General features: G+C 44.9%; 1 protein-coding gene across 1 annotated transcript; it reads right to left on the bottom strand.

The window, feature by feature from the left end:
- Positions 1 to 37,843: 37,843 nt before the first annotated feature.
- Positions 37,844 to 134,634, bottom strand: LOC147630387 (uncharacterized). Its single transcript, XM_086810251.1, has 9 exons — positions 134,418 to 134,634; positions 90,982 to 91,182; positions 59,430 to 59,704; positions 58,551 to 58,601; positions 58,374 to 58,481; positions 58,195 to 58,290; positions 57,956 to 58,054; positions 57,779 to 57,838; positions 37,844 to 38,652 (listed from the first exon to the last, which is right to left on the bottom strand). Exons 2-9 carry the CDS (start codon positions 91,169 to 91,171, stop codon positions 38,530 to 38,532), a joined length of 1,002 nt encoding a protein of 333 aa, XP_086666377.1. The 5' UTR covers positions 91,172 to 91,182; positions 134,418 to 134,634; the 3' UTR covers positions 37,844 to 38,529.
- Positions 134,635 to 141,110: the final 6,476 nt, after the last annotated feature.

Genomic DNA, 141,110 nt, shown 5'->3' with positions numbered 1-141,110 from the left:
AAAACTAACACTTCAAGGGGTTCAGGGATATACGATATAATTGACATCGCTCGAACACTTTCCTCAAGTAGGCCAGATGGTCTGCCCATTGAGAGTGTGCACACAGATCGTCAATGAATACCTCCAACCACTTTTGTAAGTAGTCCTTGAAGGCTATGCACATCAAGTGTTGAAAGGTTACTGGGGCATTGGTGAGGCCGAACGGCATAACCTTGTATGCAAATGTCCCCCACATTATATTGAAAGATGTCTTATGCTAGTCCTCTAGTGCTATGGACACCTGATTGTAACCAAAGAATCCATCCGGTAAGCTGTAAGCTTCTCTCCCAACCACTCTTTCCAAACATGTTCTGTATAAGGTAGTGGATAATGGTCTTTCCTAGTGGCTGCGTTGACCTTTTTAAGATCAACACATACCCTAAGTTTCCATTCTTTTTTGGCACTATCACAATTGGTGACAACCAATCCGTATGTTCAATTTCATAGATGAAATCCGTAGCAATGAGTTTGTCAATTTTTAAAAAGATCAACACATACCCTAAGTTTTCCATTCTTTTTTGGCACTATCACGATTGGTGACAACCAATCCGTATGTTCGATTTCATAGATGAAATCCGTAGCAATGAGTTTGTCAATTTTCTCCTTTACAATTGCCGCATACTTAGGATTCATCTGGTACAATTTCTGCCTGGTTGGTCTCGACCCTTTCATGATTGGAATCGTATGCTATACTACCTCAGATGTTATCCCCTTCATCTCTTTGTAATTCCAGGCGAAAAAATCCTTGAATTCATTAAGGAGAGCAATGAGCTCATCTTCTTCAGCCGCCGAAGTCAAGTCCTTATAGCAATGTATACGGGTCGAGCTTCTTCCCCTGGTCCCACAATTTCCACTTCCTTGACTTCCGAAGGCCATCATATGATGTGGATAGCCCATCCTCCTTCACCCTTATTACCGTCAGTCGGACCACTTTCCGTTCGCCAATAGTATAGGTTTTGAAGTGGTCGGGTACTAAGAGCAAGTCTGGTTTGTCCTCATTTTCACTTTTGGTTTTAGCCATGTTTTCTAGCCTCACGTTCTGCTTCTACCAAGGCTTTATTGCGTGTTCGGCGTTTCTAGCTCTTGAAGGTCGATTTTCTCTTTGTGTCTTCCCTCCTCCAACGACATCTTACTCAACTCCTCACCCCAATCCTTTGAGAACTCATCGTGTACCTTAGTGGCCTCAAGGTATCTCAGCCATTGGGCATCCGTGGGTTTTCTTCATAATAGGACATTTCGTTGGGCTATATATCGTTTCTATTTTCGCCATTGTTTGAGGCGTTGAGCATTGGTACAGCTTTGTGCTATGGTACCTTCTGTACTCGATGTCTCCTCTTCTGATTCCTCGTCAATGGTCTACCAATTAACCATACAGATAGAGGTTGTGGTGGAGACGGTTCTAGATTCCACATACTGGGTCCCCCTGGGTCGCATCACATCAATGGTGGCCAGCACATGCATCCAGTTTTCGCTAAAGTTCGGAGGAGAAAGTGACACATACATTTCCATTTCCTCTTCATCCTTGGGATCTCTCACCAAGGGCTGGTATATCTGTATAGAGGTGATCTGTTCCGTTGTGACCGAATCGTTACCGAATAACTACCCCTCCATGGGGTGTACTTTCCATGTTCTCAGATCAATCTTTAAGATTTGCGAATCCCTACATACATACATGTGATCCAAGGCCCAATCATGCACCGATTTGGATTCCCTTATGAAAGGTCTCCCCAATATTATGTCATATGAATCAGGTTGGCATAGGAAGTCCATGACCACAAATGTATGATGGTAACGAAACGTAATGAGTTTGAATTTAACATTCTCTAAAAGCCCAATGGGCCTCGAAGACGTTTCGTCAGCCATTTTATTGATTAGATCCTAGCAACGTTTTGTGCTGATGCTAATCCCTGTGCCACCATCCAGGATAGCCAGTGCTGCCTGGTACCCATTATGATGAATCGAGATTGTAGCATTTGTCGTCGCTTTCGTAGTAGCGTCCCAGTTGATTAACTGGTATCTTAATGACTCGGGTTTTCCTTGTATGCCTCAAGGTCCTTTCTGCCAAAGGTGGCAGAGCCTCATCTATAGTATCGGCTAGCTTTAGTCCTCCTTCTACCCATTCTTTTACGTCTGTCCGTAGGGTTGGTGAATTGTGTAATAGTTGCCCTAATGGCATTTGTACAAGTGTGGACAGCACTGCCGCGAGACTTTATGTCTCTGGGTTCTTTCGAGATAGAGGGTTCTTCCCATGTATGTGTCTCGTATTCCTCCATAGGGAAGGGAATGGATAGACTCCCCCAATCCATTTTCCTCAAACATTCTAGACAATGTGTTTGCTTGGGACTCCTCTTCTGTTTCTTATGGAATTGGGGTGGAAACGTCCAATTCCCTATCCCTGGTTGGCTCATTTCGTGGATAAATTGTATCCCTAACCCAGTTGGCCCTTAGCTTGGCTTCATGAAGCCGTTGGCACTCTTCGACTAAGGCCTTGGCATCTTCGGGCTTTCTTATTTCCTCGTTAGCACTGGGGTATTCACCGATCCCCTTAGGAGTTGTTGGTTGCTCTCTTTGCTCTTCTTGGTCTAACCCTCTATGATTGATCCTTTGATCCCCCTCTTCCTTCGATTGGGTGGATCCGGTGTCAATTGTATCTTCTTCGGATCCATCTTGGATTGTGACTCTTGTGTCACCCTCACCCACTTTTTTCACTCTTCTCTTGCGAGCCAGTTCTGGAAACAGTCGCAACCGCTCGGTTCTTCCCCTTGTCTCCTAATTGAGCTTGAGCTCTTGTTAGGACGTTGAGTGGTGTGATATTCCCAGGATGTACACTAATGGTTTGTATGGTGGCCTGATTGGCATTAGAAGTCGTACCACTTGCGCGATATAGGCAATCCTTGATCAAATGATCAATCCCACATTTAGTACAGGTGAGTACTGGCATGTCATTGGGTGGAGCCGCCACTTGTTGTGGTTGGTGTGTATGAACCATATTCTTGTTTGGGCACTCAACGACTCGATGGGCGGCCCTCCGCCTGCAGCCAAAGCATTGTAGCAATCCTCTTCTCAGATTCGAGTTCATGTCCTTGCCCTTCCATTGTACCGTGGTTTGAAACACAGATACTTGCGTGTTATTTTGTAGGACGTAATATTCCGGTGTAACCTCAGTCGCTTCCTCGTAGTACTCCCCACTAAGTTCTACTTCCCGCACCATATCAACATCTTCTGACGCCTCTTCGATCAATACTTGATTAATTTTAGCATGTGGTGGTAGAACTGGTGGTAGCAAAGGTGAAGCGTCTTGTACCCGAAACATTCCCCTAGGTAAGTAGGAAGAGTTGGGTTGTGCGGTGATCCATATAGGTGGCAAAGGTAAAGTCAATGGGGCTCTAAGTGCTGGTAGTTGTGCAACATTTTGAAATCTTGGATATCTACACATTGAAGTGTCATGATTTCCTAATTTTACACAGTGAGCACAATAGAGTAATGGCCTTGCTCTTAACTATGGACACTCGGTGGTAGTGTGATTTAATTTGCACATCGAGCACCACACCAATTCCCTGCAGGGTAAAGATGATTAGGCCCATGTCCATATATTTCTCTTCCCTCTCTTACTTTCAATTTCTCTAATATGGCATTACTGAGCTCATCCACCATCATGTTTCCAACTTGTTTGCTTCAAGTTCCAATTTCTTGGTGGCTCGAGACACGCGAAGTCGTAGTTGCTAAAGATGTTTTGACATCTTCCAGTTGTGGCAATTCCAACATATTATCTTCATATTCGATTGCCAGTTTGTAACATGCATCAAGCGTAGCAAGTCGGGCTAGTACTAGGTAATCATGCATTTTGTGGTCTCTAATCCCTCCTCGGAAGCAAGGCAATAACTGATCATCAGTTAACCTCTCCCAAAGTTTGCACCTTAAATTTAAGTGCTTAAGACGAGACACATAGTCTCTCATCGATTCATCTTCCTTTTGTTTGATATTATGTAAATGTTCCACAAGGCTACATCTATCACCACTTATGGCAAAATTGGGCACAAAAACATTCTTTAGCCTTGTGAAGTTAACCTTATCCTCAGGCTTAAGGGTTTGGAACCACTGATGAGCTTTTCCTTCAAAGGTCAGTGAGAAGGCATGTATCATTGTCACATCACTGACTGGCCCACAGGTTTCACATGTGGATTCAAAAATCTCTACATGTTGGATAGAATCCCCGTCCCCAGAGAATTTTTGGACAAGTTTGGAAATGATATGTGGTTTCATCTAAGAGGGTCGGGATTCTAGAGCAGTGCCTAGTTCTCAGACCATCCCCCAACCCATCTCTGCCGCCATATTTAGCAGGTCTGTCCTTGTGGCTACATTAAGGTCCAAGGTTGGATCTATCCTTGGCCTTTGAGGAATTGTTCCCCCCCCTTCCTAGACCTCGTCCCCTTCATATATTGGCTCTTCTAGGTATTTTTGGTCCATGGGATGGTCCAGCCACTGTACCTTGGAGTAACTCCTCATAGTCGCCTCCGTACATCTTTGCAGAATCAGGAGTTCCATGTCTTGCATGCTTGCTAGGTTACTCTCCTCTTCTATGGTTGTAAACCCTTCCTCCGTTCTGGATTCCTCGTTTATGGGTTTCAAGTTTGGAATTTCTCCCGCACTTCTTCCCATAACTATTTCTGGTTTCTTCCCTCGTGATTGGAGTGGGTTAAAATTCCCGTTTTCTTTTGCTCAGATCTCGCCCTTCGCGTGCCGAGCTCTTGTTTCCTTAAGCTCAATTCTCATAGCTGTTGTTCCACCTCGCTCCGTTTGAGGTCTAACTCTACTTCCTCAGTGGTGGGGAGTCCAGCCCAGTCATCCAGCAAATGGGCAGTCGACTAGCATATCTTCAATCGGCCAAGGCAGCAGATCAAGTCGGGTAGCAGTGTCCAGTCGGCCAGCATCTGATACAACCGATAGGCACAAAACAGCCTCCCACACCAAGCAAAAAATGGGAAAAATACATGGAAGTGAGGAAAAATGGGGACACATTAAAACTGTGCGGGCACACCCACAACAGAGGCCCTTCCATAGTGTATAGACAGGAGATGACTGCTAACAAAGGGGTGGTGAGGCTCATCCAACAAGTCTGGTCGATTTGAGTCTTGAGAATTTAGTCTGAGTGTTGGAAGGACACCATCAAGTGTTCATCAATGTGTTCAATCACAAGACCGTTGATGAGGGAAGCATGTTGTACATAGAAGGGACAAAACATAATCATGCATATGCCTATACACAACATTTATATAGTTTGTGAAAAATGCGTACCCTCATTGCGAGTTCAGACAAAAAAGGGGTAGCTTCTTCATATTCAACTACATCCAACTCCTGTAAATGCTGACTGTTGAACAATCTTAGTAGTATGCACTACCAAACTGGAATCTAAACCATGATAAAAAAAGGAAAAAGCACTCCTGCCAGGAATCCAAGTGATACCAAAGCAGAACAACAAGTACACTAATTGGAACAAGATGAAGATAGCAATGGTTTTGAATGGAATTGTTTTCAGATACGATGCATGTGCATCTTCTGGGACCCTGGAAACAAAACAGCATGTGTTGACTCAATGGGCTCACCACACAGAAACCCTATATAGCATGTGTGTGCAAGGAGTCTTTAAAAAAAACGCTTTTCTTTGCTGATAAGCCACATTGAAAGTTACTTATACCGTTGATTGGGTGCCGTGATGAAGACTAGTTGTAACCTTTCCCAAAATTGGTTGCCAGGCAGATTCTCAATAAACATGAAAGAAAAATAGCCCCACAAGACAGAACTAGGGATCTTTTTGAGGAGTGGCATTGCCCCCAAGACACCCCCCAACCATCAAGGATTGCAAAAGGTTGCTTAAGCGCTGCTCCTTAACATTGACGGCGGGGAGTAGCTCATCAACAATTCTCTCCAGATCAAAAGCACTTTTGTCAACTGGAGCATCTAATTCAAGGGTGATGTTTTGCAAATCTTTCAAACCCTGAATTTTGTCAACTGGAGCATCTAATTCAAGGGTGATGTTTTTGCAAATCTTTCAAACCCTAAATTTTGGTGTGGAGTTAAAACTGTGGCAATACTCCAAGTTTCTACTAGTAATAATGACTTAAATAAGTATGTTTTTAAAACATTATGATAATACTATTTCTGAATGGACACCTGATGGATACATTTTTGAACTCTGCATCTCCAAGAAGTCTTCTTGCATGTTCCTATATGTCTCTCCTAGAGAAGAGTTTTTCTCAATGCTTCTTTTGGCTGTCTTCACCAATTCCTTATGCACCAGCTGACAATTTAAAAAAAAACAATACCATCAGCAAATTGCCAATGGTGAAAGTGTATCAGCATCACGACGACAGCAGGATCTAGGGAGACATTAGATTCGACTTCAAAATGTCATACGTCACTGTAGCATAGCATAGTGAGCATACAACATCAAGATTAGACTTGTTTCTTTAAGATTGATAAGCTTTTGGTGTGTATAGGAGATTGCGTTAAAACTCCATTGGAAGGGGGAACACCAATAAGACCACAAATAAGGATCTGTAAAAGAGAAAGCAATACATGAAGTGAATTGCTAAATCACACCTAGCACATTAACATGATTAGTTTTATATTTACATTTCAAATTTCCCTTGTGCTCCCTATGCCCCCCCTCTAAATCCCTCGTGTGCACCCACCCCCCTCTCCTCTGTAACCAACTCTTCCCGCACCTTCCCTTTTGCCCTTTTTGAATTGTTTGAAATTTTCCATTCCAACAGATACAAATGGATAGCCAGATAACCATAGCAGACAAGAGAAGCTGATGATGAAGGCTTTTGTAGATTGAACTCCTGCTGAGCAAGCTGAGAATGATCAAAGTCCTTTTGTATCATTGTGTACCGGATCTTGTATATAGGAGAGTTTATACAGCTTCTCTCTCTCTCTTTTGCATTTGCTCTTCTTCACACAGTTCTGCGTTAATATTCAGGCTGGTGGTTCTCTACTACGTTTGCTCATCTTCATCGTGGAGTCTTGCTGCGTGTTCTCTCAGTTGTTTGTCTCATATCCATTGCGTATTCTGACATGGTATCAGAGCCCCAGGTAGCTTGAAGGTTGGAGACATTGGAGAGCTTGCGGGACTGTTTCTTGAAGACCTTGGAAAGCTTGCCGGAGATTTGAAGAGCTTGCGGGACTGCTGGTGTTTTTGGTGATGATTAGAGATCTTGTGGGCTGTTCGGGACTTGGAGATTGGGTAGAAGGCGGCCATCACTGTTGGAAAGCCACCTTGCATATTAGTTGCAGCCTCTTCTTCATTTTTTTTCCCACCCACGCTCCCTTCACAAGACCAAAGTAATGCCCCCGAGATGGCAGACTTGTTTGAGATGGCTGAGAAAAACGTGAAGATCCCTACTCTCCCCACGTTCCCAGTGGATCGACAGTTAGACGGGACCAACTATGGCATCTGGAAGGTTATGATGGAGTCTGTATTGGAGTCTTATGACTTGGCTGATTTCATTGTGGTTAGTGTTCCACGGCCAGAATAGGAGGATGGGGAGCTGTTACCCTCTACTCGGAAAGAATAGGAAGCTCACACACAGTTTTGGGATCGTGTCAATGCCCGTGTGCGTTCTTTCATCTTCCTTAATTGCACACCACAGGTGATTAATCATATAAAATATATGATACTGGCCAGAGGGATTTGGCAGTATTTGGCTTCTCTCTATAACAAGGTATCACCCATGAAGTGGATCTCCTTGGAAGTGCAGATGTGGGTGATGGATCCTACAAAATCTTCGACGATGCAGGAGCACATCAACAAGTTGCAGGCTCTTCAGCAGGAGGTTCTTTAAGCTAGGAAGGAGATATCTTCAGAGGACATGGCCATCACTTTGCTGTCTCATCTGACCTCTCAGTACTCAGCTTTCTACTCCTCTTTGATCACCAGTGTGGCAGGCTCAGGACCATCACATGGGAGGAGCTTGTGCCTACGGTCTTGGACCGAGAAGAGCGTTTTACGAACCCTCCACAGGGCGGAGGTTCTAAGGCCTTGACTCGCCAGTGGGGTCGCAAGGCCGCAGTAAGGGCAAAGGGAAGTCTTCATAGGAGAAGTCTTCCAAGAAGGAGCCCAACTTGGGTCCTGATGCCTTGAAGGCAAAGGGGACCTGTAACAATTGTGGCGAGAAAGGCCATTATTGGAGAAAATTCCCTAAGCTGAGCACCGAGAAGGGTGCAGATTCCTCAGCAGTAACCCTGAAGACTCTAGCTTTTGTGTACTTGGAGATTATGGACACTGACGTTTCATCTTCTTCAAGCAGGGAGGCGGTTGGACTCACCGCTCGGGACACTCGGGAGTGGATTCTTGATAGTGATGCTTCCAGGCACATGACTCCTCGGGAGTTATTACATGATATTCGAAGACACGCAGGTCACATTATGATTGGTGACGAGTCCACTATACCTATTCACAGTGAGGGCAGGTTAGAGATCGTTCCGATGGTAGAGGGGGGAAGCATTCCTCCCAGTTCTTTTTGTCCCATCTCTTGGTTTTCATCTGTTGTCAATGCATGAGGTTTGCAAGACTGGTGTACAGGTGGAGTTTGAGGAGCATTTTGTTGCTTTCCGAGACAAGGCAACAGGCCAGGTTGTATGGCAAGGTGGAGTGGAGAATGGGATTTACAAACTCTCAGCACTCTCTCTTATAGGTTCTCAGTTAGGTGATGTGTGGCAGTTTCGTTATGACCACTTGTGTGTGGATACGCTACGGTAGGCTTTCCAGGACCAGATGGTGGATGTCTTGCTAGATGATGGCAGCAGGCATGAACATTCCAGCTTGCAACTATGCTTTGATGTCTTGTATCATTCGGGATGAAGAGCCTCTTGCAGTTGAGGACGCTCTTTCCCAAGGGACTTGTAGGAAAGCCAAGCAAGTGGTAGACGGTGACTTGCAGCAAGAGGTGGATGTTGAGCAGCCTCCAAGCTTTGAGATTTCGGGTTCAGAGGGGGTGGTTTACAGGTTCCGAAAGGCCTTGTATGGTCTTCAACAGGTTCCTAGCATACCAAAGTTACAGTTGATGATCCTTGTGAGCAGATTGATGCCTCTTTGTATCTGAATCGTTTGGTTCACTAATTTGGTTGCTGAACACAAGATTGGACTTGAGCTTCTCGATGGGGCTGTTGAGCTCATTCATGCATACACCTTTGAAGACTCATTGGGATGCAAAATTGCGGATCTTCAGGGTACAAAGGATCTTGGACTCTTCTATGACAATAGAGGGGGAATGATGGAGTCAGACTCCACGGTTGGAGTGACTGGGAAGGAGACCCAAACACGAGGAGATCTACATCAGGCTACAGTTTTACCCTTGGCTCAGGAGCTGTTTCATGGAGCAGCAAGAGGCAGCCAACTATTTCCTTGTCATCTACAAAGGCAGAGTACTGGGCTGCTTGTGTTGCTGCTTGCAAGGTGGAGCGGAGGTTACTCGGCGAGATTGGGTTTCCACTGGCGGAACCCATAGTCCTCCAGAGTCACTTTGTTCATATTTTTGCTGATGACATCTTGCTAGAGTTTTATTCGACGGAGGACAGTGTAGCGGACCTCTTCACGAAGTCTCTACCTCAGGCTATGCTCCGACAGCACTCCAACTCACTAGGGTTGGTTTTGTTAGAAGTCATCTCCTGTCTTTATCAGACACCAGGGCCTCTATTGTGGGTGTGCCCGCCCTTTGTAGGTGTTTACTCATTTTTTCTCACTCCCAAGCCATGGGTGGCTGCCCTGTGATGGCAGCATGTCCCAGTAGCTGGCCGACTGCATGGGTTCATCACCATGAGCTGGCTGACTATTCATTCAGATCCATGACCTTTCACTGCTGCTGGCCGACTTGATACAACTAGCCAACTGGAGCAGTTTGCTGGTCATGGAGAATATAGTCCCTGTCAGCTGCCCCTTCTACTGGCCAACTGCTCTCTTAGGGCCATATAAAATGGCCCCATAGCCCCTTGCCATATTTATCTTGTTTACACTTCGGGATCTTGTGTATATAGGGCAGAGTTACACACCTATCTCTCTCCTTCTCTTGTGCTGTCTATTTTCTGCACTCTACTTGCTCTTGTGGTCTCAGATTTGGTTATCATCTCCGTTGCGTATTTAGACATGATATCAGAGCCCTAGGCTCTTGAAAGATCTTGGGAGTTTTATGAGCAAGAGAGGGACTGTTGCATTGCTGATTGGTGGATTGTTAGGGACTCTTCGGGAAGAGAAAAAGCAAGAGGAAGGCGGGCTGAGTTGCTGGACAGCCACTTGCAGGTGTAAAGTTTTTTTTTTCCCACCGACCCACCCTTTTTCAGTTACATACCCGCGATGGCAGATTTGTTAGAGATGGCTGAGAAGCATGTCAAGATCCCAACACTCCCCACATTCCTAGTGGACCGTCAGTTGGACGGGAACAATTACGGCATATGGAAGGTTATGATGGAGTCTGTGCTGGAGTCATATGACCTTGCTGATTTCATCGTTATCGGGGTTCCACGGCCGAAAGCAGAGGAAGGGGAGTTATAGTCAACCAGGAAGGACCGTGAGGCATAGGCACACATGTGGGATCGTGTCAACGCCAAGGTCCGTTCATTTATCTTCCTCAACTGCACTCCGTAAGTAATCAATCACGTAAAGCATATGACGCTGGCCAGAGGCATATGGTAGCACTTGGCTTCTCTTTATAGCAGGGTATCGTCCATGAAGAGGATTTCCTTGGAAGTACAGATGCAGGTTATGAACCCTGCAAAGTCGTCGACGATGCGGGAGCACATTAACAAGCTGCAGGCCCTTCAGCAGGAAGTCCTCTAGGCTAGGAAGGAGATTCATCAGAAGATATAGCCATTACTTTGTTGTCCCACTTGCCTGCTCAGTATTCCACTTTCTATTTCTCTTTGATTAGTAGTGGCAGGCTCAGCACCATTACATGGGAGGAGCTTGTGCCCATGGTCTTGGACCAGGAGGAACGATTCACGAACCCTCCTCACAGCGGAGGTTCAGAGGCCTTAACTGGCCAACGGCCGAAAGGCCGGAATAACAACAAGGGCAAAGGGAAGGCTTCACCGGAGAAGTCTTTTGAGAAGAAGCCTGACACAGATCGAGAGAAACTGAAGGCCGAGAGGTCCTGCAATGATTGTGGCGAGAAAGGCCACTATTGGAGGACGTGTCCTAAGTAGACTGGGAAGAGTGCTGATTCTTCAGCCTCAGCTGCAAAGACTCTTGCATTTGTGCACTTAGAGATGATGGACTCAGATGTTTCATTGTCTTCGAGCGAGGAGGCAGTTGGCTTCACCGCAAGGATACCTGAGAATGGATTCTTGACAGTGGTGCTTCCAGGCACATGACTCCATCCCGAGACTTCTTTTTGGATCTGAAACGGCAGTCAGCAGGTCGCATCTTCATTGGCGACAACTCCACCATTCCGATACACAATGAGGGCCGGATGGAGATTATTCCCGACGGCAAGGGGGGTAAGCATGCCTCCCGTGTTCTTTACGTCCCTACTCTTGGTTTTCATCTTCTGTCAGTGCATGAAGTATGCAAGACTGGCTTTCGGGTGGAATTTGAGGAGCATTCAGTTGCTCGACGGGACCGTGAGACTGGCCAGGTTGTTTGGGAAGGCGGTGTGGAGAATGGTATCTACAAGCTCTCTGCACTCTCCTCATTGTGACAGGTTCTCAGGTCAGAGATCTGTGGCACTTTCGTTTTGGCCACTTAAATGTGGATGCACTGCGGCAAGCTTTTTGAGACCAGATGGTGGTTGGCTTGCCAGATGTTGGCAGCAGGCAAGGACGTTGCAGTTCTTGCATGCATGGTAAGCAGCACAGGGAATCCTTTCCGAAGCAGGCTTCCAGGCGAGCTTCAAAACCATTGGAGTTTATTCACACTAACTTGTGTGGACCTTAGCAGACACCATCATTGGGAGGATCTCTCTATTTCATGCTGCTTGTTGATGACTGTACTAGATTCATGTGGGTCTACTTTCTTTCATAGAAGAACCAAGCTTTTGCACGGTTCAAGGATTGGCACGTGATGGTGAAAAAAGAGTCTGGATTTTGCAGGTAAAGACTCTCAGGCTGACAAAGGGGGTGAATTCTCTTTGAATGTTTTTGTGAGATTTTGTGCAGATCATGGCATCAAGAGGGAACTAGCCAATACAGGATCGCCTTCAGAGAATGGAGTTGTAGAACGCAAAAACAGGACAGTAGTGGAGATGGCGAGGACCATGCTGGAGCATCATGATCTTCCTCGTCCACTTTGGGGAGAGGCTGTGGCAACGGCTGTCCATGCCCTCAACCGGTCTCCAACGACTTTAGTACCTAATATTACTCCATTTGAGGCATACTTTGGCAGGAAACCTGATGTCTCCCGCTTCCGTGTTTTTGGGAGCGATGCGTATGTACATATTCCGAAGAAGTAGAGGGGGAAGCTTGACTCAAAATCCCGTAAGCTTATATTTGTGGGTATAATTCTCTTTCCAAGGGATACAGATTGTATGATCCAGAGAGGAATGAGATTGTTGTCAACCGCGATGTGGTCTTTGATGAGCATGTTTCACTGTCAAGGAGCCGCCACTTCTTGGAGATCCAGAGGAGTCTGATGATGATTCCCAGACCATTGTTCTAGTTGGTCAACCACAGTCAGTACAGGAGGTTGAGCCCGCAGCTGGAGTAGAGCCCCCGCAGCAGCAGCAGGAGGCTCCACGATCTGTTCGAGTACCCAGGTGGTTAATGGACACCCTTCGGGAGTAAGGTGTCACAGAGCTACCCTCCGAGTGGACCACAGAGGATGGCCCTCAAAGATCGCACAAAGTCTGCGACAAAAGCAATACAGCGGAGCTTCTTCAGGTAAACTATGCTTTGATGTCTCGTATCATGCGGGACAAGGAGCCCACTTCCGTTAAGGAAGCCCTTTCACATGATGCTTGGAGGAAAGCCATGCAAGTGGAACTTGATGCCATCGAGAAGAACAACACTTGGGAGTTGGTACCGAGGCCATCGAAACGGTCAGTCATCATTGGTGTCAAATGGGTCTTTAAGACCAAATATGCATCAGATGGGTCGGTGGACAAACACAAAGCCAGGAGACTCGTGGCTAAAGGTTATGCTCAGTGGCCAGGCATCGACTACGAGGATACCTTTGCACCGACAACAAGGATGACCACGATTCGGACCGTTCTTGCCCTTGCTTCTTCTCATAGGTGGCCTGTGTATCAAATAGATGTAAAATCTGCGTTCCTTAATGGTGACCTATAGGAGGAGGTGTATGTTGAGCAGCCTCCAGGCTTTGTTGTTCCAGGATCAGAAGGGATGGTTTACAGGTTACGTAAGGCCTTGTGTGGTCTTAAGCAGGCTCCCAGGGCTTTGTTGTTCCTTAATGGTGACCTATAGGAGGAGGTGTATGTTGAGCAGCCTCCAGGCTTTGTTGTTCCAGGATCAGAAGGGATGGTTTACAGGTTACGTAAGGCCTTGTGTGGTCTTAAGCAGGCTCCCAGGGCTTGGAATCAGAAGATTGATTCCTTCTTTGTTTGGACTAGTTATCAGAGATCGGTTGCAGATACCAACCTGTATCTCTTTCGGAAACGCGGCATGGTTACGATCATCATCCTTTATGTGGATGATCTCATTCTCACCGGCGATCATATCAAGCACATTGGTGTGACGAAGGTTGCCTTGTCAAAGGAGTTTGAGATGACAGACCTAGGCTTACTCCACTTCTTTTTAGGATTGGAGATCTGGTAGACCCAGAGGGGGTTTTTTGTCTCTCAGTAGCGGTATGTTCATGAGTTGCTTGAGGTCTTTGGGATGGAGAACTGCAAACCTATTACTTTGCCAATGGACCCAAATACAAAGTTAACTATTAATGATCCTTGTGAGCCAGTTGATGCCTCGCAGTATCGAAAGTTGATTGGTTCATTGATCTAGTTGCTGAACACCAGATTGGACTTGAGCTTCTCCATGGGGCTGTTGAGCTCTTTTATGCAAACGCCATTGAAGTCTCATTGGGACGCAGGATTGCGGATCTTGCAGTATTTGCAAAGTACGAAGGATCTAGGACCCTTCTACACAGGAGGGGATGGAGTCAGACTCCAAGGTTGGAGTGACTCAAATTGGGGAGGAGATCCAGACACAAGGAGATCTACTTTAGGTTACAGTTTTACCCTCGGCTCAGGATGGAGCAGTTTCTTGGAGCAGTAAGAGGCAGCCAACTATTGCCCTATCTTCTACAGAGGCAGAGTACTGGGCTGCTTGCGAGGTTGTGTGGCTGCGGAGGCTGCTAGGCGAGATTGGGTTTCCACAGAAGGAGCCCACAGTCATCCAGTGTGATAACCAGAGTTGTATAGCTATTGCTCGGAACCCGGTCTTCCATGCCCGGACCAAGCACATAGAGATACAGTATCACTTTGTACGTGAGAAGATCTTGGCTGGTGACATCTTGCTACTTTATTGTTCGAGGGAGGACAATGCGGCGGACCTCTTCACGAAGTCTCTACCTCAGGCTACGCTCAGGCAGCACTCGAGCTCCCTAGGGTTTATTTCATAGCCGGGAGCTAAGAGGGGTTGTTAGAAGTCATCTCCTGTCTTCAGACACCAAGGCCTCTGTTGTGGGTGTGCCCGCCCTTTGTAGGTGTTTACTCATTTTTCCTCACTCCCTGTATTTTTTCTCCATTTTTCTCAGTTTTCCATGGCTTGGTGGGTGGCTGCCCTGTGATGGCAGCATGTCCCAATAGCTGGCCGACTGCATGGGTTCATCACCATGAGCTAGCCGACTGTTCATTCAGGTCCACAACCTTTCACTGCTTTGCTGGCCGACTTGATACAGCTGGCCGACTGGAGTAGTTTGCTAGTGGTGGAGAATACAGTCCCTATCGGCTACCCCTTCTACTGGCCGACTGCTCTCTTGGGGCCATATAAAATGGCCCCATAGCCCCTTGCCATATTTATCTTGTTTACACTTCGGGATCTTGTGTATATAGAGCAGAGTTACACACCTATCTCTCTCCTTCTCTTGTGGCTGTCTATTTTCTGCACTACTCTACTTGCTCTTGTGGTCTCAGATTTGGTTATCATCTCTGCTGCGTATTTTGACAGGTTCCACATCCAAGAGCTGAGAGGGGGTGTTAGCAGTCATCTCCTATCTGTACCATAGTGCTCACAGAGGGCCTTTGTTGTAGGAGCTTGGATCAGTTTTTCCCATTTTTCTATGGTCGTGGGGTTGTAGTATGCTGTCGGCTGTTTACAGATCTGCCTGACTTCATTCAATGTTGGTTGACTGTGTTTTTCTGGCCAACTGGTGTTTTTCCTAGTCGTGAGCAGTTGGGGCTGCTATCGGCCTATTTTGGGCTGGCTGACCAACAGCCTAGAGCCATATATATAGATGGCCTTCCCCCACACCTTTTGTATCATTGTGTACCGGATCTTGTATATAGAAGAGTTTATACAGCTTCTTTGTCACCATTTGGTCCATCTCCATTTCTGGAGCCATTTCTATGGGACTGTCACTCCATAGAGCGGCCAGATTTGTACCATGTTCACATGAGGCCTAGTGCCCCATGTGAAAGGGTCAGTCATCTTGTGTCACATGGACAGGAACCAGTTTTGTGCCACCCGTGTGTGACCAATATTGTGCCATATGGACGAGAGCCTGTTCACTGCCACTCGTGTATGGCCAGGATTGCGCCTTATCCATGGGACTATTTGTGACGAGCTTTGTCTATGGGATTGTCACTCCATAGGAAGGCCCGTGCCAAGATTTGTGTTTTACCTATGGGATTGTCACTCCATATGAAAACCAAGACTTCACATTTCTGTCGCGCCAATTTTGTGCCCGACAAGAAATTCTTGTACAAGTTTCATGAAAGGAGATTTCTTCCATTACATGTACACATGCATTCATGTTTGCATGCATAAACTTGTTTTTGCATGACTTTTTCTCATGTGTTTGCCTGCTATGACGTGCCAGTACACTGGACGGGGATGCCCCACCCTCTACCTTGGGCTTCAAAATTGAAGGCTAGTTTCTTAGTAAAATTTTATTTAGGTGGTGGCCTTCCTTTGATCCTCAATATTTAAAGTTAGGCTTCTTTCTCAACATTAAAATGGGCTTTCAAGCCCACCTTCAAATTTCAACCCATCCAACTACTCAAAGAAAGGCTTAATTAAACTCATTATCAAAACAAACCACTTATATGAAAAGAATTTAAAGTGCAATGCTTGAGAACAAACGAATTGGGATGAATCACTTCAAAGAGTCAATGTTCAAGCTTCACAGAACTCCCCTCGTGTGACCTCTATTAGTTTTCTTGAGAATATATTAAGTGTGGAGTTGAAACCTAAGTAATCACACTTACAAATTCAAGTTATTGAGGTTTTGTTATCTAAAAAGTTAAAACCCAAATACCATTATCTTTGCAAGTATGAACACATCTTTTCTTCACCTTCATTTTGTGTTAAAGTGTGGCACCTTAAAATTATCACAAATAGTGGGGTCCCCTCTCTCTCTCTCTCTCTCTCTCTCTTTACACACACATGCACATGCACATGCACATGCATGCACACACACACACACACACACACACACACACACACACACACTTTTGTTACAACCTTGGCAGGGTCTTGCTAAGTCATAGTGGTAACACTGTAAGTATTGTGGAAGGTGTAACAAGGCTAGAAATTGACTATTGAAAAGTGAGCTAATAGCCTCATAAAAGTAGGATTATTAGAATGGACTCGTTTAGGAATAAAGTTTATACTCCATGGTCATGTAAGATGTTTGGGCTTACAATTGCCTATTGGGGTGGAGAGTGATAATAGGGAAGGGGCCATAAATAAGTGAGTAAGGTTGGGAATAATGAAGCATATTACACAATATTGTATGGATCTAGATCTAGACTAGTATATGAGGTTGGTATACTCTATAACAATATAATATTGTAGCAATACAATGTCATGGCAAGGGTTATGGTTATTACATATGAAGCTAATGCCATTGGGGAAAAAATGTTTCGACTTCAAATGCCTTATAGGGGTCATCATAAGCCTCGTTACTTACAGTAGGTAATAATCATAATCTATGAGGCATTATAAGATTTTTGGACCCTCTAAGGGCCTTCTCTCTCTTCCTTAAAGTGAAAAAGAAAGTATACAAAATGGTAACTCTCTCTCTTCTTTTAGAATCTAAAAGATTACACTTAGGTAAGATTTAAATAGATTCAACCCTTTCTTTATTATGACAAGATCCTTTTGTCTGATTCTAAAAATCTTAAAAAATACCTATCCACTTCAATAAAAAATGTATATTCTATTCACATAACTCCTCGAACCCACCGCCTATCTTTTTCCCTTCTATTTCTATTAGATTTGAACATTATGCATTTTGAAAGTAAGCTAATTTAAAATTTCTTTGTGTAGAATTTGAACTTTTCTTATTTTTAATCCACTACTTTCTCTATGCTTTTAGAGTCTCTTAAGTATTTTTACTATTTGAGTTTCCCTTCTTGTTGGGAGAGAAACTTGAATTTATGTGTTTAGGCCTTTTGTATCTCATAACATCTCATTTCCTTACATCATGGTTGTTTTTTCCTTTCATGTTTTAGATCAAGTACATCTTCTCCCTTTATTTCATAAATGGGTAGTTTTGAGACATCCTTAAACCCAATAGTATCCAACACATGAGGACAAGAGCTAGAAGGATAATGTTCTTTTTGGTTTTTAAGTACCATTATGTAGTGGAACTTAAAAAACTTAAAAACATTAATTCCTTTATTGTTCTTTTTGTTAAGGACAATCTAAGCACATCAACCAATTTGGATTCCCATCATTCTGATGTGGATTAGAGCTTTTTTATGTTTTTAAACATTGAAATTTTACCATGTACTAGAATTGATATTCTTTTATCTACTACTCTTAGTGCACTTCTAGAGTCTTTCTATAAATTTCTCATATTTTCTCTTAAGTTTTCTTTGATTTTACCATTTTGACTTTTCCTTAATTTTTGATAGTAAGCTTCAATGTTTGGCATCTGATATAGTTATTGTTTCCTTTTATGCTTTAGTTTATATCTCTTTTTTTCCTTCATTTGAAGGTTAGGAAATCCTCAAAATCAACCAATCTCCAACATGCTTTAGTTTATATCTCTCTTTTTCCTTCATTTGAATCATTGAAGGTTAAGAAATCCTTAAAATCAACCAACCTCCAACATGCTAAATATGTTTAAAGAGATTTAGAAAGACATGTAGGATATTTTGATGTGCAAGTGTGCCATTATCAAGTGGAACTCATTACTCCCTTCATTGTTCTTTCTATTAGATGCAAGCTAAGCACATCAAAAGCAGTGATTATTTGGTCTGTATTTCAAGATGAAAAGAAAGAGGTATGGAGCTATGTTATTTGGTTTATTTATCTTAAGTGACGATGTGACATTTTTATGTCATATTATTTTGTTGTTGAAGATAATAATGTTATTTTTCTCAATGTAGCTAACTCCATATAGCAAAGGTGTTAAGTTTGAAGGCATTCAATAGGACAACGTATTATACTTTGATATTTAAGTGTCTATTCAAGTGGAATTAAAAAATTCATTATTTATTTTATTAATCATTATATTTGGAACATAATTTAATAAACGTACAATTATTATTTCATCTACTATTATATCAGGAATGGAAGAAAGAATTTTGAAGGTTTGTTGTTCTGTAAAAAAAAGGATTTAGTATTTAAAAATGATATTTTCTTTTTTCTTTATGGCTTGAATATAAGATAATAACTTAAAGTTATGTTCGTATTTCTAGTGTGATGAAACCTTATTAATGCATTATTGAAGGTGATTCAAGAAGGCTTCACACAATAATATACAATGACTCAAAGATGAAGATAAGAAGAATGTTTGCTCTTTGGACTCAGCGTATAATGTATCCCATGGATTTCATACCAAACAATTAATCTCCAAAAAAATGTATTAAGAAGTTTAATTGAATGTATGTGTTTGTGGGGAATCAAAAATTGTTTGTTGGGATATTTTAAAAGGCTGCTTATGCATATTTCAAGATCTAAATGGTAAACTATTAGAAATTTCATTGTATAGAGACTTTTACAAAAAACTTCACATACACATGGTAGGATAAAAGCTTGAAAAAAGTAACAGTTATCATATATGATATATCCCATTATTGGTTAGCACATGTATGTTAGCTATATAAAATAATGCATGTTGGATTTGACAAATGGCATTTAAGCAACAACATTTTATTCTAAACATGTTATTACCATCCATAAAAACTTATTTTTGTGGAAAACCATTTAAATATAGTCTTTAAAAATAGATTACTTCATCTAGTACCTTGTTTTTCCACACTATCTATTCATACTAAAACTTGTTACTATTGTTGCCATATATATAGGCAGTGATGTGTGTGAATACACTTAGGACCGCCGGGGCACTTTTTCCCTCTTTAGGAGGTTTTTTCCCCTGGCTTGTATATACGCCCATCATTCTAGGGCTAACTTATCTTTTGTACATTGACAAAATCTAATACAATGTGTGTTGTGTGCATTCTTGCTTCTTCTTCTCCAAGCTTTGTGTGCTTTCCTGCAACCCTAATTCCAACAATTGGTATCAGAGCAGGCATCAGCTCCCAAGGCTATGCCGCTAGCACCCTCTGACTCACGTTCTTTGATTGAGGTGAGCTTTCACGAGCACTTGCAGGTCCCTATAACCGTTCTCAGAAATTGCATCTGAGATCGTTTCGGGCTCCGTTTTTGCATTACAAGGTCTGTACATGTGTTTTCGTCATTTTGTGCAGAAATTTCGACAGTGCAGTTTTCTGCAAAACAGGCATACATATTCTATTATGGGCCGTGCTACATAGCACGAGTTGTTTTTTGTTCAGTCTTTACTTCATTACAGGTAGCTTTTGCATCAGTTTTAGTTAGTGGCCATGGCTGATAACAACAATGATGTATTTCGCATGTTGTCTGATGACAAATTGGATGGAGACAGCAACTACCCACTTTGGGCATACATGATGCAGCATGTTTTGGTTGCAAAAGGAGTGTGGAACATTGTGTAGGGTATGGATGTATGTCCAGGTTCTGTGGATGTAGGATCTGTTGAGGATGTTGCAGGTTCTAGCAGCTCTACTGTTGCTGCTGTTTTACCCACTGCTGAACAAGTTCGTTGGGATAGTAAAGATGCGCAGGCTCATGCCTTGATTGCACTTTCTGTCAAACGTAATATTACTCCACATATTCGTTCAGCTAAAACAGCAAAACAGGCTTGGGATATTCTAGTGGTTTGTATGTAGGTCGTAACGAGGTAAAAATCTCTTACCTGCGTAAAGAGCTAGAATCGAAGATTATGTAGAAAGATGATGACATGAATGTTTTTCTTGCTGAGATCAAAGATCTCAAGGAACAATTGATTTCTGCAGGTGAGATTATTCCTGATCATTCTCTTATGCAGACTGTTCTTAATGCTTTACTGAGTCATATCAGACTTTTGCTTCCACGTGGAGACTTGTTACTGAGAGGACAGACCTGATATTGTCAAGTATGATACTTTAGTCAACAAGCTCTTGCAAGAAGCGTAGTCCAGGCAAAACAGGGCTAGGCAGCATGCAGTTGATCAGGCATTTATTGTTGCTCAACAGCAGAGAAGAAGTGGTAAGGCAGTCCCTTCCACTGTTTCTTCTCCTATTAGTAGGTCTGCAACTTCTTCTCCTTCCATAGGTAGCAACAATAGGTCTGAGAAGGCTCTTGATAAAGGCAAGAAAAAAATCAGGTGCAACTATTGTAAGGCAACTGATCATGTCATTAAGAATTACCTTAAGCTAAAGCCTAAAGAGGCAAAGAAGAAAGAGTCAAATGCACCCACAATAGCGGATGCTTCTACAAATGCAGATTCTGCAAATGTTGTGCAGGATACAGAATGGGCGTTTAGCGTGTATTGCCAGTATGACCCATCTGTACATGATGCATGTTTGGCAGTTTCTGTTGACTCTGATATATGGTATTTTGACAGTGGTGCTATAAAGCACATTACCTCACATCGTGATATGTTCACTTGTCTTGAGACTGTCTTTAATGGGAATACTGTCACATGTGCCAATAATGCTTCTTACCCAGTGAAGGGCGTTAGTAAAATTATGCTTACTGCTACAAATGGCAGCGCTTTCACACTTTCAGATGCTTTGTATGTGCCAGGGATAAAGAAGAATCTATTGTCTGTCTCTGCGCTTGCTAGACTTGGACTTGTAGCCAAATTTGTGGATGACAGATGTACTGTTCATGATTTGACTTCTGGTGATAGGATTATTGCATCTGACACCTTGTTTCGTGGGTTGTATAGGCTCAATTCTTATGACAAGTGTGTGGAAGATTCAGCAAATGCAGTTTCTGATGAAAAGGCAGTTTCACACGCAAAACTATGGCATGCTCATTTTGGTCATCTGAACTTTGCTAGTTTGCTGCGTTTGCAGAAATTTGATATGGTTGCTTCATTGCCCCCTCTTGAAGCACCATTAAAACATGTTTGTGAAGGTTGTATTTTGGGCAAAATACAACGTTCTGCGTTTCCAAAGGATAGTTCTGTGCGGGCCACTCACAAATTGTAACTTGTACATAGTGATGTATGTGGGCCTATGCAAACTCCGTCATTTGGTAAACACTTGTACTTCGTGACTTTCATTGATGATTACTCAAGGCATGCATGGGTATATCCATTGAAGGCAAAGTCCGAGGTGTTTTTGTGCTTCAAACAGTTTTTGCTTATGGTTGAAAATGTATCCAATTGTACTATGGACACCCTCTGTTCTGATCGAGGGGGGGAGTATATGTCTAAAAACTTTGATGCATTTCTGGCTAATCGTGGGATGAAACACCAATGTACAGTGCCGTATACCCCTCAGCAAAATATTGTTGCTGAGAGGAAAAACAGGTCACTTATGGAGATGGCACGATGTATGGTCAAGAGCCAAGCTTTGCTACATGCGTTTTGGCTTGAGGCTGTCATGTGTGCTGCATATGTACTCAACAGGTGTCCCACTAAGGCCTTGCAGTCTGTTACTCCATACGAAGCTTGGCATGGCAGGAAGCCTTCTATTGGTCACTTGTGTGTCTTTGGTTGCTTGGCCTATGCTTTAGTGTGCCTGTGCAATAACGTAGAAAATTGGATGATAAGGCTGTCAAATGCATTTTTGTTGGTTACAGTGCTGAGAGCAAGGGTTACAGATTGTATCATCCAAAGTCAAAGCGTATCTTGATTAGTCGAGATGTTTTTGTGGAAGATGCTGTGCAGCCTTTGTTATCATGTACCAAAGAGACAGGTGTAAGCTCACGGGATGTATTTGATACGTTGTTGCCTCTGTTTACAGGTGGGAATTCAAATGTAAGTCTTAATGAGGTAAATATTCAGCCTATGCAAATTTCAAACGACATCATAGATCATCCTATTTCTGATGCAGATTTACAGGATGTAATTTATGAGGATAGGGCTGAAAATGAGCAGGCTAGAGGTATGCCTAAATGGCTGGTGCAAACCTTGCGTGATAGTAAAATTGATGCACCTATGTCTAGTTATACTCGTTCAGATTTTCAGCATGCCTCTTATGTATTAGATTGTTATGCTTTGGCTGTGTCTAGTATGTGTGAAGAGGAAGAACCTCTTTCATTTGATGAGGCACAAAAATCAAAAAATTGGTTGGCTGCAATGCAAAGTGAATATGATGCTATAATGAAGAATGGTACATGGTCTTTGTGTGATTTGCCTATTGGTAAAAAGGTCATTGGATGTAAGTGGGTTTTGAAGTTGAAACGAAAGCCAGATGGCAATGTTGATCGCTATAAGGCTAGACTTGTTGCAAACGGTTATGCTCAAGAAAAGGGCATTGATTTTGATGAGACCTTTGCTCCCACTTGTCGTATGACTACCATTCGTAGCATTTGTGCATTGGCAGCTCATAATGGTTGGAATGTACATCAATTGGACATAAAGACTGAGTTCTTGAATGGAGATTTGCATGAGGAGGTGTATGTATCACAGCCTCATGGTTTTGTTCAAAGAGGGTGGGAAAACAAAGTGTGTAGGTTGAAAAAAGCTTTATATGGTTTAAAGCAAGCTCCACGAGCTTGGTATGAAAAGATACATGCATATTTGACTGCACATGGTTTTCAGAATAGTCCAATAGAAAGCACTTTGTATGTTAAACGTGTGGATGGTGTACATCTAATCATTGCTCTCTATGTCGATGACATGCTACTCACAGGACCAAATGAGAGTCATATTGCTGATTTTAATGCTAATTTGATTGCCTCTTTTGAGATGTCAGTTTTGGGGCATTTGCATCATTATTTGGGGATACAATTTAAGCAGTGTGATGGAGGTATTGCTTTGTGTCAAAAAAAGTATATTGAGACATTGTTGTTTGTAGAGATTTGGCCTTGAAGACTGCAAGCCTATTGCTACTCCAATGGAGACAGGTTTGAAGTTGAGTCTTCACATGATGCTGGCGATCACTTTGATGTCACACTCTATCAGACAGCTGTTGGTTGCCTCATTTATGTATGCATTACAAGGCCGGACATTCAGTTTGTAGTCTCATAGGTGAGTAGGTTTATGCATAGCCCAAGGTCTCAGCATTGGAAGGCAGTTAAACGCATCTTTCGCTACTTGAGTGGCACCATACATCTTGGGCTATTTTATCCCAAGGGGGGATCATTGCCGCTAGATTTACATGCTTTTTCGGACTCAGATTGGGCTGGTTGCTATGACACAAGAGTGTCCACAAGTGGTTTTTGTTTCATGCTCGGTAGCTCATGCATATCTTGGTTGAGCAAGAAACAACCTACTGTGGCCACTTCTAGTTGTGAAGCTGAGTACAGGGCATCTTTCACAGCTACGGTTGAGTGGCTGACTTGGGTGTTGGACAGGAGTCTGCCACCTCTATCTACACTGACAGTCAGAGCGCATTGGCAGTTGCGAGAAACCCAGTTTTTCATGCTCGCACAAAGCACATTGAGGTGCATTATCATTATGTTAGGGAGAGACTCTCAGCAGGAGAGATCAGCTTGGCCTATGTGCCAACACAGGATAACCTCGCTGATCTTTTTACAAAGGCGCTTCCTCGTCGTGAGAAGTTCGAAGCTTTTTGCTTTGGGCTTGCTCCCCTTTGTGGACTGATCTACTTTGGGCATGGCACTTCCCTATACATGAGTACCAGCTCTCGTTCACACCATCACTCCCAGGGGGGATTTGTTGCCATATATATAGGCAGTGATGTTTCTGAACACACTTAGGACCGCCAGGGCACTTTTTTCCTCTTTAGGAGGTTTTTTCCCCCGGCTTGTATATACGCCCATCATTCTAGGGCTAACTTATCTTTTGTACATTGACACAATCTAATACATGTGTGCATTCTTGCTTCTTCTTCTCCAAGCTTTGTGTGCTTTCCTGCAACCCTAATTCCAACAACTATTACCATCAATTAGCCTTACAACATAGATGTTTGTCAACACATATAGGATGTCTAGAGGAAATGAAGTGATCATCAATGACCATTGGCATAGAGACTAGCATAGTAGGGGATAATGGGATGGATAGATGATGAATCTCCGCCACCTGAACATTTAATATCAAATAGTGCTGCAAGGTGGGCACTAATTTTTGAAATGCCTCCTCTTGTCGCAATTTGTTACAGTTCCTTTCATAGATTTTTATGTAGGGTGGTTGCCATACGAGTTTTTTTTATTTCTCTGTGGCACGGAGTAGGATAAAGGATTTCTTGCTAATGTAAATTGGTTTCTTCAGTAGATTGATTGTTTCTACACATAGAACTTTAGGTGCTTTTGTCTATCTCTGTCTAGATAGGTTATCTGGGTAGGTTGCAATCTTGTACTCTTTTCCCTCCTTCCCTTCTATGAACATTTTGAGCATTGCAAGGTCTTCCAAATGAGGCTACATCTGTGATTCCTCCCATGGAAAACTTGAACACTTTTGCAATCAAGCACTCCTTGTATAAGCAATACGCTCTTTGAGCCTCTTGCACATGTTGAGAAGAATGTAGGGGTGAGGGTGAGCTAGAGGTTCTTGCAAGCAAACCCACACATGAGTAGACAAGCACACAAGAGACATGGATGGTTGAATTTTCTTCTATTCTCTTCTCTTCTCTATAGTCATAACATAAAGATAAGAGTACATATTATAAGGGAAAGTACTCTCCTACTATAACATACAAAGGTTGGTCCATAATGTGAATTGGACTACATGAGTTGGAACTATAAATATCCCATATCTCTAGTAAACTAAAATGGCTATCAAACAGCCTGTAAACCACTTGTGGCATATCACCTATAATCTCACCAACCATGACAATGGCGTATCACCCATATTCGCACTAGAGTTAAGCTTGATATCTCAAACACTCCCCCTTGAGCTCAACTCCATACCTTACGATTCAAGTAAGCTTATGAACTTACGGAGCTTCTCTGTACCTGAAAGAAAGTAGCATCTAGATTATCCTAGATTTAGCCTTGGATTAGTCTAGATTATGGGGATGAGCCTAGATTTAGAGAGAGAAGAGAGAGTAAAAGACTTGTGTATTCTTAACTATCAAAAGGTACCAATAATATGGTGTATGTAGCCTATATACATGACCCCCTTTCACACTTTCATAAGTGTTGTCCATGGGCATGGTCAATTGGCCTTGGGCCCTTTATTCATATGAGACCATTCCACTTTGTTACAAACCATCCCCTCCCAAAAGGTTTTGTCCTTGAAAAACCATTGATATGTACAATTACAATCCTCATGGATGGAGTATATATCAATGGACTCATGTTAAACTTGAAGCTCATGCTTATACCATATTATATGGGAGACCAAAATCACATGTATATGGCTGTAAACTGCTCAATATACCCTCAAAACAAGCCATAACTTCTTTCCCATAATGGCATAAGAACCTTGAGTAGCTTCTAATCATTATGCATCCAATTTTCAATGGTATAGGGCTGTCCACTGTGAATTTACAGTAATTTCCAACAAGTTAATTCACTGTTTATGACCCTCATTAGACTTCCAAAATGCATCCAACAACCCTTCAAATCCTTCCAATGTAGAGGTAGGTTGCCAAGAAGCTTCTTCACCCTCGCCATTTGACCAAGTACCCAAAATTGCTTTTGGCACATGCTTAATCATTCCCAATGAAAGAAAATAGTATCTAGATTATCCTAGATTTAGCCTAATTAGCCTATATTAACTTAGGTTTAGAGAGAGAAGAGAGAGTAAAAGTGTTAATCCCATTTTGGATTAATAAACATGATCCTCCAATTGAAGACATTAATAAGTGTCATGAAACGGCACTATAAAAGCTATACATTATGAGATATTGGCCACCCAAGGCCTAGTAAAGTAAGTTTTGGGCACCCAAGTGTGAATAAGGGCCAAATGTATATAAGGCATTTTCTCATAATAAAAAGACACAATCCCCTTTGTGCTATAGAGAGCTCTCCCTTGTGTCTTAAGAGCGATTGAAGGAGAGAGAGAGCATTCTAGCGTTGTTCCTCTTTTATGCTTGTGTGAGAGAGTGATTGCCTTATGCGGTGTGCGAGCGACTCTACGGTGACAGCATGGAGGTGGAGCTTAGAGGTTGGAGCTTAACAAGCGAGCTTGGAGGCCTCAAGGGACTCAAGTTCAAAGCATTGGTAAGTGCCCTATGATAGTTGTGATCTATTGCTCATCCTTTAGGTGAATGTGTAGAGTTCTCTCTTGGAGGTGTGGTAGCCCATAACATTTTTAACGCTGCTGCCAGGGAAACATCTTTGTTTCTTTCATCCTCTTGGAGTTTCAGCTCCCATTGCATAAGATTCATGATTGCCCTTGCATTTTGGTAGTGCATTGTGTGGAAAATGAATGGATAAGATGTGTGTGGTAGGAAGAAATCATGAGAAATTGGTTGTGATGTTGTGTATAATTGTGGTGGAGTGGTCTTAGGATAGAGCTTCACTATTTTTTTCTTGTTAATCTTGATATTTGTGTCTTCTCTCTCTCATACCTAATCTCTCCTCTCTCATACCTTATCTCTCCTCTCTTATACCTACTCTCTCTCTCTCTCTCTCTCTCTCTCTCTCTCTCTCTCTCTCTCTCTCTCTCACACACACACACACACACACACACACACACACACACACACCACGTCTCTACCATTATATTATAAAACTTTATCTATTGCAAAATTTTATGATTGAAACTTTAAAAATGGACGTAGAAGGCCTAAATAAGAGTAAAATTGATTTTAGCCATGAGTATCAAGAGTACTTAAAAACCAATAGAAGTATAGCGGCCTCTTTTGAGGGCTTCCCATACCTGTTTTTAACGTACACACATAAGGCATCATTAAATTATACAATTTTTTTCAAGTGTAGAATTTCAGACTTTTGACATCAAAAATAGATTCACTGGACTCAAATATAGGTAAAAACAATTGTAAACTTGGGCCACAAAGCCCTCAAAAGCCAGCTTGAAAAAAAAGGTATGGGAAGCCCTCAACAGCCAGCGCTCGCATGCCAACGTTGGCTTCTGAGGGCTTCTTAGACTTTTTTTTCCCAATATTTGAAGTCCATAAAATCATTGAAAGATACCCACCCAAGTTTACGACCGTTTTATCGTATTTGGGCCTTCTAAGTTCATTTTTGATGTGAAAAGTCGAGAATTATGCACTTGAAAAAAGGTTTATAATATAATGATAACTTATTTGTGCATGTGTGATGTGTGAGTTTTACTTTTTTCTTAAATGTTTAAGGGCTTCCCAAACCTTGTTTCTTTAATATTTGAGATCACAAAACTTATCAAACACTTATTTTTACAATCATTTTAACCATATTTATGTGATCGCAAAAGCTAGTCTCAACGTAGACTCATGCTCGCCTCGTGGGGGTGGGATGTTGTGGGCCTCCTACATCTTTTCAAGGAACCTAGGCATCTTTTTGAGCACATTGGGCTCAACCAAGGCTTTGTGTAGTGCGATATTTGAATAATAAAAGATAGATGAAAGCCCCCACCATGTAAAGCTTTATTGTAACTTATTACAAGCCAACATGCACTATGGTGTGTGATTTAGAGAGAGAAAGAAAGAAAGAAAGAAAGATTTTATTAACGTCTTCCAAAAGACCGAACTCGGCCTATGAGACAAATCGGAGTACCTGTATGGGGTATCCTCTGTCATCCCAACAAAATGAAAAAGTAACAAAAAAGCTGAATCTGGGTGTGCAGGGGATGGAGCTCTTCTACTAGGAGAATGCAAAGCTATATGCATGGAGTATACAAAAATGATATGCAACCTAGCTAACTCCATCCTATACCATATTGGGGGTATAAAATGGTATACATCAGTGAAGGGGGTGTCCACAGCTCCCTGAAGAACATGCCTGGGTCTGCTGCTCTGAAGTGAGCCAGTCGCTTCGCACCCTCTCTGTGAAACTGAGCTTTGATCTCTGTCATCTCTCTCTGGTATAGGCGTGGTGTCCAAAAGCCAGGTGTCCTCTGTCTCCTACGGGCTCTAAGTGTCTCTGCTCTCTGGAGAGTAATTCCCTGCCACCATGTAGGGACTGGGAGGGGGATGGATCTTTGAAAAAATGTAGTAATCTGTGTCTGTCGCCCCCCCTCTGGAGCCGTCTGAGCCTGTAATAATGTCTCTCTGTGGCGCTGTATGTCTAGAATGAATCTCCCCCCAGTATGCGTCTGCTGCCTCAAAGATTTGGCGTAGGGAATGTGGCTCTCTGAATAAAATGGGATATCTCTCTCTGATGGCTGTATATGCTCTGCATCTGCATACATAATGCTCCTCACTCTCCACCTCCTCTCTGCACAATCTGCATACCCTCTCCTCTCGGGGGATCCATGCTGCTCTGCCAGTCTCAATCTCCAATCGGTGTTATGAAAACTATAAATCCATCATCAGTGATACTCATGAAGTGACCTCTGTAGTATAGCATCTTCGGTGGAAGAGGCTGTGTAGGCGATATCCATGTCTCTCGTGTATAGAGCTGCCATAGATCCTGTCTCAATACTCTGTTCCTCTCACTATGAGAGAGACGGATATGTGGTGCATCCCTGTCATACTGGAATGGTGGTAGATGATCCATGTCTAGAGGCCATGCTGTGAGAACCAATGTGTGACCTGTGCATACCATGATCCTCTGTCTCCTGCCTCAGCCAGCTGTCTAGATGCCTCAAAAGCTCTGTATGACAATCTGTCATGTGGCATCTCTCTGAATCTGTCTAGCAGGCATATAGTCTGAAATATGGCCTCTACCATCATAGGAGGCGCAGCAAACTCTGCTCGGATAATGTCATGAGGTACTGACGGTTTGCTGCGTATCATGCGTGCCATCATGAGGGCCTGTGGTCTCTCTATCTGTGTCCACCAATGGGTAGCAAGGCCTGGCGCCCATACCGCTGCTCCCATACATCAATGCCGGTGTGACTAATGTGTCAAATAGCCACCCCTTCGTCGTCCGAGGCTCCTGAAAATGCACCTAGTGTGGCACTGTCTCTCTAGCATAGCCAATGCTGCATATCCCCATGTCAATCTAGCTCTGGCTGCTGAACCCATGGTGAAGCGTGTGGCTGCTGGAGAAGGTAACCCCTAGGTACACGTATGATGTCACCACCTCCACCTGGCATCCTGCGAGAGTGAATGTCAGCTGACTCCTGCCCTGTCTCGATGTATGAAAGACCATAACCTTGGTTTTCCCAAGGTTCACAGTAAGACCCCTCTGTGTGAAAAAATCATCGAGTGCATGTAGATGCTGCTGTAGACCACCTGGAGACTCAGACACTAATACAATATCATCAGCATAGAGCATAATATGTACTGAGGTACCTACTAAATCAACTCCATCTCCGCCTCCCCGTGTAATGAAGTCAACCACCTCATCAATGTATAACCCAAATAGCGTGGGGGAAAGTGAGAGAGAGAGAGAGAGAGAGAGAGAGAGAGAGAGAGAGAGAGAGAGAGAGAGGAGGAGGAGAAGGATAGAGAATAATTGATTATAAACTCTACCATAACCTAGTGTGACAATATTGAACAAAAAATTATAAATTTAAAAGCTCGCGAGATATTCTTGGAAGCTCGCAAAGGAAAGCTCACAAAAAAAAAATCTTCATTCATGCGGTAGTGGAACATAAGGAGGTGGTTGCATTAAACCCTATGTTTTCAAGGTATAAGATCTCTTGCGCCCTATGGGGTTGGGATGTGCGGTTTCCAATGGTACCTCTATCATCCTAGCTTTGAGGAGGCTGCAAGCTCGTTGCACCTGAGGAGGACACGTTTTGAGAATTCTTTCATGGATCCCTTTGTGTTGAGGTAGTTCCTCTAACACTAGCTCTTTACCTTCCTTGTGTTCCATGTTCCTCATATTCAAATGTAGAGAAACTTGGTTTCATGGTAAAGGTGCTTCTACTATAACGAGTTTCTGTGGATGTTAACCCCATTTTGAGGTTAACCTAGTATCTCTCCATAATAAGTGTCATGAAATGGCACTATAAATAGTGTAATTACGAGAATGTCTAGCAATTATAATTACACTATAAATAGTGTAATTATGAGAATGTCTAGCAATGCCACAAAATTATGTATCATATGCGATCAATTAGTTTATCTTTCTTTAAGTTTTGGGTGACCAAGCGTGAATAAGGGCCAGTTGTATAAATAACAATATTCTCATAATGTGAGACACAATCCCCCTTTGTGTCAATTGAGTCTAGTTTTATCTCCTTGATCTCTTGTGTCTATGGTGTGTGTGTGAGAGAGAGAGTTCAGAGGAGAGTGAGTTCAGAGGAGGAGAGTGAGCTTCATTCTTGGTGGATGTTCCTTGTATGCTTATGTTTATGAGTGAGAGTAGAAAGGAGTGGTGTCCTTGTCATGAGAAGAGGCAACCTCATGGTGATACACGGGGTGGAGCTAGCTACCACCAAGATAGCCTTGAAGTCTTCAGAGATATGAGCTTGGATGCCAACAAGTTCCCCAATGACGTGTTAAGATAAGCATTATCCAAGATCCCTCTCCTATTATAATAGGAGAGAAAAAGAAGGCTGTTTTTTATTGTTGTAGCATTTGAAATAGTTATTTACATTGTTAAAACAACAAAACAAAGTATTCCCATCAATACTTGCATGGTAATAACTCCATAATCATGCCATGATTTATGCAATGGACACCCATTTGTTGCATTTTTAAAAAATTTAAAAAAATAAAGAGCCATTGTGTTGGAGAATGCACATGCAGAAGCATAAACAAGACAAGACACAGAGAGTAGAGAGAGCTTGTGGACAAGATCACCTTTTATGTTACCTTGAAGCTTTATAATGGCAATTGGCCAGCAAGAGAATGTTGAACTTATGTAAGGAATCGGATGATTAAGTGAGAAATGGGAGGCCTCCTTTATATAGTGCATGAGTGAACTGGCCGATTGCTCCTAGAACAGGCCGACAGGTCTACGACTCATAAAAGAAGGCCCTAGATGGGCGTAGTTGGGTCCTTTCAACTCGTCATCCTTGTTCATAGAGGGGGGAGCCATATCCACTGCAAAACAAGAAACACAGATCTCAGCTCTCAAAGAGTTCTCTCAACAAGTGCTTTCAAACGAAGCGAGGCTCCAGAATCAATCAGCCCCCTCTCAAACTTGAGAGAGAGAAGGAGGTTGGACAACAGCAAAACAATCCAATAAACCACTGGGGAACCCGAAGGGTAGGGACTCATGGAGGAAAAAAGAATTGTACAACCACTTGTCTGGTAACTCCACATGCAAGAGAACTCACCAACAATTGATGCCAGAGCAGAATTTGCAACCAAAACTCCAACGCCTGCCTTTGTAGGAGAAAACGCAGCCAAGAACTTGGCTGACTTGCCTCTGTAGGAGAAAACGCAGCCAACAAATTGGTCGACGGAAAGGGAAGGGCTGGCTGGTGGACCAGAAAATGTAGCCACTGTTTGGGATTGATATGTAGCCAGGAGGAGCTAGGGCAGAAAATGCAAGGCTCAGATGAGAAGGTGGGCACATTTGCAAAAGATGGAGCAGCCTGAACCTTAGCAAGTGATACCATGTTGGAGAATGCACAGGCGGAAGCATAAACAAGACGAGAGAGAGTAGAGAAAGCTTCACCTTTTATATTCGCTTGAAGCTTTACAATGGCAATTGGCCACCAGTAAGAGAATGTTGAACTTGTGCAAGGGGTTGGATGATTAAGTGAGAAATGGGAGGCCTCCTTTATATAGTGCATTAGTAAACTAGCTGACTACTCCTAACACAGGTCCACAGGTCCACGACTCATAAAAAAATACATAAAATGCCCAATAAATTGTACAAAATACATTGAGATGCATAAAGTCTAACACATTGATCCTCTTGCATGATATCAATTAAACATTCATGTGCAAAGGAACAATCTCAAAAATCTGAACTGGAAAAATTAACCTACGGAATCACGTCGTGATTCTGCAGAGTCGGAAGATCATGCATGTGATTTTCGTGTTTCTCTAACAAATCCAGTTGTCCCACTAACCCCCTAGCATTAGGCATTAAAGGTGTCTTATCTCTAGCAGAGTTCATCTTATCCAATTATGATCATGGATCACGGATCACAACCCGTGATGATTATCAATCACCACCATGAACTGCCACGTCATAAATCACACCCATGATCAATAGTCATGCTATGATTGCTGCCCCGCAAAAACAGCCATCTCACGATTGACAGAATTTCATAATTTGATAAGAAGGTCATCTGAAATACTCAACAGAGGTATCAGGGAACTTATTTAAACATTCATTGGACTTGTTTGGGTGAAGAACATCATCATGATTGTGTAGAAGATTACGGATCAACTGATACCTTGAGTGTCATATGGACAAGTGCTCAAGGGTGTCTCTAGGGTTTTAAGAAGTCTTGGATGATGATGGAAACAAGAATGTAGGAGCGATTCCAATACCACCTGACCTAAGGGTGCATGTAACCAACATGTTGGAGCTGCAAGAGACCGAGGCAAGGGTGGGATAACTATAGGAAGGATGGCATACGAGGCTCCACTAAGGGACCCAATTAGAGTCACCCCATATATGGGAGAATTGCAACCCCTATCAACCTATTAAGAATGGTTGGAGAAATAGGAAGGGGGGTTGCTAGTAGGGAGTTAGGTATCGCATCGGCACCAAAAAGAACAATGCCAATCAAGTCCAATCATGTAGCAAGATTGATGTCAAAATTCTCAAGTGATGGTGATGCCATACAACACCTCAAGATATTCAAATCAATGAGGGAAACTTGTGGTCTGATCACTCATCCAGGCTGTCACCACAATGCTCCAATGCTCAATATCACATAATGCATAGCTCTTGTCATAGCTTTTAATTCAAGACCTTGATTATTCTTGATTGCAAGAAATCTCTCCAAGAGCCATGTGTTTAATAAATGGCAACCAACCAAGGACTAATTCAGATCAAGCTTCACCATCAACACCTCCATATCATGCCAATCACAACGTGCACATTCAAGGGACTTGATGTCAGCTAGGATGGAGGTGGTGTTAACTCAATCAATGCTTTGACCATGTCAACATGAGTCAATAAGAGTCAAGAATGTCAAAGGTCAATATGGAAAGTGGATGCTGACACTGCCAAGAATACAAGGACCAACCATAAGATCAATGTGTACAAATCATAGAGATTTGATAAGAGCATTAAACACATGGGCAACAACCAATCCATAGATAGCAAGAACCCCCAAGATGTGTCCAATGTTTGAAGAGGAAGAGGAAAAGGAGGTGGGGTTGAAGAGTAGACTTCTGAAATTGTTTGTGAGAGTGCAATGGTAGAGAAATCTCCATTATATCTTTCCTTGTGTTTCTTAGAGAAGGAGCGGGCACAAGGAGGCATTGTCTCCTTAAAGAAGAAGGAAGGAGAGTATAAGAGAAAATACTTGGTTCTATCCGATGTTTGACACATTATTCACTACACAAACCTCTTCACAAGCCATGGTGGCTTCCCATGCTTGATACATTATTCACTACACAAACCTTTACATCTCAGATCTTGGTGATGTCCCATGCTTGGAGACAAGTTGGAATTTGTCAGCACCCTTGAAGAAACACTTTATATTGTTACAAACATATACATGATGATCACCCGAAGAGCCAGGCGATGGCATTAGTTTATATATTCTTGCACAATGGCTATTTTTTACACATCAATTTTACGGAAAACACCTCTTGTAGTTGATAAAGAAGAAGTAATTGTACCATTGACTTTTACACAAGCTAACAATGTGTACACAAAGAAAGCATTTGTTAAATTCCAAGTTGTATACAAGTGGGGATGCTCGGTGGATGCCTTCCATTCCTTTTGAGCTTATCCAGACTTCATCAGGTCCCATCAACAAACGTGCATTTGAGGCAATTGCAACCAAGAAAGATATATGTTATTGGCTATCTATCTAAGAGAAACACTTTATTTGGTTCTTAATGATTAAAATTATGTGCCATGCTGGTTACTTAGAATCATGGGTGATTCTATATTAATGTGATTGATACTTGAGTTTTACTTATGCCATGCTAGATAGTTGGTGCTATGTGATTTTTATGTCAATGCTATTCGTATTTTTTTTTTGTTCACTTCATCAAGAATAACCATGTTAAATATTGATTGATGTGTTCATTCTCATTTGATTATTACGAATTAACATGACTTAAGCAAATGACTAATTTTCATTCTAGGTTGGCTAAACTAAAAAATGGACCGGTCTTTATTACTACTCTTAAGCAACTATGTACATAGAATCCGTAGTCTTTCCCTCCTAACATTAAGCATAGGGTAAGCTCACTTTATATGTTCCGTTGTTGCCATATAAAAGATAAGTGTCTGTCCGCACCACCACAGGTAAGATGGCAAAGTTCCTTATGGTAGGTTGGGTGGATGAAACCATGTTAATGTACAGAGTGGTTACATATCCCCCTTCCTAATAGTGTCTACATCCTCGCATCACCCAAATCGGTGTAGTGAAGCTATTGTCGAGGTGGTAGGTAACGTTGTCCCATGGAGCTTATGTTTCTCCATGTGCCAATTTTGGATATTCATTTTAACTTTTCTCCTTTTTTTTTTTGTGATGCATCAAACATGTAAGGCAATAGGTATGGCAGATATAAATTCACATGTGAAAAAAACGTAGAACATTAAGGTTTTTGGATGTAAGCTAGGCCCTATTTTAAGTGAACTATTATTGGCTCTATGGGCCTACTTTTAGCTATAAAGATTGAAATAGCCTAGTTTAGGAAGCATGGAGCCATGAACTAGGGGGTGAGATTACACATAATTTGCATCATGCTTTTGCTCTTGTGGTAAATGACATATTTTTCATTTTAGTAGATGGAGTGCAAAGACACCTAAATGCACTGTATGAATTTTGTGACAAAAGGCACCTGACAATAAATCTTGGTAAAACCAAGATGATGCTCTTTAACACTTCTCATCAGGTTGCATTTAGGCAGTCCTTTTTATACAAAACTAACGCAAATAAGCTTGTCACACCATATGTTTACCTCAAGGTTACATTCACTAACCCTATTTTTTCCACACGACCAACCCAAGCTTGATTAGCGAGAGGTTATGTCGAATTGTCATGGTAATGCTTTCAAGACCACCTCTCCAAGGATATACTAGCAAATGATGGCTCTTTGACTATGATTCGTCAATGTACAACCTCTTTTTGGGAGGCACATTTGGGAGTGGATGAGTACAAGAAAATAGAGAGATTGAAGGAGATGGTGCTATCCTATATGACTAGGAGTAAGGCCTCTATACCCCATTATATTGTATTAGTTGTATTTCAAATTACTCCCTTGGTCCCATTGACACCTTCCACAAGATCACTTGTATATACCATGTCTATACACTTCACAGAGATTGGAAACTCAAGTTGGCACTTAGTCTCCCAAACGGCTAGCACAAGATGGACAATAGCTATTGGTACTCCCACATCACTAGATAGTTGATCCATGTGGCTTTGAGATGGATCGCCTCCTCGCCTTTAAGTATGGCATGGATTGTCCTCTTTTAAATCTCTACTGGCAAGAGATCGACCACATTATCCACCTATACTTGAGTCGGCTTCACATGGACCAAATATGGTTGTCCCCATCATACCTTTCTACAAAGCTCTAGTTTTACAAAAAGCCCTTCTTGAAGTTACTAAGGATGGCCCAACTATCTCTATGGACACATGGCACATGACATGCAAATTCTCGTTGGTCAATGGAGAGATGTCTTCTCATTGCCTCTTGATAGAGACTAGGAGGGTTGAGGACAAACCAAGGGGGGGGGGGGGGGGGGGGGGGGGGGGGGGTTGCGAACTATGCATGACAAAGGATGTAGGCATTAAGGACATAAAATGTTAAAACTATTATAAGATACGTTCGAGGCTTCAATGTCTCTTTGGCGAGCGGTTAGGTCGTATCTCATGAGTGATGCACCGCTAGTATTAGCAATGCTTAGGACCTTAAGTTGATGAAGTTGTCACGTACTAAAGAAGCTTTGTTGAGGCCATAAACAAGGAGGCAAGATTAGCAAAGATACAAGGAGCAACACTCAAGCTCATCAAGAGAATGCATCCCAAGCCCTAGACATATTGGCGCTTTGCATCATGGGAGAGCAAGCAGAGCTTTTGCAAGGTTCACACACCCCACCCCCAAACAATGGCTTCAAATTCAAGATATGCAAGGGATGTATTTATAGGTTTCCTTTGTGGTATCTATAGTGTAAACAATATGGAAGGATTCATGTATACATACATTAGACCCTTTTAGAAATAAGAGTTTGTATACAATAGGGGGTCCTTTAAAAACTTAAAAATGTAAAAGAGATTCATGCCTAAGGGCTTGAACGCACGTGATATGGACATCTCTTGAAGAGTGACCACCCCATGTTCGTATATAGAGAACACTACAAAAGACCCTAGTAGTCATGGATGGGACAAGCCTTAGCAGTTCGGACTAAAGACCTTACCAATACAGAAGAAATTGAAGACAAGTAGAACATACAACTTAGTCCAACAAGTGTGCCAAGTGTTGATAGGTGACATAGCCCTAGAAATTCACCACTAACAGTCTACCAACTTTCATGCTACTCACCCTGACACTAGGAAAGATAACAGATGAGGCCTTCTTGATTCATTTACTTATTGCACTTGTATGACCACCATTATATATGCCGACCTACCTTCATTTGGCAAATGATGTTTCCATATTTTATGCCCTAAGCCTACACATATATCACATGTAATACAATTTTAGTCTCATTTACCCACTGGGTCATTAGTAGGCATTAGTAAAAAATTTCTTTCTTCCTCTTAGAGCGTGTGTGTGTGTGTGTGTGTGTGTGTGTGTGTGAGAGAGAGAGAGAGAGAGAGAGAGAGAGAGAGAGAGCCTCACAAACAACCACATTGAGATGGTGTTACTTAAGGTTTTGAGTCTTGACAAGCCGACTAAGTGTTTGAAATAACAGGTTGCCAGACTTATGTCCTTCAAAGACTTCATGTGTTTTTTTAAAATACTTTTGAACTAACAAGTTATTTGATGGTCTGAAATTCTAAAAACATGAATGACAAGTCATCATAAAACAAGCCAAGTGTTGCTCTAACAGTATATATATCCAAAGTGATGATGAGCTTAGTTCTTCAACTAAGTAAAAAAGTAAACACAACCACCGAAATGTTTCAAGACTAGCCAAAAGATGCTTCAAATAAGAAATCATTTGAGTTTGTCATATTAAATTAGAGAAGATCAAGATGATGAAGATCATATGCAATCACGTTTTTCCAAGCTTCAAGAACAACACCATCAGAAGATGGAGAAAGAAGATAATGTTCATACATCTGAACTAGAACCAGCTAGAAAGTGAGCATGTTGGGATCAAGCACGAAATGGAATGTGCTTGGACTCAATTAGGATCTCAACCTCTTGGTACTGCTAAGAGAAGAAGGCTTATTCTCTTTCAATTAATCTCATGTTGAGATTTACTATTGCATTAACATTTCAAGAACTGTTGCTTTAGCAGAACTTCTTGAGCCTCCCCTTACATCTCTAGTAAACTCAATAGGCAAACCTGAAGGCTTTTGTAAGTGCTCCTAATCCATCTTGCTCGACATCCATGTGCACACATACAGGCACATACATGACTCCCAAGAGAAGGCATCTATAAACTAGAAACTCAAGCCAAAAAAAATAAACCAACCAACATTTAACAGGTAGAGAGCTTATTCAAAAGTGCACTGTTCATGAACACCCTTCAGAGCACTTGGTTTTGATTTTAGAAGCCCACAACGACACCCCCTTCATGCCTCCCAAACTGTTGCATCGTCAGAACTAGCAGTGACAAGGTATAGGATTTATCAGGCATTATCATCATTGAAAGCTCCTCATTGCTTCACAGTACATATGAGTTAAACTTCTTGTATTCAGGATGGGGTTCCCCATCAGCATCAAGAATCAGGTGCCGCTCTACCACTGCACGCCAGTACTTCTCCTCATATTCCTTTGGAGTCTTGATCTGAAAAATGACAGAAACAAGTCCAAAAAAACAACCATGTGAGTGTCGACAATCTTTATTACACAGCTGCTTACATAGACACTGAAATGCAAAGCAGTACTTAATTCAGGCATCTCAGAACCAACAAGAAGCTTCTCTTACAGCAGGTAGTAGGACTTACGACATGACAGTGGAAATGCAGGTCCATAACCTACCATAAGCCAATCCATGTCCCATAACCCACAAAAACACCCGACCCTGGTCCCTAGCCTACCCGAAGAAAGAACTGGGAAGAACCCAGATGTCAAAATGCATTCCATCAGAATACAAGATAAGGATCAACAGGTGGCCTTACATCAGTCCACCATGCAGATACCTAGGGTAAGGCCAATTGATGTCTAAGAGAATGTTGCAAATCAGACATGTAACTCTAGCCTGTGGAACAACTTAGCCCCATCTAGCCAGCTTCAACAGACGAAGGTGAGGCAATCAAGGCCTAAACATACAGAACAGCATATTACCAGAAAAAGCCCAGAAAGTCAACACGTTGAACCAAAATACATGGTAAGGATCAACACAAAGCATCATGAAACACTGAGTCCCATCCAGTCACCATTATAACCCTTCTGTAAAGGCCAATATCAACCTATCAACAGACAGCATCATGAAACAAAGGCCAATATCATCCTGACATGCAGGTGCCTCGCCAATAAATTTTGGACAAGCTGGAGCTGTAAATAAGCAAGCAAGGGTTAAAAACTTAAATCGCAATAGTTTTAGGTTAATGACTAATCAAATACAGTGATCTATGCCCATTGGAAGGAGAGAGAGTTGCAAAATTGGTTCAAGTAAAAAAAAGTGGCAGCAGCTCTAGTGCCTTCTACCCACCAACTGTGGTACACTTCCCCTGCCCACGACAGCAAAATGAGAGCTGGCCTACCAAGACCAGTAGGGGCTAATCAAGAAGGGATGTTACGTGCATTAGTCGTCACATGCATGTGCCATGGCTTCATTAGGACATGTATAGGGTACAAATTGGCAGAGCAAAGTTGCAGGAAATCAGAAAACAAAAACCGAAACAATCACATGGCCGAAACAAGCGCACGCCAAAATTTTCATGGGGCAGTCTAGAGAGAAGGTGCAAATAGTTGAAGAAATTTTAATGATTTACTAGGACTTGAGAATTAAAAATTTGGAGAAAGAATTTTGAGGGTTTAGGGTGGGGGAAACAAAGAAAGCAAGAAAGAAAGAAAGATATATTAGCATCCTCATTAGACCCAAATGGTCTGGGGGAGAAAGAAAAGAAAAGAAAGAAAGTTATAACGTCTACAGAAGACCCCAAGGGCCTATGAGACCAAAGTAATACAATGGTACCATGGATATACTGAGCCATGGAAAACTGAAAGAAAAAGTAAAATGAAAACATCTAACAGTACATGTGATCGGAAGATGATCCTCTGTAGAGTGAGATATGCTATGATCAGCTAATGACGATACCCACCTTGACCAAAACTGATCTAATGGTGGAGTGAATGTCAGGCCTCTGTGAGATGGGAGCGTGACATGTCGGCGGAGAACCTCACGAATCTGTCTTTGTGTGGTGGAGGGTCCTGATGCTCTGGGTCGGGGATGCCTAGCTCGCAGAATGGATCGAGCTCTCTCAATAAGAACTCCTCTAGGGCGTGGAGCTGGAGCGTGGGTATGGGTGGTGGGCTCTAATGTCATAGTAGAGGAACTGTTGTGGGTAGTGGATTCTGATGTGGATGTATGTACCACAAAGAAATCTGTGATGGCTCTCTGTGAGGTATCCTGTGAGGTATCCTGTGTCAGAGCCAGGGCTCTCTCTCAACATGTTGCCTCAACACTACATCCCTGTGTCGTCTAAGCTCCATCAAGTACATGCCCAAACACCTCTGATCCTCAACTGTATCACCCGTGTGTGTGGTTCGAATCCCTCTCGGAAGTGGCAGTGGAATCTCCCCCGTATCTCATAGTAAGCCGGGCAACTGAGCATATAATGGGCCTCATCCTCTACCGATCCTGTGATGCATACTGTGCATGTCCTCTCCTCATGTGGGATATCCTTAGCTCTGCCAATGTCTACTCTGAGGCGGTGGGAGGATACCCTAAGCTGGCCGATAGTGATACGCATGGCAGGTGACATGTGTTTCTGTATGTATCCTGGGATCTCAAAGAATCCATCCTCGGAGAGTCTCAAGAAGTGATCTCTGTAGAACTCACACTTCTTACCAATCTCTGATGAAGACACCAATGTCTGGTGTATGTGTAGCCCGAGTAGATCTAACCGGATGATCCGGTTGATCTCCTGACATGAGAGATCAAGGTATGGGGAATCCAAGCTATACTGAAACGGGGGGAGACAGTCCATCTGTATGCCATGTGCATGAAACCACTCGACTACCTCAGAGTACCATGCATGTGTCGGTAATGGTGGTGGTCGTGTCGCTGAGGAGGAGGGCAGTCCAATCGCTCCCTCTCCCTCTCGCCGTATAATTACATAGAGGACTCTAGTTCTAGTCGTGGGAGGCGATCTCTATCAAGCATGTATACATGCTAAATATAAGTGACAGTCTGAAAAAGGGTATCTATAACCAGTGGGGCCACCCCAAACTCTGCATGTAGAATGTCATGTGGTACAGATGGCTTACTCCGATCATGCATGACAACATCATCACCTGTAGCCCCTCTATGCTCCTCCAGTGATCCTTCCCCTACGCCTGGCCCCCAAAGGGCTGCACCATACATAGCCACTAGTCGTACTAGAGTATCAAAGAGCCAGCACTTAGTGCGGTGTTCTTGGAAATGTGCCTGGAAACACTGTCTCTCCATACGGGCTAGAGAGACATGCCCCCTCGCAAGTCGGTCAATGGCATCTGTGGTCATGCAAAACAAAGGGCCTGTAAAAGTGACTCCCCCTGCAAAATCTGTTCAATGCATTTAAGTAACCCTCGGCTGAATCTGAGATCAAGACAATGTCGTCAGCATATAGCAATATGGGCACTACTGTCTGAGTCAATGGTGAACCTCTACCTTCGAAACTATCCACAAATACTGCGATCTCATCAATGTATAGGCCAAAGAGTGTAGGTGAGAGTGGGCAGCCCTGCTTAACCCCAATAGTGATACATATATCTCCCGAAGTCCCACCGGGTGCACGTACTCGGCCGAGTATTGCCACATATAGTGCCATCACACCCCATATCATCTCATGTGAGAATTGGAGCTCCTGCAAGCGTCCTATCAGACGAGATTAAGAGACGGAGTCAAAGGCTTTGTGGAAATCCACAAAACAGCAATACACATGTCTCTTTGAGGACCTCGCCTCCTCTATGATGGCCCGTAAAGTAAAGGTATGGTCCAACATGGAGAAGTTTCTCCTGAAGCTTGCCTTGCCTGATGCTCTGTTTCCCATCCTCTCTACCATAGAGCTCATCATGTCCTCTAGTACTACCCCATAGATTTTCGCCATTGCGTGACCAATCATGATAGTCCTGTAGTTACCTGGGTCCGTGGGATCTCCTGCTTTGTGGATGGGGACAATGGTGTTGGTAGTCCAGGAGGGTGGGAAGCCTTCACAAAGTGCTCTGTTAAAAAGACTGGCAAGAATGGGAGCCAATACATGGTGCCCGTGGGTAAAATGTTCCGCACGTAGATCCTCATGATCTTTTGCTCTCCCATTATGCAGCTTTTTAAGAGCCCTAGTGACATTGGGGGAATCAAAGAGATAAGATGACGTAGGCCTAGGGATGTGTAACATTTGTGATATAGGCTAGCTTGGCACATCATACAGCTGTCGTGCATAGGTTTCCCAAACGCTAGGATCTGTGATAGGTGTAGGTGCTCTTTTTTCTTCCAGAATGCGCCAAGCTTCTGAGTTATCCTTGCTCAAAAAGAGCTAGTATAACTCTTGTTCTCGTTTGGCGAGAAATGCCCGTTTCTTTCGGCGAGTAAATGTATGGAAGATGCGTTGCATCTCTTATATGCTGAAATCAGCCCTCTCGCGTAAGAGGCGAAGCCTGGTGGTTTTGCACTCTTCATCATACCATCCATTCTAGGGTTGGGATCCCATTGGCAAACTTGCTGTGGAGCATGTGGTGTAGGGGAAGCTGGTGTGGGCGGAGTCATGGATGATGGAGGAAAGTTGGGATGTGATGGTGGAGAGAGAAAGAAAGAAAGAAAGAAAGATATATTAACGTCTACGAGAGGCCAAAGTTGGCCTATGAGACAAAAAATAATACAACTGTGTTCTTCCGGTCATCGGAAGAAAAGAAACAAAAGAAAAAGTGTGCATGTGTCTGGATACAACTGTGAATCATCATGGATCGGTGGAGCCCATATACAAACAATATAAGGGGGGTGGGGATGTGGATGGAGTGCTAAGGCAAGATGCATCTCTAAATGCTAAAGGGGTAGTACAAGCATGCTATGCAGATCTATGTCTAACTCCATCTAGTGCCATAAGAGGGATATAAGATATCATACATCGCCGATGCTGAGGCTGTGAATGGCATGAACATGTACCCTGAGTCTGAATGAAAGTGAGCTAGCCTCTCCCGTGTCTCCATCTGGTGTCTCATTCGGATAGCTGCTGGTGCTCTATGTCCAGTCTGTCTAGGTCTCCTCCTGGCTCTCAATTCCTCTGCTCTCTGTGCGGTCACCCCACGTGGTACATCAACTGGCACTGGCATAGCTCTCTGGAAGAAATCTGTGAGCTGGGACTGTCTCCCACCCCTAGTGGGAGCGGGTGTCTGGAGGAGTCTCTCTCGAGAACTATGAAGCTCTAGTAGTAGTCTGCCAAGCTGTTGTCGCTGGTCCGAGGCCTCCATCAACTGATGTAGTGAAGAGTGCTCCTCAAACAATCCTGCATATCTATCTCTGACCCCCTGGTGGGCTCTACATCTACATACAAAGTGATCCTCAGTCTCCACCTCCTCGCGGCACAATCTGCATATCCGCTCAGCTCTGGGAACCTGTGCCGCTCTCCCAGCCTCTATCTCTAGCTGATGTGATGAGACTCGTAGCTGTCCAATAGCAACGCGAGAGTTGTGTGGCATGTATACATCCATGTACCGCGGTCCATGTATAAACCCATCCCCTGAGATGCTCATAAAGTGGTCTCTGTAATACAGCATCTTCGGTGGTAGTGGGCTCTCTGGTGCTGTCCATGTCTCCTGTATGTAGTGCTGCCATATGTCCTGTCTCATCACTCTGTTCCTCTCATTGAGAGAGAGGTAACCCTGTGGAGCAGACTGATCATATTGAAAAGGTGGCAACCGCTCAATGTCTATCCCATGATGTGAGAACCACTATAGCATCTGTGCATACCAAGAGACTAATATTAAACGTTTTCAAATGACCATAAAGGTCTATGAGACAAAAAGTTACAAAGTTGTGTTACAAAATCTGGCAACATATGAAATGAAATGGATAAAACAAAAATTGTCTACCTCAAGCCCAAGGCCCAAGGCCCAAGGGCTTGGGCTGTACATACATCACATCAGCGTTGGTGTGCCATTATTATTCACATCCACATCCATAAGGTAGGATACATCCACTGCTAGGGGAGGATGGTTCCAATGTTGTTGAAGTAGATTTCAGATCTAGAGCTGTCACATAGAAGGGCGTGGTCAGGGTCGTCGTGTCCGTAGGATTTGGCAAGCCCTCTCAATAGTTACTCCCCCGTGGGCATATGGTCATGATAAGGCACTTGCAGGTGTGCCTAGGCTGAATATCCTCCTGCTCATGGGCACACCGTCTGGTCACCTCATGTGGTGTTTGGGTAAAGCACTCTGTGAGGATTCTCTGTGATGCGTCTCCTCTTGGTCTCTGTGCTTGGCATAGCCTATCTTAGTGGCGACGCATCTCCAAGAGAAATAGACCTAGAAATCATTCGTCCTTATACTCCATGATTCTGGAGTGGGCCAAAAACCCCCTAAATAGGCAGTGGTATCTGCCTCGTGTCTCATAGTACATTGGGCATCTACATATGTAATGCTCCTCTGTCTCTACCTTCCCTATCTTACATCTGTATCTTTTGTTGCCTTCACTGTATACCAGCTACTCATCTTGTCAAAGACAACATCTTTGCTTACTCGCATCTCACAAGTTTGTAGGGTTGTAACATCTCTAACCTTTCTACTCCAAAGCATAACCAATGAAGATGCATTTCTCTGCCTTTGGATCCAACTTTGTTCTCACTTCATCGAGAACATACACATATACAATACACCCAAACACTTCCAAGTGAGACACATCCGATTTTATGCATGTAAACCCCTGTTCATGCATCATATCATGAATAGCTACAGTGGGGGGGTCATGTTCATAATGTACACAACAATTGCTACTGCTTCTGCCCAAAAAAAAAAAATCTTTTTAGACATCAAGACACATGCCACTTCTGCAATGTGCCTATTTTTTCTTTCTGCAACACCATTTTGTTGCGGAATGTACTTGCATGTAAACTGTCTGTTGATTTCTTGCTTTCTCAAGAAATCACTGAACTCATTGGAGAAATACCTGTTGTAACGGTAGTCTCCACTGTTTTGGGTGCTTTCTCGTTGTTTCTATACCTCTAGAGGACCTCCTCCAGCCGGGAAATTTTTCCCATATTTTTTTGGATTATTTTTCACATTTTTGGGACCCTTTTCTTGGCATGTTCCATTTAATGCTCTAGTCGGCCTGCTTTATGCTGGCCGATTGGGCTCTCTAGGTGCTATATAGTATGGGCTTTGCCCTCACTTGTATCATCTCAATTTCTACATATTCTGGGATCTTGGCTGCACCTACGGTGTGCCTCGTGTCTACTCCAGATTTGTAATCACCTTTTGGTGTATATGATCTTCCTTCAGTTCCTGTGCATCATGTATTTGTGAACTTCAGTTCTCTTTCATTGTTTGGCACTTTGTTAGTTCAGAGCGGGTTCAAGACTGAGGATTTGGTGGACAACACCTATATCTGTTTCTTCCTAGAGGAGGAAGAAACTGAGCTAACTAGAAATTAGAACATCATGTTCTAGTTGCCACTCCCACCCAACCTTCATCGCGCATCCGGAGGGACTCCCATCTTTACCCCTCTACTTTTACCTCAGCTTATGTTTTGGCTAGTCGTGGTTGGTTTTTGGCTGTGTTCTCATCTACAGGCATATTTTTGCTGAATTAACAGCCTCTTCTACCATTCTTTTTCCCTCCCTCTTGCTTTTGAACCTTCTCTCTTTCTTGCCTTCTCGGATCTGCATGTTGAGTTTTCTTACGCTTTAAAGGAGGAGTTTTCATGCAAAGGATGGCTTCAAATACTTTCATCGTTCCCCAGTTGGAGAAAGACTCCAAATTTAATGGCTCCAATTATCCCCAGTGGAAGGATGCCAGCTTAACCTTCTGTTGGGTCTTGATCTTTGGCGGTTTGACGATGCTTCTACTCCAAATCCTGACCCCGCAAAATGAACTCACCACAGACTGTGAATTACTGGACCAACAATCTTCGGGCACGCACAATCATCTCCTACAACTTGAACCAACCATATCTCTCGGAATTTTCCGATATGGATAAGCTAACCAAACCTCTAAGGAATACTTGCAACCCGTTTTCAGAGGAACACTTACAACTGCAAGCTTCATTTAAAATCCCAACTCGATGAGCTGAAGATTACCGAGACAGATGATGTCATGGCCAAAGTGTAAGAACTAAAGAAGATCCATCAACAACAAGCCATCTTGGGAGTCCAAATCTCCGATGATAACTTTGTCATTGAGTTACTGGGTAAACTTCCTCCATGTTATCAATCCTTCAAAGATACCATTGCCTTTCGTCCTGTTCTTTCCCCAATGGATGCGGTGATTGGCACGCTTCAAGACAGGCAAGATTTCATGAAGATCTCTGACTCTTCTCCTATTGAGTCAACTTTTTCAGCCAAAGAGAAGCCCAAATTGCAACCCAAAGGAGGTAATAAAAACGGTGGCAAATCCAAGGAGGAGTCTACTTCAGGCTCCAAGGATAAAGATAAAGGAAAAGAAAAGGGTAAATCTACGGAGAGGAAATGCCACAAGAAAAGCAAGGTTGGTCGTCTTCAGCCCGATTGCTTCAAGAAGAAGAGTAACGAGGAGAAAAAGTCAATACAGAAGGACTCCGATGACAAAGAATCCAAACCCAAAGACAAATATGTGGCCTTTGTTCTGGTCGAAGAGTGCACCTTATCCACTGAGGCACGGACTACTACCTCTCTTGAGGGCTGGATTGTGGATTCCGGGGCTACTTCTCACATGACTCACAACAAGGATGTCTTGGAGGACACTCACTCTGTCTCTATGCGGGTCCGACTTGCGAACAATCAACCTGTTGATACACCAATTATAGGTAATATTCCTCTAGTTCAGGGAGGCCATAGTACCTAGAGAATGTCCTTTATGTTCCAAAGTTATCCAAAAACTTACTCTCTGTCTCTAAGGTAGCCCAGAAAGGCTATGGCTTATACTTCGATGATCAGATTTTGGAGATCATTCACAAAGATTCCCACAGGATTATTGCTCGAGGCATACAAGAGGATGGTCTCTACAAGATCACCAGTTCTCAGGAGGAACGCAATCTTGATCACTCTCATCTGTTCCAACTTCTAGCCTCTCATCACGCTCTTCTTACATAGGAGGATACTACTCTTTGGCATGCCCGCTTGTCTCCCGCCACATGGTGGCAAGCTTGCCTCGACTACCTCGGATGTCATCAACCGTTCCCCCACAGAGAAGTGCTGGCATGCTTACAATTAATTTTGCATTGATGACTTCCTTGATGCATCGTGTGGAGCCTTCTACACCAGAGGAAGCCTTACAAATTCCTAAGTGGCAGCTTGCGATGGGGGCGAAAATGGATGCCATTAACAGAAATCACACATAGAAACTTGTCCCCACCCTTCTCATAGAAAATGTTATTGGTGTCAAATGGACTTATAGTGTGAAGTTTCTTGCTAATGGTTCACTCGACAAATATAAAGCCCGCTTGGTGGCTAAGGGCTATGCCTAGAAGGAAAGTGAGGACTTCTTGGGGACTTTTGCTCCCACCGCCAGGTATACCACCATTCACACTATTCTTGCCATTGTTGCTCACTTATCTTGGCCCATCTTTCAAATGGATGTCAAGCCCGCCTTTCTCAACGAGGACCTTCATGAGGAAATAGATGTTGAACAAGCCCTTGGCTTCATCCACGATGGTTTCAAGAACCATGTTTATCTTTTTGCGGAAAGCTCTTTATGACCTTAAACAAGCTCCTAGATATGGTACCAAAAGATCGATGCTTTCTTTCTCTCTCATTCCTTTGAGAGAACTTCTGCGAACAGTAACCTTTACGTTTTGATAGAGGAGGATTACATCGTGGCAAGAAGAGTGAATTCTTCTTGGAAGAAATACACTTCTTGGGGCACATCGTGTCTTTAAAGATGGAGTCCGTATGGATCCTTCGAAGGTAGAAGCAATTCTTAATTGGCAGGACCGTTCATGATGTACACAGCTTTTTGGGATTGTGTTCCTACTACATGCGGTACATATGGTATTTTGCTGAGATTGCTTTGCCCCTTCATGCTTTGACAAAGAAGGAAACTGTGTTTCGATGGGCTGATCGAAAAATTGCAGCCTTTAAGAAGCTTATGAAAAAGCTTACTTCAGATCCCGTATTGGTATTACCGGATCTCCGAGAGGCTTTTGTTGTCCAATGTGATGCATGTGGGAACAGAATTGGGGCAATTCTCATGCAGGAAGGACATGTGATAGCCTATGAGAGTCGTATATTACAGAATGCCGAGAAGCATTTATAGGTCTATGAGAAAGAGATGTTGGTTGTAATTCATGTTCTTTCTACATGGAAACACTATTTGCTTGGGACTGATTTCACTGTGCAGACAGATCATCAGACCTTGCGTTATTTCCTCATGCAAACTAAGCTTACTGAGAAGCATATGAGATGGGCCAACTTTTTGTCTATGTTCCGCTTCCAGATTGTACATGTGGAAAGCAAAAAGAATGTTGTGGCAGATGCTTTGTCATGCAAGCCATAGGTCTCAACAGTTTCACTTGCTTATCATCATGAGTTTGATGAGATGAAAGAGCAGTATGCGCAAGATGAGGATTTTGAGAGGGTCTACGATCAGATGTCTGAGGGTCAGCGGCATGATCATTATACTCTCAGGGATGGCTTTTTGTTGATGCAGGATAGACTGTGTGTTACCAAGCAATTACAGCTCAAGGTTATGATTCAAAGTCATGCTCCCATTGAGGCCATGGCAAAGGCAGTTGAGGCTTTCTTTTTTTTTTTTTCCGAGAAAAGATCCTTTCATTAGTTATATAAAAACGCCTGTAGGGCTACAAAAGATCCTCTTTGCTCATAAGAAAACAGAGCAGAGAACAAAGCAAGGCAGCCAGGGAGACTCCCTAGGTGCTGAAAAGTACAAGTATCAGTACAAAGAACTGAGAGGCTATATCATACAATAGGAGGGGGGAAAAGCCAAACAGGTGGCCTGTAGTGCCAACAGGGGGACCCCGCGTGTAGGGTATAGAAGGGGCCGCTGCGCCAAGTGGTGTGAAAGGCCTGGCGCCGCAAGATCGCCTCGTCCGAGTCGCCCCGGATGCGGTCATACTGTCCTCGTAGGGTGTGGATCAACTCCTGCCAAATCCCCCGAGAACAGTCTCTGCTGGTGGCTCTAGTCTCCCCTCAAAGGCCCTGAAACACCGGGCTCTCCAGGTGAACCAGATGGTGAGACTGCTGAGGAGTTCCCATCGTAGATCCCTCTCCTGTGTCCAGCCGGCGGACGAGAAATCCGGTGAAGGAACAAGGCGAGGCTGGCCCCTAATGAATCTGATGGCTTGGCTGTCCTGCTCCGTCTCATAGCCCATAGCAGGCCCTGACAAAGTCGACCAAGCAGTGGCACCCCACGTATACATACCCTCTCGCAATCCACAATGGCCTGCCGCCATACATCCGCAATGACCATACATACTCCTCCCTGCCCACCCAAGGGACCAAACCCTGCAGACCAAAAGGTGTCCCATCTACCAGGCATCACCGTCCGGCACTTGCACACCAGATTCCTCCTTGTCTTGGTCTTAGGGTACATATGCGGTTGACCCATGTTATCTTTTCTTACCCCAACCTTCTACTACTTAGTCATTTACTACATGAGCACGGTTGTTAGGTCTTCTATGGTGGCTAGTGTGGCTTGTGGCTCTTTCTTATAGATATTGTTGACCTATGTTATCCTTTCTTACCCCAATCTTCAACTACTCAATCATTTGTTACATGAGCATGGCCACTAGGTCGTCTTCTATGGCTGGTGTGGCTTGTGGCTCTTCCCCTTTGTCACCAACCTTTAAAGAGACTGTGTCACAAGGTTCTTCTGATCTTTCAGGAATATTCCTTGAAGAAATTTCCATGAAGTTATCGTAAAACTCTATGGTAATTCTATAGTAGCATGGTTCAAAGCTTTTTTTCTTTTTTTAGTATAAGGCATTATGAAAGTTTGAATCAAGGATCCCTTCTAGGAATCTTCCATATAATGTGTGCCGCCAAGGCCCTGTACATTCCATGAGATGATTCTCATGGATGACCTGCTGAGGTGGATGCTGTCTCAGCCGTACGACGGGCCTTCGCAAGCGGCTTGGATGGAGAATAGTCCCCATCCGAGCGGCTACGAATCTGCCCACCCGGTGTGCTGCAAGAATCTCGGATCAGGCGCCAGTGGCTGTGTCCCATGGCGATTGCCTCCCGCTCAGACAGAGCAACCTCGTGTATGCATACATATCCAGGGTCGCGTGCTAAGTCTGCCACTATGCGAACGACCAAATGTCGAATCCCTGAGGCATCCACACTCCCGGGATCAATGAAAAAATGAGCCAACTCCCATAGTCGGCCTATCACATCTGTCACCTCCAGATCGCTCACATGGTGCGAAAACTCAACTGCCTGAGTCTTCAAAGTGCTAAGAGCGAGCTCCAGAGTCCACTCCCAGTCACGTGGGCCATAGAGAGGGAATGAGAAGGCCACCGCTGAATCAAGTGCCTCCTCCCCGCGGGCCAGAGGTATCACTACATGAACTCTGATGGGTGCTGGCTCATGGGGGCCCTCTGCTCCAAAAAGCCGTGTGAAGGAGTAATCAAAAGCCTCCGAGCGCTATCTAGTGTTGAGACGACTCAGCCGACTGTGGATAGAGGATATCCGTGAAGCCCAAATCGGCATGGTAAGTCTCCTCTGCGGTGCTCGAGCAAGGTCGGTGCTCAGAGCCCTCCAGACTGTAGGTGAACGCCGCCAGGGGACTGCCAGGGCCTCCCGAGGAGCTGAGGCGAGCGGGAAGGGAGGGGGGGGAGAAGGGGGTGGGGAAGGAGCCGCTGCCGAAACCGGAGCGGGGACGGGAGGAGGCGAAGGTGGAAGCGAGGCGGGAGGGGGGGACGGGGGCGGGGGGGTGGGGGCGGGGGTGGGGGTGGGGGCGAAGGAGGGGGTGCTGGCATCTCCTGGTCCTCAGTCGGCGCTGGGGTCTCCTCCTGGAGGGGAGCAAAGCTGTTCCTCACGGGAACCCAGTGATGCTGAGACTGTGGCTGCTGCATCAGTCTCTGGGCGTGTTGCTGTGGCTGTCTCCCTCGACGGCGCCCCTGTCCAGGCTGCCACTCCGAGGTCTCTGTGGGCTGAGCAGGTGTCCCGGAGGCTGCCTGCCGAGCCGCATCTGTGGGCGGGCCATCAGGGGCCTGCTGCTGCGGTGAAGGTCAGGGTCTGCTGCGAGGGCAGGCCTTGGTCAGGTGGCCGACTTGTCTGCAAATAAAGCACTGGTTCGGGAGCCCCGAGAACTCCACTCTCTGATCAATCCATCCCCCCCCCTATCCTAGGTAGCTGAATGACCTTCGGAAGGGAGGAGATGTCAGGAACCAAAACTCTGACCGAAGGTAGCCCAGCTGCTCTAGCCACCACTGAAGCTGCAGTGGGGCTAGTCTCAAGCACTGAGCCCACCAGTGCTCCTAGCCTCGAAAGGAGCGGAAGGTACTCGCGGCGGAGTCCAGGGAAGCAAACAGTAACATGGAAAAGGCGCTTTCCCTGCTCGGCCGCTGCTGGGTCAAAGCCATGCTGCCAATGTCTGAAGAATGCCCAAGCGCCCCTGATGTCAAGGGGACTCATGGCTAGGACCTGGGCCACGCTCTGGGCAGTCTCGAACTCGATCTGGTAGTGTCCACGGCCCAGTAGCTGAACATCCAGGATCTTGCCCACATCTGCAAGAAGGTGGGCCTGGAGAAGATCCCGGATCTCCCCTCTGCTGGGGCGAGTGCCGACTATACGGCAGATGGTGGAATGTGCCTGTAGGCGTTCCACCTCTGCAGCGAGGCTCACTTCCTCTTCTAGCGAAAGAGAAAGCCTGATGGGGGTATCCTCAGGGGCGGGCGAGGGGGCTGCGGAAGAGTCCCTCTGAGGTGGGGCGGGAGGAGCATCCATCAGAGTCTGAAGCTATGGCAAAGGCGGAGCGAATGCGGAGAGACCTGCAAGAACCGAGCTGCACACAAAGGGCGGAGGGGGAAGGCAAACCCTAGGGGGGGGGGGGGGGGCGGAAGCAGCGCGAAAGGAGGGGTGGGGGGAAAGAGAGGGCTGGCGGAGGGGGGGACAGGGCGCTGAAGAGGGGAGGGGGGCACGATGGCGAGCAGATGGGGGCGGGCGCTTCAGCGCAAGAGAGCAAGGCGGAGGGGGGGCGCATAAGCGAGGGTACGCGGGGGGGGGGGGGTCGCGATAGTTGAGGCTTTCTTTTATTGGCCGACCTTGAAATGTGATGTCCATGCTTTTGTTAGGCAATGCATCACATGCCAAAAGATGAAGCTTAACCGTCAGAAGACACCAGGGTTACTTCAGCCTTTACCTATTCCAGATAGACCATGGGAGAGCATTGCCATGGATTTCATATTTGATCTTCCGACGAGGACACAAACGGGGAATGATGGCATTTGGACTATCATATGCAGGTTTAGTAAACAAGCACATTTCATTCCTGTACGTAAGAAGATCAAAGTAGATCACATGGTTGGCTGTTGCAGAAAGTGCCCAGCCAACAGGTTCCTCACACTCTCTCTCTCTCTCTCTCTCGTGGAGGATGGTAGGTTGGGAGGAGCGTTGCCAAACAGAGACAGCCGACTATTATTCTCTCTCTCTCTCTCTTTCTTTTCAAAATTTACAGGCCAGTGGGCGGTGTCAGACGCACATAAGCTAACAGTTCCTCTTTCTCCGGCTCGTGAGCTGTTCGGGAGTGTTTCTCCGTGTCCCTTGTGAGAGAAGGGATTTGCAGCCTAAGAGGGCAGAAACAAGAGCAAATCTAGCATGTTTTTGGAAGAGTCCACGGGCTGATGTATGAGAATCTTGAGAATTATAACAAGAAGTTTTGGGAAGCTCTACTCCCAGTTACTTCTTATCGTGCAGTGCCACTATCTAAGCAAGTTGAGAAGTATTATTGTGGGTTGCCCAAGAAAGTGCGTGACTATTGCATTAAGACCGGAGTAACAAATATGTCGCAGGTGATAGAGAATGCCATGACGGCAAATGTGTTACTCACTAGGGTTTCAACTAGATTTAAGAGCAGCAAAAGCACTAGCAAGAAAACTGAGAAGTCAGGGCATGCATCTTGGGATGCAACAATGGCTGCAGAGAAGCGGCGTAAGATTTTACCAATGCCTAAGAGAAAACCTGAGGAGAAACAAGCTTTGTTGGATACCAAGAAATGCTTTTTCTCTACCGAAGAGGGACATGTCTTTCAATTGTCCTAAGCATAAGTCCAACAAGGACTCTCACACTAAAGGGGAGCCCAAGACTAAGAGAGTAAAGCCTTCTGCAGGGTTAGTTCTTAATCTTGTTGGGGAACAATCAGGTGGTGAGAAGACAGAGTTGTGCAGGGCATGGAGCAAGGTCAGAGATCAGAATGCTTTGATCTTCTTTGACACAGGTGCTAGAGCCAACTTTATCTCACTAGATTTGGCCGGCAGATTGGGGATCCGTTCAGAGGAGATGGGGCCTATTTATGAGGCTAATATGGCTTGTCCTAGGTATGCAGAACCCATTACCCCTATCATTGGGAAGCTGAGGCTTCATGTGCAGGGTTATGTGGATAGTGAGGAGTTTTATATCATGCCACTTGATGGGTGTGATGTTTTGTTGGGTATGCCGTGGTGCCATAGGGTACATGCGGTGGTGGATACGTATAACAGAAAGATTACTTTGACTCATAGAGAGAAAGAGCAGATTGTGGATGTAAAGCTTAAAGGGAAATCTGTTTCTATTGTATTGGCTTTGGCCATTTCATCAGTAATGAAAAAGCATCTTTCCATGTACTTGGTTTTTGTTAAGGATACAAAAGATGAACCTCAATCTAATTTGTCTATGTTAGATAAAGACAAGACTAATTTCCTACGTGAGTACCAAGATAGCTTTTTTGAGTCATTGCCGCAAGGAGAACTTCCTCCGGAAAGGCCAGAAGATGATCTGATCTTATTCCACCAAATAGACTGCCATACCGTGTTAGTGCAGCCCAACAAGAGGAAAACATGAGCCAGGTACAGGAGTTGTTGAAAAAGAGACTGATCCAACCAAGCTCATCACCCTTTTGCTCACATGTGCTCTTGGTGCAAAAGAAAGATGGTTCTTGGCACATGTGCATAGATTACAAGACGCTAAACAAGAATACCATCAAGAATCGATTCCCTATTCCAAGGATCGATGACATTTTGGACTGCTTACAGGGCTCCACAATCTTTAGTCAGATAGACTTGAAAAGCGGGTATTACCAAATCCACATTAGACCTGAGGATGTGCATAAGACAGCATTTCGGACCACCTTTGGGCTATATGAGTTCTTGGTCATGTCCTTTGGCTTGACAAATGCTCCCGCTACCTTTAACAAAATGATGGACAGGATTTTCCGACCTCATCCAGTGTTTGTGGGCACATTCTTTGATGATATGATTGTGCATTCACGCTCAAAGGAACAGGGAGCATTTGGTCATAGTGTATGAAGAACTCAGGAAGCATAGGTTGGTCATAAATGGCAAGAAGAGTGAATTCTTCTTGGAAGAAATACACTTCTTGGGGCGTATCGTGTCTAAAGATGGAGTCCATATGGATCATTTGAAGGTAGAAGCAATTCTTAATTGGCCAGATTTGAGGACTGTGCATGATGTACACGGCCTTTTGGGATTGTTTTCCTACTACAGGCAGTACATACGGTATTTTGCTGAGATTGCTTCGCCTCTTCATGCTTTGACAAAGAAGGGAACTATGTTTCGATGTGCTGATCAGAAAATTGCAGCCTTTAAGAAGCTCAAGGAAAAGCTTACTTCGGATCCCGTATTTGTATTACCGGATCTCCGAAAGACTTTAGTTGTCTAGTGTGATGCAGGTGAGAACAGCATTGGGACAGTTCTCATGCAGGAAGGACAGTTCTCATGCAGGTGAGAACAGCATTGGGACAGTTCTCATGTGATAGCCTATAAGAGTTGTATATTACAGAATGCCGAGAAGCATTTACACGTCTATGAGAAAGAGATTGTTGGCTGTAATTCATGCTCTTTCTACATGGAAACACTATTTGCTTGGGGCTGATTTCAGTGTGCAGACAGATCATCAGACCTTAAGTTATTTCCTCATGCAAACTAAGCTTTCTCAGAAGCATATGAGATGGGCTAACTTTTTGTCTATGTTCCACTTCCAGATTGTACATAAGGCAGACAAAAAGAATGTTGTGGCAGATGCTTTGTCATGCAAGCCATAGGTCTCAGCAGTTTCACTTGCTTATCATCATGAGCTTGATGAGATGAAAGAGCGGTATGCACAGGATGAGGATTTTGGGAGGGTCTATGATCAGATGTTCGAGGGTCAACGGCATGATCATTATACTCTCAAGGATGTCTTTTTGTTGATGCATGATAGACTGTGTCTTACCAAGTAGTTATGACTCAAGGTTATGATTGAAAGTCATTCTCCCATATTGAGGCCACGGCAAAGGCAGTTGAGGCTTTCTTTTATTGGCCGACCTTGAAACGTGATGTCGATGCTTTTGTTAGGCAATGCATCACATGCCAGAAGATGAAGTTTGACCGTCAGAAGACACCAGGGTTACTTCAGCCTTTACCTATTCTAGATAGACCATGGTAGAGCATTGCCATGTATTTTATATTTGATCTTCCGAGAACACAAACGGGGAATGATGGCATTTGGACTATCATATGAAGGTTCAGTAAACATGCACATTTCATTCCCGTACGTAAGAAGATCAAAGTAAATCACATGGTGAAGTTGTTCATGGCGAATATCTTCAAGTATCATGGAATGTCGTCGTCTATCATTAGTGACCATGATCCATGGATGACGAGTTTATTTTGGAGAGGGTTGTTTGACAACATGGGTACAACTCTCAAGTTTTCATCATTGTTTCATCCACAGACAGATGGGCAATTGGAAGAGGCCAATTTCACAGTATTAGATCTTCTAAAGTGCTATGTGTCAAAGCACAAGTTTTGCAATGGTAATCAAACTTGCCAGGAAAGATCTACGGGGCTATCACCTTCTTTGGCCAAATCTTCTAACCTTTTCAGAATTCCTTGAGGGGGGGTTCCCACCCTTCCCCCTACTGCAAGTTCTCCCCCGCACGGGGCCGGGGAAAGCAGGGGTCCCCCCCTCGGGGCCCCTTCCCCTTTCTTTGCCTAATCCGCTTTCGCTCACCGCTACTAACAGAGTCTCGGTTGGTTTCCTTTCCTTTAGCTACAATGATGTTTCAGTTCGCTAAGTCTCTCAAGTCCGAGGCGGAGCCGCAGCACAAGCAACAATGGGAAAAGTATGTGGAGAAGGTACCACCCATTTTGCACACAAAGAATAAGATCTTTCAGGCTGACCAGTATGTGGAGAACATGGTTGAAGCTTACAGGAGAGTGAAGTTGGCACTCCAAAGAACTCAACAAAAGCAAAAGAAAGCAGCAGACCGTCACACGCGTGCATTAGAGTTTGCAGTAGGTGACTGGGTTCTTTTGCGTTTTGAAAAAGCCAGGCTCAAGAAGAGGAAGGGTAAAGAGCGCTTATTCCGTAAGTTGAGAATGCGCTACTATGGACCTTTTCAGGTATTGGAAAAGATCAGTGAGGTGGCCTATCGTGTGAAGCTACCAGATCACTGGAGGATTCACAATGCATTTCATGTGAGTCTACTTAGACCTTTCCGTGGGGATGTGCCTGAGGATGTATTAGATGAGGCTCAACCAGAAGTTTGGGGGCAAATTTGGGGAAATTAGGCAAAGACAACATTAGAAAACTGGAAAACAATGGAAATTGAGCAAGGAGTGAAAATGCAAATATAGCAGAGAGAAATGAAATCGGGGTCCAGTGGCGTAATGATACAGATATTGGAGATAAAAGATAGAAATTCATGCACTTACAGGAGAAAATCAACCGAGCTTGAAGTCGAGTATTTCAGATGAAGTGTGCATTGTGAACGATTATAGAGACATAAGAAGCACATAGGCAGCACACCGACCAGTGTGCAATCAATTATGGCCCATGGAAGAATTTTAGCATACAGCACAGCAAAACAGACCTCCCTGCGAACTGATCTAGTAAGAACAGTATAGCCCACACAAATCGCAAACTGTGCTTATTTGGAAAATTGCTTTTGTTTTACCCTTCAGCTTGGAGACAAGCAAAAGCCTGAAAAGCACTTCTCAGCTTCCTCCCTAATCATGCAAGCAATCCTGCTCATCAGAGGCAAGATCCATGCCACATAGAGAAAGAACAACAAAAGCAGCAAGTATACATTGTACCCGTACAGAGGGTGAAGAGTGGCTCCTTAAGAGTTTAACACCGTTTCAACATTCCATTAATGCCTTGGATCTTTGACTAACCATTCTAAATTCACATTAGCCATGGCCTGTCTCAGCCCATGGCACAGACCCTAGATTCCCCCGTCTAATCAGACTTGAGGGAATCCTGTAAATACAAGAAATGCAACAAAAGAGCAATACTCAATTGTACGATATTACAGATCAATTTGCTGAATGTCAAAGGAGACTGGGTATGTCATAGAACCCAAAAAAAAAAAAAAAAGTAATACTGAAAGGAGACGACAGGTGATTTTGTTTGGGTCCTTACCTTACTTAGCGCCAAAAAGGTTGCTTTCACGGTATTGTGAGGATTAGCAGATCCAACCAACTGCAATCATGGACATCACCAGAATATTGAAAGGAGAATCCCTGAACTCAATCATAATACACTTGCATGAGTCTGTTTATACAAGAAAACCTGAAGTATCTGGCCTTTCATGCTTACCTTTGACTTCACACTTTTTATTCCAGCCAGTCTCAAAATGCCTCTTACTATGCCCGCAGCCCTGAACTTTCCGAGAGTCCACTCTGGCCACAACCGGACCTAGGAAACAAAAAAGACCGATACAACGTTTAAAAAGACACAAACATAGAAATTGATACCCAACCCCTGGACACACACTGTCTATTAATATAGAAAAGCCTTCAATCCACAACTTACACCCACTGAATCAACTGTCTTACCTTTGTTTTTTCGTATTTTGCCTCCACATAATGGTATATGGTTTGATCCTTGAACCTCTCAAAATAATATAGATTGTTCAGGGCCTTGACACTGGCCTGGAACAAAGCTTTTCTATTAAGTAAGCCGCTTGAAACAGATGCAATGTTTATATATGAAAATTACTGGGAAGCAGCAATACCTCTCTGATTGCACGAGTGGCTTTAGGACCTTTCCCCTTAGCCCACCCAGCGAGTCCATCTCCATTCCCACAGATAACTAGAGCAGTAAAGCTTATTTCTCCTCCACCCTAGATTCATCTTTGTTTAGCCAGTGTGGTTTAAGAATGTACGCAATAACTGCACATGCATATATCTACCTTGGTCACTTTGAAGGTACGGTTGACATCAATCACCATAGTCTTAAATTTCTGCAAAAAGAAAAGTTCATTGAAGTTCTCAATAGTCCTGCCTGATTTTGAAAAATATGATTTAAATATATGTTAAAAGAAATATAATTTAAGAGTAATTATCATTGTTTAGAATGCTAATTCATATCAATATAAGTTTTCGATGATTCAGTAACAAATAGATTAGTTTTCTTACAGGTAACAATGAAAATTTAATTGAAAATTTGTAATGCACATTTTTTTCTTCGTATTATTTAAAAAACAACCAGATTCATCTAAACTATATAGCTTTTAAATATTCTATTAGATTTTTTATGTGGGATTTTCATTTTATGTGCATGTGTGCATGCCTACATGAAAGAGATAGAGAGAGAGAGAAAGAAAGAAAGAAAGAAAGATTTTATTAATGTCTTCCAAAAGACCGAACTCGGCCTATGAGACGAATCGGAGTACCTATATGGGGTATCCTCTGTCATCCCAACAAAATGAAAAAGTACTGAACAAAAAAAGCTGAATCTGGGTGTGCAGGGGATGGAGCTCTACTACTAGGAGAATGCAAAGCTATATGCATAGAGTATACAATCATGATATGCAACCTAGCTAGCTCCATCCTGTACCATACTGGGGGTATAAAATGGTATACATCAGTGAAGGGGGTGTCCACAGCTCCCTGGAGAACATCCAGGAGAGAGAGAGATTATTTTTTTGTATTTTTTTAAAAGGTCTCAAGCCCAAAAAAGGGCATTGTCTTCACCTACCTTTTCACAAAGGCAGGCCAAAACTATAACCCAATGAAGTTGAAGTACGAAGACGATAATCCAATAAAACCTCTGCCCCATAAAACCTTACCCTTAATAATATCTCCCTTTCTCTAGTCCTCAGATAAGCGAGTCTCTCCTCCGGAGTCTCTGGCTTATCTGCATCCTCTTCCTCGAAGTCAAGCTTTTTGTAGCCACCACCTGCACGGGCCGAACCACCAAACTCATCTTTCACCTCCATTCCAGAACCTTCTCTTCCTTCTACACCTTTTCGCTCTCCAGGTTGACCATACTCTCTGTCAAAATCATGAAGCGTGCGTCCTCGACTCCTCCCCCCTCCTCCACGATAATAGCGTACTACACGGTCTGTGAAAACAAAAAACATGATGAGCATATACGCAAGTAAACAAACTAATTCACAGAATTACAGAATGGAATCTATAGCATAGGCTTCAGCTTTGACTCTTTTATTGCAGAGAGTGTAAAAGCAGATACCAGTGTTCGGGAAAATATTTTTACCGAGCCTTACATCAATCCTTTTTCACCATGCATCAAAGAGGAAACTGTAATTTTGAACGAGTATTTTCTTCACACTTGAATCTAATTTTAATTAGAACTTAAAAAAATTGAGGTATTATTCCTTCTCCCATCAATTTGAGAATGTTTTTTTCCAAAATTGAACAAGTTCTAGGCAAAGATGAACCTATCTTTTCCCAAACCTTGGCTGATAGCTCCCCCAATGTGCAACAAACAGGGTGTAGCAAACAGGTTTGTGCATCTCCAAAACCAAGCCAGAACCATCCCGTGCAACAGAGTAGTATGTATTCTCTGCATGCATGTGGAGCCTTAAAGCAGCTTGTATACATTCATATGGTAGGGGACACATAACCTACATCACGTTCTTGCATAAGTGTCAGAAAATAGCAGGTATGTGTACCAGGGCACATGTGCATCAATCCTAGCAGCTGTCACGCGTGTGACAGACCCAAAACAGTAAATTCACGTCCTGCTCTCTTCTTGCACAAAACACCTACTGTAGCGTCCATTTAGCTACAGTAACTTCACTTCCTGCTCTCTTCTTGCACAAAACACCTACTGTAGCGCCCATTTAGCTTCCTAATTCTAGCCCATTTATCACCACAACCGTTAAGACCTACATTCAGGCGTGCATTCACACATGCATAAACAAAGAGATACTAAAAAGAGTCTAACAAGATTGGATCCAAGACGGCATGCAAAAAAGGGTTTGTTACTGGGCTGCAGGCTTCTCTCTGCAAATTGGGTTTCCAATTTGCACACTGCAGAACTGTCTCCGTGATGCAAAAAGGCACCCTGAGCAATCACCTCTATATTAATCCAACTCCAAAAGTGCATAAGCAACATGCCAGGAGAACCATTCCATACAAAAGACAGTATCTAATAAACCACTTGCTCTTCCATCATCCCTCTCCTACAAGGGCATTGGTGATCCAACAACTACATCAGCTACTTGTCAACCAATACCTCCTGTCCGCTCCTCCGACTAGCAAAGAGATAGCATGGTAGCTTGTCCAAGTGCTCTTGCTGCTCTTAAAAAGACTGAACACTACAATGAGAGAGAGGGACTGCTTGCAAATCATTTTTTAGATGACAAGCTAATCGCAAATGGATCTTTATTTCCCATTTTCTGTTGAGGAAAGCGGTGCCTAAGTGTAGCACTAGGATGTTTCCACAAAATGGATAGATCGGAGCGGCGTGAACACAAATGCGATGGGTGACCTCCCGGGATTTGGCCCCCACCCAATTTCCAACATGGTATACCTCTTAAGGTAAAAGGGACTCCTACCATTCGAGTGAACAAGCTCAGACAATACTTTGAAGGTGATGAACTGAATGCGGCCTTGCCAATAACTTTTGATGACCACCAAGTTACAACAATTTTCGATGGAGGAGACGGAGTGAGCATTGTGACCAAAAAATGCTCGAAAAAATGGGGACACCCGATTATTAGTTAAACTCGTTGATGGAGCCACCGCTAGACCCATTGGTCTATTAAAGGATCTTAAAATTAAGATTCTAGGAACCACCTACCGCCACACTTTTGTGGTGATGAATTTTGGACCTCAGCCAGTTTCATACGAATGCATCCTTGGCAGACCCTTTATGCGAGAATCCAAAATGATCCATGACTGGGATACTGACCATATCTACATTCAAAGAAAAGATTTCACCTTCAATATCACTCTACACACATGGAAAGTGCACCCCATGAGTGGTAGACTGTTTATAGAGGACTCAGTCACAACTACAGCCATGGGTTGAAGGGTAACCTTTGAGCCACTAGAGAAGCGAAGTTGAGCCTTGAGCCATGAAAACATGGACAAAGTTGAAACTCTAAGCTAAGAAAAAGTGGACAAGTTGGCACCAAGGAGGGGTGTTAAGAAAAGTGGTTCCAAAGCGTAGCACTAGGAGATCCGAAGGTCCTCCATTGCCTTAAGGTTTTGGGGTCTGGATGGCTAGACCAATTTGTGGAAACCTCTAGTTAAGCGCGCATTGGCGTGAACACAACTGGGATGGGTGACCTCCCAAGACTTGGCCCCCCACCCAATCTCCAACATGGTATCAAAAGTGGACATGTTGGCACCAAGGAAGAGTGTTGAGAAAAGTGGTGCCGAAGTGTAGCACTAGGAGATTTCCACAAAATGGATAGACCGGAACTCTCTATCACCTTAAGGTTTTGGAGTCTAGAAGGCTAGACCGATTTGGAGAAACCTCCAGTTAAGCGTGCATTGGCATGAACACAATTGGGATGGGTGACCTCCCTTGACTTGGTCCCCCACCCAATCTCCAACATGGGTATCACAGCTTCAGTGTGTGAATACTCCCTATGAGTGTATGCCTCTTAAAGGTGAATGTGTGCAAGTGTGTATGAACAAGCGCTTATAGCCACTTAAGTGTGTGTGTGCGTAGTAATGATGTCACTAGTTGTCATGTGCACAGTGTGTATCTACCGTGTGTTACACGCACACAAGACTAGCTTCGAGGTTTGGAGAAGCTTGGAGCTAGGCAGGCTAATTGGTGAGCTGAGTTAGGGATAGACTAACGGGCGGGCACCCAAGTATGGACGGGCGAGCACCCAAGTGTGGACGCCCAATGACCAGCCAAGAGTCTATAAAAGGGTGACCAAGGTTAGTCATTAGTCATATAGAGTCTCGCATGATTTGTGAGAGCTCTATGGTCTTCAGCTTGGATCTAGTGCAAACGTGCACCTGCTTCATGCAGCCGAGGCCGGCAGCAGTCTCAAGGCCCGCGAGGGTAGCTTCGTGGCGGTATGGGACATCAGAGGTAGAGATTGGTCGGTACGTCCATCTAGTTAGCTCAGCTCGTGGCTCGGTGGGGACAGCCAAGTATGTGGGCTTGCCCACGGCTGTCATGGTTCGGTGGTGAGTCAGGCCTGCACCCCCTTCTTGTTTGTTTGGTTTGTTTGCAGGTTTCAAGTCTCGTGCCAAGAGCGTTCTACGAGGAGATCTATGGGGTTTTGACAGTGGTATCAGAGCGTGCCTCGTGAACGAGCAAGTCGGTAGGTAGAGAAGATGAGGTCGAAGATAGGTATGTGTTCAAGAAGCTTGCTGTTTTGTTTATGCATACTTCTGTTTTTCAGATTAGTATGTGCTTTTTTCATCAAAGAAACCGGTGATGAGGGTGTAGGTGGTTTAGCAAGGTTGTTTGCTTAGCAAGAAAGAAAGAAAGAAAGATATATTAACATCTCCGAGAGGCCAAAGTCGGCCTATGAGACAAAAAATAATACAACTTTGTTCTTCCGGTCATCGGAAGAAACGAAAAAGAAAGAAAAGACAAAGTGTGCATGTGTCTGGATACAACTGTGAATCATCATGGATCGGTGGAGCGAATGCGCCAGCGTAGCACGTCGAATTAGCCAGCAGCAGTCGGGCGAGCTCGTCAACGGCATGTTCACATAGGTCGGCGCTGATCGTAGGCGGTGTTCGCAAGCTAGCGCAAGGCTGTCCGTGGGGTGGCAGAAATCAGGCGCAGCAGAAAAGCGAAAAGCAAACATGTGGGGTGGAATTTTTTTTGTTTTTGTTTTATTTTTAAAAAAAAACACCAATGCTTGACGTTGCTTTTGTTTTTGTTGAACCTTATTAAAGGCTTTAAAGACCCATTTTAAGCTTAAAGGTGTTTTTTTTTAAAGAAAACAAAATATATATATATATATATATATAGAGAGAGAGAGAGAGAGAGAGAGATGAAATGAAATGAAATGAAATGTTATATTAACGTCTTCAAAAGGCCATAATGACCTATGAGACCAAAAGTTACATCATGGTGGATCTGATACAATCTCTGGATAAAAAAACCCAGAAAATGAAAAATAAAGATGATACTACTGGCACCTAGAAAATGAAACTGGAACTGGAAGGTAAACAGAAACCCTTATAGGGTGTGAATATAGTGAGGGGGGGTACGCTATGGAGGTGAGTGGAATATAGTGAGGGGATACAATATCATGTGGGACGGAGGGGTACACTATGGAGGTGCCTCCATCTCATAATATGTGCTGCATCGGACACTGGCGGATCTCCTCAATATCCTCTGTGGTCAGCACCCTGACTGGGTGTACCGCATGCCTCGCAAGAATAATCCGAATCCGCCGCTGCAACCTCCGTCTATGCTGGGATGCCCTCCTCCGTAGTCGTGGGCGTCTGGACCACCCAAGCTCAATCGCACGATCAATCAGTGTACCCCTGGTGTGGGCGGTATCCATGTCCTGCTGCTGCTGTGGTCCATCTGGCGCAGTGATGGCTGGACTAAAGAAGTCTGTAATGTGTCTCTGAGTCTGGCTCTCTGTGCGCCTAAGCAGGCTATCTCTATGTCTCCGCAGCTCAAGCAAGAACAATCCCAAACACCTCTGGTCCTGGTACCCCATGACTCTGGAAAGTGGTCCAAAACCCTCTCTGAATAAACAGTGGAAACGACCACGTATCTCATAGTATGCAATACAATGGCATATATAATGCAGCTCTGTCTCTGGCTCCCCATGGCATACTCGGCATATCCCGACCTCAACTGGTATACCTCTATATCGGCCAATCTCAATCTCAAGCTGGTGTGAGGATGTGCGAATCTGACCAATAACACATCGTACTGCATGAGACAAGTGTACATCCATGTAACTGGGTCTGATCACAAAACCATCTGTTGTGAGCTGAAGAAAATGCTCTCTGTAGAAAGCCATCTTCGTGCCCAGCTCCTCAGTCGGCTGTATCCATGTCCTCCTAATGTCCAGCTGAACTAAATCCTGACGGATGAGTCTGGTAATCTCTGTCCGTGTGAGAGTGAGAGAGGGTGCCTCCAGAGAATACTGGAAGGGAGGCAATGTGTCCATGCTAAAACCATGTGCCTGGAACCAAGATGTCATCTGTCCATACCAACAAGCCGTGTCTCCCTGTAAAGCTAACTGTCGGGAGGACTCCAGGGTGAGGCGTGCATATCTGTCTCAGGGGAGATCCCACAAGCCATGTATGTAGGAGACTGATCTCGTAAGAGCCTCAATCACCAGAGGGGCAGCCGCCAGCTCTGCTCGAATAATCTCATGAGGTACCACGGCCTTGGCTCTAATAATCCTAGCAATCATAGATACCAAAGGCCTCTCCATACCTCTCCACCTACCTGCGCTGTGATGGCCCACTGAAGGTCCCCATATCTGCACTCCATAAAGCATAGCTGATGTCACTAGAGTGTCAAAAAGCCAAAGTTTCGTTCGAGGTTCATGAAACTGAACCTGCGAACACATCCTCTCCAAACCACCCAGGGCTGCATGTGCTCTAGTCAATCTAGTCTCTGCTGCTCTCCTCATCGAAAACACTGGCCCACTGAATACTACCCCAAGATATGTATGTGCATCTGTATACTCCACAATCTCCTGCCCATATGTAAATGTGGAAGCTGATCGCCTAACCCACTGTGGCGTGGTGTTAAACACCATAACCTTGGTTTTGCCAAGGTTGACAGACAATCCACTATCATGTGCAAACTCATGTAAAGCATCCAGATGACGCTGCATACCCTCAGGGGAGTCAGAGATCAACACAATATCATCAGCATATAACAATAGTGGGATCCATGTACCTGCTAGCTGGGCTCCTCTGTGCCCCAATCTCTCAATGTAGTCAGAAGCCTCATCCACATACATACCAAACAATGAAGGAGATAACGGGCAACCCTGCTTCACTCGTATAGTGGAGTAAACCAAAGTAGAGACCCCCTCTGGGGTGCGTACTTGTCCTGCAACTGATCTATATAAAGCCATAATCCCCCATATGAGCTCTGTGGGTACCCCCATCTCCTGTAATCGCCTCATCAATCTGGCTCTGGGCACTGTATCAAATGCTTTGCGGAAGTCCACAAAGCTACAATAAATCCGTCGCCCATGCGACCTGCCCTCCTCAATAATGGCCCGCAGAGTCAAGATGTGGTCAAGAGTAGAGAAACCTCTCCTGAACCCTGCCTGTCCCTCTGCTCGAATGCCCTCTCTCTCTGCCCATCTACTCAACTGCTGCTCAAGAATGGATGCATACAATCGTGCTAGTGTGTGACCAATCATAATAGTGCGATAATTCCCTAGCTCCATAGGGTCCCCTGACTTGAAGATAGGCACGATGGTGGACCTACTCCAAGTCTCGGGTAAGCCTTCGCACATAGCACGATTGAACATCACTGCTAGAAGCTCTGCCAGCATGTCTCTCGCATGAATAAAGTGCTCAGCGACCAATCCATCATGATCATATGCTCTCCCAGTCTTCATCCTATCAATGGCCTTCCTTACCATCTCTGCGGTAAAGAAAGTACATGTCTGTGGTCATGGTGCTGGCGGGTCAAGAAAAGGTGCCTGTCCAGGAACTGTATATAGAGATGCTGCATAACTACCCCAGACCTCTGTAGAAGTGATGGCCAAAGCAGGGGAGGACTCATGAAACAGACGCCAAGCCTCCCTCGAATCCTGGCTCAGAACAGCTGGTATAATTCCTGCTCTAGCTGAGCAAGGAAGGCCCGCTTCTTCCTTCGCAGAAGGCGTCGGAAGGCAGTACGTGACTGTCGGTGAGTAGTGACTCCCAAAGCAACCTCCCGCTGCAGTCGGGCTCTGGTCTCTCTGCACTCCTCATCATACCAACTGTTCTGGGGCATACATCTAGAACGCTGTCTCTGTCCAGGCTGAGTATGTGGATATGCCTCTCTCGCTGCATCATGTAAAGTCTCTGTCAGTATATGGGTCAACTCCTCCAAAGGTCTCCCTGGCTCCTCTGTGTACAGACGTCTATAAATCCCATCTGTGTAGACAGCATCAGTCTCTGAGGTAAAAGTATATCGAGTGTGATCTGCCCCTCGTGTCCTCTGAGCTGTGGTAAAGTGAAAAGAGATAGTCAATGTCAACAATGCATGATCCACTACTACCCCAATGGGCCGAGATCCAACTGTGAAGTCCTCAATGCATGAAACAAAGCTGGGCATAGCCATAACATAATCCACTGTGCTAGCACCATGTCTATGTGGAAAGCAAGTAAATCCAGCTGCTGACGGGAACCTCTGCAAGCCATTAAGTATGGCCAACCCATGTGCAGTCCCCATATCTACCAAATATCTCCCATACTCTGTGCACTCCACATCCTGTGAGCGTCTGTCTAATCCCATATCCAGAGTGTCCAGCTCTCTCAGCATCTCCTCCGAGGTATCATAAAAGGCTGTCTGGCGGTTGCCCGTCCGGGCATTAAAGTCCCCTAACAGGATGATGTCTCCATCCCTAGAGAACTCCCATATGTCATCATCTAGCACAGAGAAAGGAGACTGCCCTCTAGGTGCTGCATATGTCGATGTACTAGGAGCAAAATAGCATATGGCAATATACAGGAATCTGCCTGTGTCGGCCCTCAGTCTCACCCACATATATCTGGCCTGATCATCTCTCCGAACGATGTGTAGAAGCGGTTGTAGCTCCTCCCTGAAAAGAACTGCCACCCCTCCTGATCCTCTACTACTGTGTACCGATCTCGTCCCTACTCTGCAAGCTGTCTCCCATCTGTATCCTGTCACCTGTGGCATCCTGTCACCTGTGGCATCATCTGACCAGGGGCCTGGTGAGTCTCCGAGTAGAAGACTATATCTCTATCTCTAAAGCTGTCCTCAAAGGCACCTACATCAAGTCTGAGGGATCCATTGCAGTTCCAGGCTGCCAGCTTTAATTTGGTCCCATAGGTCTCGCACCGTCATGTAGAGCGTCGCTCCACGATGACCACCCTCCCTTCTCTATAAAATGCTATCTTTCCCTTTTCTCTTGCCGCTCTAATCTCTGGCATGACTTCCTTCATATGTGCAAGCTGTGAAAGAGTAAGATCATCACCAAGAAAAATGCCTGTATTCTTTAAAGTGGGTCGTCTCTTCAAGAACTCCTTCTTCGCCTCAATAGAGGGGAAGCGAAGTATGAGAGCTCTTTCCTTTGATGTTTCCCCATTGCCTCCGCTTTTTTTGCCCACTCTCCAGGCTTTTGTGTGTGCCGGACTGTCAATCCCCATCAACCCCATAAGCTCTTTCACCTCCTCTTCAACTTTATCCCCGTCTTTAAGGCTGGTAATCCTCACATGCAAAGCACGTGTACGTCTTCGTTGTTCCTCTTCCAAAGTCATGTTAATGATTGTAGGTGTAGGGGTTGTTATCTCCTTACCTTTACCCTTCTTGGCGACCTCTATCCACTTCTCCGCTTCATCCATCTTCTTTTGAGTCTTGGTGATGACTTTCACCCATGAGGAAGTCTTTGCTTCGTGTTGCTTCTCTTCTTCCTTAATTGCCTGTACTTGTTCCTTGATAACCTTGAGCTCTTCTATCATGGATGGCTGAATTTCACCTTCTTCAAGTCCACCATTTGCCTTGGCCTCTGCAAGCTCCCTCTGAAGAGCTGAAATTACGCCTTTGAGCGTGTTGACTTCCCCGTGAAGGTCTTTGACTTCCGCTATGAGGTCCTCCTTCTCCTCTTTCCACCGCTTACCCTCATTGAATACCATTTGGAGAAAGTTGGCTTTCCCCTTCCACCATCCCTCCATCTCTGCCTTCCATTCCTTCATCTCCTTTTCCACATTTGTTATCCTCTTGTTTGTGACCATAAAGGTCGCCTTCGTCGGGTTGCGCAAGGGGGAAGCCATGGAAGAAGCGAGAGAGAGAGAGAGTTATGCTGCTGCCTTGGGAGCCTGAGCAAGGGTGGGTGGGGAAAGGGGGGCACACAGCCTAACGGATAGATAGACTAGCCAGCATATTGCCAGCAGAACTGTGCGGCGTACAGCGAACAGGGCAGCAGGCGGGAGGGGGTGACAGAAAGTTCGAACAGAGAGGGGGCGACGAACAGCAAGCGGGAGGGAAGGCGGCGGAAGCGAAGCAAGCGGCGCTAACAGGGCGGTGGCGGCGAGCAGGGGGAACAGCAGGCGGGAGGGAAGGCGGCGGAAGCGAGCAGGGCGAACAGCAGGCGGCGGAAGCGAACAGGGCGGCGGCGGCGAGAGAGAGAGAGAGAGAGAGAGAGAGAGAGAGAGAGAACAGCAGGCGGACAGGGAAGGCGGCGGAAGCGAGCAGGGCGAACAGCAGGCGGCAGAAGCGAACAGGGCGGCGGCAGCGAGAGAGAGAGAGAAAGGAGACCTCTTGCTTCGGTCGGCTGACTGCAGAAGAGAGAGTCCACTAATTTTGGCCGCCTGTGAGAGAAAGAGCATCGAATGCTTCAATCGGCTGCAAGAGAGAGAGAGAGAGCGAGAGAGAGAGAGAGAGAGAGAGAGAGAGAGAGAGAGAGAGAGAGAGAAGTAATCCTTTTGCTTCAGTTCACTGACTCCAGCAGAAAGAGAGAGTGTGTATGCTCTTTGCTTCAGTTCGCTGCCTCCCTCCCTCCCTCCCCAGCGCCTCCCTCCCTTCAAGGAGATATAGATATATTTAAAAAAACACAAAAGCAAAAGCTCAAGTTGCTTTTCGGGAAGATTATATAAACCCCTTAAGTGGGCTTCTTGCCACACCTCTCTCAAGTTTTCAAGCTCTCAAGCTCTCAAGTTCTCTCGCACTTTTCTTGTGCGAGATCGAATTTTCTCTCCACTTCCCCTCTTCACAATGTCAACCCAAGAATTCGAGTTGGAGCCCCTTGCCGAACGCGAAGGCTTGCAGGCTACGGAAGATACCGATGCCGATCTTTTTGACAATTATGTGTCCAAATTTGATTTCCAAGAGTTCAAAGTAGCTCTCGAAGCTTCTTCTTCGGAACGTCAGGCACAAATCGTCGCGCAGATGCAAGCTTTGCAGAACTCCATCTCTCTTTTGACCACTACCCTATCTACTCTTTCGGGTATGGATACCTTGGCCTCTGCTTTAGGCCCCAACATTACTCCGGAACAGTTTGGGGGCAAGCAAAAGCAGCGTATCAAGGAGATCGTGGACACTTGGCTACATAAGTGGCAAGTCCATTTTCAGTTTCATCCATATGATGATGAAAAAAAGATCCAGTTAGCAGTAGGTTTCCTCTCAGGCAAAGCTTTGCTTTGGTGGAAGGAACTCAACCCTAAGCCAACGACTTGGGCACAATTTGAAGACGTCTTCAAGAAGGAATTCCTCAAGAAAGAGGATGATTATGATGTTGTTGCCCGGTTTATAGCTTTGACCGTGACCTCGCAGCACCTCACTTATGAGGTCTACCTCCAGAAGTTTAGGGACTTGCAGATGAAAGCTACAAAGATGGATCCCACTACTCTTTTGGGGTTCTTCGTAGCCGGTTTACCAGACTCATACCGTTTACAGGTTGAAAATAACAAATGCAAAACTTTGGACAAAGCCATTCATTCAGCTTGTATCTATGATGATACAATGGTCTCTTCTAAGTCTAAACCCGTTACCGAGCAGGAAAACAAGCACAAAATGAAGTTCACCGCACCAATGGCTAACACAACTGAAGGAAAGTCTTCGGACCAACCTTCAAAGAATTCAAGTTCGACACCATCGAAGAAGAAACGACTCCTTAAGGCTTTGAAGCTCAAGAAGGAGGGACGTTGTTTCATCTGCGAAGAAAAAGGACACATGCGTAACGAGTGTCCGAAGCAAAAGGGTGCAAAGACCAACGCAGGATCCAAGCCAAAGGGAGCTAATCAGTTGTCTTTGACAGATACGTCAGTTACTGTACTTTCTCGCCCTAGTACATGTTCTGATTGTCTGTTCAACTCTAAAGTTTTTGGCTTGCATGATCTTCTCCCAGTTTATGGAGAAGTGAATGGCCATAGAATCCACATTCTTCTAGACCCTGGCAGCTCACACAACTTTGTTAACTACAAACTTGTGCAGAAATTGGGTCTTGATACGACACCCAACGATCATACCTATGAGGTACGCCTACTTGCGAGAAGACAAGTATGGGATCGAAAGGTGGAGATACTACCAATCCGGATTCAGGACTACAAAGATACTCTGGAATGCTATATTATGCACCTAGAACATGTAGACTTGTTATTAGGGATTGAGTGGTTTAAGACTCTTCAAATCCAGATAGATTGGTACAGTCATATTTTTTCTTTTCAGCATAGGAACACCCAGTATAGTATTTTAGGTGATTGTATAACATCCCTCTCAGGGACCTCTTGTAAATACAGTTGATTTTGGAAATATAATGGATTCTTCTTTGTATACCGCTTTCCATTGTGTATTGATTCCACTTTCTTCATTTCTCATACCTTCCATACATGTCAATGAATTAAGTGTATTTGAAAGCAAAGAATTACAGAAGATACTTGATTCGTTTCAAGATGTATTTCCTAAGGAACTGCCATCGGGTTTACCACCTGAAAGGACAGTAGATCATCATATTGACTTGATCCCTGGTGCTCATCCTGTCAGTATTCCACCTTACACGATGAGCCAAGCTAAGGAAGATGAGTTGGCTAAACAACTCGAAGATTATTTGAGGATGGACCAGATCCGTCCAAGTAAATCACCTTGGGGTGCACCTGTGTTGCTTAGGAGAAAGAAGGACAACACCTGGAGAATAGCTTACAAGAGATTGAACAAGCTGACAATTAAGAACCGTTATCCTCTCCCTAGATCAGATGACCTGATTGACCGATTAGTAGAAGCGAAATATTTCACAAAGATAGATTTACGTACTGGCTATCACCAGATACGTATTCATGAAAGGCATGTCGAAAGAACAGCCTTTCGGACCAGGTATGGCCATTACGAGTTTCTCGTATTACCTTTTCGGTTAACCAATGCTCCAACCACTTTCCAGCAAATGATGAACGATCTTTTTCGTGAACATTTGGGAAAATTTGTGGTTGTGTTCTTGGATGATATTTTGATATATAGTCATATTCTTGAGGATCATGTTAGACACCTCACGATTCTCTTATCTATTTTAAGACAGAATCGACTATATGCTAAATTAAGTAAATGTGAGTTTTTTATGACAGACATCATTTACTTGGGACACAAGATCACTAGAGATGGATTGATCATTGACTATGACCGAGTTCAGAAGGTTCTGGACTGGCCTATACCAAGAACAGTGAAACAACTTCGTTCTTTTCTCGGTTTTGTTGTTTTTCTTCGAAAATCTGTGCGGGAGTACTCTCAGCTCACACTACCGATGACTGACTTGTTGAAAGGTCGTGGTCGTAAGTCAAATCAGCCTATCACTTGGAATAACGATTTGGATATGGCCTTCAGACTTTTGAAAGATAAAGTCAAGGAAGCACCTATCTTGGCATTATCCGATCCTAGTCGGTCTTATGTTCTTGAAACTGATGCCAGTGACTATGCCATCGGGACTGCTTTATTTCAAGATGGTAGACCTGTTGCTTTTGAAAGTAAAAAGCTAAGACGACACTCAATCTCGTTGGCCAACCCTTGAGAAGGAGCTTTGTGCTGTGATTCACGCTCTCAAGGTTTGGAGACATTATTTATATAACTCCAAGTTTGTGGTATTGACTGATCATCAGTCAATCAAGTATGTGTGTGATGTGGATGATTTGAGAGGAAGGAAAGCTCGTTGGGCTGAGTTAATGCGAGATTTTGATTTTGAGATTCATTATCGGAAAGGGTCCATGAATAGTGTTGCAGATGCGCTTAGTCGAATTAGAGAGGTGAATACTTTGTCGTTCACCGAGATTTCTACTGACTTATTTCAGTCATTGAGAGGGCTTTGCATGACTCATAGTTATTTTGGTCCATTTTGACAGAAGATCCAGGACGGGAGCTCATTGATTGACCAAGACTCAATGACTGAACAGCCTACCATTTAGGCTGCAAGAGGCCAGTGGATGATTCGGAATGGTTTACTATTCCATAATGACAAAATTTGTGTACCACATATCGCGGACATTAGGTCCAAGATTCTTAAGGAGTGTCACAACGCCCCTTCTGCTGGACATCCTGGGGTACACAGGACACTATCGTTAGTGAAACACACTTTTTATTGGCCAAAGATGAAAGGGTATGTAGAAGATTATGTTCTCAAGTGTCAAGTTTGTCAAGCTAATAAAGCTGAACGCTTTAGACAGGCTGGGTTGTTGCATCCTTTGCAAATCCCAGGTAATAAATGGGAAAGTATTTCCATGGATTTTATTACTGGATTGCCAAGAACACATCAAGGCCACGATTCTATTTGGGTTGTGGTAGATCGCTTGACAAAAATGACTAGATTTTTACCGACCCGGAAGACTATTACAACTACGCAATTAGCAAGGCAGTTTATCGAGCAATTGTTTAGACTGTACGGGTTACCGCAGGACACAGTCAGTGATAGGGACTCTTAAGTTTACGAGTGATTTTTGGAAACTTGTTTTTGAGAAGTTGGAAACAACTTTGAATTTGAGTTCCTCAGATCATCCTCAATCTGATGGCCAGACTGAAAGAGTGAATCAGATTTTGGAGGATATGCTTCGGGCATATGTATCCAAAAGACAGAGTTCATGGGAGGATTATCTTCCTATGTTAGAATTTGCATATAACAGTACTAAGCATACGCATACAGGTTTTAGTCCTTTCATGCTTATGTATGGTTTTCAACCTATATCACCTATTATAGTAGGTTTCTCAAGACTTCAACATGATGCAGCACGTAATTTTTTGCAAGATATGCAAGAAATGTTACAAGTTGCGAAGGAATCTATTAGAGGTGCTCAAGACCGAGACAGATTTTATTCTAATAGACATCGTTCACCCAGAGAATTCTCTGAAGGAACGATGGTATATTTGCGAGTTCCGAAAGATTCCGAGACTTTACGAACAGGTCGATCTTTGAAATTATCTCCTAGATACTGTGGACCATTTCGTATTACACGACAGATTGGTTCAGTTGCATATGAATTGGATTTGCCTTCTCATGTGAAAGTTCATCCTGTATTTCATGTCAGTAGACTTAAGAAAGTAGTGGAAAAGACCAGTTAGTTACTCCTCAAGAAATCATAGATGTCGAGGACATGACATTTGTTCCACACGAACCTGAAAAGATTCTTGGATTTCGTAAAAGAAGATTGCGTAATACGCTTATCACGGAATACAAGATCAAGTGGAAGGATCGTGTTGAGGAGGACGCTACATGGGAGACATTGACTACTCTTCAGAGAGAATACCCAGGCTTCTTAGTGAGCTCAGGAGTGAGCTCTTAGAAGAAGGGGAGTATGTCATGTGCACAGTGTGTATCTACCGTTGTGTATCTACCGTGTGCTACACGCACACAAGACTAGCTTCGAGATTTGGGGAAGCTTGGAGCTAGGCAGGCTGATTGGCGAACTGAGTTAGGGATAGACTAACGGGCGGGCACCCAAGTATGGACGGACGAGCGCCCAAGTGTGGACGCTCGATGACCGGCCAAGAGCCTATAAAAGGGTGGCCAAGGTTAGTCATTAGTCATATAGAGTCTCGCATGATTTGTGACAGCTCTATGGTCTGGAGCCTGGATCTAGTGCAGACGTGCACCTGCTTCATGCAGCCGAGGCCAGCGGCAGTCTCAAGGCCCGCGAGGGTAGCTTCGTGGCAGTATGGGACGTCACGAGGTAGAGATTGGTTGGTACGTCCATCTAGTTAGCTCAGCTCATGGCTCGACGGGGACAGCCAAGTCTCTGGGCTTGCCCACGGCTGTCATGGTTGGGTGGTGAGTCAGGCCTGCACCCCTTGCTTGTTTGTTTGGTTTGTTTGCAAGTTTCGAGTGTCGTACCAGGAGCATTCTACGAGGAGATCTATGGGGTTTTGACACTAGTATAGCCAAGTGTCAATCCTGAGTGAATAGAGTGTTGAGAAAGATAAGACATTTTGCCTATAAAAGCCTAATCTTGTGAACTTTACATCCAATATCCTAGTGCTACATTTGACACCACTTTTCTAAATACCACCCCCCCCCCACCTTGGTGCCAACTTGTCTACCCTTTTTTGGCTCAGAGGTTGAACTATGTCCATGTTTTCATGGCTCAAAGGCTCAACTTGGCTTTTCTAGTGGCTCAGAGGTTACACTTCAACCCATGGCTTTCATGCCATGTTGGAGATTAAATGGGGACCAAGTCCTTGAAGGTCCCAGTTGTGTTCACGCCAATGCATGCTTAACTGGAGGTTTCCACAAATTGGTCTAGCCATCCAGACCCCAAAACCTCTAGGCAATAAAGGACCTCCGGTCTATCCATTTCCATATACGCTTTGGCACCACTTTTCTCAACACGTCGCCCTGGTGTCAACTTGTCCACTTTTTCTTAGCTCACAAGTTGAGACACGTGTTGAGTTTTGAGTCATGTAAAGTTCAACCTCTGAGCTAAGAAAAAGTAGACAAGTTTGCACCAAGGAGGGGTGTTGTGAAAAGTGGTATCAAAGCGTAGCACTAGGAGATTTCCACAAAATGGATAGGCTGGAGATCCTCCATTGTTTTAAAGTTTTGGTGTCTGGATGGCTAGACCAATATGTGGAAACCTCCAATTAAGCACGCATTAGAGTGAACACAACTCAGATGGGTGATCTCCCAGGACTTAGCCCCCACTTAATTTCCACCACATTATTAGAGCCATGGGTTGAAGTGTAACCTTTAAGCCACTAGAGAAGCCAAGTTGAGCCTTTGAGCCATGAAAACTGGACAAACTTCGACCTCTGAGCTAAGAAATAGTGGCCAAGTTGGCACCAAGGAGAGGGGGTGTTGAGAAAAATGGTGCCAAAGTGTAGCACTAGAATATTTTCACAAAATGGAGATACCGAAGGTCCTCCATTGCCTTAAGGTATTGAGGTTTGGATGAAACCTCCAGTTAAGCACGCATTGGCGTGAACACGATTGGGATGGGTGAACTCCCGGCACTTGGAACCCCGTCCAATTTCCAACATTTTTGACCTTTAAAATAAACCCCTTAGGCTCAATATTAGCGAGTCCTTGCTAATCAAATATCAATCAAACATTGAACCCTCTTCCAAAGTTGGTCAATCCAAGTCAAAGGCTAGTCAATGTGAGTCGCAAACTTGTCAATGTTGGTCAACTCTAGTCAAAACTGCTCAGGGTGGTCAAAATGTCAAATATAATAAAAAAGAGTCATGTCAGGTGAATCCAAGACAAAGGTTGGTCAATGTAAGTCACACAATTGTCGATGCAAATCTGGTCAAAATTGGTCCAAAACAACAACAAAAAAAACCATGTTTGGTCAACCCAAGTCAAGATCTGGTCAATGTAAATTGCACTTGTCAAAACTGCTCAAAACTACCCAATCTCATCAAGACCCAAAATAGACCCCGGTCGAAACAATCATAAAAGGCCACTTCTTATCAACCCTAGCTAAATTTTTGCCTAGTCAATGCAAGACAGACTTGTCAACTTGGATCAAACTCTGATCGAAGTTGGCCTAAAACAATCAAAGAAAATCTACCAGAGTCACCTCTGGTCAAAAGCAAACATAACTATTGCACAATCTTGCTTTAAAACTCCATGTCCTCAAAAACTGGAAAAAACATATATTAATTTCTTATTATTAATAATTCTAGATTGAATTAAATCTCATGCATGTTTTAACATATGAACCCGGGAACCTACAACAACATAGAAATTAAAAAGCAAGTGTAAATGGAGAGGAAGAAAGTTTTGTTGGCTTGCTGTAATCCCTATTTATTCCAAGGTCCTCTCAAGTTTTGACAAGAGCAAGAAGCCAAGAATCAAGCACAAATTAAATTTTAGGAGTCAAACCTATACTAATGTTGGGGTGAAGGCATTATGCCCACCCTTGTAGTGTGTACAAGCCCATAAGTTTTATATTACATAGTACACTTAGTACTTTTAATGTACTAAGTGCACTATGTGCACTAGAGCAAATATACATGTGTGATAGGGGAGTCACACACTCCTACTTTGTGAGTTGACTTATCCCCACACGTCTCTCTCTCTCTCTCTCCCTTCTTCTCTGTGTGTCTCCCACATGAAACCCTAACTGTTTCAGCTGAGCTTCTTTAGCTCCTTCAACTGGTATCAGAGCGCAAGGTCAATACCGTGAGCGCCGTTGTGGTGCAGGTGTACCAGGTCACCGTAAGCTGCAACGTGGGCAGGAGCTATTGGGCAGAAGCTTGTGTAGGTGCTAAGGCACATGTGTGCATCGCTGATGTGTGCAGAATAGGGCAAACCAGCTCGAGGTCAACGCCAGCATTGGAGATGCTACAGGTGAAGCGCAGGCAGGTAGCTTGCAGGTGTGTGTCCAAGCACGCATGGCTGAAGGTCGACAGCCTGTGCGTGTGAGCATTGGAGACAGCGCTGAATTTGGGGCCATTAGTGACAAGCTTGAGGAGTTGCCATAGCCATAGCCTGTGTGCCACAGGTACAACAATGTGTGTGCAGGTCATCAGCTAACGGGGCCAGGTCCTGTGAGATGTGGCCAAGTGCAACAGCACGATTTGCTGACTAGCGTAACCATCGGGTGTAACGCAAGTTTGTGGCGCAGGAATTTGGGCAACGTGAGCAAAGCACAGGGCGGCCAGCAGGTGTTCCTTGTGGTGCAGCTCGCAGTCCAAGCAAGGACCAGGCTGGGCAGTGGGTGTCAACGTAGGAGCTGACCTACAGGTGTATGAGGCGCAACTCAGAAGGGCCAGATCTATGAGCAGGGTCAGCCTCGTGGCAGCTGCAGGGCAGGTGGCATGGGTCAGCTCCATTGGCAGCAACCTATGTGTTGACCACGTGCAGTGCTGAGGCCGAGGGAGGTCAAGAGATTGTGTGGAGCTATAGCATGCTGACATCACGAGATAAGGCCCAGTCAAGCTGGGGTGCACCTTAGAATAAGAGGGATTTGCTTCAATTTTGGGATTTGCATGTCCATTATCATCAATTGAGCAGGTACAGGTCCTAATGGCTCAGATTTGAGCACAATTGGCAACATTGAGTGACATTGGTCACATTCCGGGTCAATTGGCAGGAAATTGGAGTGTAAATCAAAGGGCTTTTGTGCCAATTGGGTTGATTTGCATGCAGGCACTGGCATTTTATGCTTTGGGCAATGTGTTGATGCCTGTCAAGCACTCAATGTGCCAGTAAATCAAGGGGCTTTTATGTATTGGATGTATATGTGGCCAGGGGGAAGCATTGTGAAGAATCTGGATGCCTTCATGTGCATTAATGTACCATTCATGATCAGAAATTGATCTTGAATCAAGGGGCTTTTCAAGATTTTGTGCTTGTTGAGCTTGGCAAAGCAGCAAGGAAGACTTTTATGCCTTGAACCCTCAGAAATCCACTTGCAGTCAAGGGGCTTTTGCCCAATTTCTGTTCGGGACTGTTGTATGCAGTGGTGGGGACTGTCAAGGTCTGATTTTCACTCATTTGGACAGCCAGGAGAGCATTTATTGCTATTGTACTTGCTGGTACAATTTTGGTACAACTTTGTACAAGTTTTGGCATGGCTGTACATTGATTTGAGTGAGGAAAAGGCTCATTTTCAGCTACTGTACTTGCCGGTACAGATTTGGTACATCATTGGTGAGCACTTAGTACTGTTGTACAGTATTTTGGAAGGGGAACAGAGCACATCTAAGGTGCTGTCATAAATCTGCAGCAACCAGATTTTGGTGATTTTTTTTTTTCCCGGAAAAACGATCCTTCTATTAGTTAATGAGAAAACGCCATAAGGCTACAAAGCTCACCTCGCAAGGAGGGATAAAAAACACAGTGACCACCTGAGCTCCACCCCCGTGGCTGGCCGCTCTCTGGGGGGGGCTACCTAGTAGTACATGTGGGAGGTGAGAAAAGCCAAACTGGAGGCCTATAGTGCCAAGTGACATCCTCGCCCCTCGCGGTGAGGAAAGGGCCAGGCTGCCAAGTGCGGAGGAAAGCCTTGCGGCGCCCTCTCATGCGATCCGAGTCGCCCTGGAGTTTCCCCCAGTGTCCTCTCAAGGTGTGAATGATGTCCACCCAGAGGGCCTGTATGACCTCCACCGGTGGAGTCGCCTGGCGGTCAATGGCCTCCCTGCATCGGGCTCTCCATATGTGCCAAGCCGTCATGCTGCTGATCATCTCCCATCTGTGCCCGACCCCCTCCTGAGGGGCTACCGAAGAGAAGTCTGGCGTCGGAACCACCGCCATCGCCCTGTCAGAGACCTGGATGGTCGCACTGCCAGGGACGTCCTCATATCCAAGGGCCGGGCCGCTGTCCGTGGCCCAAGCCACCGCACCCCACGTCACCAGCATCTCACCTGGTGAGCCTGCAAAAACCATCCTGAGAGCGCGCTGCCAGACCTGCTGTGCCTGTGGGCAATCCCATAAGCAGTGCCGCTGCGACTCCTGTGCATGGCCGCACCGCAGATTTTGGTGATTTTATCACATTCAGTGGGAGGAGAGTTGCATTCGTGCTTCCGCAAGTGGGAGATAAACTTTGGGAGAACAACTGTGAGCACTTTGTGTGCTTTTGGTGCAGTGTTTGCACATCTTGCAGGGAGTCAGGCATTGACTGTGTCAAAGGTTGCATATTGCTATGGCAACCACAAGTGAGAGCTCTTCATTGCTTCACATCAAAAAGCTTGAAGGCTCATATAATTATGACATTTGGCAAAACCCAGTGCTATAATGTGTTGCTCCGACAGAAGCAGCACAAGCCCATCAAAGAAAGGGGTGTAATGCCCGCTTCTCTTACTGCTGAAGAATGGGAAGATATGGATGAGCTGGCAAGATCCACCATCATGTTGTCTGTGTCAGACTCTTTACTTTTCAGCATACGTGAAGAGAAGACAACTTAGGGAATGTGGCAAAGATTGCAAGACTTGTATGCCCAGCAAAGTGCCTCAAGCAAAGTGTATTGGTTGAAGAAACTCATAGGTCTTCAAATAAAGGAAGGGGCGTCTATGACAGCCCATCTAAATGAGTTTAATGGTGTTGTCAGCCACGTCATCAATCAAAAGTTGGCAATGGACGATGAGTTCAAAGCCACCTTTCTCTTATGCACTTTGCCAGAGAGTTGGGACACATTCAGGACAGCCACTAGCAATTCAAATGCTATGCTGTTATATGCAGATTGGGAGGGTGCTCTCCTTCAAGAGGAGATGAACAGGAAGAACAACTCTGTTGGAAAGTCCAATGCAATGAATGCACGTGGGAGATCCCAGCAAAGGGGTAAAAGCCAAGAACGGGGAAGGAGCAAGTCCCGCTCCAAAAAGGACTTGGAATGCCATTATTGTGGCAAGAAGGGACATTTCAAAAAGCAATGCTACAAATGGAAGAATGATCAAAAGGAAAAGGGCAAAGGAAAAGACAAAGACAAAGATGAAGCCAAAGGGCAAAAGTGGAGTCAAGATTGAAAAAGTCAATGTGTCACATGCAGGTGACAGTGAGGATGAAGTCCTATTCATGTCTTCACTTGATGCCCATTTACTCCATGCAGGAGATGGTCATGGTATGCACTCATGGATCATTGATTCAGGTGTCTCCTTTCATGTCACAGGTTGCAGAGACTTGTTTGTCAGGTATACTGCTAGCAATGAAGGAGTAGTTTATTTGGGTGACAACCATGCACGCGAGATTCTTGGCAGAGGTGATGTGAGGCTTGTGTTTTCAGATGGCTCACAGCTTATGCTCCATGATGTCAGGCATGTGCCTGAGATCAAGAAGAACCTGTTTTCTACTGGACACCTTGATGATGCTGGTTATGTTACCACATTTGGTAGTGGAAAGTGGAAGATTAGTAAGGGCTCACTGGTTGTTGCCAGAGGCTCTAAGGTGGACACTCTTTACTTGATGCATACTAATGTTTGTCACCATGCTAATGTAAATGCAACCGACCTGCCGGAAATCTCTATGTGGCATAGCCGGTTGGGACACATGAGTGTCAAAGGAATGGAGCAATTGTCTCGTTTTGGTTACTTGCCTTCTCTAAAGTTCTCAAGTTTTCAGTTTTGTGAGCATTGTATATATGGCAGGCAACTCCAGTGCCCCCACAAGAAAGCTCTTGGACAGAAAGATGCTCAATTAGATCTTGTGCATACAGATGTATGTGAGATGCCTCAGCTTTCTTTGGGAGGGGCAAAATATTTTGTGTCTTTTATTGATGATGCCACACGCAAGGTGTGGGTTTATCCTCTTCGTTTGAAGAGTGATACATTCTCAGTGTTTGAGAAGTTTGTTGCTCATGTTGAGAATCAAACTGGCAAAACACTGAAGGCTTTGCGTTCCAACAATGGTGGAGAGTATATGTCCAAACAGTTTCAGGACTTTTGTGATGCTAAAGGCATCAAGAGGGAGCTCTCTGCTCCTTATGATCCTCCACAAAACGGGAAAGCACAGAGGATGAACAAGACCATTCAGGAGAAGGTCCGTTCTATGTTGTCACATGCTGCGTTACCTCATGGTTTTTGGGCTGAAGCTGTTATGACAGCCGTTCATCTTATAAACAGGTCACCTAACACGAGGCTTGGTGGGAAAGTGCCAGAGGAAGTATGGACAGGGAAGCCTCCGTCCTACAAGCACTTGAGAGTGTTTGGTTGCGTTGCGTACGTGCACATACGCAGGGAAATATGCACCAAACTTGATCCTAAGTCTCACAAATGCATATTCCTAGGATATGGTGACAGAGGTGAAATGGGGTATAGACTTTGGGATCCAGTGAATAGAAAGATTATACGCAGCAATGATGTCATTTTTTATGAAACATGCATGTATAAGGAGCCTGCAAGGCAACAGGAGCCTGGCAGAGTCATCTTTGATGATGATGGACATCATGGACAACAACCAAGGGCTGTAAATCAGCCATTACAGCAACAAAACCAGCCCTTAAATGGTGCTGAAAATGGTCCAAATGGACGGCCAGAGATGGCAGAAGATAACCCTATGGATATCCCACAGTTAGAGGAGATACCGGGCATGATCTTTCAACCTTATGGCATGGAACAGGAGCCACCAATAGGTGATATGCAGGCTGGACAGCAACCTGCAAATGATGATCATTGGGTACGGAGGTCCACAAGACCCTCCAGACCCCCTGACAAGGGTCTTTGGGAGCGTGCTATGAAGTCAGAGATGGATTCTCTGCACAAAAATGGAACATGGGAGTTGGTGCATTTGCCTACACGCAAGAAGGTTTTGCCATGCAAGTGGGTTTACAGGCTCAAAGTTGCACCTGATGCAAAGCCAAGATACAAAGCCAGGTTAGTGGCTAAGGGCTTCAAGCAGGAATATGGTGTGGACTTTGATGAGATCTTCTCTCCAGTGGTCAAAATGACCACACTTAGAGCTGTATTAGCTTTGGTTGCTCATGATGATCTGGATTTGATTCAGATGGATGTGAAGACTGCTTTTCTTCACGGTGATCTCCATGAGGAGATATATATGCAACAGCCAGAGTGTTATGCAGTGAATGGAAAGGAGAAGCTTGTATGCAAGCTGAAAAAGAGTCTTTATGGACTCAAACAGACACCAAGGGAATGGTATCATAAATTTGATACATTCATGAAATCCCAGGATTTCAGGAGAAGTGACATAGATCACTTCTTATACACCAAGAAAGCTTTGGATGGCAGTCTATTGATCCTCATCTTGTATGTTGATGATATGTTGATTGCCGGGAAATCTCGTAAAGAGATGGATGCCTTGAAGAAGAGGCTGCATCAGACCTTTGATATGAAGGATTTGGGTGATGCAAATCACATTTTGGGTATGCGGATACTTCGGGACAGAAATCAGCATGTGTTGTATTTGTCTCAGAAGGAATACATTGGCAAAGTTTTGCAGAGGTTCAATATGGAGGGGGGGAAGAAGACTAGTACTCCTTTGCCTCCATATGTGAAACTCAGTGCTATGGACAGCCCACAGTCGGATAGTGACAGGGCTGATATGGCTAAGATTCCGTATGCTTCAGCTTGTGGCAGTCTCATTTTGCTACCAGGCCGGACATTGCATTTGCAGTGGGAGTGGTTACTACATACATGGCCAACCCTGGCAAGAAGCATTGGGAAGCAGTGAAAGGTGTCATGAGATACCTGAAGGGCACACAGGATATGTGCATCTACTTTGGCAAACAGGATGCATTAGTGCATGGTTACACGGATTCGGATTATGCCGGTCATCCAGATAACCGGAAGTCTACTACCGGTTATGTGTTTACATTCACAGGAGGTGCTGTGTCATGGATATCCAGGATGCAGAAGTGCACTGCCTTATCTACTACAGAGGCCGAGTATATTGCAGCCACAGAGGCTTGCAAGGAGGCATTATGGCTATCTCGGTTAGTGGTTGATTTGGGTTATACAGGGGATATTCCATTGTTGCATTGTGACAGTCAGAGTGCCATCCAGTTTGGCAAAGAACCCTGTCTTTCATGCAAAGATGAAGCATGTGGATGTGAAGTATCACTTCATCAGAGAGGTGATAGAGAACAAGCTGATTCAGCTTGTCAAGATTCATATGGATGACAACCCGGCTGATTTGTTGACAAAGAGTTTGCCTCCAGAGCGGTTTGCTCATTGCAGACACTTGATGGGCATTGGATGAGGCCAGTTTCAGCCTTGATATGGCCTTGTATATTATCATGTACATGCTGATTTTTTCTTTTCCTTCACTTAAGGGCACATTGCCTTTAAGTGGGAGGTTGTTGGGGTAAAGGCATTATGCCCACCCTTGTAGTGTGTACAAGCCCATAAGTTTTATATTACATAGTACACTTAGTACTATTAATGTACTAAGTGCACTATGTGCACTAGAGCAAATATACATGTGTGATAGGGGAGTCACACACTCATACTTTGTGAGTTGACTTATCCCCACACGTCTCTTTCTCTCTCTCTCCTTTCTTCTTCTCTGTGTGTGTCTCCCACATGAAACCCTAACTGTTTCAACTGAGCTTCTTTAGCTCCTTCAACTAATGGCATTCCCATGTAAGTCTTTGTAGCAAAGAGTCAGGTGGCAGAAGATATATTTAATGCAAAGTTTCCCTTGACTAAGAGAAAATTAATCAAAAGTCCAAACAGCTCTAAGAAAGAAACGCAAATTGAGAGGAAGAAAGAAAGATAGATTTATTAATGTCTTTGGAAAATGAAACATAAGACCAAAAATGATACAATATGTGTGAGTACCGTGGTGGGAGATGCACAGGGCATTCCCTATAACCTAAACAAGGACAAATAAAGATTAAAAAAGACGGAAACTCAAAAGTATGCCAAGAAGACACTAACACACAATTAAGGCATATGTCAAAACCTAAAAGCCATCTCAAAATCTTCTCCACTGATGTACATGAGGGGGGGAGAGAAATAAGTGGAAGTCCTATTGCTGAAATGTGGTGGAGATTGTAGCATGCAACCAGTATGATCGTGTAACACATAGCAAGGCCTTCTTTATACCTTTATGTTAAAGTGAGTTTAAGCAATCCACTTTAATTCTTGAACAAGGAGCTAGAGTTGTAGAGATAGAAGATGGAGAGTTGACACCAAATGGCGTCCCAACTACCCCCTTAAGGGACCCTTCCCACAAGTATTTGCTTTTATTACTTTGGAGAACTTCTTTACGATGCACACTTTACCAAGAACTTACTGACGACCGTTGGCTGTGGAATGCCAAACACAGGGTCGAAAAAGACCAAACGTTTGCTAAACCATCAAGCGGTCTCTAGACAACTTAGAAGCCACTTCGGGAGCCAATATGCACACCTAATCTGCTGAGGGGATGCAAGACTGATGACTGAATGCTGAAGATAACTTCTGGCTACCGTGGATTGTAGCACACGAAGGTGCTCTACTGTAGAGAGAGATGCATACACAAGCCCAAGGACTTAGGCACACATGTTTACTGCTTTGTTCACTTCTGAATTATGCAAGAGTAAGATGATTTATGAATGGGACTGCGGGCAGCTTGTATACGCACACCCACCACAAGTCATATGCAATTGGTGTTGGGATTAGGATTAGGGTTTGCAGAAATGCACAATAGAGTGTTCACTAATGTCTACAGTCGGTCCCTTCATATGCTATCAACCTTATGAAATATGCCCACAACATGCTGAAAATGTTGTTTTTATGCAAGCGGGTTGCGGGCTTCTACTGCTCGCCGACAAGGGCCTCTCCCATGCTGGCCATGCTGCCCAACTGGCCGACTGGGCTGAAGGCCCATGGATGGCCCTTGCTGGCCCTTTTTTTATCTTGGGCAACCCTTCGGTATCCTACCTAAGGCTGGCCCTAAGGCTAAGCCTAAATCCCTTTGTGCCTGAAGCTTCTACATGCTTGTTAACACAGCTACACTAAGATAAGAAACAAGCCTTCATAAGGGCTGTGGCACGAGTACTTAGCTTATATTCAAGAAAACGACAATTTCACAAGTAAAACCTTGATAAAATCTGAGTAGACCATCCTTGTAAAAACGGCGGTAAAATGTTGCCTTGTATGGAATCCGACCAATATTGGATGAATGAGTGTCGTTCAAATAAGCCTGCACCAATGGAAGATATTGTTCCCATTTCGATTGTTGGTCATGGCAATACGATTTGAGAACAATATTGGATGAATTGAGTGTCGTTCAAATAAGCCTGCACCAATGGAAGATATTGTTCCCATTTCGATCGTTGGTCATGGCAATACGATTTGAGAACATCAAAGGCTAGCTGATTATAAATGTATGTCTGACCATTTGTCTATGGATAAAATGCATCGGACAACTATAACTTAGTCCCAAAGTTATCAAAAAAAGCTCTAGAAACATGACGTACACGTGGGATCTCTATCTGATGCGATTGTCCGTGACAAATCACAAGCAGGTTACCAAAGTCAAATAAAGAGATGAGCAATGTCTTCTGTTGTGGCTATCTACTATCAACGAATGAGCAAAACTTATTGAACCGATCTTCAACAATATTCATGGTTTCCATAGCTTGCTATTGATACCATGATGACCCGCAACAAGAGAATCATGGGCATCATGAAGAAGTGCATGTCTTTTCTCCCTTAGTACACATACCAGTTTTTTGTAGAACAACCAGCCATTTTGAACTCTATAGTGGCTTGGTTTTGAACTAAGGGCCAAATTATATTGAGTCCAGATGGCTTTAATAAGTCACTCGCCTTCCATCTTGCTGTTAAAACGGCTCCATTGGCAAGATTGCTTAGCATCGGTAATAACCTCAAATGGATTATCCCATGATGCCACCTCTCAGGCCACTTTCTTCAATGCGTAAAATGCCTCAAGAGCCTTGTCCGTTAACGGACACTTTCTGGCGACGCGTCTTCATCCCCTTGAGCAAATCTATGATACGTGCTACAAGGTCAGAAAACTTGTCCATGTGTGTATTGTAGGCCTGACAAAGACCCACAACTGCCCTATTGGCTTGTCCTGATCCACGATAGCTCGCACATTTCCAGGGTCAATGCGAATATGGGAAGCACCAATAACATATCCCAGGTAATGAATTTCTAATAATCCAAATGCACTCTTCTTCTCATTGATGTAGAGCTCATTGTCCTGTAAAAGTTTCAAGACTTTCTCCACATTCTCCTCATGATGCTCTACACTGGTAGAAAAAAGAAGCATATCATCCAAAAAGATGAATAAGCACTTTCCAATGAGCTCCATGAACACTTGAGATATCATCTAATTGAATGCCATCGGTGATGCATTGGTGAGTCCCAACGTCATCACCACAAACTCATAATAACCACTCGCTCATGAAAGCTGTCTTTGGGATGTCAACCTCAAAGATCCGCACTTGATGGTAACCACTCTTAAGATCTATCTTGGAAAAATACTATGCACCATCGAGATGCTCTAGAATGTACCATTGGAAACTTATTCTTGATAGTAAGCTTATTAAGTGCCCAGTAGTCCAAACATAAACATGCGGCGTTATCTTTCTTCTCGACAAATAAAAGGGGCGCAACAAATGGCAAGGATGATGGCCGGATAAATCCAGCCCAGAGTAACTGAAATAATTCTTGTTTTAGTTCACCCTCCAATGCCTTGGACAAAAGAGGAAAAAACTTACTTGGAGGCTATGCCCCTCGGACCAACTCAATCCGATGATCCTCAAGACAAATGGATGGGAGCTTGGGCCAAAGGTCGTCCCTCAACATGATGTCTTGAAATCATGAAAGAAGACCTTCCAACCAGACCTGCCAACCATTGTTTTGACGTCTAAACGACGGACTGTTTGAGTGTGGAAATAATTCAAACTCATCACCTTTCTAGGACCCAACTTTAATAAACATTAAAGTTCCCTAGGGGCCACTAAGGCCTAGGGGCAACCCATGAATAAAACATTAAAACATTAATGTTCTTGTTCCCCCCTTCACACCTGGAGATGTCCACACATCATTATCTCTGTCCGGGCACCCCAAATGTGAATCATTTAATATTTTTGCTCAGCAACCACCATGCCCACACTTGTGCTGTTCCATTTTCACAAGGTCATGACATACCCCCCTCTTGAAAAATGGCAAGCGTCCTCGATTACATTCTGGTGATACAGCAAAGTATCCAAAGTGAAATATACAATATGACAAGATCAGCGTCCCAATCTCTCTAAGCCATGCACATGTAACATCATTCACTGCAAACCAATGGCGTAGTAGTAGTCCAAGTTGTATACCACTGTGAACCATACACAACCACAACATCCAATGTGACTAGTACACATATATCATAGAAGTCCCATAAACAGATGTACTGTCAGCCATCAGTACCTTCGGGTGAGACAAAAATTGCACCAAGCGACCTCTAGATGTCATCTGAGCCTGTCTGTATCAAGGGAGTGGAGGTGCTACCTCCCTATTGAGCATCAGGCAATGCTCCAGACCCATGCTCTGCTGAACCTGAATGAGCCAAAACAAAAGTTGGCTCTAACTCAAAGGCATCGAGATAAAGCTGCAAAACCTGAGGTGAATCTGTTAAGTCACCTTCCTCCATCCACTTCGCATCCATCGGTGAATAGTTCTTGAACTTCACAAGATAGCGACGGGAAACGTTACCTCGTACCTTTCTTTCCTTATGTGCTAGTATCTGCTCTGGAATAAGAACCTCATCAAGTTCCTCAACTTCCGGCTGAGCCTCATCTGATACATCCTCAAGGAGACTCACGTGAAAAGCATTGTGAATCCTCCAGTAATCTGGTAGCTTCACGCGATATTCCAATACCTGAAAAGACCCATAATAACGTATGCTCAACTTAGGGAATAAGCGCTCTTTACCCTTCATCATTTTGAGTCTAGCCTTTTCAAAGCGCATAAGAACCCAGTCACCCAATGCAAACTCTAAAGCACGTCTGTGACGGTCTGCGGCCGCCTTTTGCTTCAGCTGAGTTTTCTGGAGTGCCAACTTAACTCTCCGATAAGCTTCATCCATGTTTTCCACATACTGATCAGCCTCAAAGATCTTATCCTTTGTATGCAAAATGGGTGGTACCTTCTTCCCTCCTTCCACAATCTCAAAAGGCGCCTTGCCTGTCGAGGTATGAACAGTGTTGTTACAACTTGGATATATGTGTACTAGTCACATTGGATATTGTGGTTGTGTATGGTTCACAGTGGTTTACAACTTGGACTACTACTACGCCATTGGTTTGAATGTTGATACATGTGCATGGCTTAGAGAGATTGGGACGCTGGTCTTGACTGCCGCAGGTACAGCCGGCTGCAAGTACAAGCGGCGCTGATTCAGTCGAGTACTGCGCTGTGGTTGGCTGGGTGCAGGTGAAGCCGTCAGGGAACCGTGCAACAGGTACAGGCGGCTGTACAACTGCTAACAGGCGGCCGAACAGGCAGATTCAGGTGTGCGCAGCACAGTCCGTACAGTTCTGTACGGACAGATTCAGTCGGGTCCTGAAGACCTGTACGGACGGGTGCAGAGTGTCAAGAACTGTACTGTCCAGCAGGTACAGGTGGCAGCAGCTGCAGGCGTAGAAACTGTACAGACAGTTGCAGGTAGTGCTATATCAGAGCTTATTTGGTGCATCAGACAGTGGTTGCAAGAAGGCAAGTACAGACTGGTACGATTGGCTTCTCGAGTGCAGAACCACATGCTGATTTGGTAAGCTCTGAACTTGTTCATCTATCTTTCTTTCATTGGCTTATGTCTGTTGCACAGTTGAGCTATTTGGCCCCTTGTGAGAGGAGGGGTATGGCAGATTGAAAGGGTGGAAACAGAGATTGGACAGTGAATGAATGTTTGTGCTGAGTTGTTGAAACCATATACATGGGATATGCCAGATGTATGCTCAAGGCTGCCCTGCTGAATGGTCTTGGCTGATCAGAGGGAAACATAGAGTGTTGCTTTTGTGGGACACAGATCTGTGTGTGAATCCTCTGTGCTAAGAGGTCTTGTGGGCTGCCAGATTGGACATATAGGTGTAATCCCCTGGCTGGTTTTGTTGTATTCAGCTGTACATCTTTTTGAAATTGAATAAAGAAATACCGCAAGGGGCGCCAAGCTTTGGGGCCAACAAGTGTCGTTTTCATTTCAGATTTGGGACACTCTAGCTCCAATCAAATTTGTTTTTATATCTGGACTACAAGTGGAAGGGTGACTGCTAGTCTACCGCACTTTGGTTTCTACCAGAGGCCGGTTTCACTATGAGTTGTTTTGAAGCCTAACATAGCAAGTATTTTGTGCTTCCATGGCTCAAAGACATGCAGGGTTGTCCTGGACTACAGTGTGCCGGTTGAGCTTCCTTGGCTTGTATGAACATGTGCTTGTTTTGTCGGCTTTGTGGGAAGGACTCTCACCCCAATCTTGGCATGGCACATGCCAAGATGGATGTATGTGGATGGAGCCCCAGGAAGGACTCTGGTGTGAGTCCATTGACATGGCAAGGTTACATGTGTGGCCTATGGAGCCTGACATGACAGTACATGTATGGTTTATGAAGCCTGACATGACGGTACATGTATGGTTTATGAAGCCTAACAACCAAAATTGAGATATTTTTGGATATAAAAATCCTCCTAGTGTCTAAAATGGGTTTCCCTGAAACAGAAATTCAAAAATAACTTTCCAATGTGCAATTGGAAATAGGTATAAAGGACCTTAGCCTAAGGGTCTAGATTTTCAGAAATTTTTGGATTATGGTCCAATTAAGGTTCCTATGGGCCAATAGGATCAATCCATGTGTGGGGAGGAGATAAATCCAATTTGTAAAAGAAGATACCCAAAAATGAGTAAATGCCCAGTGAGATTCCACTGCCCCCTCCGCGCACCGGACTCCCGGTAGCTGACAGCGGAAGCAGTCCCCTCATGCGCGGGGCATGGTGTGTTTTTCTTAGGACTAGCAACCCTAGTGCTCACTTCGTACTTATGTTTTGGAAAGTTTACGGAAGGATTCTGGATTCCTGAATATTCAGAAAAGCGGCAACTCTGTCGAGTATTCTATGGTTACAATGAATCTGGATTTATGGTTTTAAATAATCAGATTATGTTGAATGGCAGTCCATCTGCAATACTTGAAGAGTATTTCCACTCGTATCAGGCTTATACAGTTGTGGACAACTGTCTTATGAGACAGAGGGGATGTCACCATTTGGTCCCTTCACCAGTCTTGATCGTTGTTTCACACATTGAATGGAACCAAGGTGTGAACGGGGATTTTCCACAAAAGAAAGCTGAAGCATTTACTAGCAAAGTTTGGCTTGAAAGATGGCTACAAAACATGAGCAATATGGGACTTTATTCATTAAGGTGGCTTATAAGGTTTATAAGTCAACGGGTTCACACATCATTAAAGTGTAGCCGGACTTATTAATATTTTGGGCCTAGATCCCTGGACAGAGGGAGGCGCCTAGCATAAACTTGGCCAACAAGCTGGAAAAGCACATAAGTTGATATTTTGGGCATATTCAACCACTTTTCACAAAAAGGGGAAAAGCACAGCTATTTTTGGGCTGGTCTACTCCTTTAATAGCAAGAGGAAGGATCCACCATGATGTAACTTTTTGGTCTCATAGGTCATTATGGCCTTTTGAAGACGTTAATATAACATTTCATTTCATTTCATTTCTCTCTTCCTCGCCTGAGCAACCGGCCGTACAGCAGCAACAGTGTTCTCTCTCCTACAAGGTTGGCTGTACAGTACAGCAGCAACCGTTTAGGTCTCTCTCTCTCTCTCTCTCTCTCTCTCTCTCTCTCTCTCTCTCTCAGGGCTGGCCGTACAGTTCTCCCTCTCCTAAGAGCTGGTCGCATAGCAAATACGCACCTGGAAAGGTGTTCTCGCATTGATTTCTATTCACTAGAACTGCTGCAAAACCATTGTTTCTCAACGAACAGGATGGCTCGAGAAAGGTGCTTGTTGGGATGGTACGTAGGGCGAAAGAAGTTGTCATCACTGGCAGAGTTTTCCGGATCGCATGACAACAATGCAGGCCAAAACATGGCAGAGAAGGCATGTGTTGAACACCTGTTGTAAAAAAGCACAACCGCATTACAGTGTTAACCAAGAAATAGGCGCGCGTGCGCGCGCACACGTGCCCAAAACACAAACAAAAAAAGAGTCTTCCAAGGAAAAACTATGCAAAGCAACTAACACACACCTAGCGAGATGGAGGAGAGCTGGCGGAGGGTGGCGCGAGAGACAAAAGGAGAGTGGGGGGAGGGTGCAGAGACAGACGGTAGTAGAGCTGGGGGAGGGAGAGAGAGAGGAAGGGCAAAGACAGATCTGGCCGGAAGAAGGAGAGCTGAGTAGAGGTCGCACAGAGAGACCAAAGGAGGAGGAGGGGAAGTCGCAGAGAGACGGGAGGAGGGAGAAGTTGCAGAGAGACTGGAGGAGTAGGACCTTAGTGTTGCATTAGTTAATGCCACATCAGTAACAAATAAAAATAAATATGTGTGAATATACACGAAAGAAATTTGTGTGAATATACATTAAAAAAAATTGTGTGAATTCAGCCAGAAAAGGAATGATGTTGAAGTGGAAGCATGTCTTTTTGAGAAATTACAGCAATATACCCAAAGTGCTTTTTCCTTACAGAAATCAGACTTCGGGTGATGTTAGCTTTTAAAAAAACTTACATTTCTTTTATTTCCTACAGCAAAAAATATTTTAAACCATAAACTCACTAATTAAGGAAAGAATAGCAAGCTCGTTGAAAAAATCTTGCGGGTTTTGTGCCCACGGGAACGTTAGTTACTGGTCAAGCTGAACCCATGGCCCAAGTTTGAAACCTCCCCATCCTAGATATGGGTATAAAATTACTAGATATATAAGCTCTCAAAAAATGGTGACTTTTTGTTGACACTAAATTAAAATGGTGTAGATATTACATTGGCTCCAATTCACGTGAGCAAGGGAACTGGAAAGCAAGGTCGCGGCCCAAGAACAAATTCAAGACCTCCTACAAGCGGCCTCGTCGACGAGCAAGGACATGTCATTGACATCAAGCTCTCAACAACAGGTACATAATAGATGGTGGATAAAGAATCCGTGACCCATCTTCTTACAGTGGTAAATGGGCTAATCAACCAGTTGGTCCTCTTGCCGACCTAGTCCACAGCCCCAAAAAGCATCTCTTACCTATCCACATTTGATGAACCTAGGCCTTTATGTCCACCCTATGGTACACATATCTGGATGTCCCAAAACAGGTCCTTCCAACCCATACACGACCTGTATTAACTTAAATGGTGTATTTACAGATAACCTAAGCTAAGGAGCTAGGGTGGATGGTAGGTATCCATGGAAAAGAGAGAGAGAGAGAGAGACACACACACACAGAGACACAGAGAATGCTCAAGGAGAGAAATGTTACACGACTCAATGATAGATTCTATTGATGTGATAGAAGTGATCTTCACTCATCAAGTACAATGCTTTTGTAGCCTTGCAAACTTATCTTTTGACCCATATAAATATCACACTAATAAGTGTATGCCACATGGCACACTTACCTTATCCACTCATAAGAATGAGTTAACACACTACTAGCACAATAAGTTAATAACGCTTCTCGAAGCTAGTGGAGTGTCGGTGAAGATTTGCCCTTTTTTGACGGCGTTGACAAGCAATTAACACTTGGGCAATCATTTTAGGCTCAAGGGCCACGGCTAAGGGCCCGGAATGGCTTCAATTTGAAGCAAGAGGCTCCAATTTGGAAAAGGCCCAAACTTTTGATATTGTTGAAGCCTTAATTTGATGCAAAGGACTCATTTTTGAAAAGTCCCAAAAAGTAGTGTATGCACAAGCTCTAATTTGATGAATTTTACTAGGTTTTTGAAAAACCCTAATTTTTGTTGTCGTAGCACAATGCAAGTCCACGTGGCTGCTGTGGACATTGATGTGGGCAATGACTGTGATGAGCAACGAGCACATTGGTGTCGGCTGCACGTCACTACCAGTGAGCAGTAGGTCAGGCAGAGGCAAAGTCGCAAATTGCTGTAGACGGAGGTGAAAGGTGATGACAGCTGTCAGGCAACAGATGAAAAGCAAATGAGACTACAAATGATGGCAACTGTAGGACAAACAGCAGCAGCTAGGGCAGCTGCTACAAAGGGCAGTGTAGGGCAACGCTAGGCGACACTCGCTGAGAGCAACCCAAGGCAGTGCTAGGTAGGAGCAACGTTGGAAAAGGCAATGGCGGTAGTTACAAAGGTGCTGCACAACGGCTCCTGCTCGAAATGGCGGAGATGATGACATTAGGGTTTACACAGGATCGTGTAACAAGGCTCTGATACTATGTTAACTTACATGGTGCATGTAAGATAACCTAAGCTAAGGAGCTAGGATGGATGGTACGTGTCCATGGAAGAGAGAGAGAGAGAGAGAGAGAGAGAAAGAGAGACAGAGAGAGAGAAATGAAATGAAATGTTATATTAACGTCTTCAAAAGGCCAAAGTGACCTATGAGACCAAAGTTACAACCATATGACATCTGATACACTATCTGGAAAAGAAAAGAAAGGACTGAAGGTAAGTATCTAGCCCTACAATACATCAATAGGGAGCAATTTCCCAGTATGAAAGGGGTCTGGTGGACTCCAGGATGTCTAAATATTTGGAAAGTACAAGCTTTGGGAATGGGGGATTATCCTAGAATACAAAGGACCACACTCCTAAAATTTAGGAGAGTTGCTATTTTTGGCCCGACACCGATGGAAATTCTGTTCGTGTCATTACATCTCGAATTGGGCAGATACCAAGAGTTGGAAAATTGCCTATGACAGAATGTCTACCAGTTGGGATATTTTTAGAGATAAAGTTTATGGAAGGACCCATCTCTTAGATTGGGACATGTGACAAGAAAGTGGACCAAAGTGAGACAAGTGGCCTGACACTTGTTAGAAAGTGGATCAAAGTGAGACAAGTAGCCTCACACTTGTCACTTCAACTATTGTGTGGCTCTCCACTTGTCATTGAAGCCTTCTCTTGCCATTTTAGCTCATGGGAGGCCCAAATCTATAAATTGAAGCCCTCTCTCTTCATTAATAGAGGCTCTCTGGCTGCACACTAGCCTCTACCACCGTTACAGGCTGCCCTAATGATGGCTACACTCTTGAAGGCTGCCCATGAAGAATACCGGCTGTTGGGGACTATTTTTGAGGCTTCCATCACGAAGAAATACTTAAAGCAAGGGTATTTAATCATTTTATTATGATTTCTAGCCATTGTAATTTGTACTTGTTGTACCAGTCCTTGTACTTTCTGTATCTACTGTACCAGCCATTGTATTGGTTGTACCAGTCCTTGTACCTGCCGTACCAACCACTCTACCGATTGTACCAAACATTGTACTTGCTGTAACAGCCACTGTAACTATTGTACCAGCCATTGTACCTACTGTACCAATATTTCTACTGGATGTAACGGCTATACTAGCCACTGTACCTGCTGTACAAGCCACTGTACCTTTTGTACCAACCATTGTACCTGTACCGGTTGAATGGAGAGTTGTACTTGCTGTACCAGCTCTGTTGCATGAAGACCCGTGGTTTTTGGGAAAGAATCAGTACCCACACAGAGGTATATGGATTATATTGTTGGTTCGGCATTTCTATAACCTGTGTTCCAGCTTGGTGGCCTCGTCTTGGGTTGTGTTATGGCATTTGTATATGGATAATCCGGCATCTCCCGTGGGGAGAGTAAGGCACTCAAAGCTTGTACAGGATATTATTCTCCTTGGGTAATGAAATACTTCAAGGGGGGGGGGGGGGGGGGGGGTCGCCCCATTCCGACCTCTATGCGGTGTCACATGTGCAAGCTCTATTTTCAACATTTGTGGATGTTTTGTCCAGCTTTTATGTCTTATGCAAAGTGATGATGGATATGTGTTAAGGTTGTGGCCATTTTTAAATGTTTTAATATGCATTGATGGTATCAACAAGTGTCTCAAAGGCCCTAGTCCCCGGGGCACCGCGAGTTACGTTGGTATCAGAGCATAGGCTTTCTTGGAAGCGGAGGCTTCCTTCTATAAATAAGGAAGAGAAAAGATCTCAAGCGGGGACCACACTTACCATCATTGCTGTTAAGCATGGCCAGCCGCTTCATAGCTTATGAAGCAAGAGCATGAGCACTAGACAGCTTGTTGATCTAAGGATTTATGAATTCACAAAATTTTATCTTGGAGTGGATTGGCTTTATGTACACACGTTTAGCACTCTCTCCATATGGATATTGTGGATTATATTATCAAGCTTACAGGTAAGCTATATGGAGATATATGTCAGGATATCTTAAGGATATGCCATGCAAGGAGAAAGGGGTTGTTGTTTGCCTTGAGATGATTTCAGGGAAACATTGTTTATGGCTCCCTTTATTGGGATGGATTATATCTATGGAGATTTCTTTCTTGGACGAGATTTATATAGATATTGGGTTTCGCAAGCAATTTCTATGGACGAATCTGTCCGAGTTTATAGAGAAGAAATCTTTGGATATCTCATGGATATGATGCTTTTATTGATAAAGTCCACCTCTACTCCAAGGTGTGTGGTTAGCACGGAGTATGTGGTAAGAGTTATGGTATACAAGGATTATGGTATACAGGTCTATGGATTCCTGGACTTCTTTTCTAGGGATTTGGACCTATCCTTAGGTTTATGGATTATTCTTTTTGGCTCCCTTTATTTGGGATCCATTGGACTTATGAAACTCATGGTTCACATACCCTGTGTAGTGTTCTCTTGTCCTACGTACTCTCTTGAAGATTGTTTCTACCATGTGTGGGTGGAACAATAGAGAGCAGATGGAAGGGAACATGGGCACTTCAGAGGGTAGTGTCAAGCACAACATACCGTGTGTAGTGTTCTCTTGTCCTACGTGCTCTCTTGAAGATTATTTCTACCATATCTAGGTGGAACAATAGAGAGCAGATGAAAGGGAAGATGGGCACTTGAGAGAGTAGTGTGAGTTGGTGGCCGAAATGCCTATAAACTATGTGTAGCAGAAATGCTTATGGAACACCAGGCTATCTATGCCTGCGAGTGATTGTTTTATCTTGTTACTTGAGCCCATCTCTCATCCAAGGTGTGTGGTCAAGAGTACCAACACGAAGTGCAAGTGGTAAAGTGGACATGATACCTCGTTAGCACGAGACTTATGTGTACGCCAAGGGTCATGTGGATTGGCATATGTTTGTGTGCCTTAAGCTTGTTTGTCACTGGATTTATACAGTGACATTGTTATGACCCTGTGTTTTTCCCTCTCGACAACAAGCAGGTGGGCACGGGCACGGGCACGGGATGGACAAGTGTGAACATACATCAAGTTTGGGTATGAAAAGGAAACTCATAAATAGTGGCCAGCCCAAGTGTGAAAGGAGACAAAAGGAAATTTTAAAGATATAAGGTTTTTAAACCTTTGATGCTTCAAATATTAGTATTATATTTTGAAAAAAAACATGCGTTTTTAATCTTGCTTTTGGCGTTTTTGAGAAAGCGCATCACCTCCTTACAAAGAGAAGGGAGGCGAGCTGAAGAGGCAAGTTGACGCGTGGATCACCCTTGATCGTCGTCGTGTGGAGTCATCAAGGTGGTCGCCGTATGGAATCAGCTCCGCTACACATGGGCTATAAGCGGCGGGTGGCGCTGCTGCACGTATGGCTACAGGCGACGGGTGGTACTGCTGCATAGGAGCCGGGTGACTGCTGTCGCTCTGTTGATGCCACCGCCAGGAGATGCTGCGGCCACTGGGTGCTGCTACCACCGCCACGAGCCACTGCTTCTGTTGGCCGCTGCTGCTGCTGCCGCCGCTGGTTGCTGCTAGGCGGTGTCAGGTGGACTGTGAACAACTCTGGGCGCCAGATGGATTGCTACCAGCGCATGGATATCAAGAGTGCTATATGCACGGGCTGCCAGCATCCAGTGACCAGATAGGTAGGCAGCCAGGCAAGCGATGAGTTAGGTGGACAGCCAGTTGGGCAATCAGATGGACGCTAGGTGTGGGAAAGCGGTGCAGAGGATGGACACACAGCAATGAATTCGGCCAGGTACTGGTGGTCGTGGAGCAGGTTACTTGCATGTGACAGCCAAGCAGGCGGGTTTTCTTGCATCATGGAGCAGACCCCATCGCTGAAGCATCTCCACAGCCAGATTGGACAGGCTTAGACCACCATGATGGAAGCGGGTCTATGGGTTTTTGGCACCGTGATTGATGGTGCATATGTGAATGGTTCTGTATGGAAACAGAACAAAAGTGTCAAAGGGAAACAAGCCTAAGGGTTTCATGTGGAAACAGGTTGTAGGTTTCTCGAAGAAACATGTATTTGGGTTTCACCAGGAGATAGGTCACATGCACGCAGAAGGTACAGGAATGGACACATGTTTGGTACAGCCTTGCTACTGATTGGGCAGGGAACAAGGAATCCATGACAGAGATGGATAGTACCCTTGGAAGGTAGAGAGGGTTGGTACAGGTGTGTCGACTGTATGGTATGCTGTGCTGTGATGCGAGTTCTCTTTCGAGAGACAGTTTGGGAGTCTGTGTTGTGATGCAAAAGCACTGGCTGTGTCAGGGTGTGATGTTGTTCATAGGGTGAGAGGCTATGGATGGTTGTGGCAGCCCTGATCATGGAAGAAAGCTTCTGTATGCAGGACTCCATGTGTGAGAGTCTTTTGATGTGAACAATGGCTGGACTTGTTTGTGGATGCCGAGTGGATATGAAGCCATGATACAGGGTATTTGCAGCCTTCAGGAGTTCTACTATGACGGCTGAGTTCCCAGTCTTATTGTAATCAAAGCTCTTATAATCAATTAAAGAAATACCGCAAGGGGCGCCACTGCGTTTTGGGGCCAATCGGTGTCCTTATACTATTTGTAGGAGCATTCTAGCTCCCCTGTTTGTTTTCCTTTTTCAGGTTCTCATGGGTGATGAAGTGTTTTGTGTGCGAGTGTTTGTTCCACCGCCTGAAGGCCGGTTTCAAGGTTCCGTTGTCGTGACATCGTAGACTTTCTCAAGTAGGCGAGCCCAGGGTTGCTTTGGTTGGGATAATCACCTAGTTTCCTAAGGGGGGTGAGCTTCTAGTTGTCTCATGAGAGTCACATCAAAAGCTTCAACATGTGGAAAGTGAAAAGGAAGTGCAAGAGGCAGTGCAGGATTGTGTGTCTTTGCCTATATGAGGTGAAGAGCAAGAGCTGAGGATGAAGCTCCAGAGAAAAGACACCAAGGACAAGAAGTAGTCAGCCAGGAACAAGAAGCAGTTGAAGTGTTATGGTGCAAAACATGGGTTGAAGGCTATGGCTTTCGACAGTTTGTCACCGGTGGTATCTTTACGGAGGCTTCATGGGTACGGAAGATAGTTTCTTTCTATGTTTAGCAGTGGTGATCTACTATGCTTCATCGGGGACTTGTGCTTACCACTTGGGTGGTGTGCAAGCAAGTTTTGGATGCTTGAGGATGTATCAGATGAGGCTGAGACGGAAGTTGAGGAACTTTATGAGGTTCTTATTCCCGAGCAAATACTGGCACACAAGGAAAGAAAGGTACAGGGTAAAGTTTCCCGTCGCTATCCTGTGAAGTTCAAGAGCTATTCACTGATGGATGCGAAGTGGATGGAGGAGGGTGACTTAGCAGATTCACCTCAGGATTTGCAGCTTTATCTTGTTGCCTTTGAGTTGGAGTCGACTCTTGTTACGGCTCATTCAGGTTAAGCAGAGCATAGGTCTGGAGCATTGCCTTATGCTCAAGAGGGGGGTAGCACCTCCGCTCCCTTGTTATAGACAGGCTCAGTTGTCATCTAGGAGTCACTTGGTGACATCTTTGTATTCACCCGAAGGTACCGAGGCTGACAGGTTATCTACTTATGGGACTCCTATGATATTGTGTACTAGTCACATGAGATGGTACAGTTGGGTATGGTTCACAGTCGGCCGCACCTTGAACTATAACTGTAACTATGGATAACTCTGTGGAGGGCATAAGTCTTGCGAGCAGTCCTAGAGTTGGTTTGGTTCATCGATATATGGATCGAACTCTATTTGTGCATGTATGCATACAATTTTTGAGTTATTATTGTATTCTGGTGCCATTGGATCCTGGTACCATTGAGAATACTTTGGATAATACTCTGGATTGTGTCGTGTGATGCATGTATATTGGTATGATACATCAAGTACTTTATTATGTTCATGGATGCACCATTGGGTGTGACTCTTGCGGGATGGCCATGAGACATATGTGGGAAGTACTTAGTGGATGTATTGTTTTGATGCATTGAGTGCTTTCATATGCTCATGTTGTACCATCAGTCGTGGGTCCTGCAGGATGCCCATGGCCGTAAGGTTTGCGAGCAGCCCTGAGACTGTTACTTAAGAGTAGGTAGAGCATTTTGAGGAGCATCTTGAAACTCGCGACGGTGCCCGGGGGACTAGGGCCTTTGACACACTTGTTGATACCATCAATGCATATCAAAACACTTAAACATGACCACAACCTTAACACATATCCATCATCACTTTGCATAAAACATAAAAGCTGGACAAAACATCCACAAATGCTGAAAATGGATCTTGCACATGTGACACCACATAGAGGCCGGAATGGGCCCCCCCCCCCCCCCCCCCCCCCCCCCCCCCCCCGAGAGTATATTATTACCCAAGGAGAATAATATCATGTACAAGCTTTGAGGGCCTTAACTCTCCCCACAGGATATGCCGGATTATCCATATACAAATGCCATAACACAGCCCAACACGAGGCTACCAAGCCGGAAAATTAGGCTGTAGAAATGCCGAGCCAACAATATAATCCATATACCTCGTGTGGGTACTGATTCTTCCCCAAAAACAACGGGTCCTCATGCAATAGAGCTGGTACAGCAAGTACAACTCTCCATTCAAATGGTACAATAGGTACAATGGCTGGTAGAGGCGATACGGTGGCTAGTACAGCAAGTACAAATGCTGGTACATCATGTACAGTGACTAATACAGCAGGTACAATGGCTGGTACAACAAGTACAAAAGCTGGTACAACCGATACAATAGATGGTACAGCAAGTACAAGGACTGGTACAGCCAATACAATGGCTGGTACAATAGGTACAAAGGTTGGTACAACAAGTACAATGGCTAGAAATCATAATAAATGATTAAATACCCTTGCCTTCAATATTTCTTCGCGATGGAAGCCTCCAAAACAGTCCCCAACAGCCCGTATTCTTCATGGGCAGCCTTCAAGAGAGAGAGAGAAAGAGACTAGCCATCATTAGGGCAGCCTGTAATGGTGGTAGAGGCTAGTGTGCAGCAAGAGAGCCTCTCTTAATGAAGAGAGAGGGCTCCAATTTATAGATTTGGGCCTCCCATGAGCTAAAATGGCAAGAGAAGGCTAACAATGACAAGTGGAGAGCCACACAATAGCTGAAGTGACAAGTGTGAGGCCACTTGTCTCACTTTGATCCATTTTCTAACAAGTGTCGGGCCACTTGTCTCACTTTGGTCCACTTTCTGGCCACATGTCCCAATCTAAAAGATGGGTCCTTCCATAATCTTTACCTCTAAAAATATCCCAACTAGTAGACATTCTGTCATAGGCACTTTGCCAACTCTTGGTATCTGCCCAATTCCAGATGTAATGACGCGAACAGAATTTCCATCGGAGTGGGGCCAAAAATAGCAACTCTCCTAAATTTTAGGAGTGTGGTCTTTGTATTCTAGGATAATCCCCCATTCCCAAAGCTTGTACTTTCCAAATATTTAGACATCCTAGAGTCCACCAGACTCCTTTCATACTGGGAAATGTCCAGGCTCGTGACATCCTCCTCAACTTCTTAAAAGTTGTCCGCAACTTTAAGCTTCAAGCCATGTATTCAAGATATAATCATGTCCCATCAAGTGAGCAAGACGAGACAGTCTCAAAAATCCAATATATCTGAAGAATCCATGTCCCAAAGAAATGGGTGGAGACTAAATAAGTCTCCATAATAGCAATATCAAGTCCCAAAATAAATGGGCGAGACAAATTAGTCCCATAAGTCCAGATATCATAATCCATGTCCCAAGTAAATGGGCGAGACAAAATAAGTCTCCTGCCAATAAGGCATCAGTCCACATGACCCTTAGCATAGATATAAGTTCCGTGCCAACCAGGCGTCATGTCCACTTTACCACTTGCACTCCATGTTGGTACTCTGACCACACACCTTGGATGAGAGGTGGGCTCAAGTAACAAGATAAAACAATCACTCGCAGGCATAGATAACCTGGTGTTCCATAAGCATTTCTGCTACACATAGTTTATAGGCATTTCGCACTACCCTCTCAAGTGCCCATCTTCCCTTCCATCTGCTCTCTATTGTTCCACCCACACATGGTAGAAACAATCTTCAAGAGAGCACGTAGGACAAGAGAACACTATACACGGCATGTTGTGCTCAACACTACCCTTTGAAGTGCCCATGTTCCCTTCCATCTGCTCTCTATAGTTCCACCCACACATGGTAGAAACAATCTTCAAGAGAGCACGTAGGACAAGAGAACACTACATAGGGTATGTAAACCATGAGTTTCATAAGTCCAATGCATCCCAAATAAAGGGAGCCATAAAGAATAATCCATCCCAATAAAAGGGAGTCATAAACATAATCCATAAACCTGAGGATGGATCCAAATCCCTAGAAAAGAAGTCCACGAATCCATAGACATGTATACCATAACTCTTATATAGCAGGAATCCATAGACCTGTATACCATAATCCTTGTATACCATAACTCTTACCACATACTCCGTACTTTGCATAAAACATAAAAACTGGGCAAAACATCCACAAATGCTAAAAATGGATCTTGCACATGTGACACCACATAGAGGCCGGAATGGACCGACCCCCCCCCCCCCCGGAGTATTTTATTACCCAAGGACAAAAATGTCATGTACAAGCTTTGAGGGCCTTACTCTCCCCACAGGATATGCCGGATTATCCATATACAAATGCCATAACACAGCCCAACACGAGGCTACCAAGCCGGAAAATTAGGCTGTAGAAATGCCGAGCCAACAATATAATCCATATACCTCCGTGTGGGTACTGATTCTTCCCCAAAAACCACGGGTCTTCATGCAATAGAGCTGGTACAGCAAGTACAACTCTCCATTCACACGGTACAATAGGTACAATGGCTGGTACGACCGATAAGGTGGCTGGTACAGCAAGTACAAATGCTGGTACATCATGTACAGTGACTAATACAACAGGTACAGTGGCTGGTACAAGTACAAAAGCTGGTACAACCGGTACAATGGGTGGTACAGCAAGTACAACAAGTACAAGGACTGGTACAGCCAATACAATGGCTGGTACAATAGGTACAAAGGTTGGTACAACAAGTACAATGGCTAGAAATCATAATAAATGATTAAATACCCTTGCCTTCAATATTTCTTCGCGATGGAAGCCTCCAAAACAGTCCCCAACAGCCCGTATTCTTCATGGGCAGCCTTCATGTGAGAGAGAAAGAGAGTAGCCATCATTAGGGTAGCCTGTAACGGTGGTAGAGACTAGTCTGCAACAAGAGAGCCTCCATTAATGAAGAGAGAGGGCTCCAATTTATAGATTTGGGCCTCCCATGAGCTAAAAATGGCAAGAGAAGGCTACAATGACAAGTGGAGAGCCACACAATAGCTGAAGTGACAAGTGTGAGGCCACTTGTCTCACTTTGATCCATTTTCTAACAAGTGTCAAACCACTTGTCTCACTTTGGTCCACTTTCTTGCCACATGTCCCAATCTAAAAGATGGATCCTTCCATAATCTTTACCTCTAAAAATATCCCAACTAGTAGACATTCTGTCATAGGCACTTTGCCAACTCTTGGTATCTGCTCAATTCCAGATGTAATGAAGCGAACAGAATTTCCATCAGAGTCGGGTCAAAAATAGTAACTCTCCTAAATTTTAGGAGTGTGGTCCTTTGTATTCTAGGATAATCCCCCATTCCCAAAGCTTGTACTTTCAAAATATTTAGACATCCTAGAGTCCACTTGACTCCTTTCATACTGGAAAATGTCCAGGCTGGTGACACATTGTTTGCGAATGCATTTATGTGTCATGCATATGTGTGTCATATGTAGAATGATGCATGGTTTTGTTTTTGGCTAACACAGTTAATGTGTTTCCACTTGGTTTTAGACTTTTGCTGCAGGTTCTGCAGGAACCAGCAAGAGTTGTTTGTCACTTTGACGTGACGGTGTGACCTTATTGTTCAGGATGATTGTTTCATCACCCAGTTGCACTGGAGGGGCATTGCTTTGGTCATATGGGGAATCTTTTGGATGCTTACCGTGTTATTGAGTGCAATCGAGGACGCTTGCTATTTTTCAAGAGGGGGGTATATTACAACCCTGTGTTTTTCCCTCTGGACAACAAACAAGTGGACACGGGCACGGGCACAAGTGTGAACATGCATCAAGTTTGAGTATGAAAAGGAAACTCATAAATAGTGGCCAGCCCAAGTGTGAAAGGGGACAAAAGGGAATTTTAAAGTTATAAGGTTTTTAAACCTTTGATGCTTAAAATATTATTATTATATTTTGAAAAAAAACATGCGTTTTTTATCTTGCTTTTCGCGTTTTTGAGAAAGCGCATCACCTCCTTATAAAGAGAAGGGAGGCGAGCTGAAGAGGCAGGTTGACACATGGATCACCGTTGATCGTCGCCGTGTGGAGTCGTGAAGGTGGTCGCCTAATGGAATCAGCTCCGCTACGCATGGGCTATAGGCGGCAGGTGGCATTGCTGCACGTATGGCTACACGCAGCAGGTAGTGCTGCTGCGCAGGAGCCAGGCGACTGCTGCGCTGCTAATGCCACCGCTAGGAGATGCTGCCGCCGCTAGGTGCTACTATCACTGCCAGGAGCACTGCTGCCGCTGCTACTGCTACTGCTACTGCTGCTGCTGCTACAGCTGCCGAGTGATGCTGCTACTACTGCCTCTGGTTGCTGCTGGGCGCTGTCAGGTGGATTGTGAACAACTCTGGGCGCCAGATGGATTGCTACCAGTGCATGGATATCAAGAGTGCTATATGCACGGGCTGCCAGCATCCAGCGACCAGATAGGTGGGCAGCCAGGCAAGCGATCAATTAGGTGGACAGCCAGTTGGGCAGTCAGATGGACGCCAGGTGTGGGAAAGCGGTGAAGAGGATGGGCACACAACAATGAATTTGGCCAGGTACTGGTGGTCATGGAGCAGGTTACTTGCATGTGACAGCCAAGCGAGCGGGTTTTCTTGCATCATGGAGCAGGCAGCACCAGTTTGTGTGCATAGCACATGTTTCTATGTGAGGCACTAGTTTCTTGTGCATGGCACTTATTTAAGTGTCTTAGCACCTGGTTGGTGACTTTCATTGGCATATGATTATCTCATTGATATTGGTGATTGAGACACAATTGGCTCTTATGCCTGTGTCTAGCATATCTTCCATGGAATTATTGCCCATTTATTTGGGACATGGATTCTTCAGTTATATTGGATTTTTGAGACTGTCTCGTCTCGCCCACTTGATGGGACATGATTATATCTTGGATATATGGCTTCAAGCTTAAAGTTGCGGACAACTTTTAAGAAGCTAGGGAGGATGTCACCAGCCTGGACATTTCCCTGTATGAAAGGGGTCTGGTGGACTCTAGGATATCTAAATATTTGGAAAGTACAAGCTTTGGGAATGGGAGATTATCCTAGAATACAAAGGACCACACTCCTAAAATTTAGGAGAGTTGCTATTTTTGGCCCGACTCTAATGGAAATTCTGTTCACGTCATTACATCTCCAATTGAGCATATACCAAGAGTTGGCAAAGTGCCTATGACAGAATGTCTACCAGTTGGGATATTTTTAGAGATAATGTTTATGGAAGGACCCATCTCTTAGATTGGGACATGTGGCAAGAAAATGAACCAAAGTTAGACAAGTGGCCTCACACTTGTCACTTCAACTATTGTGTGGCTCTCCACTTGTCATTGTAGCCTTCTCTTGCCATTTTAGCTCATGGGAGGCCCAAATCTATAAATTGGAGCCCTCTCTCTTCATTAATAGAGGCTCTCTTGCTGCACACTAGCCTCTACCACCGTTACAGGCTGCCCTAATGATGGCTACTCTCTTTCTCTCTCTCTTGAAGGCTGCCCATGAAGATTATCGGCTGTTGGGGACTATTTTGGAGGCTTTCATCATGAAGAAATACTTAAGGCAAGGGTATTTAATCATTTTATTATGATTTTTAGCCATTGTAATTTGCCAGCCCTTGTACTTTCTATACCTATTGTACCAACCACAGTACTAGCTGTACCAGCTCTTGTACCTACTATACCGGCTGTACCAAACACTGTACCGGCTGTATATAGCGAGTTTATACAGCTTCTCTCTCCCTCTCTCATCTGCGTTTTGCTCTCTACAGCAGTTGTCTTCATTTCTGCTGGCTTGGAGACAGTGGGAGCTTGAGGGTTTGTTGATTCGTGGTGCTAATTGGAGATTGCTTGGGCAATTCGGGAGTTGGAGATCGGGTAGAAGGTGGCCATCACCATTGGACAACCACCTTGGATACTATTTGCAGCCTCTTCTTCATTTTTTTTTCCCACTGACCCTCCCTTCACAAGACCTTGTGAACCCTTGAGATGGTAGACTTGCTTGAGATGGCTGAGAAGCACATGAAGATCCCTACACTCCCCACGTTCCCGGTGGATCGACAGTTGGATGGGAACAACTACGGCATATGGAAGATAATGATGGAGTCTGTCTTGGAGTCTTACGACTTGGCTGATTTCATTGTGGTTGGTGTTCCACGACCGGAGTTGGAGGACGGGGAGTTTTTACCATCTACTCGAAAAGAACGAGAGGCTCAGGCACAATTGTGGGATCGTGTCAATGCCCGTGTGCGTTCTTTCATCTTCCTTAATTGCAAACCACATGTGAATAATCATATAAAGCATATGACGGTGGCAAGAGGGATTTGACATTATTTGGCTTCTCTCTATAACAGGGTATCACCCATGAAGCGGATCTCCTTGGAAGTGCAAATGCGGGTGATGAATCCTGTAAAGTCTTTGAGGATGCAGGAGCACATCAACAAGTTGCAAGCTCTTTAGCAGGAGGTTCTTCAGGCGGGGAAAGAGATATCTTCATAGGACATGGCCATCACGTTGTTGTCTCATTTACCCTCTCAGTACTCAGCATTTTACTCCTCTTTGATCACCAGTGGGGCAGGCTCAGCACCATCACATGCGAGGAGCTTGTGCCTATGGTCTTGGACCAGGAAGAGAGTTTTACGAATCCCCCCCAGAGCAGAGGTTTTGAGGCCTTGACTGGCCAGCAGTCGAAAGGCCGTAACAATTACAACAATAAGGACAAAGGGACGTCATCGGAGAAGTCTTCTGAGAAGAAGCCCGATTCAAAACCGTGAGAAACTAAAGGCCAAGCGGACCAGTAAAACGATTGTGGCGAGAAAGGCCACTATTGGAGAAAAGTCCTAAGCGGAATATCGAGAAGAGTGTTGGTTCTTCAGCTTCAGCTACACTTGGAGATTTTGGACGCAATTGCTTCATCTTCTTCGAGCAAGGAGGTAGTTGGCTTCACCGCCAAGGATACTCAGGAGTGGATCCTTGATAGTGGTGCTTCCAGGTACATGACTCCTTCCCGTGAGTTCTTACAAGATCTTAAACAGCAGTCATGTCACATTTTCATTGGCGACAACTCCACTATACCGATTCATAGTGAGGGCAGGATGGAGATTATTCCCGGTGGCAAAGAGGGGAAGCATTCCTCTCGTGTTCTTTACGTCCCCGCACTTGATTTTCATCTATTGTCAGTGCATGAGGTTTGCAAGACTGGCTTTCGGGTTAAGTTTGAGGAGCATTCTGTTGCTCTGTGGGACAAAGAAACAGGCTAGGTTAAATGAGAAGGCGGAGTGAACAGTATCTACAAACTCTCAGCACTTCTTCTCTCACAGGCACTCAGATCGGTTACTTCTGGCACTTCCGTTTTGGCCACTTGAATGTGCATGCGCTCAACGGGCTTTCCGGGACCAGATGGTGGATGGCTTGCCAGATGTTGGCAACAAGTAGGGACGCTGTAGTTCTTGCATCTGTGGTAAGCAGCACAAGGAATCTTTTCCGAAGCAAGCTTCTAGGCAAGCTTCGAAACCTTTGGAGTTGGTACACACTGACTTGTGTGGACCTATGTAGACCCCATCCTTGGGAGATTCTTTATATTTTATGCTGCTGCTTGATGATTGTAGCAGATTCACATGGGTTTATTTCCTTTCCCAGAAGGACCAAGCTTTTGCTCGGTTCAAGGAGCGGCATGTTATGGTGGAGAAAGAGTCTTAACATGATGGAGAAAGAGTCTGGATTGCAGATAAAGACTCTTCGGGCTAACAAAGGAGGAGAGTTCTCTTCTAACGGATTTGTGTGGTTTTGTGCGGAACATGGCATTAAGCGGGAGCTGGCCAATACAGGTTTGCCTTCAGAGAATGGAGTGGTTGAGAAAAAGAACCGGACTGTGGTGGAGATGGCGAGGACAATGTTGGAGCATCATGATCTTCCTCGTTCACTTGGGGAGAGGCTGTGGCTACAGTTGTCCATATCCTCAACCGATCTCCGACGACTTCAGTACCAAAGAAGCCAGTGGATGCCTCTCAGTATATCGGAAGCTTGTTGGTTAATTGATTTTGTTGTTGCTGAACACCAAATTGGACTTGCGCTTTCCCGTGGGGTTGTTGAGCTTATTCATGCAGACGCCTTTGAAGACTCATTGGGATGCAGGATTGCAGATCTTGCGATATCTGCAGGGTACAAAGGATCTTGGACTCTTCTATGACGCTGGAGGAGAAATGGAGGACCGAGTCTGACTCCAAGGCTCGAGTGACTCAGATTGGGGAGGAGATCCAGACACGATGAGATCTACATCAGGCTACGGATTTACCCTTAACTCAGGAGATGTTTCATGGAGTAGCAAGAGGCAGAGTACCGGGCTACTTGTGGTGCTGCTTGTGAGATTGTGTCACTGCAGAGGTTGCTTGGCGAGATTGGGTTTCAACAAAACGAGCCCATGGTCATCAAGTGCGATAACCAGAGCTGCATCACTTTTGCTCGGAACCCGGTCTTCCATGCCCGGACCAAGCACATAGAGATACAATATCTGTCACTAGCCTGGACATTTTCCAGTATGAAAGGGGTCTGGTGGACTCCAGGATGCCTAAATATTTGGAAAGTATAAGCTTTGGGAATTGTAGCCTTCTCTTGCCATTTTAGCTCATGGGAGGCCCAAATCTATAAATTGGAGCCCTCTCTCTTCATTAAGAGAGGCTCTCTTGCTGCACACTAGCCTCTACCACCGTTGAAGGTTGCCCTAATGATGGCTACTCTCTTTCTCTCTCACTTGAAGGCTGCCCATGAAGAATACCGGCTGTTGGGGACTGTTTTGGAGGCTTCCATCGCGAAGAAATACTGAAGGCAAGGGTATTTAATCATTTATTATGATTTCTAGCCGTTGTACTTGTTGTACCAGCCTTTGTACCTGTTGTACCAGCCATTGTACTGGCTGTACCACCCATTGTACTGGCTGTATCAATCCTTGTACTTATTGTACTTGCTGTACCAGCCATTGTACTGGCTGTATCAATCCTTGTACTTATTGTACTTGTTGTACCATCCATTGTACCGACCGTACCAACTTTTGTACTTGCTATACCAACCACTGTACCTACTGTACTAGTCAATGTACATGATGTACGAGCATTTGTGTTTGATGTACCTACTGTACCAACCACTGTACCGGCTATACCAACCACTGTAACTATTGTACCGGCTGAATGGAGAGTTGTACTTGCTGTACCAGCTCTATTGCCTGAAGACCCGTGGTTTTTGGGGAAGAATCAGTACCCACCAAGGTGGTACCAAACGTTATGTACTGTACGGATCCGTACGTACTGTACGTTGTTTGGTACGGAAAAAAAATTTAAGGTACGTAAAAATACGTACCATTGGTAAAAATACATATGGAAGGTTGAGGTCGTACGGCCTCCAAAACCAGACGCAAGACGCAGGCACGCCGCACAGAAGGCACAAAGTTTAGAACAAAACACAACAAAACAGCAAAACGTTTATCGCAGGCGAAACCCCCCCCCCCCCAAAAAAAAAAACGTACGGATCCCGTACGGTACGGATGTACGGTACGGATTGGATCCATACGTACGTTTTGATCCTACCTTGGTACCCACACGGAGGTATATGGATTATGTTGTTGACTCGGCATTTCTACAGCCTATGTTCCGGCTTGGTTGCCTTGTGTTGGGCTGTGTCATGACATTTGTATATGGATAATCCGGCATCTCCCGTGGGGAGAGTTAAGGCCCTCAAAGCTTGTACATGATATTATTCTCCTTGGGTAATAAAATACTCCAAGGGGGGGTCGGCCCATTCCGGCCTCTATGCGGTGTCACATGTGCAAGCTCCACTTTCAGCATTTGTGGATGTTTTGCCCAGCTTTTATGTTTCATGCAAAGTGATGATGGATATATGTTAAGGCTGTGGCCATGTTTAAATGTTTTAATATGCATTGATGGTATCAACAAGTGTGTCAAAGGTCCTAGTCCCCTGAGCACCCGCCGCGAGTTACAATATCACTTGTTTCGTGAGAAGATTTTGGGTAGTGTTATCTTGCTTGTTTATTGTTTGACGGAGGACAATGCGACGAACCTCTTCACGAAGTCTCTACCTCAGGCTATGCTCCGGCAGCACTCCAGCTCCCTGGGGTTGGTTCCACATCTAGGAGTTGAGAGGGGGTGTTAGCACTCATCTCCTGTCTATATAGTATACACCAGGGCCTTTGTTGTGGGTGTGCCCCCTTATTTTAGGTGTTCCCCATTTTTCCTCACTTTCCATAGTTTTTTCCCATTTTTTCTAGCTATGGGAGGGATGTTGGCTATATCTTCTGCTAGCCAACTGATCTAATGCTACCCGACTTGAGCCTCAGCGCTGGCCGACTAGTTTTTAACTGGCCAAGTGGTCTTTTGGTTGGTCGTGAGTATCCATGCTACTGTCGGCTGTTTATGGGCTGGCCGACAAACAGCTTGGGGCCATATAAATTGGCCTTGGCCCCCCACACTTCCACTGTATCATTTCCGGGATTTTCTAGTGTACATAGCAAGTTTATACAGCTTCTTTCTCCCTCTCTCATCTACGTTTTGCTCTCTACAACAGTTGTCTTCATTTCCGCTGTGCATTCTGACAGAGAGCTATATGGCCTGCTCGTGAATGGCGATAGACACCGACTTTCTGCTACAATCCGTTCTCCGCACTGCACTCCGAGGAAAGCAGATCATTGTGCCACTCCCTATACCGGCTCCCTCAATAAGAAGGAATCGGAAGAAGCTGTAGTCAACTGACTGCTCCAGCACTCGAGGGAGGGGTGTGGTGTTGGGGGGGTTGGGGTGTCAAGCAACTCTGGAGGGAGAGCATGCACCTTAGAGGTAGTGACAGACATCGCTACTCGCTCCGTGAAATGGTGGATCAAGCTACGAACCAAACTAGCCTATTGCCTCCTCTTTGAGTCAGGCATGGCTAGTCGAAGTGCTCCCGCAAGGTGGACGGCAAGGCCCCCGGGGGGAAGGGGGGGGGGGGGGTTGTTCCATAGTTACCGCGGAACGGGAACGTTCCGGGAACGTCGGATGCTAGAATAGGAGCGGGAACGGGAAGGAAGAGTGGAGTGGTAGGGGAGAGCAAGTTGCAACTCAGCAAAGGGGAGAGCACTCAGGCTTCAGCAAATGGCAAAAAAACAGCCACAGCAACAACAAAACACGTCGCGGCCACCGCCGCGCAGAGACAGTCAGGCCGGAACGCCCGAAACGCGCGGTCCGCCCTACGTTCCGGCGTTTCGGGAAACGTTCCACCACGTTCCGAGTTGCCCGGGCATTCCGCGCTCCGATTGCACGTTCCGAGAATGCGGCATCTTCCAGACCGGCGTTCCGACGTTCCAGGAAGGCGGAACGCCATTCCGCGGTAACTATGGGCTGTTCAAAGGAAGAAGGGTCCACCTGCGAGAAAGGAGGAAGAAGGAGCTTCGAGGTCGGGCCCGCCAAAGGCTTTGAAGGGTCAAAGGGCCTCGCAAGAATCTGGATGCCTGGAGCAAGATCGTGACAAGGCAACAATCTCCAAAAAAGAGGGGCCGGTGGGGCAGGCTCCTCAAAGGAAATCGGGGGGAGGAGGGGCGATAGTTGCTGAGATAAGTGCTTGTAACGGTTCACTGACAAAACGTATCCTCTTGTGGCCCGCCAAACTAGCACCTCTTGGTGTCAACTCTGCTCTCTGGAAGTTTGATAGTGGTCTCGCCTCGGACCAATGGTATGCCACTCTCCTGCACCACCGGGATCCTCCAAGGCTGGGCCTTGGTGCTCTATGTAACTTCCAGATGGCCTATGGGTTTTGTAAAACACTTGACCATTAATGCAATTAAACACTAAAATTGGCCACAACCTTAAAATTATGCCACTTAATCTACAAAATTGTAAAAGAGAGATGTGCACAGCTGACACCACATAGAGGCCGAAATGGGCCGATCCCCCTTATTACCCAAGGAGAAAATATCATGTACAAGCTTTAAGGGCCTTACTCTCGCCACAGGAAATGCTCGATTGTCCATATACAAATGCCATAACACAGCCCAACATGAGGCAACCATAGAATTCAGTCGGTCTACACAAACTATTGAAATGTCGAGCCAACAGTATAATCCATATACCTGTGTTGTTGGAACGTCATGGCCTGGATGTCTACATACCACATGCATAGTTCCAAGGATAATGAGATCGTACATAAATATAAAAGACTAGGGCCATTATCATCCCCCCTCCACCAATTTTTGTGGCTTGGTAGGATTAGAGTGGTGGAGGTTAAGTGCGCAACAGCGTGAACACTACTGGGATGGGTGACCTCCCGAGAAGTGACCCCCAATTTCCAACAGGGTATCAAAGCCAGGGAAGGCATGTTGGGATGTTGTTAGCGGAGATGGTCGACTTGTCGATTCTTCTCGATGGAGCTAAACGAAGGCCGAATGTGTGTACGATGCGTCATGCTAGTATACCCAGAGTAATCACTAGCAGGCGGACATCTCTCTGAGAGTAGGCAAACCTCTAAGCCAAGTGTCGTTAAAGCCTCTGGATACTCTACGTCTTGGCCACCAAGGGAGGGTGTTGGAAGGCCATGGCCTGGCCGTCTACATACCACATTCATAGTTACATAGATAATGAGATCATACATAAATAATAAAAGACTAGGGCCATTATCATCCCTCCTCCACCAATTTTCGTGGCTTGGAAGGGATTAGGGTGGTGGAGGTTAAGTGCGCAGTGACCTGAACACTACTGGGATGGGTGACCTCCCGGGAAGTGGCCCCCAATTGTTAGAATTAGTGCATCTCTGTGTTATAAGGCCACCCTATTTATTGGGTATTTTAAGTCCATAGTCTTGAGGGCTGAACTTACTCGTATGCAGGCTCTTCTCCATGCACAACAAGAAGAATTGAATCTCTATCGCCGCGAGGATCCTTTGGTACATGATTGTTTGAAGGCCAAGAAAGCTGAATCTTATATGGATCATGCAACGGCAATGATTGCTCAAGAGTTGCACATGCAACCGAGGGATGCAGCACGTGCATACTTGGCTTGTACCGAGGATGCCTATGCAGAAAAGGCAACCATCCCACATGTCTTGGAATCCCCACTAGTGCCCGAACAAGAACTTATGTCTAAGAGGATAAATCTCCATGCTATGGGAGAGGAACAATCAGTGACTTCACGCCATGCAGGAATACCTTATGTAGCCCGTGAGTGAAGGATACAATGTTTATGGCAGTGGTCAAAATGTATGTCAAATGCCATTGCCGGCTGAAAATGTACATGCACAACACATGCAACATGGGCTGCAATTTTCTGTTGGTGCAGGTATTCCGCGTATCTCTCATGCCACTCATGCCTTCGAGTGTGCTCGTGAGGCAGAAGCTATGGCTGAAAATGTATCAATGCATGTTGAGGGGCCAGCCATGTCTCATGCTTACAGGGCACATGTATCTATGCCTTATGCATCACCTTTTGGCCCAAAAATGATGCTAGTTACAGGGGCTGTCCCAATGGACAAACATGGGGGAAAACATGTTGAGATGCACACACATGCATCAAAGTCTCGTGACTTCAAAGCCGGAGACAAATCTGTGAAGTTTGACACATATCATGGGGAATATGATGCATCAAAGACACTTGCTTTTATTGCCCAGTTTGATATTGCTTTCAGTGATGAGGATTTCACTCAAAAATCCATGATCCGGCATGTAAGCATGTTCATGAAAGGCACTGCTGCCCATTGGTGGCTCACGGAGAAGCTCTCACCGAATCCTGTTAGATCATGGGAAGAGTTCAAGGAGAGGTTCTATGCTCAATTCTTGCCTCCCAATGCATTGAATGAGATAACAATGAAGTGGGATTGGGTAAAGCAAAATGAGAGGGAATCGGTAAATGCATATGTACAAAAGTTTTGGAAAGTGCTCTTGGAGGTGTCTCCATTTATGCATGTCACCGAGGCGGAAAGGAAGGAAGGTTTCAATCGGGATTGCAACCCGTGTATAAAGCGGTATTACAAATGTATCCTGGTCATACCTTACACCAATTAATCGCAGCCGCCACCGAGTAATTGGAACTCAAATTGAGTCGATCCAATAAGGCTAAACCCTCATTTCAAGGCAAAGAGAGGGCTGTCCAAAACCTGCAAAATGATGGACAGCCACCTAAAAGGGACTAAAACCAAGCCAAATCAGGTCCAAAAGCTGAAAATAAGTTTGCTAAAAAACGCCCTTATAAGCAGGCAAACTTTGGTCTTAGTGCTGAGAAGAAGGAGCAATATATGCGTGAAGGCAAATGCTTTATTTGTGGCAGCACTGAGCACATGGCAAGAGCACATGGCAAGAGCATGCCCAAATAAGAAGAACAAAGCTGAAAATGCTAATGTACCGAAGCCTAATGTGCATATGGTTCCCGATGTGCAAGGGGATACAATGCATGATAGCAAAGATAGGGTTGTATGCAAAGCTTGGGGACAACTCAAAGATCAGCCCGCTTTGTTCATGTTTGATGATTGTGCATCTGAAAATTTCATATCCACTCAGATGGCAGCTGCTTTGGGTATTGAAGTGGAGGACATGGGTCCTCAAATTGAAGCAGGGGATGCCTTTGTTGGTAGAGAAGTGCAGGTCATGCCTATTTTTGGCAAGTTGCGCATACACATTCAAGGCTATGTGGATCATGAGGATTTTCTTGTGGCGCCTTTGAATGGCTGTGATGTATTGCTTGGAAAGCCTTGGCATACACGTATTGATCCGTGCAAGGCTTACAAGACTAACAGGATCACCTTCATGCATAAAGGCCGAGAACATGTAATTGATGCTGGTGAAGAGGGTGATACCATTCCCCTTGTATCTCATGTACAAATTAAGAAAGTAAAGAAAAAGAGTATTTTTGCGTACTTGATTTTTGTACGAGATCCTATTGAGAAAAATAATGTACATGTAAACACTCTTTGTAATGATAGGCTGAAATTTTTGCAAGAGCACAATGATTGTTTTGCTGATGAGTTACCAAATGAGTTACCACCTGTACGACCGGAAGATCATCGCATTGATCTTGTGCCGGGTAGCTCACCACCTAATAGGCCAGCCTATCGTGTAAGTGCATCCCAAAAAGAGGAGATCATGAAGCAAGTAAATGAGCTTCTTGAGAAGGGTTTGGTTCAGCCAAGCTCTTCCCCATATTGTTCACCCGTCCTCTTAGTTCAAAAGAAGGATGGATCCTTTCGTATGTGTGTGGATTATAGAGCTTTGAATAAGCTTACCATCAAGAATCGGTTTTCGATTCCACGCATAGACGACATCCTTGACAAGTTGGATGGATCGGCATGCTTTAGCCGAATTGATCTCAAGAGTGGATATCATCAAGTGCGTGTAGTGCCTCAGGATGTACACAAAACTGCTTTCACGACAGCATTTGGGCTTTATGAGTATCTTGTTATGCCTTTTGGTCTTACAAATGCCCCGGCTACTTTCAATAGAATGATGGATCGCATATTCCGTGGGTACAGGAAATTTACCGGTCTCTTCTTTGATGACATCCTAGTCTTCTCGAAGACCGAAGAAGAGCATAAAGCTCATTTGGCTATTGTTTTTGAAGAGCTCCATAAGCATAAACTCTTCATAAATGCAAAGAAGAGTGAGTTCTTCTTGTCAGAGATACATTATCTTAGGCATATTGTGTCCAAAGATGGAGTGCGGATGGATCCTGCAAAGATTGATGCAATTCGGAATTGGCCCGAATTGAGTTCGGTACATGAGATCCGTAGTTTTCTTGGATTATGCTCTTACTACCGCAGGTTCATTCGGCACTTTGCATGGATTGCTTCTCCTTTACATGATTTGACAAAGAAGAAGGCCGTGTTCAAATGGACTGATGTAGAGAGAGATGCATTCCTCAAATTGAAAGATGCAACTACTCGTGGTCCAGTGTTGATCGTTCCGGATTTGCAAAAGCCTTTTTGTGTGGAATGTGATGCATCTGGAAATTGCATAGGGGCTGTCCTTAATCAAGAGGGACATGCCGTGGCTTATGAGAGTCGTAGATTGCATGATGCAGAGCTATCTCTTGGCATTTATGAGAAAGAGCTCTTGGCTGTAATTCATGCACTTACTATATGGAAACATTACCTTCTTGGGGCTGATTTCACTGTGAAGACAGATCACCAGAGTTTGAGGTATTTTCTTACTCAAACTAAGTTATCAGAGAAGCATATGAGGATGGCCAATTTCCTCTCTATGTTTCATTTTCAGATCTTGCACACCCCGGGAAAGAAGAATGTAGTGGCCGATGCATTGTCACGAAAGCCGTATGTAGCAGCTATCTCGGTTGCCTCTCATGGGGACTTGTCTACCATGCGTGATTTGTATCATATGGATGCTGATTTTGCCACTATTTGGACTGATTTGATGGCTGGTCATGCACATGCCTCATATGTGATCAAAGAGGGTTATTATGGACTTGCCACGTACCCAACAGGGTTATGATACAATTTGGAAATTGTGGACAGGTTTAGCAAGCAAGCTCATTTCTTGCCGGTCAAAAAGACCATCAAAGCTGAGCATATGGTTAAAATATATCTTGCACAAGTGTTCAAACATCATGGAATGCCGAAGTCCATTGTGGGGGATAGAGATCCCAGGACTACAAGTCTCTTTTGGCGGGCCTTATCTGATAATATGGGCACCAAATTGGACTTCTCATCAGCTTATCACCCTCAAACAGATGGGCAAAGTGAGGTTGCAAATTCAGCCGTGTTGGATCTCTTAAAATGTTGTGTGGCGGATCAGAAGTCTTCTTGGGAGAAGTACTTACCGCTTGTCGAATTTGCATACAACAACACAGTGCGTTTGAGATTGTTTATGGTAAGGTGGTTTTGCCACCCATCCTTCGCACAAAGGATGAGATATTTGCAGCTGATGAGTATGTAAGAGACTTGGATATTGCTTTTGCTCAGGTGCGGACAGCCATTGCAAGGTCACAAGACAAGCATAAAAAGGCTGCCGACAAGCATAGAAGGCAATTGGATGTTAAAGAGAATGATTGGGTATTGCTGAAATTTGAGAAAGCAAGACTTGCAAAGAGGCCTGGCAAAGAGGGTGCATATCCTAAGCTTGCAACCAGGTACTATGGGCCTTTTCGAGTGATCGAGAAGATCAATGAAGTGGCTTTCAGATTGGCATTACCTAGTCATTGGCACATACACAATGCTTTTCATGTGAGTCTCCTTCGCAAGTATGTAGGACCGGAGCCCAGTGAAATGGTCATTGAGGATCCACCAAAAGTGGATGAGCTTGAGGAGATCTTGCAGCCAAAGCAAATTGTGTATCACAAGGAACACAAGCTTGCTCCAGGCAAAGTTGTGAGGCGTTACCTTGTGAAGTTTAAGAACTATCTTCCCATTGATGCTAAATGGGTAGATAAAGAGTTCTTTGGAGATTTGCCCGCAGTTATTACAGGCTTTGGATGCATTTCAGTTGCGGACAACTGTTTAGAAGCGGGGGGGGGAATGTCACCATTTGGCCACCCGAATGGTTCACTCTTGCTTTCATACTATGTACATATTGGATTGGTGTCCATGGCTTATGGAATGTGCCTATGCATGTGATTGACACGTGTCATGCTCTATAGTTGGATATGATATTCCGCTGGGACTTGATGTTATCATGCCCGGAATATCCGGGGGACTTGGCTTTCTGCTGGGACTTGTGCCTTTGTGTACATGCCCGGAAACGCCTGGAGGACTTAGCTTTCCGCTGGGACTTGTGCCTTTGTGTACATGCCCGGAAACGCCTGGAGGATTGGCTTTCCACTGGGTCTCGTATCGCATATACTTGCCTGGAAACGCTTGGTCTTATATGGTTTCATGAACGGAAATTGCTCATGCCAATGCTGCATTGCATAACATCTTTATGTGCTTGCCTGCAAATGAAATTGCATGCTGTTTTCATGCCTGCATGACCTATGTGTAGTTCCGGGCTAGGGGACGCCCGCTCGTGAACCGTGCGTGTGAAACTGTCTGCTGACATGGTTGTGTGGCATGTGAACAGGTGGTAAGTATTACCCAATCTAGGCTCAAATAGCCCTTAGGACTTAGCCAATATTTATAAGTGAGTGCGTTCCCACTTCATTAAAGTTTCGGCGCCCAAAAGTCACATAGACAACCCATAAGTAATAGCCACACACATGTTTGCTAGGCATAAGTAACCCGGGAATGACCTCTCCATACAAACCAACTGAAACAAATAGTGGAGGCCCAAAAGCATGCCATATACGGGCGTCCCCGATATACAGTTGCATAAACGCATGAGAGGATGGCTTCATGATTAGTGTGGAAGACTAGATCTACACATAATGTATATGCAATGAACTAATCAAATGAATGTATGTAAAACGAGTCTAAGTGTCCCATACTACATAGACACGTTACACATACAAACATAGGATGGTAAAAGATAGAAGACATAAATGTGTTTGGAGTAATAATCTGATGTCCCATGCCACCATATTAATTCCATACATTACTTCCTTCATAATAGAAGTTTGAGGCAGAGTGGCCAGTTCCCTCTAAAACTTAAATTCCGACACAAATTTTCTCTATCTTGAAATTTTATTTAAGTTACTGAATTTCAACTAATCTTAATGTTGAATCTATGGTTTATTAATTAGGTTTTTAGGTTGAAAAAATATTATAGAAATACTTATGAAAAAGTTTTACAAACGGAAGTGAGTATGTACATATACATACCTCCATTGTTGTGATGTTATTGAAATTATCTATCAAAAAGAATTTTGACACTCCAAAGAGATGTGAGTTGTTAAACATAATTCATGAGAAGCTTAACATTATAACATATAAATTGATTATGGATAGGAAATTCTAAGCTTGAGTTTGAAAAGCTACTAGGGAGGGTGTGAGATTATAAATGAAGAATAGATAAAACTGATTTTTCAATACATCAAAAGTTTAAAGACAAATATAAATATAAATGACTAGTAACAATTCTAACAATCTTGATTAAGTAAACAAGTCTAGATGATGAAAAGAGTCGTACCTTTTATATATTCGATTGCAATAATGCTCTACATTGAGAAAAATGAGAAGCAATGCGAATGAATTGAAATATAATTATTCTTCCAAACGTAACTAGGGTTATATTAAATTATGATTTTATAAGAAATAGAACTTATAGTAGTATGATTTGAAATTCTACGCATAACAACCACCACAAATAAGGCGTACAACAACTCAATGCATACCAGCTTGACAATGAGATGGTATCAAGAGCTGCGCTGCGTTCTTTCTTGTGTGGCTGCCTTGCGTGTTGCAGTTGTGTGACATGTGAGAGGTTAAGACCGTAGTAATCACAACCTTAGTTTGACTAAACTGCACTTAATGATGTTTAAGAGATAGACAAATTGGTGTCAATGCAATGCAGCTATATTAGATGAATGAATGCGGTTACAATGAGATCCAAATGGATCTATACTACTGAATATGCTGCCTATATGCTGAATATGCGGGATGAACTGCTGTCCACTCTTTCCCTTGTCTCCTGGGAAGGAAACGCTAAAGGGAGGCTTTGGAACAGATGCTGAATGCTGATGGGATGATGAAACGCAGATCTGATGGGCTGATGATGATGCGTTTGCTGAAGATGATGCTGAGGGTGATGCGTTTGCTGATGATGAGGCTGAGGATGATGCGTTTGCTGATTATGCTGCTCCCAATGCTTCCTGGAGGAGATGCGTTGGAGAACACACTGCTGAATGCTGCTATGATCAACCTGAATGGCTGAATGGAGAGGCGCCTGAATATATATGCATGAATGCTGCTGGTCGGCCAGCACAAGGGCTGTCAGCCAGATGCATTGTCCATTACTTGCTGTCGGCTGCCCCATAAATGCCTGAAAAATGCCTATAAAATTGCATAAATGCCAATAAACTACCTGATGACTCCTGATGATGCTAATGATGTCATAGAATGATGCCAAGTCACTGTACACCTGACTGGTGTGCACGTGACATTCCCCGCTGCTAAACTGTTGCTGGGTGGTATACCTGGCAACCTTCGACTCCGCTGTGATCCTTCTCCTTCGAACCACCGCCCCCTTCTGTCTTCTGCTGGGACTGAGGCCGTCTACAGGAGTGAAATCCTTTGAGCCAAGACTCCATGTACTGTGGGAACTGAATGGCAAATACCTGAGTCACCCCTGACCTGCCTCTGGAAACCTTTCACCTACCATCCTGAAGCTCTGAACCTCCTCAGGCGATGTTGGAGCAAACTTCCATCTTTTGTGGAAGAGAAACCCCCTGCTGCTGCCAGTTGAAGTCCAAACTTATGTCCTCCGTTGATGATGGATGTCATTCTTCCCTGAGAGTTCATGGGCAACATGTATGCAAGACTGACTGCTAGGATGTCTATTATGCAAGCCATGTGCAACACTATATGCTGTGCAAGAATGCAGATGGATGGGTTACTAATGCAGACCTAAGGGAAAATCCCTAAGGGTGGCTTGCAAAATTTTGAGAACTGGGTTTAACTGTGCGGAAGCGATAAAAATGATGTCTGACTGAATGACTGATGAACTGAACATGCTCTAAGGCTGGTTACCCTGTAACGCTCTGATACCAATGTGACATGTGAGAGGTTAAGACCGTAGTAATCACAACCTTAGTCTGACTGGGATGTCTTCTGAGGATCCGGATGTTCACATCCGGCAGTTTGAGAAGACATATAATCTCAATGTGCCGCCCCCACTGGATCAATTACACATGGAGTCCGTGTTTGAGTCCACTCTGAGTGGGAAGGCTTCTAGATGGTTGGCGGAATACCCAGTGGATCATTTTCAGACTTTTGATGCGGTGCGGACGGCGTTCTTGGGCGATTTCACGTAGAAAAGACCTTCGCCCCGAATTTGGAAAAGTTGTGTATGCTTAAGCAGAGCAAGTGCACAGTGGAGGATATTATGCATCTCATTTATGGGGCATGTTGCATCGGGTTCCTCAAAATCAACATCCAGCAACAGGAGGTGCTCAATGACTATTTTCTCAAGGGCTTGTCTGAGGGTCTCCATACAGCTTCTGTCCATGCGGCTTGGCCATCTGTTGTGCTGGGATAACTACAAACTGGTTGCTATGTTGGTCCCGCGAGAACAGCTGCCGAACTGCTGCAGTTGGAAAACTGGGGGGAGTTAGCAACCGCCTCTCCGCCCGCGGAACACAGGGAGGGGGGCAGGAACGGCTGCGCTGCTGGGAATTGATGCTGGGAGTTGCATCCCGCCCCGGCAACTGCGAAGAAGAAGAAGGAGAATTATCCGCTGCATCATCGCCATCATCCTTTGAACGATGACGTCGTGGGCTGCCCCAGTAGTAGGAACCACCTGCGAACGCATGCGCATGCAACCGCATCATCAAGAGAACATCGTGGTCGCCAAGTGTATTACGCACGTAAACACCAGTGTAGTAATACGGGAATGATTACCCTCTTAGTATACAACATTAGTTGAAAAGACAGTTTTACTGATGAATTGATATAGAACTAATTATACATTGTGCGACATGATTAATGCTTCACTAACACAGACTGCTAGATTATCATTGAAGTGTTGATTGATTGATTGCTTGAGAATACACAGACATATAACCTTTAAAACAGTTACATGGTCGCGGGATTTAGACAAGCGTGACCTCCTGTTTACACCCCTTGAGATCCCAAAATGACTATTCATTTAAAGTACACAGTGTGGCATATACACTAGCGGTCCAGACTTGCGGTGTGTGGCCCACATAACATGCTCAACCACTCCATTCTCTGAAGGCAAACCTGTATTGGCCAACTCCGCCTTGATGCCATGTTCCGCACAAATGCATTAGAAGAGAACTCTCCTCCTTTGTCAACCCGAGGAGTCTTTATCTATAATCCATACTCTTTCTCCACCATACCTTGAATCGAGCAAAAGTTTGGTCCTTCTGGGAAAGGAAATAAACCCATGCGAATTTGCTACAATCATCAACAAGCAGCACAAAATACAAAGAACCTCCCAAGGATGGGGTCTGCATAGGTCCACACAACCAACTCCAAAGGTTTCAAAGCTCGCCTAGAAGCCTGCTTCAGAAAAGATTCCCTGTGCTGCTTACCATGGATGCAAGAACTACAACGTCCCTGCCTGTTGCCAACATCTGGCAAGCCATCCACCATCTGGTCCCGGAAAGCCCGTTGCAGAGCGGATTCACATTTAAGTGGCCAAAACGGAAGTGCCACAAGTCACCGATCTGAGTGCGTGTGAGAGAAGAGAGTGTTGAGAGTTTGTAGATACCGTTCACTCCGCCTTCCCATTTAAACTGGCCTATTTTAGCACATCGATCTCGTGCAACAACATCTCCTTGAAAACACCTCCTTCTATGATCATGTTTTTCAAGAGCTCCTCCTTTCTTGGAAGCCCTCCATTTTTTGGGCCAATGCTCTCGATCTTGGGTTGATTCACAACCCTAGGTGATTCCACCTTGGCCTTTGACGATGTTGTCGTCATCTTTCTCCATTTTGCCATCAGTTTGTTGATGAGAGCCTCAGGAAATTCTCGAACGTGTGCTTGATGTGCTTCTTCCTCACATCGCCGACGGTCCTCTTCCTTGACCTCTCGTGCCTATTTCATTAGGGCTATAACCTCCTCCAGCTGACAAATCACCTCTTCGAGTTATTCAATCTCTTCTTGCCTTTGCTCGTGCCTTTAAAGCTCTCCATTTCTATGAGGTTCTTGTTGAGGGAGTGCCTGAAAGAAGCCATTTCCTACCTAGGTTAGACATAGGCTAAAAAATAATACAACTGTGATTGGTCATTGCGCTCGCTGAAGCTCCCGTCGCGCCTGCCAGTGGTTCTGCATCGCGCTTGTCGCCCCCTCCTTCCTGATCGCCCTCCCGCCTGCCCATCGTTCCTTTCCCCCCTCCGCCTCCATTGCCCGCCGCGGGGTTTTCTTTAGCCCCCCTCGCCTACTTCCGCTGTTGCGCCCCCCCCCCCTTTTTTTTCTGCTCCGCCTCGCTTCCTCTCCTCGCGCATCCCCCTCGTCTTCGCGCCCCCACTCTGCTGCACCTCATCCTCCCCCATCCGCTCGCTTCCTCCATTTCCCAGTTGCGCGCAGCTCCCGCCTTCCCCTTTGTTGGGGTTTTTTTTTCTTTTTTATCATTCGCCTTCTCCTTCTTGCTTCCGCCCCCCCCTTGGGGTTTTGTTTCGCTTTTTCGCTCCGTATCCCGCCTCTCTGTGTGCAGTTCGTTTCCAGCAGGTTTCCGCCTTCGCCGCAGCTTCAGACTCTGATGGAGGCTCCTCCCGCCCCACCTCCGAGGGACTCATCCGCCCGCCCCCGAGGTCACCCCCATCAGGCTTTCTCTTTCGCCGGAAGAGGAAGCGAGCCTCACCGCAGAGGTGGAACGCCTCCAGGCTCATTCCACCATCTGCCGTATAGTCGGCACTCGCCCCAGCAGAGGGGAGATCAGGGATCTTCTTCAGGCCCGCCTTCTTGCAGATGTGGGCAAGATCCTGGATGTACAGCTTCTGGGCCGGGGACATTATCAGATCGAGTTCGAGGCCGCCCAGAGCGTTGCCAAGGTCCTTGCCATGAGTCCCCTTGACATCAGGGGTGCTCGGGCTTTCTTCAGACCTTGGCAGCATGGATTTGACCCAGCAGCGGCGGAGCAGGGAGAGCGCCTCTTCCATGTTACAGTTTGTTTCCCTGGTCTCCGCCGGGAGTATCTTCCGCTCCTCTCCAGGCTCGGAGCATTGGTGGGCTCGGTACTAGAGACGGGCCCCTCAGCTGCTTCAGTGGTGGCCAGAGCAGCGGGGCTACCTTCGGTCAGAGTGTTGGTGTCCGACATCTCCTCCCTTCCTAAGGTCATTCAGCTACCTAGGATAGGGGGGGGGTGGATAGATCAGAGAGTGGAGTTCTCGGGGCTCCCGAACCAGTGCTTCATTTGCAGGCAGGTCGGTCATCTGGCCAAGGCCTGCCCTCGTAGGAGACCTCGACCCGCACCACAGCAGCAGGCTACTGATGGCCCGCCCACAGATTCGGCTCGGCAAGCTGCCTTCGGGACACCTGCTCAGGCCACAGAGACCTCGAAGTGGCAGCCTGGACAGGGGCGCCGCCGAGGGAGACAACCACAGCAGCACGCCCAGAGACCGCTGCAGCAGCAGCCACAGTCTCAGCCTCACTGGGTTCCCGTGAGGAACAGCTTTGCTCCCCTACAGGAGGAGACCCCTGCAGCGACTGAGGACCAGGAGATGCCAGCTCCCCCATCTTCACCCCCCCCTCCCCCGTCCCCTCCCTCCGCCTCGCTTCCACCATCGCCTCCTCCCGCCTCCGCTCCGGCTTCGGCAGCGGCTCCCTCTCCACCTCCCTCGCCTCCCCCTCCTCCCCCTCCGCCCGCCTCACCTTCCCGGGAGGCCCTGGCAGTTCCCTGGCGCTCACCTGCAGTCCGGAGAGCGCTGAGCACTGACCTCGCTTGAGCATCACAGAGGAGACCTATGCCGATTAGGGCCTCACGGATTTCATCTATCCGCAGTCGGCTGAGTCGCCTTGGCATTAGACAGCGCTCGGCGGCTTTTGATTATACTTTCACACGGCTTTTTGGAGCAGAGGGCCCCCATGAGCCAGCACCCATTCGCGTTCATGTAGTGATACCTCCGGCCCGTGGGGAGGAGGCACTAGACTCAGCGGTGGCCTTCTCGTTCCCTCTTTGTGGACCTTGTGACCGGGAGTGGACTCTAGAGCTCGCTCTCAGCACTTTGAAGACTCAGGCAGTTGAGTTTTCGCACCACATGAGCGATCTGGAGGTGACAGATGTGATAGGTCGACTTTGGGTGTTGGCTCATTTTTTCTTGGATCCCGGGAGTGTGGATACCTCAGGGATTCGACATTTGGTCGTGCGCATAGTGGCAGACTTGGCACGCGACCCTGGATATGTTAGTATACACGAGGTTGCTCTGTCAGAGCAGGAGGCAGTCGCCATGGGCCACAGCCACTGGCGCCTGATCTGGGATTCTTGCAGTACACCGGGTGGGCAGATTCGCAGCCGTTCGGATGGGGACTACTCTCCATCCAAGCCGCTTGCGAAGGCCCGCCGTACGGCTGAGACAGCATCCACCTCAGCAGGGCATCCATGAGGATCATCTCATGGAATGTACAGGGCCTTGGCGGAGCACACTTTATACGCTATCGAGGCTGCTTGAGGCAGGAGCTTCAGAGATGCCTGGTTGGTGGCAGCATTGATATTTTGATGATGCAGAAGCACCACTTGGGTGAGAGCAGGATCCGGAGATATGGTTCGGTGATGCCTAGTCGATGGGACACTTTTTGGTCTGCAGGGTTTGGTCCTTTGGGTGGACAGGGAGGAGTATGCATGGTTATTGCAGATGTATGGCGGCAGGCCATTGTGGATCGAGGGATCATTGTGCCTGGTAGAGCACAGTATGTCATTCTGAGGATGCATGATGAGCTATTGGGTGTGCTCAACATCTATGCGCCCAATCATGCTAGTGCCAGAGCAGAGTTCTGGACTCAGGTTACAGATGCATTGCCAGAGGCCGCACATTGGTGTGTTGGGGGAGACTTCAACATGCTTGAGGACCCGGCAGATAGGGTGGGAGGCAGTCATGTTACAGTGCACGGCACGGAGCTTGCAGCTTGGGACCGGTTTTGCATGTCACTGAGGATCACTGATGCATGGCAGCATGGGGCTTTCTCCCGGTCTCAGGACAGTCTTAGTTTCTCTCGGTCGGATCGCCGACAAGGAGGGACTAATCTATCACGGATTGATCGCTTTTATGTGGGCGACTGGTTAGGGGAGCGAGGGGGCTCCGTCGGCATTCTCGCTGGCACCTCATTTTCAGATCATGCGCCAGTTATATTGGCATTGGAGGAGGGGACCCCCGGGAGCCCAACTTGCAGTTGAGGATCCCAAAGAGGGTACTTACAGATCCCAGTCTCGCTGAGGACATTGAGAGGATCTGGCATGATAGTCAGTGCTCTGACCAGGATGCAGCGGGCCAGTGTGCCCAGGGACTCATTGATCTTAGCTCTTTTCTACACGCTGCAGCTTTGACACGACTGGGAGAGATTCGCGAGCGGGAGCAACGGCTGAGACGCAGCCTTGCTTCGCTACAGCGCCTTCAGGAGCAGCAGCCTGCATGTGAGTGGGTGGCGTCCCAGCTGAGCCAGGCACGCCAGGAGGTTAGAGAGGTAGAGGAGCAAAGACATGAGTTTTACTATCGTCGTCAGGCCTCTCAGTGGACGCAGCTTGGTGATAGAGTGACTGGAGAGTTTTTTGAGATCACTGGACCCCGTCATGCGCGAGCAGGAGTTCGCCAGCTGGGTAGACCGGATGGATCGGTAGCTACTGAGCTCGAGGAGATCAGAGCCATTGCTACTGCATTTTATAGTGACCTACTTTCAGCGGAGCCAGCCACTGAGGATCGAGATGTTTGCAGACAGACTGTGTGGGCCCATGTGCAGAGGAGGGTCACAGACCATATGCGTACAGTTTTAGGTGCGCCTCTGTCAGAGATTGAGCTTGCCGAGGCCTTGAGGGTCCTGCCGCGACATAGTTGCCCAGGGGAGGACGGACTGACGCCGGCCTTTTTTATGCGCTATTGGGACCTTTTGGGGCCAGGCCTCCGCAAGGGCTTTCAGCATGTTTTGGACACTGGGGTGATGCCGCAGAGCTTTTCAGAGGGCTTGATCTATCTTATCCCCAAGGGGGAGGGAGTATCAGATGACATTCGGCATTGGAGGCCTATTACGATCCTCAACACTGTCTACAAGGTCTTGGCAAAGGCCTTGAGTTTGAGGATCCAGCCCTTCTTGGGGGAGTTGATTCATGCTACTCAGACAGGATTTGTCAAGGAGCGCAGTATCCTTGACAACATCTTTACTTTCTGGGAGGCGACGGCCCGAGCTAGATTTCTTGGCGAGGACTTGGTCGTGATGCTTCTCGATTTTGAGAAGGCATACGATAGAGTTGATTGGGGGTTCTTAGAGGGCACTATGCTTCGCCTGGGCTTTGAGCCAGGATGGATCAGAGGGGTGGCAGCTCTGTATTCCACAGCTCGCAGCCAGGTGCTGATTGCAGGAGGACGGGGGCCGAGTTTTGAGCTGACCAGATCAGTCCGTCAGGGGTGTCCTCTCGCCCCTTTCCTTTTTCTCTTCTTTGCGGAGGCTATGAGTATGTATTTGACGGCAGAAGAGGTTGGTTTGAGAGGACTACAGCTCCCAGTCCGGGGGGAGGACTTGCTTGATGCTGAGTTTGCAGACGACACGGGCTTATTTTTGCATGGCCATGAGGCCAATCTTATTCGGGCTGAGCAGTCGCTTCAGGTTTTTAGTGCAGCTTCGGGAGCACTGATCAATTGGCGCAAGACAGTGGCCTTTTGGATCAGTAGTGCTCCCACTCCGGCATGGAGCCCGGACCCCGGTTTTAGATGGATTCCTCCAAGCACAGCAGTGCGGTATTTGGGATGCCAGATTGGCCTTGATTTGTCACCTGAGCAGCAGATTGCCCCGCTTCTTCTGAGCATTCGGAAGAAGCTATTGTATTGGAGTACAGCTCGACTATCCTTGGCTGGGAGGGTGGTGGTGGCAAATCAGGTGCTATTAGCGACCATGTGGTACATTACGTCTTGCTGGATTTTCTCGAGCTCTTGCATCAGCCAGGTACAGAGGCTGATCAGAAACTTTCTGTGGTCCGGGAGGGACGGTCAGCCAGCTCGGGCAAAGGTTGCATGGGCAGTTATTACACTTCCGCTGGCTCAGGGCGGTTTGGGCATTATAGATCCAGTCGATCAGAGTAGAGCCTTATTGGGGAAGCTTATTGTTCGGGGGTTGCTTCCAGGCGCTGAGCCTTGGAAAGAGCTTCTCTTGCAGCGACTATAGGCTCGGGCGCCCCCAGCAGGGGGTACTTGGGCACCAGAGATTCGCTGGATTTTCATAGAGATGAGGAGGACAGGCCTCAGTAGAGGATGGGAGGACAGATTTGCTTTGAGCATCCTGAGAGCTTGGGAGCTGCTGAGACCGGGGCTCTCAGAGCGGCCTCCTTCTTGTGTTGAGGAGCGGGCCCGACAGCCGCTCATCTGGAGCCCAGCGGTTCGCACGGAGCAAGGTCATATGCTGGGTTCTCGGCCTCGTCTAGCCTGGGGACCTTTAGCGGCAGGCCCAGCTCGCAGTTTTGGAGACTGGCAGGCTTTCTGCAGTCTACCAGAGGAGATCCAGGTGGAGAGGCTGAGTCACTTCAGAGGGGGTTTGATTATGAGGGATGATATACAGGAGGCACTCACAGAGGAGTGGTTCACGCCTCTCGAGCCAGTGGCCCCACGGTGGATGGGAGCCTTTACACAGTTGGAGATCCTGATTGCTGTCAGAGCTAGCACTGAGGATGGCAGATGCCTCTACTATGAGATTCAGGATGAGGGCAGACTCCAGAGAGTGGAGGTGGAGTAGCCTTTGGTTGCAGAGTGCACCTTTCAGAGGATTCGGGTAGTGGCCGCCGCTTCTCGGAAGTGGCATATTGACCCCGACCCTGCTGATGTGCTCCCGGATTGGCGCATATGGGCATATGCAGCGCGCCCCTTGGCCCAGCTACAGTGGGACCCCGGGGAGTACGAGTGGCATGATCCTTATGCATCCCTTGAGGCCATAGAGATCACCTTTTTCCAGTATACTGTTCGGCTAGGGCGGCACATTTTGACGGCGAGGAGGACGGTTTCTCCAGCGGCAGCGGGGCATTGGCTACAGGGACTCTCACAGGAGTTCCTTGAGGATTTCTGGGCTCAGCTCTGGGCTAGTCAGCAGGCCCGCAGGATCTCGGCTTTTCAGTGGCTGGTTGCCCACAGGGGCTCAGCAGTTGGCACTTGGCTTGTTTACAGCGGTCTTCCGGCAGCCTGCGTCCGATGCGGCCACCCTATGGAGACACAGAGACATTGCCTTTGGGACTGCCCTCAGGCACAGCAGATTTGGTTGCGGATGCTGCGTATTCTGGCCCCCCTCTCTCCAGAGGGTATGTTTACGTGGGGTGCCACTGCTTGGTCGACTTCGTCAGGGCCTGCTATGGGCTATGAGATGGAGCACGGCAGTCAGGCCATCAGATTTATTAGGGGCCAGCCTCGCCTGGTTCCAGCACCGGATTTCTCGTCCGCCAGCTGGACACAGGAGAGGGATTTACGATGGGAGCTCCTCAGCAGCCTCACCATCTGGTTCACCTGGAGGGCCCGGTGCTTTACGGCCTTTGAGGGGAGATTGGAGCCACCAGCAGAGACTGTACGGGGGATTTGGCAGGAGTTGATTCACACCCTGCGAGGACAGTACGACCGCATCCGCCGGGGTGACTCGGATGAGGCGATCTTACGGCGCCAGGCCTTTCACACCACTTGGCGCTGTGGCCCTTTCTACACCTTACACACGGGATCCCCCCGCTGGCACTACAGGCCACCTGTTTGGCTTTTCCCCCCCCCTATTGTATGATTTAGCCGCTCAGTTCTTTGTACGGATGCTTGTATTCTGCAGCACCTAGGGAGAGTCTCCCAGGTTGCCATGATGTATTCGCTGCTCTATCTCTCTTAGGAGCAGGAGAGATCTTTTGTAGCCCTACGGGCGTTTTTATATAACTAATGAAAGGATCTTTTCTCGGAAAAAAAAAAAAAAAAGGTTAGACATAGGCTACGACTCATACACATCCTACCCCACATGCAACCTAAGCTACATGCAAAAATAGGCTGAAACTCTAAAGACGGAAACCCTAATTTGGTTTTTCCACTTTTCACACTGAATCTAAGGGTGAAAGCTTTGTTTCTAAGCTCGAACTCATGCAAAACTAAGAAACCCTAACTTTGGTTTGCGAACCCTAAAACACAAACACTAATTTAAAAAACCCTAATGTAGCCTACAATAAATGTTATGCTTCTACCTCTGTATGTCGCACTGTTGACCTTCACTTGGGTGCTATCCCACCTATAGCCTCGGACCCCATGTTGGCTGCCTGTTGACAAGGTTCCATGCCCCCAGATGATGGTGATGATGATGATGAAGATGAAGATAATGATGTTAATGCTGATTCTGATGCTGTAGATAATGTTGATACTAATGATGACCTGGATACTGACTTAACTATTGACTAATCAGGGATTAAGACTGTTCATACATAGAATTAGCCATGGCACGGGCGTGCACGTGACATTACCTTTTGCTAAACTTAATGACAGGGTGGACACTTTGTCATCCTTTCTCTCGGACGACTGACTGACTTTGACTTCTACTTTACTGACTTTGACTTTGACTGATCTTTTTGTTTGAACACCTTCACTCCTGATCTCCACTTCTAAATCTTGGCGAAGAACTGAGCATCCGTTCAACTATTGTCCCCATGCCTTTCTTCCCTTACCCTTAACACAACGGTGGGTCACCTCCTTCTGCTGAAACTAATCGTGCATGTTGGTAGTCCTTTGGAATTGATCTTAGAGCTTAATGTTGTATTGGTTCTGCATACATACCCTTAGGGAATACTTCCTCTAGCTTTGCCTATTGCAAATCACTCCATCTGCTACCCTGCTGCATCCTTTCTGCCTATAACTATAAACCTTTCTTGGGACAATGCTTAGCGGGCTGAGCCTGAATGCTCTGATACCAATGTTGCATGCGCGGAAGCCTTTATTGTATTGATCCACATCCCTAAGCTTGATTAAGAACATTGATGCTAATCAAACATGAATAAGACAAAGGAGAGAGAAGAAGAGAGATTTCGTGTCATGGTTTTCTATATTTAATATTGTACAAAAATGTTATTGACTGAATGTACATGGTCGGGCCCTTGGTCAGCCCGAAGGGGTGACCTCTGGCCTATCTACATGACTACTACTAACTTCTAATGATTTATGAATGAATGATGACTTGCTGAAATGCTAAGAATGACTTCATACTTATATATTTCTTTGAGGACCAGGTCGGCCAGCTCCTCTGCTATCGACCAGAATGCTAGATAAATATTCCTTGATTTTCTTCCTTTAATGTTGCGCTTTTGCCTTTGTATGTCCCATGGTTGGCCTTCACTTGGGTGTTGTCCCACCTATTGCCTAACACCCCATGTTGGCTGCCTGTTCATGCACAGGATTAGCCATGGCATGAGCATGCACGTTGTCGTGCCATGGCACGTCTATGGTGTGAAACCATGCATATGAGGCCATCAAATGCAAATCCAGATGCATGGGATTAAGTGCCATGACTTGAGTCATTATATGATGCCTGAGTACATATGTTCATATTGTAAATGAGGTTTAATAAGACGACCTGAGGCTGAGCCAGGTCTCGAAGCCTCTGTACATAAGTATGGTGTGAATCATGGAGTTTTTATGCTTATGGTAGACCTTGTAGTAGGGAACACCCCTCTCAACATGCATGGGAAATTTGAGAGCATGTATGATGCAAGGATTGGTTTTGAAAGAATGCCTTTTCAAGATATCGTGTCTTGGAATGCCATGATTTCTGTTCTTACTCGGAATGAGCAGAACAAGGAGGCTCTGGGTTTGTATGATGAGATTCAGCTGTAGAGGAGGCGATTGATGGTGGTGAATGGATTGACTGTGTTTCAATTGTTCCCCCCCCATATTTTCGTCGGTCGACGTGGCTAAGTTGGTGTCCCTTTGTCCATGTGTTCAGAAAGTGGAAAAAGAATCTAAAGCTATAAGTCTGGCAGAGACGTGTGTGATCAGTGCTGATTTCCTCAAGGTTTTGTCAGAGAAACTGGAGACTGAAGTCAAAGAGCTAGCCAAGATGTCCACAGTTGTAGATACAGTGACACGTGCGAGTCAGCTTGCTTCAAAGGGGAATAGTTCTGATCCTGGGAGTGGTATCTCCACTGCAGTAGCTTCTGTAGATGATAAGGAAGTAAGCCATAAAGGAAATGGTTCACAAGGAAAAGCTGGTAAAAGGAAAGGAGATGGTGTAGGCTCTGCAAAGACCATAGTGCTTGAAACTGCGGAAGATGAATACGTTTCTGGAAAGGGATCAAGAGGAAAGAAGAAGGGTGGAAAAGCTAAAGGTGGAAGTCATCCTTCAATTGCAGGAGTTGGATCTTCCAACAAAGGAGGCAAGGGAAGTATAGAAAGACCAGTTTCACGCGAGAATGAACTGCTATTGGAAGAGTATATTGCAACCCGGGTTCTCGAACTTTTTCCAGAACTTGAAGGTGCTGGTACAGATGCGGAGGGTGTTGGCGTGTTATCTAAAGCCATTGCTGCTCACTTAAAGCCTGCAGTCATTTCCACCTGGGAAAAGGTTAAGCAAGCTTCCTTCACTGCAGCCGCTGAAGAGAGGCGTCATCGTGCAGACACTTTGCAGAGGAAAACCGATGAGTTGTATGCAAGCTTGCAGCTTTTTACAAAAGCTCTGGATCTGTTTGATGATGATCATGTGACTTTGGCTGCCCTTCATAGGCATTTGCTGCTGACAACTGCATCTGAACTTGTTGACGCCTACCCACGGCAAACAGTGCCATCATCATCATGATCAACATCACAAGCCCAACACCAAGCTCAAGCCAAGCTTTCATCCATGGCGGGTACCACAAAGCAGCCACAGCACAGCCACCGAATCGGGCAGCATAACCAGGCGCAGCAGCGCAGACGCAAGGTGGCGGCTTGCGTGGCATGCGAAAGAGTTTTTTTTTTTTTAAAGGAAATTTCCGAATATTAAGCAGGAAATAAGGAGGCGCAGTATTTCAAACTGGAAAAATGCGATTTTTGGGCTGCAAAAGGCGAAGGAGCCCGATTCTCTTGCGGGAAAGAAAGGGAAAAAAACCAGAAACGCAGAGAAGAGAAAAAAAAATATGCAGAAACGAGAGAGAAGAAAAAAAAACCAGAGTTGAAAATTTGCAGAATATTTCATTTTGTGAGGATGACTTCTGTTCAAGCCTTGTAGGGATTTGAAATACAGAGGAAAGGAAGCACTATCGAATGAGATGATCTTCAAAAATCTCACAAAATACAAGGGAAATGATGAATTTGGCGCATACTGCAGTGAAGCAAAACGTGGAAAAGCGAAAATCATAAATTCACTTCCTTTTTTTTTACTCTGAGATAAGTAATATATTTGGTTTTTTTTTGTTACTTACGATTTTCAAAAATCGTATAGCCCTTGGATAAATACACTACCCCTTTAAAGCTTTTGGGTAAGGCTTTGGGTAAGTTTTTTTTTGTTGTTTTGGAGAATCTTGGAATAAGAAAGCATCAAAATACAAAGAGATTCCTGGGACTTGGATTTTATTTTCAACTCGGTTGGATTTTGGAATGCTAGACATGGAGTTTTCTAAAATCACATGAATATGTTGTACATATGCCATATGTCATCTTTTGCTTTGTGAGTTGTTGGAATCTGAAAGCAGGTTTTCACGAGATCAAGAGACACCTTGAAATGATGGAATTGGCATTATATGATATATGTGATGTGAATGGTCACATGTATATGGAAATCTTTTGTAGATTGTATTATGCCTACATGTGATATGTTTGAAGCATTTGGAAAAAGAATCAGGAGATCTATGCTTGGAACTGGTCATGCTCTTGATACACAATTTATGTGCAATCATCAAGCTGAATTTGGGAAATGATTGAAGTGAATTGGCACATGTATATGTCATCAAAAATGGAGATGTCTTATGCTCCTTGAAGAGTTATGTGTTTGTGTTTCCTTGCTGGGATTAGAAGTTACTCTCACAGCTAGAAGCCTCGCACTTTCCCAGCGACACCGCACACGTCACGACAACGTGACACAATTCATGTCCTCGGCACTTCCAAGAGCCTATTGGATTGTCAAAACTACCCCGATCGGTCCAGACTCTCCCTTGCCCTTAGATCTTGCCTAAAAGATGGCCTCAAGTCTGCGTGCATCTCGTTTGAGGTATCCTTATGACATGAAGTCATGAGTGCCCAAGTGTAGGTGTAAATTTATGCATAAGGGCATGTCCATGTTCCTAGTCACATTTTTTTACATAAAACATAGTGCAAGTTTCTAGGAATAAGAATGTAGCCTTATAGTCTTCAGATTATGGTTGGTATTCACTAGAGACATGTGCATGCATCAACATTGAGTGAAGTAGAAGTTTCATTGCCAATAATTTTAGTTACAGTTCCTGATAGCTCTAAGCTCATTGAGCTTACGCATCATATATTGTATGGGATTATCATTCAAGAACATTAGACCAAACTCCTTATGTAATACTCGTCAAGTATGCTTTGAAATCTTCTTGTAGGGCATGCACCCTAATGAGAAGGCAACGGTTATGACAAATCCCAAAACAATATAGTAAATTCTCTCTCTCTCTCTCTCTCTCTCTCTCTCTCTCTCTCTCTCACACACACACACACACTTACATACACGTGCGTATAGACGCATATACGTAAATTTAGTATTTAATTATTCACATTTAAAAGCCTCCATTAAGATGTCATCTAGATAATAGGTGAGAAGACTCATTGAAGCTTAACAATGGCAGGCACAAAAAAGCCCTGGAAGTGATTAACACACAAGACACTTGATTGGACAGGCGCATAGCACACATTCCGATTGAAACAAGAGATTAGACCAACCTTTGAAGAATTGGCTTTAGGGAAGGTTTTGACAACGTTGAGGACGCAATCGATGACCTTGCTCTTCTCAGCCCACAGAGAAAGGGTTACCAGAAACCAACACCACAAGGACTCGAAGTTGGCGAAGAAGGTTGGATTGCAGGCTCTGCAGTGTGTCTTCTCCTCTCTCTCTGTCTCTCTCTCTCTCTCTCTCTTTATCTCTCTACTTGTGTACAACAAACGATGGTAACACTTTGGGCTCCAAAGTTGAGTTCACACGATGGGCATCATTGATCGGTGACATCCTAAAAGAGTAGACATATGGAGTTGCTTGAGTGTGAAATCCCGCATTTCCCTAAAGAGATCGGTGACATCCTAAAAGAGTAGACATATGGAGTTGCTTGAGTGTGAAATCCGGTGTTGTATAAACAACATTAGGGTGTGGTCACATGTAGACATGCCCGCATTGCCCTAAAGAGTTATAAACATCCTTAGGATGAGGTCACACTAGGGAGAGCCGAACATGTGGCCTTATCATCCACACAAGGTAGAAGCCATATTAAAGCTTTTGGACATCTAATTAACAACAAATAAAAATAGTCAAGTTGGTTTGGTAAAGTGATTTCTATTATGGGGACTAAGGTAAGTCCACCAACTCCAAAAAAAAAAATGGTTTTTCGTCGTGCATGGAAAGGTTGCCAATTAGCTTTTGTCATTTCACGCTTGAGGAGAGTAGAGCTGCATAATTTGAGCTTGAGTACTACAAGGACCAAGCTCGAGAGTAAGGTACCCTAAAAACATAATAGCAGAAGCAGAATATTCTGTGTGTGAGATTAGAGAGTGAGAGGAGAGTTGCCCTTGCAAGTGGGGAAAGCAACCACCTTGGTGATGACTTGGAGAAGAGGCTTGAGGAGAGTGGAGTTGCATACATTGAGAGGAGAGTTGCCCTTGCAAGTAGTGGAAGCAACCACCTTTGTGACAGCTTGGAGAAGAGGCTTGAGGAGAGTGGAGTTGCATAAGTTGGGCTTGAGTACTACAAGAGAACCAATCTCAAGAGTAAGGTAAGTCCCCGAAAACACAATAGTGGAAGCAGAATATTCATACTACAAAGCACTGAATTACAGAAAGAAGTGTGGGGAGTAACCAATATTACTACTTGCAAACTTTGATTTCAAACCATACTGTCCACCCACCCGTGTGCTTCGAGTAAGGTGCTTTGATGGCGATCTAAACAAACTCTAGATGGAGAAATTCTTGCTTATAAGAGTGCTTGAGCCCAATGAATCAATGATGAAACAAAGGCTATCAAACTAGCCTATATAGTGTCCAAGGTCGACATGGACATGGGGGTTCAGCCATGTCAGCTAACCCACAACTTAATCCAAAATGACCAACTAGCAAACGACATTAGAGAGAATATAAATTTGTGTTCCACCATCCAAAATCACACCTTTGAAGAAAAAACAATCCTTCCAATTGTACTCTCCATTGGTGATTATTACTATTATGATTAGACTTTGGGTAGCCCATCAATAAAGTGTTAGGCTACAGTCTCTTGGATGCGACTCCCCCCTTTCCCTCTCCCACCTGTAAAGGGTTAAAGAGTGTGCACATAACAATCTTGCAAAAAAAAGGACTTTGGAGTTTCTTTAAGTAAACCTCTCAATATTGTTAGTGTTATGGCATGCACACATAATTCTAATAAGAGAGACGGCATAATATATGTAGCTATATTCAAAACTAGCCCATTTTGCACTCATCTTCTTGTTCCAAATAAGCCTTCAACCTAGTGACAATTAATAGTTACATTCAATTGTTTCTTTCATGTGTTCACAGCTACTTACATAGTTCCCCCCATCCAAGAAAAATGGAAACATGTTCAAAGTAATTTTTTATTTTAGATACTTGAGGGGGGAGCTACTAACATAGCTCTCCCCATCCAAGAAAAATGGAAACATGTTGAAAGTAATTTTTTATTCTAGATACATGAGCAAAATCTTAGAGTAATTGAATAGCCTTTATAGCAACTATGTGTTGTGGCCTATGTTCTTCTTCTTGTAGTTGCTTGCACTTTTTGGTTCTTTTATTCCTTGTAATCTAGGACCTACTCCAAGATGAATGTATTAAGCTGGTAGAGCAACAATACTAGTTACAATGATATTTTGGTAGAGGTAAAAAACAAGTCGTTGCAATGTATGTTAAAGTAAAGATTATTGTGTAGGAAAAAGAGAGAGATAAAGCCCAATTTGCCCAATTGTTATATATAACTCTTAACAACGCTTCTCTAGAATTGGAGCTTGATCTACATACACATAGATATACTCTCTTATAGAAGCAAAAGTAGGAGTTACAGTAACATAAATTCTTAAATAATAGAAGTATGTAAAGTTATAATAGAAAAGGCTAGAAGGCAAAGTGTAAGATGCATTAACGACTTCTTGAGGAACAAGTGCTTTAATTGCAAGAAGCCAAGGAAAACACAGAGTTGCATGCTTATGTATACCGCAAGAAAGATGCATTGGTGTAGCAACTTTTGGATATGCCAAAAATGTTGAAATTTATGCTCATCTTAGAGATAAGGGGTGCATGTGTAGCAAATCATCTCATGTTGAGATAAGGTTTGTGTGTACCAAACCCTAGCCTAGAAGCTATAAGGGATCAACTCTCTCTCATATTGTGTGAGAGGAGAAAGGTATATTGTAAGCCTTGTTTTAGCTTAAGCAATCATTAAGATTTTTGCTATATTTTATCTTTGTCTCTCCACGTTCACCTTAGCCTTACCTTGTTAGCATCTCTCTCATCCACATTTCCCTTATCAACATGGTATCAGAGCCAAAAACATGGCAGACTCCTTGTTCCTATGTTGCTGCTCTGATTTGCCATTTGCCGAACACCATAAGCGCTGCTACGCTCACATCTTCCCAGCACATAAGCGTTGCTACGCTCACATCTGCCCAGCACATAAGCGCTGCTACGCTAGCTCTGCTCAGATGCACAAACCTCCTCGTCGTCATGGGCCTATTGTTCTCCTTGCTACCTACAGCGCGCCAGCACATGACCCGCGTGCCTAGTTGCAATAAGGGAGGCGGAAACCCCTCGACTCAATCATATCGAGAGCGAGGTAAGCATATGCTATGGCTTTGTTGGCCAACCCCTCGACTCAACCATACCGAGGGCGGCAACAATGCCACGTCATGAGCATTGGAGAGAGGCCGGATGTTAAAAGGAGTTGCAATGGGCTGATAACATTGGCGTCCACATTAGCTACTACAGCTTCACTTGGTGGGTCGCTTGGCGTCCATGTTGGCTGTTGCAGTTTCACATGGAGGGTAAAAGGAGTTGCAATTTCACTCTCCTTGGGGCCCTCTTCACGACAATCCATTAAGGGAGCTAGACACTGCTCTTGCCATTCTATAAGGCAAGTAGAAGACCTCTCCTACCTTCCCATCATCATCATTTTGAAAGATACTTACGTCATTGACAAGGGTTTCACACTTGGTAAGTCCAAGTGTGGTATGCTCTCATGGGCAAAGGTTTGTGGCTATTGGTGAAAGGCACGAAGGTGGTGGATTTTGACATTGTGGAAGATGATGAAGGAGCTCAGCCCGTTATAGCTCTAAATATGGACAAAAAGCTCATTCGTCATGTGGCCAACATGAAGACCGCTGAGGCAATGTGGGATGAGATGGCAAAGTTGTATGGAGAACAAAGGGAAAGCACTCCTGTATCTCTCTCAAGGTGAATTTTTTTGGCCTTGAGATGAAGAGTGGAGAGTCTCTTGGAGGCTTCATAAGCAACATAAAGGGCATAATGGGACAACTTGCAAGCATTGATGCAAGAATCGAAGAGGAGGACACCCTGGGTGGCGGTTCTTTTTAAGGCAATGCCCGATGAGTTCTCCAACCTCGTCACCGCCCTAAATCACCTTCCCAACCCTGCCTTTGAAGGCATCGAGGTGGCTCTCTTTGAAGAAGATTAACAACTATGTGTGAAGAATGGAGGATCTACATCGACTTCTCCTACTACATCAAACGAGGCTCTTGTCATAAAGCATAAATTTAAATGCTCTTATTGTAATAAAAAGGGGCATACAGTCAATCAATGTTTCAAAAGGTATCCCATAAGCTTAAATCTAGTAAGTGTGGAGAGCAAGGGCACACTACTTCAATGTGTCCACAACATGCCTCTAAACAAGAGGCAGGGAGCTTTGTATCCAATACGTCTACTCCTAATGAGGGACTCGTATGATAAAGGAGTGTTGTAATAAGCACAAATTGTAATTCACAAGCCAATTCTTGTACAAGCCTATGTTATAAAGGCTTGTTTTTGGTGTATATGTACAATGCCTTCCCATGTCCCATGGTTAGCATTGAGGGGGGCTGTTGAAATTATATGCTCATCTTAGAGATAAGGTGTGTGTGTGTGTGTGTGTGTGTGTGTGTGCAACAAATCATGTCATGTTGAGATAAGGTTTGTGTGTATCAAACCCTAGCCTAGAAGATATAAAGGGATCAACTCTCTCTCATATTGTGTAAGAGAAGAAAGGTATATTGTAAGCCTTGTTTTAGCTTAAGCAATCAATAATCTTTTTGCTATATTCTCTCTCTCTCTCTCTCTCTCTCTCTCTCTCTCTCTCTCTCTCTCTCTCTCTCTCCATGTTCACCTTAACCTTATCTTGCTAGCATCTCTCTCATCCACGTTTCCCTAATCAACAAAAAATATGCAGATCAAGAATCTTGAGGCTCAAGTGGCTAGGTTAGAAGCAGATGGGAACCCCTACAAAGCAAAGATTCCATGAGAAAGGATAATGAGATTATGGATGTGATAGTAAATGCCAATGCAAGCAGGCAGTCCCGATCCATACTCTTTAGATGCATACCAAAATGCTCAAACTACATATGCTATAGTTTGATATTCTATTGAGTGAACCAATCAATTCCTAAATATTCAAGACCATACTCACAATAAGGTCATAAAGGAGTCACATCCAACCTTAAGTATGATGTAATTCAATGGCAACATAGGGATACAACCATTGGGATGCCATCTACACTCTCTGTTCATGCATCTCATAGTCCACAACTTTAAAAAATGGCTCAAAGTAGAGAGGCACAATGGTGAAGACTTTATTATGCCTGAAAAGCCACTAGAATTGGATGTATACATCATGTCTACAGAATTCTTGCACAAGAGCCTCAAGTGGATGTGGGTGGCTAGGCTTGTGAGACTTTACAAATTCTTGTAAGTTAGGGATTTCCTTGGGATTGATAGTGGGATATTCAATGTGGGTAGCATCAAAATTGCAATGTACATTTGTTAACATGGCTTCTAATGCTTATAGATATTAGAGTATAGCTTTAGAATGCCAAAAGAATGATACAAGGTAGGCTCACATAAGTTTAGATGCTGGTAAGTAACTATTATGATGGGTGACAACCAATCTGTATGTTTGATTTCATAGATGAAATCCGCAGCAATGAACTTGTCTATTTCCTCCTTTACAATTACCGCATACTTAGGATTCATCTGGTATGGTTTCTGCCTGGTTGGCCTTGACCCTTCCATGATTGGAATCATATGTTGTACTACCTCAGGTGGTAACCCCCTTCATCTCCTTGTAATTTCAAGCAAAACAGTCCTTAACCGTATAGACAGAGGTTGTGGGGACAGTTTCAGATTCCACATACTGGGTCCCCCTGTGTTGCATCACATCTATGGTAGCTAACACATGCATCCAATTTTCACTGAAGTCCGGAGGATGAAGTGATGCATACATTTCCATTTCCTCTTCTTCCTTGGAATTTCCCACCAAGGGCTAGCATATTTGTATAGATGTGGTCCGTTTTGTTATGACCGAATCATTACCAAACAATTGCCCTTCCATAGAGTGTGATTTCCATGTTCTCAGATCTATCTTTAAAATTTGCAAATCCCTATGTACATACACGTAATCTAATGCCCAATCATGCACCGATTTGGATTCCCTCATGAAGAGTCTCCCCGATATTATGTCATCATATGAATCAGGTTAGCGCAGGAAGTCCATGACCACAAATGTATGATGGTAGCGAAACGTAAAGAGTTTGAGTTTCGCATTCTCCATAAGTCTAATGGGCCTTGAAGATGTTTTGTAAGCCATTTTAACAATTAGATATGCTTTATTTAGATTGGGTTTTCCCGAGTTCTCTCAACAAGGTTTTGTGATGATGCTAACCGCCGCCCCACTATCCAGGATAGCCAGTGCGCCTGGTACTTGTTATGTGATGAATCGGGATTGTAGCATTTGTACCATCACTTTCATAATAATGTCCCAATTGATTAACTGGTATCTTAATGACTTGGGTTTTCCTTGTGTGTTCTTTTTGCTAGAGGTGGCAGAACCTCATCTGTAGTATTGGCTGGCTTTAGTCCACACCTTCTACCCATTCTTTTATGTCTATCCATAGGATTGGTGAATTGCGTAACAATTGCGCTAATGGCATTTGTATAGCACGACAGTACAACCGCAAGACTTCCTATGTCTCTGGGTTCTTTGGAGATTGAGGGTCTCCCTAGGTGTGTGACTCGCATTCATCCATATGAAAGAAATGGATGGACTCACCCAATGCATTTTCCCCAAACATTATGGACATTGTGTTTGCTTGGGATCCCTCTTCTGTTTCTTCTGGAATTGGAGTAGGTACGTCCTATTCCCTTTCCCTGGTGGTTGGCTCG

Source organism: Cibotium barometz, chromosome 16 (assembly GCF_041138505.1).
Source record: "Cibotium barometz isolate CiBa-2024 chromosome 16, ASM4113850v1, whole genome shotgun sequence".
Taxonomy (NCBI): Eukaryota; Viridiplantae; Streptophyta; class Polypodiopsida; order Cyatheales; family Cibotiaceae; genus Cibotium; species Cibotium barometz.
This window is presented reverse-complemented; position numbering and strand designations above follow the sequence as displayed.

Excerpts from the sequence above, each read along its gene's own strand:
- LOC147630387 (XM_086810251.1), bottom strand. The coding sequence starts at position 91,171 with ATGCCTTCTCTGCCATGTTTTGGCCTGCATTGTTGTCATGCGATCCGG. Across the intron at positions 59,705-90,981 it reads ATGCGAGAACACCTTTCCAG|ACCGTGTAGTACGCTATTAT; the intron begins GTGCGTATTTGC and ends TTGTTTTCACAG. Across the intron at positions 58,482-58,550 it reads GTACCTTCAAAGTGACCAAG|GGTGGAGGAGAAATAAGCTT; the intron begins GTAGATATATGC and ends AGATGAATCTAG.